Raw genomic sequence first — 137176 nt, 5'->3', positions numbered from 1 at the left:
TGAAAAGTAAAAACATTTTATTCAAAGTACTGACCATTGTTTTCTATACATTTTGACCACATACCTGGACACAACACCAATAGAAATGTTCGCTTTTTGAAGCAAACCAATCAGACACCCAATTCTCGACTTCTTTGTAGGAATCCAAGTGTTCCTCAGCCATTGCGTGTCCCATTGATGAAAACAAATGGTAATCGGAAGGGGCCAAGTCTGGTGAATATGGTGGGTGGGGTAGCAGCTCCCAGCCAAGTGTTTTGATTGTATCCTGAACCAGTTTTTCTTTGTGTGCAGGTGCATTGTCATGTAAACAAATTACGTTGCCATGTCTTCTGGCCCATTCTGGTCTTTTTTCGATCAATGCATAGTTCAAATTGATCATTTGTTGTCTGTAGCGATTAGTATTCACAGTTTCACTGGGTTTTAGAAGCTCATGATAAACCACACCTTTCTGAGCCCACAAAACACAGAGCATTGTCTTCTTGCCGAATCGATCTGGTTTTGCAGTCGATGTTGATGGTTGTCCTGGATTAACCCATGATTTTTCCGAATTAGGATTTTTAAAATAAATCCATTTTTCATTGCCAGTAACAATTTGATGCAAAATTGATTTTCTTTCATGTCTCTGTAGCAAAATTTGACAAATGGTTTTTCGGTTTTCCATCTGTCTTTCATTCAATTCATGTGGCACCCATTTTCCACACTTTTGGATCTTACCCATAGCTTTAAAATGGTCAGAAATAGTTTGTTGTGCAACGTTTAGCATTGCTGCCATTTGCTTCTAACTTAAAGTATCATCTTCATCCAATATTGTTTGCAATTTGGCATCTTCGAACTTTCTGGTGGTCTTCCACATTCTTCATTTCTTACACCAAAATCATTATTTCTGAACTGTTGAACCCATCTTTTCCATGTTGCTTCTGATGGAGCATGATCACCATATGTCTCAACAAGCATTCGATGCGACTCTGCAGCACTTTTTTTCAAATGAAAACAAAAAATTAATGCTTTCTGCAAATCATCACTTTCTGGTACAAAATTTGACATTGTTAACAAGATGAAAACATATGATGATGTTTGTTCCATGACTTGATGTATACTAAATATCTTTGACAGATGTCATACCAACCAAACAAAAAAAATTAAGGCTCATTCACAACAAATGTTCCCTATCAACACATTTGTATCTGAACGCTCATTTCATACCAGTACACCTGGTATGATACAGCATTTCAAATCAGTTTCTCTCTCTCTCTCTCTCTCTCTTCTTTCCTGGAGATTGTGCTGTGCTTTTGTGAAGCTCGATGTTGATTCACTCAGTACAATGATCACGTTGGTCACTTGCTGTATTTAGTGTTACTACTGGCTGTCTGGGGTGATTTATAGTATGTTGCTTGCAAGTAATAAGGAACCATTACATGAAGGAAAAGTTAGTTCTGTTGATGTACATGTCCTTCTACATCTATATACATACTCCACAAGCCACCATACGGTGTGTGACATTACCATAGAATTTGACATAATGACAATTTGAAGAGCGATTATATGACGTACATATCTTTTAATTTAATTGTCTTAATCACAAAGGTTTTTGAACACACACACACACACACACACACACACACACACACACACAGTGAACAGCATTTTGTGATCACTTTAAAAATCAAAAACATTAACTAACAGACACATAATACATAGTTTGAATATTTTTCACACCACTCCCAAAAGTAGACATCTCAGCATTTTGGAGGACCATGATATTTTTTACTGTAAGAGACAGTATCCTGACCATATTCTTAGTGAGCAAAGTGATGTGCCATTGAAGGTCAACAGAGGTCAACTGTACTTCAGTGATCTACAGATCATTGTGGATGCATTGCACTTGGGGCAGCATGCCACTAAGTACAGGAATGTTCACAAATTTGAATAACACAAGAACTTTAGCCAAAACGAACTAACATGAATTGCCACTAGAAATTATGCTGTCTCTCATTTAAGTCATTGAAACGTTGTTCAAATGATTCAGATGGCTCTGAGCACTATGGGACTTAACTTCTGAGGTCATCAGTCCCCTAGAACTTAGAACTACTTAAACCTAACTAACCTAAGGACATCAAACACATCCATGCCCGAGGCAGGATTTGAAACTGCGACCGTAGCGGTCGTGTGGTTCCAGACTGTAGCGCCTGGCCGGCTTTGAAATGTTGTAATTTACATATTTCTTGTTACTTCACATTCATTTTATTTCCATCTTAATTTTTGTTACTTATTGGTTTAGTCACAATATATCCTGGAACATGAGGGACAGGCCAACATACACGGTCTTGAAGTTTATTCTATCTTCTTCCTTTATAATACTAATGCTGAAGCTGACACAATGTATCCAATTAATAATTTCAGGAATCACACTTCTAAATTAACCTTCTTTTAATTACTTTGGATAATAATCTGTGCATTATGCATGCATCAGTGACCTCTAAGACAGCCTTACAGCCATTATCTATCAGGTTAAAGCATGCATAGCAGTTTTGACTCCTATTGTTATTACATGGTTATGACTTGTTTCAGTGCAGCAGAATGAGAGATATATCATGTTTATATTATATTTTCTGTCCTTTATTTCTAATCTCTTATTGTAGTAGATAGTAATGTTTTTTCTTTTACTTCTGTTGTACATTTTGAAGATGGCTGTCATAAAGCCAAAACTGGTAACTCTGTGTGTGTGTGTGTGTGTGTGTGTGTGTGTGTGTGTGTGTGTGTGTGTGTGCAAGAAACAGGCAGAAGGCGTAAAAACAAGAGAGCAGATGACCATGGTTGGCTGACCACGAGAATAATAAAGAAAAGCTAGACACTCTGCGACACAATAAAACATCAACCCTAAATGCATTAGAGTGGAGAACACAAAGGGACAAAGGACATGCACTAAAACTTATACAGAATGATAAAACCCACCTTCACGTATAAAATGTTAAACTAAAATAACCGATGAGGCGATGTCAGCTAAAATTAATGGCAATTAGTCTGGTAACTGAAGAGTCCATCACAGGGCAGCCAAAGAACAGCCGGGTGCTGCACTAACACTGAGGTGGGTCATCACGGCGCAGGAGGTAGCCGTGTGTCAACCAAGCATGGCAAATGCGGAGCCGGCAAAGAACCAGAGAGTCCCTGCGAGACACCTGCATGGAGGTCTGCCACACATTCGTAGTCTCCTTAATGGAATGCAGTTTGTTCATGCATGCTGAGGTTGTGCCATTTTGTCTCCCAAAGCCGCAAAATCTTGCGGCGTAGTTCTGAACGCAGGTCAGTTGCAAAGAAGCCGATCTCCAAAAGAGGTTTCCCTGCAGCCTGTATGGCCAGCCTGTTCGCAAGTTCATTCCCTGGGATTCTGACGTGACCAGTGGTCCAGACAAACACCACTGAACGACTGGACCGTTCAGGGCATAGACGGACTCCTGGATGGTTTCTATCAAAGGATGACAACGGTAGCTCTGGTCGGGAGCTTGTAGGCTGCTCAAGGAATCAGTACACAGAAGAAACACCTCCCAAGGGCATGAACGGATGTGCTCAAGACCATAAGATATAGTTACCAGCTCGGCAGTTAAAACACTGCAGCCATCAGGCAAGGAATGCTGTGCAATATGTCCTCCATGGACAACATACGTTAAGCTGACATGAGCATCAGCCATCGAGCCATCGGTGTAAACCACTTCGTGGCCTCGGTACTTGTCAAGAATCGAGAGGAAGTAACAGTGGAGAGCTGCGGAGTTAACTGAGTCCTTGGGGCCATGTTTTAGGTCCAGGCGAAGCTGTGGCCTAGGTGTACACCACAGAGGTGTACGTGAATGGACCTCAACTGTAGGTGGTAAAGGCAAACTCCAGTTCAGGAAGAAAGGATCAAACATGAACTGCAATTGAAAGCCCTGACCTGGGCAGCTGATGTAGAAGATGAATTGCCGTGGGTGGGAAAAGCAGACAGTAATTTGAATGCGCAGGAGAACTACGAATGTGTGCTACATAACTGACCAGCAGTTGTGCATCTCTAACCTGCATCCACAAGGACGTTGGTTACCGGAATTGTCCTAAAACCTCCCGTCACTAGGCGAACACAACAGTGGTGCACTGGGTCGAGTAAACACAATGCTGAGGGCGCCGCCGGCCCATAAACCAAACTCCCATAGTAAAGGTGGAATTGGACAAGGGCCCTGTAGAGCTGCAGCAGCATAGAGCGATCTGCACCTCAGTTGATGTTGCTCAGGCAGTGGAGGGTATTGAGGTGCTGCCAGCACTTCCACTTAAGCTGACGAAGGTGAGGAAGCCAAGTCAATCGGGCATCGAAAACCAGTCCTAAGAATTGATATGTCTCCACTACAGTGGGCGGATTTTCATTACAGTAAAGTTCTGGTTCTGGATGAATGGTACGATGCCGACACAAGTGCATAACACATGACTCTGCAGCTGAAAACTGGAAACCATGGGCTCTAGCCCTGCGCATTGTGGATGGCTCCCTGTAGGTGCTGGTCAGCAATACAAGTACTGGTGGAGCAGTATGAAATGTAGAAGTCGTCTGCATACACAGACACTCATTACAGAGTCCTGCAGGACCCCATTCTCCTGGATATGGGGGGAACTATGGGAGGCACCAACTTGTACACAAAAAGTACGAAGCGAAAGGAAATTCTGGATAAAAATCAGGAGTGGGCCTCGCAGACACCACTCATACAATGTGGCAAGGCCACTCGTACAATGTGGCAAGGCCACTCGTACAATGTGGCAAGGATATGATGTCGTCAGGTCGTGTCACGCACTTTTTGTACATGAAAAAGACAGAAACCAGGTGTTGGCGTCTGGAAAAGACTGTTCGAATGGCAGACTCTAGGGCAAAAGATTATTAGTGGTAGAGTGACCCTTGCAGAAGCCGCCCTGACATGGAGTCAGTAGACCACATGACTCCAGGACCCAACACAACCACCAACACAACATACATTCCAGGAGCTTCCAAAGAACATTGGTGAGGCTGATGGGCCGATAGCTATCCACATCAGGCGGGATTTTACTGAGTTTAAGAACCAGAATGATGGTGCTCTCCTGCCATTGGGATGGAAAGATGCCATCGCACCAGATCTGGTTGAAGATGACAAGGAGATGTCGCTTGTAGTCAGATGAGAGATGTTTAATCATCTGACTGTGGATCTGATCTGGCCCAAGGGCAATGTGCAAGGGCGCTGAGGAGCTCCCACTCTGTAAATGGGGTGTTATAGGGTTCACTGTGGCATGTAGCGAATGAGAGGTCTTTCCTTTACATCCGCCATTTAAGGGTGCAAAATGCTGGGGGGGGGGGGGGGGGAGGGGGAGGGGGAGCAGGTAGTTCTCCAATGCAGAGGCTCGAGCATAGTGCTCAGCAATCACATATGCATCGGTAGACAACATGCCATTGATGTTAATGCCAGCGACACCTGTTGGGGTCTGGTACCCAAAAAGATGTCTGATCTTCGTCCATACTTGGGAAAGTGACGTATGGCATCCAATAGTCCAGATGTATCACTTCCAACACCCCTGCTCCCGTCATTGGTAAGATGGTGAACATGGACACGGAGCTGCTTAAAGGCTACGAGGTGACCCAGGGAAGCATGCCGCTTATGACACTGTAGTGTTCGCTGATGCTCCTTCTTTGCCTCAGCAACTTCTGGCAACCACCAAGGGATCGCATTTCACCAGGGGCACCTGAAAGAGCACAGGATCATGTTTTCTGCCGCATTAATGACTGTTGTAGTCGCCTGCTCAACCATCACATCCATGTTATCGTGTGGGGGAGAGTCGATGGTGACTGCAGAGGTGAAAGTTTCTCAGCCTGCCTTGTTTAAAAGCCCATCTGGTCAAGCGACTGTGGGCCTGACGCCAGGGCAGTGACAGGAAGATGGGGAAGTGGTCACGACCACACAGGTTGTCATGTGCTCTCCAGTGGATAGATGGGAGAAGTCATGGGCTGCAAATTGATAAATAAATGGCCGAGTAACTAACACGAGCCACACTGAAATGTGTGGCGGCCTCAGTATTTAAGAAGCAGAGGTCGGACTGAGACAGTGAAGTCTCGACATCTCTGCTCAGCCACTAAGCACAGTGCCACCCCACATGGGGTTATGGGTGTTAAAATCTCCCAACAGTAGGAAAGGTTTAGGGAGTTGATCAATCAGAGCAGCCAATATGTTGAGGGGTACAGCACCATATGGAGGAAGATATATGTTGCAGACAGTTATTTTCTGTGTCATCCTTATTCTGACAGCCACAGCTTCACGATGGGTTGAAGGGGCACATCTTCACTACAGAATGAGTTTAGGACACAAATGCAAACTACACCTGACACTCGATGATAGTCACTACAATTCCTGTAATATCCCTTATAGTCGCAGAGGGCAGGGGTCCGCATTGCCAGGAACCAGGTTTCCTGGAGGGAAACACAGATAGCATGTGTAAAGCTTAACAGTTGCCGTAGCTCAGCCAGGCGGTGGAAAAAAAAATTGCCATAATTCCACTGGAGGATGACATCGTGCAACTGGGAAGACATGGAACATTCAATGAGGCATTTTACACCTCAGAGTCACTTGCTGCCACCGATTTATTGCAGTCTATATCCATTTTTTCTGAGGGTCTGGCGAGATCTAGGTCATCAGCAGATGCCAGAATCTCCACCTCATCCGCAGACGCAGAGCTTGGAGGTAGCGGTGGTGTGTGTGCCATCACAATACCCTTGGTCTTTGGGGGCCTCCTTTTTGGATTTGTCTCACTGTTCCTTGGGTTTCCGTGGCTGGTAGGACTTCACTGATTCAGTCTTGGGGCCTGAGGATGAGCGTGAAGCCCTGTGACCAACTACTTTTGGGGTCTTCAGCCACTGGCGGGTGTCATCTTTCCCACTAGCAGAAACATGGGAAGGGAGTGACCAAAGGACCTCTTCCTAGCAAGAGCAGGCGAAGAAGTTGTATGCTTCTCTGGCTTGGAAGTGGAGACGGACGTCCCCGATGGTTGGGGGGCGGGGAGGGGAGTGTTGCTCTTGAAGTAGATGGTGCAGGAGCAACAGGGAGGGAAGCGCTCCCCCCCCCCCCCCCCCGCCCCCCCCACCGCCCCATCAAGGGGGCTGGTGTAGCTTTCTGGCTCTGAGAGGTGAGTGGGGTTGGGAGAGCTGATGGTGCTAGAACTGTTGTAGCAGCGGCGTAAGACGATGTCATGCGCACAGGATGTAGGCATTCAAATTTCCTCTTAGCTTCAGTGTAGGTCAGTTGGTCCAGGGTCTTGTACTCCGTGCTTTTCCTTTCTTTCTGGAAAATCCTGCAGTCTGGCGAGCAAGGCGAATGGTGCTCTACGCAGTTGACACAGATGGGAGGCGGGGCACGTGGGGTATTGGGATGTGATGGGCATCCTCAATCTCAACATGTGACACTGGAAGTACAGCGGAAAGACATATGGCCGAACTTTCAGTATTAAAAGCAAAGCATAGGGGGAGGGATATAGGGCCTTACATCACAGAAGTAGACCATCACCTTGACATTCTCGGGTAATGTATCACCCTCGATGACCAAGATGAAGGCACTGGTGGCAACCTGATTATCCCTTGGACCCTGGTGGAGACACTGAACAAAATGTACACCTCGCCATTCTAAATTGGCATGCAGCTCATTGTTGGACTGCAAAAGAAGGTCCCTGTGAAATATGATACCCTGGACAATATTTAAGCTCTTATGGGACGTGATGGTTACAGAAACATCCCCCAGCTTATCACAAGCAAGTAACACCCATGACTGGGCAGAGAATGCTGTTTTGATCAAGACTGACCCAGATCTCATTTTGGACAAGCTCTCCACTTCTCCAAACTTGTCCTCTAAATGCTCAACAAAAAACTGAGGCCTCATCATCGTGAAAGATTCCTGATCAGCTCTCGAACATACAAGTTATCAGGTTGAATAAGAGCTGCTGCCATCCTTAGCCTGACGTTCCTCTCATGGTGTGGCCAGGGAGGGGAATTATTTGGGATTGTACTTCTGTGCACTGAATTGAGACCATGAACACTTAGAGACTGATAGTGTTTGACCACCAGCAAGAGATGATGTACTACCCTTCATCGCATGTCATCCACCCTGATGACACGATCAGGGAACCTCCCCACGGGCACCACCCTGCAACAGCACAGGCAGGATGGTCATTGTCAGGAGTCCCAATACCCCAGGGGGATGGGCACCTACCCCATGGCATACATGGGGAGTTAACGGTGCAGGCATCAGCAGAGCGATCTGTGTGTGGTCAGGGGGCTACAGCCAACAGGGTACATGGCGGCCCCACCACAAAGGACTCGCTACTGTGCTGGATATCAGGTGCAACCAAGCAACCAAGTCCATTATCATCGTCAGCATAGAAAATGATACTGCACAACTGATGGAAAAATACGCACCCAGGAGGGTGACCTCGCCCAACAGTTGGAGAATGAGCAGAAGTGCAGATCAACGTTGGTGAAGGATGCGATAGGTCTCAGCACATGATGGACATGATGCAACATGTAAGGCGACCTTCCCCATTTGGCTCACTCTTTGGAAAAATTTTGAAAAATGGAGTTCAAACCCTACAGGGGTCCATCACAAGGCCGAAACATGTGAGACTCCTTTTAGCCGCCTCTTACGACAGGCAGGAATACCTCAGGCCAATTCTAACCCCTGGACCCGCAGGGAGAACACCATTGAGGAAAAAGTGAAGGTTGATTTCAGTTAATTAAAATCACATTTCTTTATACGTACCATATATCATATGTCGGACCTCTACGGCTACAGTTTATGCGCCAGTGACCAGCTGTGAGTAGTTTAGCTCAGTTCATAATTGCAACAATATTTTTCTGTTCTTAGGGTAGGTATATCTTAAAATAATGTGATGCACTTGTCCAATGTGGTCTCTATTGTTGAAATCAGAAAACTTTAGTATTTTAAACGCAGTTATTAATGCAAGGTTTTGGACAAGATTTGTAATAGTAATAGTTCTGGTATATATTTTGAAAATGACGATCCTGACAATGACATTCAAGAAACATAGCTGGCGGAATCTGAACAAGTAATGTACACACAATGAAAGTACAGTAGTGCCCATACAGTCTCCTGAAATTAAAAGTCAAAGAGATCAAACTCAACAATGTTGGCTCAGTTTAAATGAATATGTAATTTCTAGGTAAATGTAATGTCACTACACATTAAGGAGCATCAGTGATTGTGGAACAACTTACTTAACCCCAGGGACTATATTACCTCGATGTTGCGGATGAAGTATAGTATCCAATAAATAAGACAACTGTACTATGAAAGTCTAGCTTGGTTTGGTTGTTGGTTGGTAACAGGCAACCAAACTAAGTACAGTCTGTAACAAGAGAAGCAGTGTCTGTTCCTGGATTGTGGGGCTATTTCAGGCTTATTGAAGGCTTCAATAGCATTCACAGTGGAAAAAAACTCTTTCGTATGGGGAAAATGGTGAAAGTGGCAACCCATCTCTCTTCACAATAATACAGTAAGAACTATTGCCTTGCTAAGAAGCAAGGACTTCAAAGTCTAAGGAAGCCACCCACTACAGAAATGAGGGTCCAGGACACAGAGGTAGCAGCCCCATCACTGGCCTTGCCTTAACAATGGACTGGTACTCCATAGGAAGGACATTCAGCTTACTTGAAAAACTACAGAAACAATCCTCTGGCAAGGCCATAATATCAATAAAGTGAACAGTTTACATATTCACGAAGTGGGAACTTATGCAATGCTGCTAATAAATGATGATGAATTTTCAAAGAAATATATTACTCCTTTCCTAGAATTTCATCTCATTCTTCACTCATCTGATGCCAACATCAGTTTCCCACGCCAACTCTGTCAGTGATAATTAAGGTTATATTTTAATACATCAAGTGATATTTGACTTATTGAGCTGTGTTGCAGCTCGCGATGGTAGGTTGGCATCGTGTAATAGGGATAGTGGTGTCTCGTTTTCTTCTCACATTACTGGCGCCACTACATTTGCTAGCGTTGTCTGGCCACCAGTGGGAGCAGCAGCAGTTATCGATACCTAGTACCGTAGTGCTATCTTTGGAAGGCCGTCAGGTGTTTTCTGCATCGGAATGTGTCGGATAGTTTGGTAGGGACAGAGCAGCAGTGAGGTCCGGCAGCACGAGACTAGCCGGGACCGCAGACACTGCTGGATCGAGGGCTGTAGTTGCGAAGGCGACAACCTCGTTCTCCACTGGACCCACGATGTTTGAGTTGAGTGAACATTAACCCAGTAGTGAAACCTCCACTATTTTGAGATAACGCTGCTTGTTCGTGTGTTGCTGCTCACAGGGTCACTGAGACAAAGAGCAATTAGTGGAGTGTTTGGAGTTGGTGAAATTAATTAGCCATCCCTCACTTTTTATTATTAATCATTGAATTCCTTGTTTTTATTGATGAAGTTCAACAAGTGGTATTTTTCTGCCTAGTGGCCGTTAACGTCCCAGTTACTTGCCCTGGAGGTTAGCGTATTTTCGCGGCAGTGTACCTTTCCTCGCCTTGCCGCTGCTGTCCGGTAAGGCATGCAGCTGAACAGTCTCCTTGTTTGTGATTCGGATATTTGTTTCTTTTAGACTACTTTGCTCGTAGTGGGTCCTCCTGCTTCTGGATGTTCTAAACACTGGATTCTGAAGACGCAGTGCCATCCACCAGTTCCACCTTGCCTGGGTTATTCCATTGTTGTGTTGGTTATCAGACATTAGGTAGATGTTGGAAGTGTTGGCCTGCATTTAAACCGTCACTAGTTTGAGTTGCCATCCAGTTAAGTGACTACAACTCTTGACCACCTGTCTCATAGCTTATGAAGTTGAGCGACTTTCCCAGATCGATCCTTGGAGCACTGTCTGAGGCCCGCTTCTCTCTTGATTTGGTCAGATTGTGATAATTGTCAATAAAGCCTTCAGCCATGAATGAAATTTGTCTTAAGAATTTTTAAATTAGATATTGTCTCTTAATAGTGAAAATTTGATGATTGTTCCTTTTTTTATTATATTTTATTATCTCTTGGAGAAGTTTAACTCATTCTTAAGAATCTGCTATCTAGGCCTTCAGCCATCAAATTGCTTTTGAGTTATTACTATTGGGGCCTTCAGCTGAAAAATAATTTGAATTTCTTCTCAATAAGGCCTTCAGCTGTGAAGTAAACTTGCTTAAGAAATTGTTTATTGGACATTGTGTCTTAACAGTCAAATTTGATAATTGTTCCTTATTGTCAACCTTATTTGCAATTGTCTTCAAATAAGTGTACAAGATTTAAACAAAAAACTGAGCAACCAACGGTAACTGAGTACAGCCCTGTCCACACTGAATCCTGCCTTTCCCTCAGTACCATGTCTCACTTATACCTTTGGTTTAAAAATTAAATATTGGAAGTCGGGAAAGTAACAACAATAATATGTGATACTTTACCTCCAGAAACAAAGAAATTTATGGACCATTATTTTCACCCGTTCTGAGTTTTCTTCTGTACCATAGAACAATGTAAGATTGTAGATCATTAATGATACCAGAAACACCAAGAGGTATTAGTTTTAAGGCTCCTGTAAACGATCAAATAATATGTCAAACTTTTTTTTGTTTGCCAAATATTTGATGATGTACAGTGCTGCTTGATGTATTTGTCAACATAGAACATGCTTCACGCGTATGAGAGAAAGTTTGATCGGTGGAAAATTTGACAAGATGCCAGTTGTTGTTTGCGTTGATGTTTCGCTGAATATGTTTAGTCAAAACGAGTTTTACTACTATTTATCACAATGTATTGGGAGTTCTCACAACTACAGAAACTACAATCAAGGAGAAAAACACAATAGCACTGAAAATTACCTAAATAGCAGAGGTGTTACATCTTTCCCAGCCATATATTTCATAGGAAGAGAGAAGGGAACCATGTCATATTCTAAGCACATCATCCAAGTGGGAGTGTAATAAATTTAAAAAATTGAAGCTCTCTGGTTCTTCAACAGATGGCATATGCTGTATAAACTCTCATTAAAGGAGCAAGTAGAAAACTTTAGTCTCCTTTTTCAACATGAGGACGGAGTAACTCTAAAGAAATTATTAAAAGTTTTACTTTCCATTCAGAGAAAGTTGATGTAATTATCATGTTCCAGGTGTAACATCTCCTTTAATAGACTTTCATGTGTATATGTATCTCTCTCATTTTAAACAATCCTCTTAACAAGCATCTTCTTCTTCTTTTTCTTCTTCTTTAAACACAGTGTCAGAGTCAATGTTAGAAATGTTTTATCTGCATTTGTAACCACCCCAACTAGTGTTAAAATACAAAAAATTGGAAATTTGTGGTAAGATCTTAGAGGACCAAATTGCTTACGTCATCGGTCCCTAAGCTTACACACTACTTAATCTAACTTAAAGTAACTTATGCTATGGACAAGACACACACCCATGCCCAAGGGAGGTCTTGAACCTATAATGGGGGAAGCCGCACGGACCATAACAAGATGCCTCAGACAGCGCGGCTACCCCGCACAGCTGTTAAAACACCATGTGTGCTTCAGAAGTGAGGTTAAATTGACAAACTTTATTGGTACATGTACAGTCTTGTATGACAAATCAGTGGCTTGAAAGAGCAAATGCGACAAACAAGTTTCACTGTTTATGAGGGCCTTTATGAAAGTTGTAACCAAGAACTGAAAATTAATGCTACTTTAGCCATAAAATATTATGATCATTTCAGCATTTACTTAGCAAGCAACACGAACACTATAGTGTGATTCCCCATCTGATTGCTGTACAGTTCATGTACCGTGTGGTTATAATTAAACGTTTCCTATCTAACATGTTATAACATGGAAATTAATTACCGTATGAGTACCGAAGTTGGTAGCATTAATGTCCAGTGTATAGGGTGCATGACATCCATGCATCGCAGCACCACTGTCCAGTTCCAACTATGACCACCAGGTGCCATGATCGGTCATCGTGACTCATAATCTCTCACACCTGACTAGTGCAGTGCACTTGATGTTTCAACGTGAGCTTGGACAAAAGGAGCAGGGCATTATTGGTGAAGCTCTATTATCAAAACAACAGTAATGCTGCAGCTGCACTTCGAGAATATCGCTGGCTGAAAGGATTATGAAAGGGTCCTCTTTCTCCACCTCCTGTGCAGAGTGTGATGAAGTTTGAATCAACTGGAGAACAGGGTGTCACTCAGGGAAGAGCTTGACAACCGGTTGCACCAAAGATGGCTGATGAACTCGCTGTTGCTACGGCAGACAATGCTGCGCCAATTCCTGCAGACAATGCTGCGTGCAATTCCCGATCCTCAGGCAGTGTGCGTGTTGTGTCACAACAGTTGATCATCCCATGTTCCATTGTACAGAAGTTGTTTGAACCATTCCCAAATGGTATCTGTACAAGATCCATATCGTACAGCAGCTTGCACCACAGGATCCACAACAACTTGTTGACTTTTTTTTCCACTTTCTCACAAGGATTGAACGTGACAAGGGCTGGCCCTGGACCGTCCTATGGACAAACGAAGTTCATTTTTCTCCGATGGGTGAGGTGAACACACAAAATTGCCAAGTGTGGGGATTTTCACCTCCAGTCACTGTGCACGATGTTCCTCTGTGTGGTGAACGTGATACAACTTGCTGTGGTTTCATGGCTAAGTTCATCACTGGTCCATTCTTTCTAGAACAGATTGGCACTCAAGGACCAAATACATGCAGTGTGACTGCCCAGCGGTACTGTGTTTTGCTTAGCCAGCATGTCATATCCACCCTACAGTGGAGAGACGCATTGAACTCAACAGTTTTCATGTAAGACGGGGGCCCACCGCACATTGCTCAGGGAGTTCACCGGCTTCTCCAAAACACATTTGGAAACGATCAAATTATGAGCTGATCATTTACAAATGCTTTGCCAGCACAATCACCTGACCTCACTCCCTGTGATTTCTGGTTGTGGTGCTACCTGAGGGTAGGGCTTACCAAGGGAACAATCACACATGTGCTGATCTGAAGCATAGCATATCAAGAGAGGTAGGCAGCACATTTACGGGACATTCTTTGTTCTCCTGCTCAGAATGCAATCCTGTGCTTTCAGACTCTTCTGGACACTGATGGGTGCTACATTGTGCCCCTTTTGTAGCAGTAATTTACTGAAATATAATGGTATGATGTACCATAGCAGAACATTAGAAGTGGTTCAACTGAACTGAGTCTCCATTATTTCTCTTCCCCATGTCCTTGACACTAATGCTACCAAGCTTGTCCTTGTGCTGTGATTAGCTTCCATCTTATAATATGTTAAATAGGGAAAGTTTAATTATAACCACGTGGTATAGGAGGCAGGGATTGTTATGTAACCATCTGGATCATGTTAGTTGTGATAATTATTAAGCAGTTCAGAAAAGGGTCCATCAACAATAATAAACTACTGCAACAAACAGTATCTGCAAACTAACAAACTCTTGTTGCCTGCAACCACTTCAGTTTAGTACTGAAGTGAACAAATTTAACTTAGGTAAAGTAGGTACAGCCATGATACCTTTATCCATTATAGATATGGAACACTGCAATAGTGATGAATAAAGATTTTCAAGAATAACTGCAACCAATTGCCTTTTGTGATGGTTCAATTTTTAGATCACCATGACCACTTTCATATCATTAAGCAACTTTTAATTAAAAAGTAAGTATCATGTCTTGGTGAGTTGCTAGGCAACTTGAAACCAATCGTGATATATTAAAAACTGAACCATCACAAATGGCTACTGGCTGCAGTTAATTTCTGAAAACCTTTATATAAGCCACAGTTGTTATCAAAAAAATCTGTTATAAGTCTTATATTATTAATACTTATTGTTGATGATGTAACTACATTATAAATAGTTTTTTTGGAAACAGTCAATTTAAAGAAACAATCAAAAGTTTTGAATGTACAAAATGACATTCTCATAAAATTTGTACCTCACTATTAACGATTTGTTTTTAGGACTGATATACTTTATTTGAAAGCCATCATTTCCTTGTTTGTAAAGAACATTTTGTCTCCTTTGAAACATGGAATGTATGGCATAGCTTTACTCCAAATTATTATTGTTATATGAATTCCAGAACGTTGAAATTCGAAACGTCAATCTTTTCCAAACTGCAGTCTTACTGCATTTTAGCCATTTTTTCCTGATACTAAAATGCATAATGTTACTAGGAAAATATTGATTAATGAAATGTTTCAGCTGTATAATTTTCTTTCTAGAAAAATCTTGGCAGGCTTTAAGAGCAACTGTTACTGTTGTTATTGTTGTTTGATGCAGCTCTCCATGCTACCCTATCCTGTGCAAGCTTCTTCACCTCCCAGTACTTACTGCAACCCACATCCTTCTGAATCTGCTTAGTGTATTCATCTCTTGGTCTCCCTCTATGATTTTTACCCTCCACGCTGCCCTCCAATGCTAAATTTGTGATCCCTTGATGCCTCAGAGCATGTCCTACCAACCTGTCCCTTCTTCTTGTCAAGTTGTGTCACAAACTCCTCTTCTCCCCAATTCTATTCAATACTTCATCATTAGTTATGTGATCTACCCATCTAATCTTAAGCATTCTTCTGTAGCACTACATTTCAAAATCTTCTATTCTCTTCTTGTCCAAACTATTTATCATCCATGTTTCACTTCCATACATGGCTACACTCCATACAAATACTTTCAGAAACGACTTCCTGACACTTAAATCTATACTCAATGTTAACAAATTTCTCTTCTTCAGAAACGCTTTCCTTGCCATTGCCAGTCCACATTTTATATCTTCTCTACTTTGACCATCATCAGTTATTTTGCTCTCCAAATGGCAAAACTCCTTTACTACTTTAAGTGTCTCATTTCCTAATCTAATTCCCTCAGCATCACCTGACTTAATTTAACTACATTCCATTATCCTCGTTTTGCTTTTGTTGATGTTCATCTTATATCCTCCTTTCAAGACACTGTCAAGACACTGTCCATTCCGTTCCACTGCTCTTCCAAAGAGCAACTACAAAAATTTTAAGTGCTCAAAACTCCAACTATAAGAATAGAACCCTATTTCAGAGTCATCTATTATACCCATTAGATTATTGATTATTTGATTGCCTATTCTGTACAGTCAGTCTGTGTTCGGCTATATGAACTTCAGGCTCAAAGTTTTTAAAAAACTCAAGAAAGTGTGGCTGCCTGATCACTTACCAAGAACCAGGATGAACCAACCATCCTAGCAACACATTAAAACATTCTCCCTAATAATTTAGGGAGCAAGTCCGATACCTTATCAAATCTTAAAACATACCATGTTTATCTCATTTTCTGCTAAAATAGAGGATATTGGGAGCCTAATCTCATTATACCTGTCTGGATATAAAATATATTCATTTAAAAGGTAGTGCACTGTAAGCGGCATACCACAAGCACCAAACATTTGGGGCACCAGAGTAAGAAGCCATGTGTCATCTGATTGTGCCTTCTCCAAAGGAAAGTAACTATGATTTCATGTTGCCTCAGAAGATGGACCTGCCAAGTAGCTGGTTTCACCAAACTCTCTCTTCTTCCCACCAACATACAACCCTGTAGCTCAAAAGTATACGGCACATAGGGTGCACATCATGTTCAGCCACAGATGTAGTATCAGCTCAAAAAAATTCCAGGGATATTACAGTAGAAGGAGAAACAAAAGAAATCCTCTAAGCAGTGAAAACAAGTCAAGAAAAATCGCTCTGGAAACTAGGCGTTAATGTCAAGTTACTGATGGTCTGCCAGGGCCTTTACACCATTTGTTAGCAGTGTATAACACCATGCCCCTGTCATCTACCAGTCATGCCTTTCCTTTCTCTTTGAGTCATGCCACACTCTCTTCCCTTATATTAACTAATTTTATGTTATGAAGTTCCTTTTTCCCTCCCTCATCCATCCATTCTCTCGTGCCCATCGCTTTTACCACTCATAATTAAAACCTAACTTTCCATAACTTCTAATTATTGTTGTACTTATCGTGCACAAATACGCAAAATGTGCAAGTTTTTCCTTACCTGCAATATTGTAATTTCTAAATATAGTACAACATGCTTATTGTAATATACAGGGGTTGGGCACAAATATGGAAACACTGTGAGAAACGCATTCTCGAACATAAATGCAGATGCTAGCCAGGGCTCTGCTGTTGTATTTGTCAATGAACAGTGTCTCTGCAATGTCATTAATATGTTACAAGTGTCAGTGTAGACAGAACAGTGCTCTGTGTAATTGCGAGTGCATTACGTCTGAGCAAAATGAAGGTGGGGGAAATTGTCGGTGCTTACACGGTGGGTACTTTCGTAAACAAGGCAGCTGAAGTGTTTGGTGTTTCAAGAGGCACCTATCGAAGATTTACACTGCATATGGGGAAGAAACCGGAAAAATATCACCCACTAAGTCACAACACGGACAAAAGTATGTATTGAGGGATTGTGACATATGGTCACTGAAGAGGATTTTGACGAAAAATAGGGGGACGACAGCTGCAAAAATCAGTGCAGAATGAAATGTCATGTTCGTAAATCCTGCCGGCACCAAAACAACATGAAGGGAGCTTCGTAAGCTGGGAACTGCAGAGTGAGCTGGAATTCCAAAACCCGTTATCAGTTATGCAAATGCCTGTAACAGGAGAATGTAGTGAAGAAGCCATCAAATCTGGACTATGGAGCAATGCAAGATAAAAATTTGGTCAGATGAATCTTGTTGCACCCAATTTCCAACTTCTCGTCAAGTTTACATCCCAAGAGGGAAGGATGATAGGGTTTCAGTGGTGATTCGGATAACCATATCACAGTATTTCACGGGTTACTCTGCAAGATCACATTATTACAGAGGATTCTGTGACCATTTTAGCTGATCGGGTCCATCCCGTGACAAAATGTTTGTTCCCCAATGGTGACGCTGTATTCCGAGACAACAGATCAGATCGTCTAGGACTGGTTTTGTGATCACAAGGATGATTTGACTGACCAGCACAATCACCAGATCTCAATATTACTGAGCCTTTGTGGACTACTTTGGAGATAACTATCTACCTCAATCATTGTTACTGGAACTTGTCACTATTTTGCAGGAAGAATGGTATAAGATTCCCTTGAAAACCATACAGGAACGGTATTTATCCATCCCGTGATGACTGGAGGCTGTTTTGAATGACGACAGGTTTCCTACACCATGTTAGGCATAGTAACGTGCTGTGTTGTTGTTGTTTCTACATTTTTGGCCAACCCCTGTATGCAATGTAAAGATGTAGGATAGCATGTGTAGATGCGAGAGAGGGCTCGATGGCCCTAATCTTGCCAGGTTACATAAATAAATGATTAACAGCACAAACTGCATGGGAGGAACCACAGCCTATTGTCAAAATGGAATGGAATGGACTTCATTGAAAAACGAACTTTTCGGAGAGCAATTCAGCAATATAAATATGCCTAACTGGCTGTGAAGTTGAATGTTAAAATACAATCTCAAGAGATTTTTCAAAACACATTTTATCAGTAGGTAAAATGATTGCTCCAACCTATATGGAATGGCAGTTAATATTTCCAAACATCAAATTCACTTTCCCTTATTATTCTTACCTACTCACAAATGAAGTCAATCTTTCTACCTGAATGTGCCATCGGGAACTGGAAGAATAGCTGTTCTTGTTAACAGAATCTTTCGTCGGTTCTTGGTAGAACAACATTATAATAAATTAAAAGCACCAGTTTGCTTTTGTTCTACAATATTACTTTCCTTGTGTTAACCGGTTTTCGTCTAACAAGGCCATCTTCAGACATTTACTGAGTATTGTCACCAAAGAGGTTACAATGTTTGCAAACAACATTGGAAGAGAAGTAACACATCCAGACTGAAACAGAAACATACAGTAAGTAACATCTTTGACAGTGTGGTGGTAATGCAATGAAAAAGTAAAAAATTGGACTGCAAATAAATAACAATGGAGTAGACAGGAACCCTTTAACACAAAATAGGAACAGTATGCCTCCATAACAGTTTCTATTAATAAACCAAACTAATAAAATAAAATTAGTACTAGACAAGGCTACATCACAAGGTATGAAACTTGGAGAGTGATACACAGACCAATTGAAAGAAGAAACAATTATCAATGTAACTACAGCTTCTGTTTTGTACCTCCTGATGTAGCCTTGTCTAGTACCGTCAAACGGGGTGATTTTGGACACCGAGGCAAATTCAGACAGTATGGCTTATTTGCTCTCTGCCACTGCATGGAAACAAATAGTTACTTATTTTGACGTCTGTGCGCCAGTTATTTTAAGCGCAAGATTGCATTTATCACTTTCCACAATTTTTATCTTGCGGCAATTGTTTCCCTAGGTGAATAGCTGATGAACAGTCTCAGTGTTAAAAATCCATGCATTATCGTAAAGTGGAAACTTTATATTGTTGCGCTGAGCGGGAAGTTACTGTAACCGTAATTGTCGATGCGCTCAGTAGCTAACAGCATTGAGACAATTTCTGTACAAATTTGTCGAGTTTCTTGTGCAATGTTATTTTATAACGACGGTTTTTGTAAAACTGTGTACTGTGTGGAGTGATTTTGGACACTGCCAAGAACTTATAAGAGCAGGAGAGGTGCTACAGTAGGGTGTAATTATGACCCAGAACTTTTAGATAAAGCTGTTCGTGATATTCAGAGTTGTAAATTATCGTACAGAAAAGAGTGAGATTTGTATGGTACACCTAAATCAACCCTACAAAATAAAGTGCAGAAAGCACATTCGGAAAAAAAGGGGGAGGACAGCCAGAGCTAAATAATAAAGAAGAAGAACAAGAAGAAGAAGAAGAAGAAGAAGAAGAAGAAGAAGAAATGTTGAAGCAAGGTATCTTGAGGGGTGCACATTGGGGATTTCCGTTCACTAAATTGGATATTTAGTTAAAGGCTACCGTGATAAATCTGGCCGAAAAGAGAAAAAATTTCCTACTAATTTGCCAGTAGAAGAATGGGTGCATTTATTCCTCACACGACAGTCAGAAGATCTTTCTGTTTGCTAAGGCGAAAATATTAAACGAGCTCGTGCAGAACTTATCTGTAACATATAAAAGTCATTATATGATTCCCTATCACTTATTTGTAACAAAGGGCTATCTTAAAATGTGTAAAATGTCACCAAAATCAAATAAAAAGCATGTAGAATTTTAAAAAAAGGCAGTAACTGTCCGAATTCGCCCTATATATACTGTAACTTTGGAGAGATATTTAAAAAACACACATGTCCGAAATCACCCCAATCCAAGGGGTGACTTCGGACACTTTATTTAACTGCCTCAGATAAATATACCTACACATACACGTTCTGGTTCTGGGATATTTTATTCGGTACACATATACCCTGCCACTTCCATAACAATCAATTTAATCTAACAATATACACGAAAGTTACAATCAAAATAACGACAAAACCGTCCGAAATCACCCTGTTTGACGGTACTAATTTCATTTTATTAGTTTTGTTTATTAATAGAAAATGTTATGTAGGCATGCTGTTCCTATCTTGTCTTAAAGGTTTCCCTGTCTACTCCACTGTTATTTATTTACTGTTTAATTTTTTACTTTTTCATTGCATTACCACCACACTGTCAAAGATGATACTTATTGTAGGTTTCTGCTTCAGTTTAAATATGTTACTTCTCTTCCAATGTTGTTTGCAAACATTGAAACTTCTTTGGTAACAATACTCAGTAAATGTCGGAAGATGGCCTTGTAAGCGGAAACTGGTTAACGCAATAAAAGTAATATAGTAGAACAAAAACAAACTTGTGCTTTTCAATTATTAATAGCTGTTCTATTCACAGAGACAACTTTTCAATTTATGTATGGCACATTTTCTGTCATAACTGGCCTTACATTATAGTTGGTATTTGTTAATTCTAATGCACTTTAGCCAATCTAATCCATATATTGTGCAAATCCATAACAAACAACACACATTTTATATGTGAAATGTACACTTTTATTACAACGCAAAAAATATAGTTCTGAATTTACATCAAATTTAAAACACAATATCCAGGTTGATCAGTGTGTCACATTTCACTGTTTGTCAACCGGCAAACTGAGACTATGAGTGTATCACCACTTGTAAACAGGATCCAAGAGTTTTAGTATTTAGGTAGACTAGTTAGTTTACTCTGACACTTGTTGCAATATAATTTTTTATTTTATTTTATTAGCATGTTTTCAGGCTACACTCAAACTCCCATATCCTGAGATTCTATCCAAATTAGAACCTTTGAAACCAAAATCCATGCTTTTACTGTGATGTTTCTTAATGGCCTTTCTAGGCTTCAAAGCACTCTTGATGTCATACTGATGTGGCTCTTCTTTGTAAGAAGGAATTGATTCACTGAAGAAACCTATTGATCTCTGATTATTATTGACACCAGCTCTGTTGTCTGGAGATGATGAACTGACAATCTCAGATGTAATGTTCTCCACTACATCTGATTCATTAAGAGACTGTGAACACATTTTCTTTTTCTTTCTTTTCTTCATTTCAGGGGGCCCTTCATGTCCTTCAGAAATCTGAGTTTTATGTGGCTTACCCACTGTTTTTACCTTGATCTTAGAGCCTCTAGTGCCAGCTTCACTAATCATACTGGCATTTTCAGAATCTTTGTTTCCAATTTCTTCAGCATCTGACATAACTTCCGTAAGTTCTTCTATCAATATTTTACTGCCTTCTTTGTCACTCTCGTGTTCTACCACTGGCTTGTTTTTCTTGTCTTTCTTCTTCTTCTTTTTCTTTTTTTTCTTGTCCTCCTCATTTTTATCCATTTCCTCACCCTCATGGGCCACAGTATCACATTCACTCACTCCAATTTGTGAGTTTGAAATCATGGTCACTGTAAAGACTTGTTGGTTGTTTTGTGAATCTTTTGCACGTTTCCTCTTTCTTTTCAACCTGATCTTTTCTAAAGATTCTGACGAAGAATGACTGGCAGAATTATCTTCCATTTCACTTTTCCACTCCTGAACTATATCCATACCTGTGGCAGAATTTTCATTCACATTTGAAATTTCTTTCAAAATATCATTCTGCTTCTTTTGCTCCTCTTTATCTTCATGCCTGTAAGACCCAGGTTCACCTTTTACCCTATGCTTGAGCAAATGTGAGGATAAACAGTCATCAATAGTTTTTTCTTCACATACATTTAGACTCTGCCCAACAGTATGTTCAGCAGATATCACGCCATCCTCTGAATCAGCTTCGGAGAAGTTTATTGTATTAGTGTGGTATGAATGCTGTGTCTCAGATGATTTACTGTTAGCAGAACTGTACTTCTTTCCAAATATACAAGCCAGGTCGTTAGCACTATATCGACTGACATCCTTTCCCCTTGTAAACTTCTGGTAACTGCAAAGAAAAGAAACAGACTAAGTAATAGCTTCAAATACAGAAATTTATCATTTAACAATCAAACTTCATTTACAAACAATACCATAACATGCTTAATTGTTCCAATACTTTCCAGTTACATGTTTTTACTCTATTCAGTGTTAGTTAATAATATGAACTGTTAATTGTTGCAGGATGGAAAACTTGGTCACAGTAGGCCCTGTGGCACAAGTGACAGATGACATTATTAAAGATTACCAACAAAACGCACTTAAAAAGCAAAAATTGTAGAAGACCAAGAAAAAATATAAGGAGAGAAAGGGATATAACACCCTAGTCTATAGAATTATAAAAGCCTAAAATGAAAAATTTCTCCAAGTTGCATATCATCCTGTAAACCAGAATAATGAAAAAAATAGACTTTTGCATTACAAGTTAATTCCAAAGATAGTTAAAAATCAGATGTGACTTACTCATATCAGACTCTACTGAAGATTCTGTAGCCGAGCTACTACATCGCAAATGGTAGATTTCTATATCAGCACACATTTCAACGATAACAAAATCATCATAGGGTATACAGTGAAATTGTTGCCTTTTTTCTGCTTAACACCAAACACAAGTTACGTCTGAAGCAACAACACATGTAATAACTATGTACATAGGTTACAGATTGGCTGTGTATCATTATCAAATATATTAACAGTCAGTGCATAACTCAGTGGAAGTGGAGAGGTCTTGGCAGTGTTCACCTGGACTGATTTAGGGATGTCACGAAAAGTCTAAATCAATACAGTTGCATAGTGGAACAACGTCCACTGCAGAGAAATATGAGATTAGTTTATGTATCATATTCTCATCATAAAAAAGGTCTTAAAAACAGAACCAATGTCAAACAAATCATCAACAAATCAGCTTATACTAGCACAGAGGTGTACTGTTTATCTGTTTATTTTAACCCTTTTGCAGGCACATTTTTTGTAGCGACTCAGTGAAGTTAATAATAATAATTTAAAAAATTCATTTCTTGGATAATTTTATTTTTTGTGATTTAGAACAAAAAACTATGGTGGCATGTTTATCCCCCACAGCTCTTTTGTGAGCTGTTATTTTGGTGATAAATGTAACAATTTCCCATTGTACAAATGAAGCAATCTTTTCTGACTTCACAAGTGACAACAGTAGTGAGCTCATGACAATCAGAAACTGACTGTTGTAGTAGTTTTTATACACACGATACAGCGAATTATTACAAGATGTCAGGCACATTCAGAGGAGGTAAGACATATTCCCAAAGGTGTTGAAAAACCATTAAATTGGTGGTAAGTATGCTTCCCAAGATCCACAAAAGACACACAAATTTTGTGGCAGGAATATCTTCCAAGCCTCTTGGAGAAACTATTTTGATGGTAACCATATTTCTCAAGGGCCTTTAAAACAACGTTGTTTGGTGGGATTTATAATTCCCACAACCATAAGAGCTGTATATAGTAGCAAACAGAAACTACAACTGGTGCAGCAGATTACTGCTAGTTGCCAGGAGTGTACAGAAGTGATACGACATATTCTCATAAATGCAGTAAAGAAATACAGTTAGTAGTAAGTATAACCCCAAGGGTCCACGAAAGGATTAAAAAGTTGTGGTGTCAAATGCAGCAGTGTTAGTTGTATTAGATGTCAGAACTGTGTATCAACCATTATACGCAATGGTACATTGAGATGAGACTATCATTCTGTACTGCATCACATGATAAAAGTCATAGTGTTCAGTAACAAATATATTTATCATTCCTGTGAACCTGGATTGTTTCCAAGTTAAATATTTCAGACTGTTCAATTTTTAATAAAGTGATCTAATATTTTGAGTTTGTTGTTGTATCCTCCAGAAATAGAGCAAGGTTTGCTAGGAACAACTACAGTAGCCTCTGCTCTGGCAGATGCCACAGTTTGAGTATTCTCATAATAGGTGGTTGTTGTTGTTGTTGTTATTGTTGTTGAGGTCTTTAATCCAAAAACTGGTTTGATGCAGCTCTTCATGCTACTCTACCCAGTACAAGACTCTTCCATCTCCAAGTAATTACTGCAACCTACATCCATTTGAATCTGCTTACTGTATTCATCTCTCGGTCTCCTTCTATGATTTTCACCCCACACACTTCCCTCCAGTACTAAATTGGTGATCCCTTGATGCCTCAGAATGTGTCCTACTAATCGATCCCTTCTTTTGGTCAGGTTGAACAACAAATTTCTCCTCTCTCCATTTCTATTAAGTACCACCTCATTAGTTACTTGATCTGCCCATCTAATCTTCAGCATTTTTCTGTAGCATCACATTTCAAAATTTTCTATTCTCTTCTTGTCTAAGCTGTTTATCATCCATGTTTCACGTCCATACGTGGCTGCACTCCATACAAACACTTTCAGGAAGGACTTACCGACAGTGAAATCTATACTTGATGCTAACAAATTTCTCTTCTTCTGAAATGCTTTTCTTGCCACTGCCAGTCTAAATTTTATATCCTCCTTACCTCAACCACCAACAGTTATTTTGCTTCCCAAATAGTGTCTCATTTCCTAATCTAATTCTCCCAGGATCACCTGATTTAATTTGACTACATTCCATTATCGTTGTTTCGCTTTTGTTGATGTTCATCTTATATCTTCTTTTCAAATTACTGTCCATTCCATTCAACTGTTCTTCCAAGTCCTGTGATGTCTGTGACAAAATTGCAATGTCATCAGCAAACCTCAAAGTTTTTATGTCTCCTCCCTGGACTTCAACTCCTATTCCAAATTTTTCTTCTGTTTCCTTTACTGCTTGCTCAATATACACACTGAATAATATCAGGGATAGGCTACAACTCTGTCTCACTCCTGTCTCAACCACTGCTTCCCTTTGGTGCTCCTCGACTCTTACAACTGCCATCTGGTTTCTGTACAAATTTTAAATAACCTTTTGCTCCCTATATTTTAACCCTGCCACCTTTTGAATTTGAAAGAGAGTATTTCAGTCAACATTGTCAAAAGCTTTCTACAAATGCTATAAACATTAGGTTTGCCTTTCCTTCACCTATCTTCTATCAGAAGTTGTAGGGTCAGTATTGCCTTGCATGTTCCTATATTTCTCCACAATCCAAACTGATATTCTCCAAGGTCAGCTTCTACGAGATTTTCCATTCTTCTATAAAGGCTTCATGTAAGTATTTAGCAGCCATGACTTACTAAACTAATAATATGGTAATTTTCACACCTGTCAGCACCTGCTTTCTTTGGAATTGGGATTATTATATTCTTCTTGAAGTCTGAGGGTATTCTGCGTGTCGCATAAATCTTGCTCACAAGATGAAAGAGTTTTGTCATGGCTGGCTCTCCCAAGTAGCTCTAACGGAATGTCATCTACTCCCAGGGCCTTGTTTTGACTCAGGTCTTTCAGTGATTTGTCAAATTCTTCACTCACTATCATCTGCCTTCTCATCTTCCTCTACATCCTCTTCCATTTCGATAATATTGCCCTCAAGTTCATCTCTCTTGTATCGACCCTTTATATACTCCTTCCACCTTTCTTCTGAGTGAAATGCACTGACCTAAAATGTTACACTGTTCTACAAAAAAAAAACCTTTTTTTCTATTTCTGATAAAAAATATTGTGATCCTAGTTGTATTTTGAGTGCTGAACTGAAAACTGTTTTTGGTTTTTTTCTGTCAGGGATAGTTTATGAGTAATCGCAATTTTATTTCTCTTTTCAGTTTCTGATATAGTGCAGCAAACGTGAGGTGAAATTCAACAAAGAAATGCACATCTTTATGATGTTATAAGTTCATCACATTAATGGAGGGTGGGATCTAACATATAACACAGTAACCTTTGTGTATACACTTTGAAGCATTTATTTGACATGGGAAATAACAGAAAATTGACAAACAATGAGCCATTGCCTTGTAATGCACATCACTTTTTTCTCTTGTATTGTGAATCTTTTCTCTCAAATGATACTCCAGCAATAATCTGCTAACATAGGAGGTACCCATTTCCCTACATAGCGCCTTTCTATGGTAGAAATGTCGTTATGGAATCTTTCCCCATGTTCATCCGATACGTCACTACAACTCTCTGTGAAGTAGTCCAGATGAGAGTCCATCATATGTACCTTCAAAGACATATTGCACCCCAAATCCTGATATGGTTTGATCATATCCTTCACCATTGCTTTGTAGTTAGTAGCTCTTCTTCTTCCGAGGAGGTTTTCCGACACCATCTTGAAACAGACCCATGCGGGTTTTTCTTTATCAGTTAAACATACTTTAAAATTTGCATCTTCCTGCAGCTCCCTGATTTGTGGGCCCACAAATACACCTTCCTTTATGTTTGCAGCTGAAAGACAGGGGAATCTGGTAGCTAGATATGAAAACCCACAACCTGTTGGATCCATGGCCTTCACGAATTGTTTCATCAGGCCAAGTTTGATGTGAAGCGGTGGAAGTAGTATATATTCAGGAGCTACCAGACTTTCACGTTGTACATTATTTTCGCCAACTTTCCATCTTTGCCTAGGCCATTTCCTTTTCACGTAGTGAGAATTTCGGTCTCGACTATCCCACTTGCAAAGAAAACAGGCATACTTTGTGTAGCCTTGTTGCATTCCCAGTACCATTGCAATTACCTTGAAATCTGCACATATTTTCCATTTGTGTTCATTGTATTTTATTGAATTTAGCATCCTTTGTACAAACTATTGTAACCTACTGGACCAGAGGGTATTTTATTTCCGTTATGGAGCAAAACACCCTTCAGACTTGTTTTCGATGCATCTATGAAAAGTCTCCACTTCAGCACTTTTATCAGGCGAGCAATGTCATTGCAAAATGTCAGTGCTTCGTCAGTTGAAAAATAAGAAATAAAGACATGTTCTCTGTGCCTGAACACACTGATTTTAGTACTTTGGTGCAGTAGATTATACTCCTGTAATCTTCAACCAAGCAGCTGTGCCTTTTGTTTACTTAGGCAGATTTAAATGATTTAGTATGTGATCTAGGACTGTGTTAACAACTGTGGTGATGACTCACTTGTGCAGTGATATAACGAATCATCATCTGTGATTTCTTCAGTACTGCTTATTTTACTGTCACTCTGAATTTGACCTCGAGCTCTTGAAGGTACTGGAAGGTTGTCGGATTACACTGGCATTCTCGCTGAAGGCAGATCTGGGTAAACAATGTGCCTCTTCGACTTTTTGTTTGCAAAACCCTGAATTTCTGTTAGACAGAAATAACAATCAGTAACATGGTCCTTAGGCTCCCTCCACACCATGGGAACAGCAAACAACGCCACATTCTCTTTACCTTTCCACCACTGAATTAGTTTGCATGTAACATGTAGCACAACAGAAATGTGGTGCCCATTCTTTATCTTGGTCTCCTACCTCTACTCCAAAGTAATGTTTGGATGTTTGCTTTATGACTGAAGAAATTTTCTTCCTATTTCTGGCAAAAGGGAACTTCCCACAGATGTAGCAGAAGTTGTCCGGCTAATATCGGCATCCACGACAATGTGGCATTTCTGCAAATTTAAAAATACCACTTTGGTAATACACCTGTATTAAATTAATAGTAGGTAACTAGAGGAACACTGATGTGTAAAAACAAGCAGTCATTTTACCTTCAGTACCAGGCTCTATCAGTTTACACAAAGGAACCAAAAAATTCAACCGTACTCGGAAATATGACAGACAGTTACTTGTTAGCCAAAACACCCACTCGTTAAGACTGACACAAATTGCGGCTAACACCACTCGATGCACCTGCCCCTAGGAGGCGTGAAGCTTTACTGCAGAGGCAGCGACCGGCTGTCACCGTTCGACTTAATGAGAGGTTTCAGGTGGTCTTAATGACATAGAAGTGGCGGGGGATAACCTAATGGTGTCTTATTCTTCCCCCCTGCTGTTGCACAAGAAATTATCACGTTCTATCACTACTGGATGCGGCAACATACCCGTATTTCTCTATAACATCTCTGTGTTTGCCATGAATTGTGAATATACATATATATTCATATCACATAAAAAGTATGCCTGACAACAATATTTTGTTTTCATATTTGAATTTCCCACGGTAAAATGGTTTAGAAGCACATACTTTAATATCAGAAATAGAACCCATGTCAACAGTGGTTATCACTATTGGTATTTATACCATACTGCAATCTGCAACATGATTTATTATTTTTGAAGAATCATGTCCCTTTGGTGATAATGAAAACACGAGTATAATGTAAACAAAAGGTGAAAACTTCTTGGCCTGGTGCAGAGGTAGGATTCGTTTCAAACATTCCCCCATCCTCACAGTGTAGAGTAACACAAGCAGGTATCAACTTGAGCTGCAGAACAGTTTTGTTCGTGCAGCTTTTTTAAACAGCCATGTGGCATGTGTTTGTTTCAAACAGCTAAACTGGAACGCTATTTTGGCAAAGTTCTTAGCATCAGCAATGGAAATTCAGTCAAATCTAATGACAATCTACATCCTACATCTACATCCTAATGGTCAACAGTTGTGAAATCACAGATGAAAATATTAATACTGTGCTGAACATGGTAGTGGACAATTAGCAGTTAATGGTGTTTGAAAGAGCTCACACCATAGGTACATATGAACAAGATGTATTTCAGATTTTATATAAAAAATTAATTATGAGAAAATGTTATACAAAATTGGTTCTACTTTTGTTCACTGATGGTCTAAAGCAAATGTGAAGACTAATTTCTCAACAGTGTTTGAGACCATTTAAAAGGAATCTGACTGGTTTTGTACATTCATTTGTTACTGTGCAAGAGACATGAATCAACGCATGATAACAGTAAGGAAACAGCAATCAAAGCAGTGGGTGTAAACTAGTCACTCTGCATTATAAAAGGCAATTGCCAGCATTTTCTGGAAGGTGAAAGGGATTTTTCTTATTGATTACCTTGCAATAAATGGTGAATACTAAGGCTTTCAATTATCAGGACAGTGTATCTGCCCCAAAAGATGCCGTGTAAATGGTAAAGCGGATTTGAAATATTGATTGTTGGAACATCCACTCCATTCACCAGACAAACATCACTTCTCTTTCAGTTATTTCTAAATCTACAGAAATTTGCGACTGGAAAACATTGAGGCAAACGAAGAGATAATGGTAGCCATAGACTGGTAATTGCTAGACCTTCCAGAACTGCATTGCAGGGATGACTGAAATGCACTGACCTAAAATGTTATTAGTAAAACAAATAAATAAAATAGAGAGGCATTTTAATAACAAAAATAGTCTTTCATTGCCATGCTGCTAACTTTTCACCTTGCCTTCATATTTTGTCCAAACTAATTATACTAACACGGTAATAATAATACCAACTGGTTACATACGAGAATCGAGCAAGCTTGATAAAGGAGCATTTTGTAGCAACCCGAGTGTCATGAAAGTCAGTTTCAAAGAGCTGGAAACTGAATCCATAAAAATGTATGTTATTGGAAATGTCAGAACTTACAATGGAACATCTAAAGATCCTGCAGATAGTCCTCATGACAAAATCTTGAAGAATGAAATTTCAATGAAATCCAGACCATTAGCTGCTTACAGGTGTTGGTAAATATCAATGGGGACAGTTGAAAATGTGTGCCCTGACGGACTCGAACCCAGGATCTCCTACTTACATGGCAGACACTCTATCCAACTGAGCCATCGAGGACACAGAGGACAGTGAAACTGCAGGGACTTATCTCTGACATGCTTCCTGTGAGACCCACACTTTCAACTTATTGCTCCTACCCACTATACTCATTACTCGTGGCAGTCAGTCTACCAATTCCCATAAGAGTTTGAGCAATGTGAGTGCATCCATACTGAAAAAGATCATTGGCTGGTAAACCTTATCTGTATGAAGATGGTATCTGTTCTTTCGGACATGTCCAAAAGAATAGATACCATTGGCAATCTTGCAGCTCTCGAACAATGAAATTACAATGAAATCCAGACCATTAGCTGCTTACAGGCGTTGATAAATACCAATGCACTCACATTGCTCAAACTCTTACGGGAATTGGTAGATTGACTGCAGGGGCACTGTAAATGTAGTGTGTGGACAGTAAGTTGGAAGTGTTGGTCTCACGGAGGAGCATGCGAGAGATAAGTCCCTGCAGTCGCACTATCCTGAGTGTCCTCGATGGCTCAGTCGGATAGTATGCCTGCCGTGTTAGCAGGAGACCCTGGGTTCAAGTCCCGATCGGAGCACACATTTTCAACTGTCCCCGTTGGTATTTAACAATGCCTGTAAGCAGCTGATGCTCTGAATTTCATTATAATTTCATTTTTCAAGAGCAGCAAGATCACCAGTGCTATCTGTGGTTTCGGACATGTCCAAAAGAACAGACACCATCTTCATATAATATCTTAATATCTTAAAGAGGTTGCATCAGAATTCCAGTACGCATTTGCCAATTAACAATGGCAACACTTTATTCTTGAACATCAACAAAGATGTAACCATGCATTTTTCACTCTTATTGTTTCTTCTGTCTGTGGTCTCTAAAGTGATTCAGATTTACCATCCAACTGGAGTATCGATAGGGAGAACACGTCAGAGATACTTGGGCTACATACTTTGGCCACAGCTTGCTCCCTTGCAAAGTGCTGCTGCAGCCACAAGCATGTCATGGAGAGTTAGCCACTGATGTGAGTATGCCAGTAAATACTAAAGTCCGGCTCTTGCTACTTCGTCTCTCGCTAGTCTTTGAAGTCTTTAATAATGTGGTATTGAACAGCAGTTTTGATCTTGCCTCATGTTTGTGACTTGGATTGCTCCCTGGACTTTTGTACATGCTTAAGGTGCCTTTGTTAGGCACTGGACTTGTTTTTAGTTATCCTTTCACTTTGTGGGTTCTGCTGTCATTGAGCTCAAGAATCACCTGTTTGTTCTGCAGGTCTCTGCTTTACCACTAGCGCAATGATCATAAACTGTGTTCTACCTGTGCTGAGTAGGATAGAAAAGTGGCAACAAGTGCTTTCCCATTGTGCAACTATCACAGTGACACATGGATAACGAGTTTATAAAGTTATGGCAACAGCAGTTGCAGCTACATCTGTGGCAACGGCAGCAACAACAGCTCGAAAAACAGTGGGAGCAATAATAGCAGCATGAATAATGGTGGGAATTCCAATAACAGCAGCAAAAATAGCTATTGAGACTACTGCAAAACCAAGAACAGTCTGCAACTGGAATTTCCTGGCTTCCCCCTGTGCAGTTTGCTTGCTACAACGTGGCACATGAGATCTGGGAAGTCTATTTATGTGGTTTTGTTCTTCACTACAAGGCAGGTCAAGTGAATGACCCATAATGTGAGACTGCACATTGTCTTCTAGTTATAAGATGTATTAAGTAGTGCAAAAACTATGCCCATTCTCGAACACCATTACAAGGAGCTTTTCTGATATTTGTGGTTTGCTGGCTAACTTCTATGGTCACCAAACCCATGCAGTTGCAGCTAGGCTTAAAATTAATCAGTGTGTTAAGCAATGTCTGCAAACATTCACAGCATGGGCTGCTAACTTGCAAGGCTTTCCACACAAGTGTAAAATTTCCTGAAAACCTTATTTTAAACTCTGATGTTGTTATCTGACAGAGAAATTAGACTTGACTGATGGAGAAATTAGAGTGAAATTTGATACCACCTCAAGTGATGTGTTAATGACTGCCAAAGCTCACAAAGAAACTGCATCAGTGCAAACTGTTTTACGATTCCTCTGGTGTCGACATTGTTGGTAGTATTAGTTGCCGTTGTGCTCTACAATCAACTGATAACTTCTAATCCACATCATCATGTGACTCACTGAGCACCCATTCATCCAGTAACATGGGATTCAGTAGTTAGCGATCCACCTCCCTTAAATCATCAGTAGACACACAAAAACAGAAGCACTCAGTTCACTATCACTGCGCCCCAAAGTGAGTGGAGGCTCAGCAACGATTTCTCCCTATTGTTGCCAAAGTGTCCCAGGAAAGTTCATGGCAGATTGTGGCTCACAGCATAAATGGTGTCACTGCCATTTCTGTGACATCACCTGTTTTGCATGCCACAAAGTGGGGCAACTAGTGAGTGTCTGTCTCATCCGACATGTGTCAACAACATTGGCTACAAGCACCTGCATGCTATCTTGCCAGTGCCTGCAGTAACAGCAGCTGGGATGTAGAGGCTCATGTTGCCACTGGACATTAATGGAGTGATCGCAGACTTCCAGATGGATACAGGTGCAGCAACATCTCTCATTAATGAGAACACATACAAACACACTGGCTCCCCACAGCTGAGGCCCCTCAGCACAGAGTGGTGACTTATGATGGCAAGTCAGTACTGTTATGGGATCAGATCAAAGTCCAATCTAAGTATAGAAATTAGTCCAGCAACTAATCCTGCTAGTAGTCAACTCTTGGACGAAAACTATCATTTTTGGCTTATATGATTTTGCAGTTTTTGGGTTTCAAATTCAGGTGAATTTCATTTCAACTGCAATACTATTCACAGAACTTGATATGTCATGTGTATAATTTAAGCAACTGTTTGAATCTACATTAAGTTGTGTAACAGGGTTCCAGGCTCATGTATCCTTAAAGCAATCGGCAATACCTATGTTTTGTAGAGCTTGTTCAGTGCCTTTTCCCATGCGTGAACAAGTTAAAACAGAACTAGATATGTTGCCAAGTATGGGAGTTATATCAGCAGTATTGTCTAGACAGTGGGTCACTTAAGAAACCAAATGGATTACTCAGAATTTGTGGTGATTGTAAGTCCACCATTAATACTCAACCAAATTTCTATCTGTATCCAATTTCTAGGCTGGAGGATTATTGGCAAAATTGGCTGAAGGGTCATTAATTTTCAAAGGTAGATCTCACTGACAAAGCAGTTCTAGATATTAACAAATCATTTGTCATATGTCCATGTGTCGCTATAACAGGTTGCCATTTGGGGTCACAAGCACTCCTATGTTCCACAGGTACCTTGAGTAAATCCTCCAAAGTATTCTCAATGGTAATAACTATATAGATGACTTGCTAATTACTAGGGATAGGTGGGAAAAGTACCTATGCAACATACTGATGTTGCTCGAGTGGCTCAAAGCCAGTAGTCTGCATTGTTGTCTCGACAAATGTAGTTTCTTTGATCTGAATGTCAAAGCACATGGGACAACCCTTAACAACTCCAGTCAGACCTCAGCAAAGTAAATTACAACAAAAGATTCTCACAACGCTTTCAAGCAACTCAAAAAGCACCTTCGGTCAGCCCCTTGTTTCGCAGTGTCCATCTGGGCAAATTCTTGCCACTGTTGTGTCAGGTTATGACACTGGTGCAGTTCTATCCCACGAATAAGCTGACAGCACAGAACAGTCCATTGTGTCTGTCTCTAAAACATTAAATGTGACACAGACTAATTATTTTCAAATTGGGGAAAAGGCACAGGCCATCATACATGACGAAAAGAAATTTTAAGTCTATTTATATAGCACTAAGTTTCACCTAATAACTGATCACAAGCCTCTCATTTCATTATATATCCCCAATTCAAAATTTCCTAATAAGATAGCACAGCAGCTGCAATGGTGGCCATTATTCCTTATTATCTATACCTACGAGATCCATTATCAGCCCACCACACAGCACTCCAATATAGACGCACTTTCCCCCTTGCTGTGTGGCAATGTAACTGATAGTTGTCAGTGTTCTTTTTAACTTTCTCTGTGTCACATGGATGGCTACCATCACCATCACAGCAGCTACAATCCATGCCCTATCCATCATCTTTGCAATAGAGGGTCACCTTCCATCGTGGTTTCCAACACTGGCCCTCAGTTCACAGTGTCTGCATTCCAGGGCTTTTGTCAATGCAATGGGATCAAGCACCTGACTGCCACTTTCCATTCTGCATCCAATTTGGGATCCCAGCAGATGGTCAGGACGTTCAAAACACAAAATGATGAGGACAGCTGACTCCAAGAAAGCATTCAACAGCTTCCTCGCCACTTATCAATCCACTCCTATAACTGACAAAATTTTACATGGGCAGAGACCCTGCAGCCTCATTGACATGCTGTGCCCACCGCCCATGCACCTTGGTAATAGGGGGTGGCACTGGAATCAGCTTCATCCACAATGTGACATACCCCATTCCATTTCCATTCAATTGCCGACTGAACATGACCTCTGCAACCATGCCAGATACAGGCCTGCCCACCAGCCTATCTGCTACCACTATAATATCCACCCTCATGTTATGTGCGACGGATTCAACAATGACTAGTGATGAGAGAGCCACTTCCAGCTCCCACCACCACTACTACCGGCCTCCTCACCACATCATCGATGGAGGTTGAGTGCTTTCAGACTGAGGTGCCTGTGGAGGCAAAACCATCGTTCCCATCTCCATCACGGCTGGTACCCGCTCCCCTGGAGGCTGGCCCAAGATGTACCCTGGAACCCACCGATCAGCCAGGACTCCTACAGACAGTACCGCCGTCTTCTGGCCCAGCTGATCAACGTTGAGGAAGTACCGTGGGAGCCACCGGCATGGATATATCATGTCTCCCACCCCCCCTTGATGGTGTCAGCACATGCTGGGCCATTTATGGCTACACAGGCATTGACCTCCATCTGTGCGAATGCGCACCGGTTGCCTGAACTCTTACGGGAATCGTCACCTCAGTTAGTGCGAGTAATGAGTGGATGGACAAATATCTATTAGGAACATTGCGAATGTAGATCATGGACAGTTGGGAATGTGGGTCTCACAGGAAGTGTGCAAGGGATAAATCCCTCCAGTCGCACTATTCATCTGTATCCTTGGTGGCTCAGATGGATAGAGCGTCTGCCATGTAAGCAGGAGATCCCGGGTTCGAGTTCTGGTCGGGGCACACAATTTCATCTGTCCCCATTGAGGTATATCAACAACACCTGTCGGTAGCTGAGGGTTTCAATTAATCATCATTCACTACTCATTGTTTCTGCTTAGTCACCTAAATGTTTGGTAATGGACGATAACTTGTGCGAACACCTTCTCTTCGACGTGAAACCACACTGGCGGTATGCAACATCAAACGGTGCACAAGCATCAGTCTCTCTACCAACAGATGGTGCTACCATACCAACAGTTACGTGGTGCCACCTTACGTGTAAGGCAAAAGTAGACAGACTGACCAGGTTTCATTTGAATGAACCTCGTACATAAATGGAATACAATTATTTCTTTTCCCCTTGCAGCCAAAGGTATTGCTCAAGCACACTCTATTCAGAAGCATTTTGCATTTCACTTTTTTTTTTTAAAAATAATTATTATATCATCTCCTTGGAAAAAATACATACCAGAATATCATACCTGATAATGTAGAACTACACATTTGACAACTTTCTGGTGTACCTTCTGTAATGACGCGTGATTGTGTGTCTATAAAGCTCAGAGGCCTGCTTATAGAAGTCACCTGGGTCCCTGGCACACTCTGGTGAGCCGCCAAAGAAACAGTATTATTTAAATGATCACAAACGAGTGCTTAGTCTATTCTGTAGCCTGTATTACTGTTGTCCACTCAACATGTCCAATGCTATGCACAACACATACTCCATTGTATCTTACGTATTGCTCTATAAAGAACTTTGTTCCATAAATCTTGTTTGTTCTTGCTACAGCAAACTTGGCAACGAGTGATGGTTATGCTTTCTCCACATGTTGGTGTCAGTATTAAGTCACGTGCCAATAATCTCAATGGAAGAAATACTCTAACATATCACTGCTCAATAACAAGCTTTCATGGAACAGCAGTAGGCTCTCACCACCACTCTCAATCAAATGGCACCTGCTTGTTCACAGCAGGTCATTCACCCATCGGTGTACCCATTGCCCTTTCTAGCATATTACAAATTGGCTGAAGACTGAACTCCTATAAGACATGGTTACACTAACATTTCCAGGTTTTTCACGTGGGAGATGCAAACCTGTGTAGGGATTCTTTCTTTCCTGGCTTTTGTCGTGCCTTTATCAGTTGTGCCAACTTGTGCCTTTGCAACAACCGCCAGCTTATCATTCGATGAAATGTGCAAGCTTCTCTGAACCCATTACTGTGAGAGAATGCATGTCATTGAAACGTGTGTAGAATTTTACTATTGTCAGAAATGTCCAAACAAATCTTACAAAGCCTAGGCTTCAGAATTACGTGGGTTGAACTATCTTTGTGAATTTGTCACTAGTACCCATCATGAATCCTATGCTGATCACACGGTTTGTGACATTATTATTCGCCTGCCCCCAGAAAGGGAAATCTGCAAAAAAGCACTTCAATGTGAAAATCCAACACTTACAGGTGTGCCCAATATAGCATATTGTGATCAGATTGTTGCACGGGGGGAAGGTACTGGAAGTTGCTCAGTCAACCATTGTTAGGCATGCTGCAAGTGTTCAGGATAACAGGGAATCCATTGTAGAAGTACAAACTTCAACTCAGCATCACATGGGGCATCAGTTATGGCCACAGCAGCAAGAGGCCATGTCACAACAGTGGCTGCATGACCCCCTCCCCCCACCCACCCATTCCGACTTGCCCATACAGGTTCATCCAACATCAGCAAGCTGTGTGACCGACCTAAGTGTTGGGCTGTTTGCAACTGTTGAAAGAAAGGCCACATTGCATTGGTGTGTAACTCCTCTTAAAACATGCCAGACACAGTAGTACCAATGGACATACATTGTATCTCTACAATGACTGTCTTCCCAAACAAATTGTTTATTAACTTGTGTGTTGGCACGGTGTTGGCACACAAATACACAGGCAGGTCATTCAGACCCATTGCTTATGCTTCTAAGACTTAACTCCCACTCAGCAGCAATATTCTCAGACTGAAAAGGATGCTTGAGCGATTGTGTTTGCGCTCAAGAAATTTCAAGTCTTCTTGTATGGTTCTAAATTCCATTTAGATAGGATCCAAAAGCCCTTGATTGCTCTTTTTAACCCTTCAGCTCCTGTGGCAGACAAGGCAGCACATCATTTGCAGCAGTGGGCTCTCTTCCTCTCCTGTTATTATCAGGCCCATTATGGTGCAACATGTCAACGCCAATGCCTTACCTCACCTGCCAATTGGACCAAACCCATTGTGTGATCTTGATGAGTTGCTTTGTTTCTATTTAGATATTGACAACCAGAATGTGGTCAATGGTTTTCCTATCACCAGTGTCACAATAGCATCGGCTGTCACTGTGGATCCTGTACTTAGTCAGGTCCGCTCTTTTGTGCAGCACAGTTGTCCAGAAAACCCCCAGGCCATGCCTCGGATCGATGCATAATTACATCTCCGTCCAGCACTGCCTTTCTGTGTTTGATGGGTTTCTTTAGTTAGCTATGGAGGATGCTCCTCCCAAGGTTATGATTCCCGCCTCCCTACACCATGATTTACTGTGGCTTCTGCATGTCAGTCATTGGGGGACCTCTCACACCAAAGCTGTGGCCCACTGGCATGTGTATTGGCTGGACATAGATGGGGACATTACACAGCTTTTTGCTACTTGCACTCACTGTGTTCACAGTGTTGCCACAAGTTTCCCCAAGTGAAATCCCTGATTTCCAGACAACTTTTAGCATTTTTCCCTGACAAATTTTGAGATGTAAAAGGTAAGTAAAGACATAAGTTGACAAAAAACATGTAAGCTCTTCTGTATTTCTGTGAGCTTAAATCTTAGTAACATAAACATCTTTTGTAATGAACTGTTTTTAGATGGAGAAAACAATCCAAATGATATGTGTGTTTCAATAAGAGCACTGTTGTTATTTTATTTGAATAGCACAAAATATGCATTTCCTTGGAGTCGCAAGACAAATTTAAAATGTCTTCACTGATTTCAGAAATAACCTCAGAAAAAAGTAGGCCTCTTGAAAGAAGTGTATAAGGCACGGAAGAGTTGTGTAAACCAACACCATAGGTGGCCACCAATAAAATGTTGGTTCTACTATGTTTCTTATTGTCGATTATTACCCACTGTGTTATGCCTATTATTTTACAGGTACTGTGTAATTTTTCTTTCGAGAAATACGTGAGTATGTTGCATATAAACTGCCACAGTTTGCTTCTTCTTATCATCCATACTTTCTAATATGTAAACTACTTTCGAAGTGCCAAAATCTATTTCTATACATAAAATGTCTATAAAACACCGCACTGTACAATGTACTTGTGGTGAGACATTCACAATTCCTGAAATCCATCAACTGTGGTCTCTGGCCTGCAGGGGAGCACATCAGACCAGGGTCCATTGATGATCAGCCACGAAAATCTGCAACATTATGCCATACACAAACAGACCCAGCCTGGGGGCTGATCGGTGAGACTAGGTTTGACAGGCAGGGCCTGCATTTGTGGGAAACGATGGGCTTCAGATCAGCAGAGATGGCCTGCAGTTTTGACCTGTCGCAGGAATCCACTCATGCGGCCAGCTATTCACATGTCACACATGCCATGTTGATGAAATGAGACTGTGGTGGTCAATACATGCAACAGATAACTTGCGCAAATACTCTGACAATTAGTACTGATGAGGACAGGTAGCATTTCACTGTAAATATGATCGCTGAGCTACAGACAGGCATGTAGGAAAGACAATTACATTCTCACAACTAAATTTTCGGCCATAGCCTTTGCCAGAAAATGAGAGCACACACATTCAGTCAGTCAGACACAACTCGTGCACACATGACCACTGGACTCCACCCACTGTATAAACAGTCTCTGAGAATCTGATCCAAACAAGCCTCTCATCAGCAGCTGCAAGGCTAGCGGCAAGAAATGGTGGCAACACTGACTGCAAGCTGAGGGGATTGGTAGGAAAGGGAGAAGCAGTAAGAATGGGGGCGTAGGGAAGTGGTGCACATTCTCAGCTGCACCCAGCCAGCGAAAATGCACGAAATCTCAGTAAACAAACCATTTCATCTACTAAGACAAAAAATGAGATTTTTCCAGTGTGTTTTTTTTTTCCAAATTTACCTGATATGTTTGAAATTCCTTGATTTCCAGAACTTAGGGCAACCTTGGTTCAGTAACAGGGGGCCCCACAGGTATCTTTTTCCCCCGGCTAACACCGTAGTATCCGTGAGCAGTGTGTACATATCAATTTTGCTGGGCCCTTCCTAAATCACCTGTGGCTCAATGTAGTCAACGCCTATTCCTTACCTACATGGAGTACTGTCTGTCCACGTCCGTGGAGACATCTATTTCAAACCTGTCCAAGATTTTTGCACTTGAATGAATTCCATATACCATGGTTACTGACAACAGTCCCCAGTTTGTTTCTCGACAATTTGCATCTTTTTGTCAGGTTAGCAGAGTTCGCCACCTCACAGATCTGCCGTTTCATCCTCGATCTAATGGTGACACCAAACTCACAGTTTGGAAATTTAAAACTCAGGAGCAGAAGTATGTATCTGGCAGATTTTCCCAAGTTGCTTTAGACTGTTCTTCGAGTCTGTACAATTTCACTGCGGTGGGGAACAAGAGCCGAGCAGTGCTGCTACACGGATGGCAATCAAGAACCCTCCCCCACCTCCTGCACATGACACCGAATCTGCCATCATCGCTGGCTCTGTGACAATTCCAGCCATGTATGCCTGTTTGGGCTTGTGCTTTCGGACACCGGATTAACTCAGTTCCTGCCGTCAATGAGCACTGCCGGGGCCACCATCTGTGTGTCATCTACACTCCCGACAGGCAGATGTGCGGTCCCTTCGACCAGCTGCAGGTGCGCATGTCGGGGTCTGTTCCGGAGGGCTACTGCCTCCCCCGCCCCCCCCCCCCCCCCCCCGCAATACCAATACCAATACCAATGCCTGTTCCTATGTTGCAGACGGTCCGGTTTGCGACGCAGTGGGGGTGCTGCCTGGCACATCACTGCCTGAGGTTCCCGCCTCCACCCCCACTTCTGGACTGTCATCGCCAGTGCAGCCTCCACTGCGCCTGATGCTGCAGCCGCCGCTGCCTCTGGCAGAGGCATTACACCGTCATCTCCGACGACCCCATTGACACCTCGGATGTCAACTGCTGACCTCGACGAGCTCATCGCTGAGGAGATATCGGTGCCCAGTCCTGCCCTACAGCCTTTCACGAGAAGGGGGATGGCATGCCAACCTGTTCCGTCATCAGCTCCTCAGCTACTCGACAATGTCTGCCTGCCACATGCTGCAGCAGCCGTCATCGTCATCAGGCAATGAAATGGATTGCCAAATAAGCAGCAACCAGTAGCTATTTTGCATATCAATTTCAACTGATTAGCAGCCATCATCGGTTATTACTCAGGGGACGTACACATCGAAAGCACCAATGATGGCTGTTAATCAGCTGAAATCAATATGTAAAATTAAATAAAGAAAACATGATCTTGCAACTGGTTGCTGCTTATTTGGCAATTTTATGGTTTACGGCCGCTGCACAACTTGGGAACCATATGGAGCCCCCCCATTCAGATGAAATCCTTTTTTCCTGTTCCGTGCACTTTCTTTTCCTGTTCATATGCATTTTTTTCCCTGTTCATATGCATTTTTTTCCCTGTTCATATGCATTTTTTTCCTGTTCATATGCATTTTTTTCCTGTTCATATGCATTTTTTCCTGTTCATATGCATTTTTTTCCTGTTCATATGCATTTTTTTCCTGTTCATATGCATTTTTTCCTGTTCATATGCATTTTTTCCTGTTCATATGCATTTTTTTCCTGTTCATGCGTTTTTTTCCAGTTCATGCGTTTTTTTCCAGTTCATGCGTTTTTTTCCAGTTCATGCGTTTTTTTCCAGTTCATGCGTTTTTTTTCCAGTTCATATTCTTTTCTGTGCCTAGTGTCTTTATGTATTCATGTTTCCCATCCTACAGAAGGGAGGAGTGATGTACATTCACTCATGACATGTTCCCCTTCAGAGATCAGACGTCTATATAGTCTACAGGCTCGCTTATAGAGGCTACCTGGGTCGGGCCCCTGGCACGCTCTAGTGAGCCACCAGATAAACAGTATTATACTATGTAGACAAGTGGTTAGTAAATTACTCTAAATTTACTGTTTTTGAATCAATCTTGGTGCGTATCCTTGTGTAAGGTGGCTTCCTAGTGAATATTCCCACCCCCAAAAGCTCTACATCACGTCACTAAGTTTAGATTGGTGCATTCTAGTTTACATAGTTATCTCATGCAGTAGCTTTTGATGATGATGATGATGATGATGATGATGATGATGATGATGATGGGTTTGTGGGACACTCAGCTGCACAGTCATTAGTGCCCTTACAAAGTCATGGTCCAATGTTAGCCACTTTGATGAATGATGAATGATGATGATGATGATGATGATGAAATGATGAGGACAGATGAGGACAACACAAACACCCAGTCCCCGGGTAGAGAAAATCAGTAGCTTTGGGTAAGAAGAGTTTGTAGTAACAGGTAACTGTAGATACAGCCACTGCAGCAGTGAAATTTATTTCTGTTTAAGAGTTTGCCATTTCAGGGTATAGTGAGAGATCTACATAGTAGTTTTTAGTGTTTCTTTATTCTCCTCATTACATTTCGCATCATTCCAAAATCAGTAGTGCCGTTTGAGATCTTAAGTCTATTTATTATGCAATATGATATGCAAGCTACATTGGCTACCACTGACATGCTTCTGGCTAATGCTCAACATTGTGGCAATGTCAGGGCACTGATGGCGAGACATGCGACACCTTTGGTACTGTTGGGATCCCCTGCTGACCCGGGTGTTGCTGCACCTTCTGATATGTAACATCCATCCTCACTCAACAGTGAGTAGCAGAAACTGGTAGGTTTATGTGTCGCTGAGCAGAAGGCGAAAGTGGGAGCAGGTAGCGTGGCTCGCTCCCCACACTTTAGCAACAGATACAAGGTGCTGATAACTCTGAGCCAGCACAGGATGCCTCTCCTGTTGGGCCAGCAGCCAATTTGCCAGCCCTGCAGGACAAGTGCAGAGGGTGAGTATGCTTGTCAATGGGAGCTCCAATGTTAGGCAGGGAAATAGCAGATATGGTAGGAAAGAATGCCAGCGTGCACTCAGTATGTTTGCTGAGGGGTCTCCATGGAGGAGGCCCTGCCGGCGGCTATCGAGGGCACTGGAAGCAACTGGCTGCTTATAGTGGCATATTTAGGCTCATGTGACTCCTGCTGCTTGTGTTTTGAGGGCATTCTTGGCTTCTTTCGGTGGATGGCTGATTTGATGAAGGCATTTAGCATTGCACGCAGGGTGCAGGCTAAGCCGTCTATTTGTATCATTGTATACAGGGTTGGTTGCAGTCCTCTGGTTTGGAGCAGACAGTAAAATCTCAACCAGAGGCTCAGACAACTCTGCCATGATATCGGACATGAATTTCTTGATCTTCGCTATCGTAGGATCCCCCTTAATAGCTCAGGCATGCACTACACATACAAAGCGGCTACTACGGTAGTGGCATATGTGTGGTGTGCACATGGGGTGTTTTTAGGTTAGAGGAACCCTCCCTTGGGATCAAAGGCAATTTGCTGATAAATTAGCCACAATGTCCTCAGAGAATGTTCGTCATTGCAGATCAGAGATAGCAAAGTTTAATATGATACTAGTTAACTACACGAGCACCAAAGGGAAGGTCCGAGAATTAGTATCGTTTACTGGAGGTTATGATGCACAGATTGTACTAGGAGCAGAAAGTTGGTTGAAACCGGACGTTAATGACAATGAAATCCTAAATTCAGATTGAAATATTTACAGTAAGGATAGGTTAGTGACCAATTGTGGCGGTATGTTTATTGCAGTAAGGAATTCAACAAAATCTAACTAATGAGATTGTCACAGATTCCAAACGTGAATTAATCTGGGCGAAGTTAAGTATCAAAGATCAGTCAAAAATGAAAAATGGATGCTTTTACAGACTGCCTGGGTTAAGAGCTCTAGTGGTTGAGCGCGTCAGACAGAACTTGCAGAATATCTTTAATAATTTTCCTGATCATACTGTTGTAATAGGGGGAGACTTCAACTTGCCACATATAGACTGGGAATGTCATGCTATCAAAACTGGTGCCAGAGACAGGGATTTGTGTGACATTGATCTGGACGTCTTGTCTGAAAATTACTTTGAGCAGAGTGTTACAGAACCAACTTGTGATGGTAATGTCTTAGACCTCCTGGCAACAAACAGGTATGAACTTATTGAAACAGTTAAAGTCGAGAAAGGTATCAGTGATTATACGGCTGTGATAGCATCCATGACAATGGGTCCTGAAAATAATGTTAAGAAAGGTAAGAAGATATTTTTGCTTAGCAAGAGTGGCAGAATACAAATTTCAGAATATCTGAGCGGTCAGCATCAAATATTTGATGATGAGGATGAAGATGTGGAGAACAAATGGAAAAAAAATTCAAAGGCATCATGTAATATGCCCTAGACAAGTACATTTCGAGTAAGGTCTTAAGGGGTGGGAAAGACCCATCCTGGTTTAATAGCAATGTTAGAAAACTGCTATGTAAACAAAGAGAACTTCATCTCGGATTCAAGGGAAGAAAAAACATAGCTCACAAACAAAAGCTGAATGAAGTGAAAATGAGCATACGGAGAGCAATGAGAGCAGTGTTCAATGACATTGAACGTAAAAATCTGTCAACTGATCTGAGTAAAAACCCTAAGAGATATGTGTCAAATGTAAAATCAGTAAGTGGTTCAAAATAATCTATTCATTCACTCAGTCGACATAATGGCAATGAAATGCAAGATACCAGAGAGAAGGCCGAAATAATGAATTCAGTCTTCCAAATTTGTTTTACCACAGAAGATCATAACACGTTCCCTCCTTACAATCATCGTATGAACATCAAAATGGCAGGCATTGAGATAATCGATTGTGGAATAGAAAAAAACTACAATTGCCTAGTAGTGGAAAGACATTAGAGCCAGATGAGACACCTGTACGATTCTACACAGATTATGCAAAAAACATGCTCCACTTCCAGTAGTAATTTATCATAGGTTGACGAAGGGTACTTAGTAACTGGAAGAGACAACAGGTCTTTCCCATCTTTAAGAAGGGCCGTAGGAAAGATGCACACAATTATAGACCTATATCATTGATGACAATCTGTTGCAGAATTATGGAACACATTTTATTCTCACGATTATGACATTTTTGGAGAATGAAAATCTCCTCTATAAAATCAACATGGATTCCACATAGAGAGATCCTGCAAAACTCACTCTGTTGGTCTACAAGATCCACAGCACTGTAGACAACAGCACTCAGGATGATGCCATTTTCCTCGACTTCAGGAAGGCATTACATACTGTCCCACACTGCAGTTGCTCGAGTTTATTCAAAGTCTTCACGTATGCCTCTGAATTGATGGTTGACCCCTTGGCATCACATACATGAGAATGACATCATCACAATCCCATAAGACTGTCACCATGACTTTTACGGCAGATGGGGTTGTCTTGAATTTCTCCTTTTGTGGTGAATGAGGAGGATGCCACGACCCCATGGACTGCCTTTTTGTTCCCGGTGCAAAGTGGTGCACCCAACTTTCATTCCCCAAAAGAATCCGTTATGGGAAGGCCTCTCCATATGTCTCAAAACACTCAAACAATTAAGATGAAATGGCCTTTCTTTGAATCTTGTGGTCTGCTGTGAGCGTTTGTGGTACCCATCATGAGCACCTCTTTGAACATCTGTGAGTCTCGATCATTGCAGACGCACTTCCACTGCTGACAACAACTGTAGAGCCAAATGTCGAGTTGTGATGCGTCGGTCGGCATGAATAACGGCATCCGCACGATTCAGCATGTCTGGAGCAGTGGCTGTGAAAGGATGTACTGAGTGTGGCTGATCAAGGTGCTCTGTTTCTGCATTTCCTGAAGCTGTAACTTTCCCGACCTATCACTCAACTGTACTCCTATCAACTGCAGCATCATCATACACTGCACACAAATGTTTCGGATGTTTACCACAGTTTCTTTTTCTGCAACAAGAATTCAATAACAGCAAGCTTCTTGTAACATGAGTTGTATGTAGACACCATTTTGATGCTGCACTGTGGCTCTCCCATCTGCCAGAATGGTTCAAAACTTCACTGGCACACAGAACAAACATCAAATGTGAAGCACCAACAAGGACGTTTGTCTGTGTATATTAAGGGCTTTTTAAAAAAATGTGGGGCATTACTTACTGACTGACCCTCATATTACCTGTGTGTGAACATGAAAGCTGTAGACATTTGTAGTGAACTTCATGCAGTGTGTGGAGAGAACATCGCATTTATGTACATCTGCTTGAGGCTTATCATATTCACTCTTGCATGAAACTTTGCACTTACGAAAAATCGAGCAAAGTGGCGCAGTGTTTAGCACAATGGACTCTAATTCGGGAAGACGACAGTTCAAACCCGTGTCCAGCCATCCTGATTTAGGTTTTCCATGATTCCCTTGAATCGCTTCAGGCAAATGCCCATCCTTCCCTAATCCGCTGGGACTGATGACATCCTGTTTGGTCCCATCCCCCAAATCAACCAACCAACTTATGCAAAATGGTATGAAATTTCTCTCATTAATAAACATTTGTTAAGTATAAAAACATAGCTTTAAACACCAAATGAAAAGCAGTTACTATAGAATTAATGGTGCCATGGAAAATGGATGGATGGCTCTTGTCTTTTGGTCCTACAGAGTATGTGAAAGCAGTTTTTGTCTTTATTAGAACATAAGTTTACCTTGCACTTCTCACACAGCTTTTGCAGCTAGGACATTTGTACACTTTTCTCTTTCCATTCTACACTGACCAGTCCTTCAAGGGATCTAATCTTATATCCTTTGGAGGTAACAATGATCCCTTGTATTTACACCTGTTGGTCTCTATCTGACCTTTGCTAGCTGGTCTACCTCTTTTCTCACTCCAGGACCAGCCTGGTGAAGAGTTTGAGCCAATTCAGTTCTAAACTCATTCTGGTTTGTTGACGTGACTGCTAGTTCTTCACGACCCCCCTCCCTCGTCCTCCCTCCCAGTTATAACCTGTAGAGGATCCAGGAATTTATTACAATTATGTCAATTAGATGGAAAAACAAACTTAAATTCCACCTTTTGGATCTAACCTTTATATAGCATCTGTCAATGTTGCTGTCTAATAAATCTACATTTTCCATATATGAGCTACAAACAGAAACAACAAGACCTGCTACCATTCTGTGTTCTCTTTTCTTCTTGTCAAACATTTTCACTTCAGATTTTGGCAGCTCACCGACAAAAGTAAACAGGAAATGGACAATAGTATTGTCTATATACAAAATGGAGGAAATGACCATTCTGTCAACAGTAGTAATGTATTCCTCAATACTCACATACTTCTTTCTTCAGTTCCTTTTCATTCGGAAATTTATAGTTTGGTGTACTATTCCTTTGGAACCTACTCACTGAATGCCTTGCTTGAATTGGTAAACATCTAGATCTATAGAGGTATAATATCTGACAGAACAGATCTTGTAGATCTGGTCCCTTGGAGCTTCCCTTCTACTACAATGTTTCCTGATGCTACTATATCTGGTTCATGATCTAATCTGAATTTTGGATTATTTTCTTGCCCATTGTAGATTTAAATTTGCAAATACCAATTTTTTCACTCAAAAAGATAAGTTTATACCCTCTTTATGCGGTTTCTCTTTCATTGGCAGGAATATATCTGGTAGACGCACATCCACGAAGCTCTTGCTAAGTTAAGTTATTAATATTTAAATAAAAGCTAATTTAGTTAATATTACATTTTAGACTAGTGCATTTACTCCTTCTCTGGGCTATCTAGTGAAGATTTTGCTTTTCTGTATTTAGATAAAAAAGAAAGTATTTGAGAAAGGCCGGTATTCATTAGTTTTGTTTGCATTTTAGGTGTAAATTTCATGTGAGTGCAGATCTCTATTTTTTATTAGACTTGGTGGTTCAAAATCAAATTAATTCATGTCTGTCAAAGAGTTTAGATAGTTAATTAAACTTTCGAAAGTAAGTTTAAAAGTTTGTTGGCATCAGCATTTAGTTACGTATTAGTACAGGTTGCAAAATTTCAGTGCTCTTGTGCCAAGTTATTCTCTGCTTTTGTATAAATGTTTCTATCAAACCATCTGTGACAAATGTGGTGGTTGCCATAGAAATCTGAAGGAAGAGGTGTTGTGTGAAGACTGTAGGTTATGGTTTCATTAGGGCGAATGTAGCGGCGAGGAAACAGGGGTAGATAGTGAGGCTCTTCTATGGCAGTGTAGGTTACGGAGAAAGCGCATAAAAATCACTGAACTGGAGGAAAACATTTGTGCCCTTAAGGCTGAATTAGAAAATGTGAACTTGGAATTATGTAGGCTAATGGAGGAAAAAGAGGCAGGATGCTCAGAAAAGGCAGCAAGCAAAGAGTGAAAAAAGGAAACCGTTGGAAAAAAAAAACTTTCAAAATTCAGTTAGTAAATCAGTTTGCTTGCTATCTGAAGTGGTGGTGGAAGGGCCTCATTCAGATGTAGTTGAATGTACATTGAAGCAGAATATTAGCTGAAAGAAAAATGTTGGGATCAAATCAGAATAGGAAAGGAGAATTATGCTTCTAGGTAACAGTCATGGGAGGTGTGTAGGCCAGCAGCTTCAGGAGAAATTAAGTGCAGAGTACCATGTCACAAGTTTTGTGAATCCAAGTACTAGTCTTCTGCTGTCTGTCAGACAAAAAAAAAATGATGATCTGTGGTGATTTCGATGTAAACTTTCTATGCAATTCTGATAGGAATAGTGCAATAGAAGTTATTAATGACATATAACTTAGAATCAGTGACCGATTTCCCTACCCGTATAGCTCAAGACAGTAGCACTCTAGCAGATGATGTATTTGTGCATCAAGAGGATGTAAAACTAACATATGCTTTCCCTGTGTTAAATGGATTATCAGACCAAGATGCACAATTGATTAACTTACAAAATATAGCAGGGAGTACAGTTTAGAAAGCATTAAGTAAAAGTGTAAGGTTGCTCAAACCAGCATCTACAGAGCACTTCAGAAAAAGTTTAACAAATGTTAATTGGAGAGAGTTATGTAATGAGACAAATGCTAATGATAAATGCCACATATTTCTTGATAAACTTACATCCCACTTTGCAAATTGTTTCCCAAAATAACTACTAAAAGTAATACCAAACTGTTTTCAAAGAAACCTTGGATTATTAAAAGTGTTAAAGTGTCTTCAGAAAGAGAAAGAGAACTGTATGAGACATCAAGAATTAGTTAAGATACAGAAGTGATTTTACACTATAAAAATTATTGTAAGCTACTGAGAAAAGTTGTCAGAAAATCAAGAATATGTATGTTAGAGATGATATTAACAACTTGGGTAATACAATCAAATCAATATGGAATGTTTTTAGATGGGAGACAGGAAAAGTAACCACTGGGGTAGGTAGTATCAATATTAAAGAGGATGAGACCATCTTAACCAATAGTACACAAGTAGCTAATGTATTTAACAAACATTTCTTAAGGGCTAGGTGAAGAAATTGACAAGAATCATTCAAAAGAAAAATCCAAGCAGTACATGGAAGAGTCAGTTTTGAGAAATATTAGATTTATTTTCACCTAACAACCTCTTGTTAAATAAGGAAAATCATTACACCTTTGAAAAATAAATGTTCTGCTGGAGTATATGACATCTCTAACAAGATATTACAACAAAATGGAGCAATTACAGCTGATGTTCTGAGTCACATATGTAATTCATCACTAACTCATGGTATTTTCCCAGACTGGTTAAAATATGTCATAGTCAAGCCTCTCTACAAAAAAGGGAACACCACAGATGTCAATAATTACCGGCCTGTATCCTTGCTTGCAGCATTTTCAAAAATAGTCGAGACAGTAGAATACTCAGTACTGGTTAGCCATCTCAACAGTAATGGGATACTTAGTAAATCAGAGTTCAGACTTAAAAAATTCTGTTTTACTCAGACATATATATATATATATATATATATATATATATAAAACAGAAAGAAACTTCCACATGGGAAAAATATATTAAAAACAAAGATTCCAAGACTTACCAAGCGGGAAAGCGCCGGCAGACAGGCACATGAACAAAACACACAAACACACACACAGAATTACGAGCTTTCGCAACTGCCAGTTGCGAAAGCTCGTAATTCTGTGTGTGTGTTTGTGTGTTTTGTTCATGTGCCTGTCTGCCGGCGCTTTCCCGCTTGGTAAGTATATATATATATATATATATATATATATATATATATATATATATATGGCTTGTGTCTGTGTATGTGCGGATGGATATGTGTGTGTGTGTGTGTGTGTGTGTGTGTGTGTGTGTGTGTGTGTGTGTGTGTGTGTGTGTGTGTGTGTGCGCGCGCGCGAGTGTACACCTGTCCTCTTTTTCCCCTAAGGGAAGTCTTTCCGCTCCCGGGATTGGAATGACTCCTTACCCTCTCCCTTAAAACCCACATCCTTTCGTCTTTCCCTCTCCTTCCTGAAGAAGCAACCATCGGTTGCGAAAGCTAGTAATTCTGTGTGTGTGTTTGTCTGTTTTGCTCATGTGCCTGTCTGCCGACGCTTTCCCGCTTGGTAAGTCTTGGAATCTATGTTTTTAATATATAGGGGGCATTCAAATGAAACCGGGTCACTAGTGTAAAGTAATGGTAATGACTATATTAACTCAAAAATGTAGTTATACACAGTACACATACTCAAAAATATTCGCCAAAACTGTTGGCACATTTATACCATTGCTAGACTAGTCGGTCGATTCCATCCTTGAGGAAACTAGTGGGCTACTTTCGGTTCCAGGCCTGGACCCAGTCACACACTTCATCATCCATTGCAAATCGATGTCTGCAAATCGCTTGTTTTAGAGGTCCAAACACATGAAAGTCACATAGTGAACGGTCGGGAATGTACGGTGGATGTTGCAGCGTTTCCCACCGAAACTGCTGCAATGACATCTTCACCGCATTGGCCATGTGTGGGAAGGCATTATCATACAGCAGGATAAGGCCATTGGACAACATGCCTTGGCATTTCAACTTGATGGCTCATCTAAGGTTCTGTAAAGTGGCTTGATAATGCTGGGCATTGATGGTGGTTCCCCATTCCAGAAACTCTGCAAGTAGTGGGCTCTTGTGGTCAAAATAGGACATCATGACCTCACCAAAACTGGTGTGCATGGCCTGTGATTTCTTTGGAGAGGGTGAAGACGCATGTTTCCACTGCTTGCTCAGATGCTTGCTTTCCAGTTCAAAATGGTGACACCATGTTTTGTCACCTGTGACAATATGCAACAGAAAGCCATATTCCTCCTCATGATAACATTGCAAATGACTCAAAGACAGCACCATTCATGTATTGCACTGTTAGGTGATCAGTTGGTGGCGAACCTACTGCACACAGATTTTTCAGAAGTTCAAGTGTTGATGCATTATGGTGTGGGCAGTGCCCAAGCTAATACTCAGTAACAGATGATCTCGTCCATGGTGATTCTGCAGTTGTCCAAGACTAAAGCATTCACTTCCACAACCATTTCTAGTGTGAGCCTGTCCAGGACAAGCATCATCTTCCAGTGATTAACACACCTCAAGGAATTATTTGCACCATCCCACAACACTTTAACACCTTCATCAATCAATACATTTCACAGTCTCCAACTCCCTCCGCCACCAAAAATTGAATCACTCCTCGTTGTTCCTGCTTACTCGCCTGCATGTTCAGTAGTGGACAATAACTTGTCTGACCACCTTCTCTTCAATGTGAAAACACACTGGTGATTTGCAACATCAAGCGGTGCACACGCATCAGTCTCTCTACTAATATATGGCGCAGTTATGTGATGCAACCTTACATGCAACGCAAAGGTAGACGCACTGACCAGGTTTAATTTGAATGAACCTCGTAAAATTTCACTGTCCACATAATAGAATCTTTAAATAGCAAAACATCCCCAATAGGAATTTTCTGCGACCTATGCAAAGCATTTGATTGTGTGTACCATGACATTATGTTATAGAAATTACAATTCTATGGCATACATGGAACAGCATATGGGTGGTTTATGTCATATCTACAGAACAAGAAGCAAAAAGTTTCTTCACATGGTTTAAGTGATATAAGGAAGTTTGCTACGTCATCTAACTGGGGTGAAATTACATTATGTGTTCCACAGGGTTCGATCATGGATCCCCTTGTGTTCTTGATATACGTGAATGACCCTTCTTATCAGAAACAAGAAACTAAACTGACACTGTTTGCTGATGATACAAGCATCATTAATTCATTAAAAGGAAACTCCAACAGAAAATGATACAAATTAGGGGAGGGGATGAACCTCATCTAGCTGTAGGTCACAGCAGGATGCAGCAAACTTCCAGTGAAGAAACTCAGTGTAGGTCAGTAACAAAAAGAGAGTGAGAAGAAAGGAGTCTTGCTCCATAGTAGTGTAGGCCAGATACTACAAGACATATAAGGAACAGGGTACCAGGTCACAAGTATTGTGAAGATAATTGCTAGCCTTAACCAGGTGACAGAAGACATAGGGAATTTGGGCAAAGAGGATCATGCTATTATACAATGAAGAGCTAAAAAAACAGGTGTACCTGCCTAATACCGTGTAGGGCCCTCACGAGCACACAGAAGTGCCGCAACACGATTTGGCATGGACTCGACTTATGCCTGAAGTATTGTTGGATGGAACTAACACCATGAATCCTGCAGAGCTGTCCTTAAATCCATACGATTACGAGGGGTTGGAAATCTCTTCTGAACAACATGTTGAAAGACGTCCCAGATATGTTCAATAATGTTCATGTCTGAGGAGTTTGGTGGGCAGTGGAAGACTTTTAAACTCAGAAGAGTGTTTCTGGAGCCACTCTGTGGCAATTCTGGGCATGGGGGGTTTCACATTGTCCTGCTGGAATTGCCCAACTCCATCGGAATGCACAATGGCCACGAATGGATGCAGGTGATCAGACAGGATGCTCAAGTATGCGTCACCAGTCAGAGTCATATCTATATGGATCAGGGATCCCATATCACTCCAACTGCACACACCCCACACCATCACAGACCCTCCACCAGCTTGAACAGTCCCTTGCTGACATGCAGGGTCCATGGATTCATGAGTTGTCTCCATACCTGTAGAAGTCCATCCGCTCGATACAATTTGAAATGAGACTCGTCCAACCAGGAAACATGTTTCCAGTCATCAACAGTCCAATGTCAGTGTTGATGGGCCCAGGCGAGGCATAAAGCTCTGTGTTGTGCAGTAATCAAGGGTACACGAGTGGTCCTTCAGCTCCAAAAGCCCATATCGACAATACTTTGTTGAATGGTTCACATTCTGACTCTTTTTGAGACCCCAGCTCTGAAATTTGCAGCAGTTTGCAGAAGTGCTGCACTTCTGTCACGTTGAACGATTCTCTTCAGTCGCCGTTGGTCGTGTTCTCACAGGAGCTTTTCCAGCTGCAGCAATGTCGGAAATCTGATGTTTTACTGGGTTCCTGATATTCAAGGTACACTCGTGAAATGGTGATACAGGAAAATCCCCACTTCATCGCTATCTCGGAGATGGTGTGTCCCATCACTCATGTGCTAACTATAACACCACATTCAAACTCACTTAAATCTTAATAAACTGCCATTGTAGCAGCAGTAACTGATCTAAGAACTGCATCAACACTTGTTGTCTTATGTAGGCATTGCCAACCACAATGCCATATTCTGCCTGTTACATATCTTTGTATTTGAATACGCATGTCTATACCAGTTTCTTTGGCACTTCAGTGTAGTAGGTGGAGCAGGGAACAGCCTGGCTAAAGGCAATAGTTACAGCATTTGGTGTGACCTCGATGAAACAGGTGTAGCAACTACATGCACAAATATGAGTTTTGTGGAGGTCCTGCTGCGCCATGACCAGCCCTGTGCTATGACTGATTTGAGCCATGTGAACAATAAGCTGAGGAGCTGCTACTGGCTGAAATGAAATATATGAGTGTGGTGCTGGTTGCACTAATTGGGAGATGGGGATATACTCAGGGCCGCCACAAGTTTCCCCAAGTGAAATTCCCTGGTATTTCCCTGATTTCCTGACTCATTTTATCATTTTTCCTGACAATTTTTGAGATCTCAAGAGCAAGTTAAGATGTAAGTTGACAATCTGTCATTGAAGCTACAGTACAAGAAACAATAGTGCAAACAAGCAAATATCTAAAAAAAAAAAAATTACAAGCAGATGGCGTTTCCTGGTGTGAGCAAAATATCAACATCTTTTGTAATGAACTGTTTTTAGATGGAGAAAGCAATCCAAATGGTGTGTGTGTGTGTGTGTGTGTGTGTGTGTGTGTGTGTGTGTGTGTTTCATTATGGCCACTGATATCATTTTATTTCAATGAAACAAAACACATTTGGTGACAAAAATACGCATTTCCTTGGAGTTGCAGGACAGATTTAAAATACCTCCACTGATTTCAGAAATAAACTCAGAAAAAGTAAGCCTCTCGAAAGAAGTGTATAAGGTGGGGAAGAATTTTGTAAACCAATACTGTAGGTGACCGCCAATAAGATGTTGGTTCTACTATATTCATGATTGTTGGTTATTACTCGCTGTGTTATATCTATTATTTTACAGGTATTGTGCAATTTTTCTTTCGGGAAATATGAGTACATAGCATTCAAACCGCCAGCAACTGACAATTTTCTTCTTCTTTTTGTCCATACATTCTAACATATAAACTAATTTTTAAGTGCCAAAATGTACTAGAACAAATGAAATGTCTATAAAATGCCACACTTTACAACATACTCGCAGTTAGACAGTCGCAATTTCTGAAATCCATCGCCCATGGCCTCTGGCCTACTGAGGAGCACCACAGTCCTGGGTCCACGATAAACTATGAAAGTCTGTTGCATTACACCACACACAAACAGATCTGGCCTGCAAACAGATCAGTGAGACTATATCCGACGGGCAGGACCTGCATTAGTGGGAAATTGTGTGCTTCAGATCGGCAGAGATACCTGCAGAAATGGCCTGTGGTTTTGGCCCGTCACGGGAATGCACTCATGTGGCCAGCTATTCACGTGTCACACATGCCATGTTGATGAAATGAGACTGCGGTGATCAATCCATGCAACAGATAACTTGCACAAATACTTTGAGAATTAGTACTGATGAGGATAGGTAGCATTTCACTGTAACTATGATCGCTGAGCTATAGGCAGGCACGTAGAAAAAACAATCACACTCTCACAACTAAATTTTCGGCCATAGCCTTTGCCAGAAAATGAGAGCACACACACATTCACACAAACACTTAGACAAAACTCATGCACACATGACCACTGACTCCAGCCACTGCACCAACAGTCTCTGAGAATCCGATCCACACAAGCCTCTCGTCAGCAGCTACTAGACTAGCAGCAAGAAATCTTAGCAGCACTCCCACTATTTCCCTGATGTGTTTGAAATTCCCTGATTTCCATGATTTCCAGAACCTGTGGAAACACTGACACTAGACATAGCCTACACCTGAATAGAAGAGGGAAATATATGTTGGTTGAGATTCTTGCAGATAATACATGGGTGCCCACAAGCATAGACAGCACAATCCCTGTGCCTACTGATATCAAAGTAGTAGGTTTTTTAGGTTGGAATTAGGATTCAAGCACCCTGTTTTAAAAGAAGTCAAAATAACAGAACAACCATATAAATTGCTTAAGAGCGCATAGAGAAGTAAGATTAGCTTATTTCATCAAAATAGTAGTAGGTAGAAGAGTTTCTTGTCTGTTTGGAAAGTTTAGAGAGCTCTGAAAAGACAGACTTCCTATGTCTATCAGAGTAGCAGATAACTAAAGGGATAGATAAGTTACATTTTAAAAAATTACACTCTAGCAGCTTACTCATGCAGAATTAATAGGGAAAAGGAGGAGTTATATACGAGTACATATTAAGACAAAATACAAGCTCAAAAATATTGAAACATGTAGTTTCTGTATTGATCAGCACACAGAATTATGCGCTTGTGAATTAAAACTGAAAACTAGTTCATTTTTAATTGTAACTCTATATAGATCTCCACAGGGAAATTTTGAACTGTTTATGAGGAATCTGGATCCTGTACTGTGCTACCTGACAGACAGCAGCAAGCAGTAAATGGTCTGTGGTGACTTCAAAATAGGTTTTCCTAAGGACTGTGATACGAAAAATGATCTGTAAATCTTATTTGAATCCTACAATTTGATCTCACTAATTAACTTTCCAAAATGGGAGGATAAAGACAGTAGGAATTTAATTTATAATGTTTTCTTTGGTGACACTGAAAGCAGAAAAATAACTGTTTAACCAGTAACAAATGAACTCTCTGATTATGATGTACAGTTAGTTAGGATAAATAACATAGTGCTTTACAGTATGGGCATTCCTCTGTGGAAATCAGAATCATTAATGCCTCTATAACAAATGTTTTCAAAAATAGTTTACAAGACATGACCTGGGACGAAACTTATGTTGAACCAAATGCTATAAAATGTAATCTATTCAATGATAAATTTATATCATTGTTTGAAAATAGTTTTCTGCATAAGCTAATCAGAAAGGACATCAGACAGCCACGCAAAAAATCATACACCACTAGAGGGATAAAAGAATCTTGTGAAAAGGAAAAGGGGAATGTATCCATTGGCAAAAATGAATAGAAGCCCTACAGTAGCTGCACACTATCAAAATTACTGGGAAAGCTTATTAAAAATTCAAGCAACATGCATATATTGTCATAAATCAGTAATTCTAACAACTGACTCAAGACTATATGGAATGTAGCGAAGTGAGACAGGAGAACGAAACACAGAACAGAGTGACATCACTATTGAACTGAAGGGAAGGATGCAAAGCAGCCAAAGGAGGACAGCTTAACAGTATGAGTTACAGGTAGCAAATATATTCAATAACCAGTAGAAAGTATAGGGACAAACAGTTCAAGAGAAAAATCATTGCAATATGTTGAAAAAACAACGCTCATAAAATTCAATCATATCCCTTCAATCATATCTCCTTCTGAGATTAGGAAGATTATACATCCTCTCAAGCATAGAAGCTCATCTAGCTCTGGTGGTGTTTCCAATAGAGAGCTAAATATTTGTTCCCATACAATATGCCCAGTCTTATCTGAAATGTGTAACACATCATTAACTCAAAACATTTTGCCATTGTTCAACCCCTCTTAAAAGAAAGGTGATAAAAGAGATAACTACCGACTTGTTTCACTGCCGACATTTTTTCCAAAAGCTTTGAGAAGGTGATGTACTCAAGACTAGTATATCACTTTAACACCAATAGTATCCTCAGCAACTCACAGTTTGGGTTTCAGAATAGTTGCTCTACTGAAAATGCCATTTACATGTTCACTCACCAAATTTTACAATAAAACAGCGGTGGTTGGAATTTTCTGTGACCTATCTAAGGTGTTTGACTGTGTGAGTCTGAATAATTCAACCAATGTAGTCGGTGGACATAGTTCTGATAGGAGAAATCACAAGTGGAGTTAGTTGGATGTGGTTGGTTTAAAGGGAGGGGGGAGGGGGGGGGGGGGGGGACCAAACTGCTAGATCAAAGGTCCCTTGTTCCAATTACAACAATTCCACAAGGGTGAGAGTAAAACAAATGAGACATACAACACAAAGCTGGAAGAAACGAAAAACCACAAGAACAACAAAAGGGCAACCAACACTACAAGGAACAAAGTAGGACAACAGTACCATAGAGAGATGTAAAAAAAAACAGACAGGTAGAAGAGTTTAAAACAAGAGAGGAGATTACTATGGCTGGCTGATCACGAGAATAAAAAGGATAAGCCAGCCACTACGCGACACATTAAAACCTCCAACCTAAAAGCAGAAGGGGGGAGAAAACAGAGGGACAGAGGAGGGGCGCTAAAACTTATATATAAAAAAAACCGCACTCATAAAACTTAAAACCAGATAAGCTTATAAGGCATTGTCTGCTAAAATCAGCTGCAACGAGTCCGGTAAATGGAGATTATGATGCAGGGCAGCAAAGAAGGACTGCTTAACAGTATATGGACCACTGTCAACTGCACCGGCACTGAGGTGGCTCATCACAGTGCAGGAGGTAGCCGTGTGTCACCCAAGTGAGGTCAATGCGGAACCGGCAGAGAACCACCGATTCCAAGTGAGAGGCCCGCATGGAGAACTGCCACACATTCATAGACACGCAGTTTTTTGTACATACTGAGACCATGCAATTCCATCTCCCAAAGCCAAAGATCCTGGCAGCATAATAATGAATGCAGGTCAGTGAGGGGGATTCTGAACCCCTAGAAATAGTTTCCATGTAGTTTGTTTGTCCAGCCTGTCGACAAGTTCATTTCCTGGGATTCCGACATAACCTGGAGCCCAGACAAAAACCACTGAATGACTGGACCGTTCCAGGGCATAGGTGGACTCCTAGATGATTGCTAACAAAGGATGGCGACAGTAGCACTGGTCGATAGCTTGTAAGCTGCTCAGGGAGTCAATACAGAGAAGGAACAACTCATCAGAGCATGAACAGATGTACTCAAGTGCACGAGATATGGCCACCAGCTCTGCAGTGAATAAACTGCAGCCATCGGGCAAGCACTGCTGTTCAATATGGCGTCTATGGACGCATGCAAAGCCAACGTGACTATCAGCGATCGAGCCATCGGTGTAAACCACTTCAGAGTCCTGGAACACATCAAGAATTGAGAGGAAGTGACAGTGGAGAGCTGCTGAGTTAACCGAGTCCTTAAGGCCATGCGAAAGGTCCAGGCAAAGCTTCGGTCTAGGTTTACACCATGGAGGTGTACGTGAATGGACCTCCAGTAGAGGTGGTAAAGGGAAGTACTCCAGTTCAGACAGAAGGGATTGCACATGAACCACAATCTTACGCCCTGATCTGGGCCACTGATGTGGGAGATGAACTGCAGTGGTTGGGAAAATGAGACGGTAATTCGGATGATTATGAGAACTATGAATGTGTGCAACATAACTGGCGAGCAGTTGTGTATGCCTAACCTTCAATGGAGGGACACCGGCCTCCACCAGGATGCTGGTCACCGGTCTGGCACAAAAAGCTCCCGTCACAAGTCAAATGGCACAGTGATGCACAGGGTCAAGTAAAGGCCATGCAGAGGGCGCCGCCGAACCATAAACCAAACTCTCATAGTCAAAGCAGAATTGAATAAGGGTTCTGTAGAGTTGCAGCAGCGTAGAGCGATCTGCACCCCAGTTGGTGTTGCTCAGGCAGCGGAAGGCATTGAGGTGCTTCGAGCACTTCCGCTTAAGCTGGCGAATGTAAGGAAGCCAAGTCAATCGGGAATTGAAAACTAGTCCTAAGAAACGATATGTCTACACTACAGTGAATGGATCATTAAGGTAAAGTTCTGGTTCCAGGTGACCAGTATGATGCCAACAGAAGTTCATGACACATGATTTCGCAGCTGAAAACTGGATGCTGTATGCTAGAGCCCATGACTGCGCCTTGTGGATGGCTCCCTGTAGGCACCGCTCAGCAACATCAGCACTGGACTAGCAGTATGAAATGCAGAAGTCGTCCGCATACAGAGAAGGTGAGACCGATGGCCCTACAGCTACTGCTAGACAGTTAATGGCCACTAAAAACAGAGATACACTCAATACAGAACACTTCGGGACCCCCATTTTCCTGGATATGGGGGGAATTATGGAAGGTAGCAACTTGGACACAGAAAGTAAAGAGCGACAGAAAATTTTGGATAAAAATCGGGAGCGGGCCCCGGAGACACCACTCGTATAATGTGGCAAGGATATGGTGTCGCCAGCTCGTGTCATAAGCTTTCCTTAAATCAAAAAAGATGGCAACCAGATTTTGGCATCTGGAAAAGGCTGTTCGAATGGCAGACTCAAGGGACACAAGATTATCAGTCATAGAGCAACCCTGGCGGAAACCGCCCTGGGACAGAGTAAGTAGGCCACGTGACTCTGGGATCCAACATAACTGCTGACATTTTAACAGTTTACAAAGAACATTGGTGATGCTGATGGGCAGATAGCTATCCACATCAAGCGGGTTTTTACCGCGTTTGAACACAGGAATGATAGCGCTCTCCCGCCACTGCAATGGAAAGACACAATTGCCGCCGATCCGGTTGAAGATGATGAGGAGATGTCGCTTGTAGTCGGACAAGAGATGTTTAATCATCTGACTGTGGATGCAATCTGGCCCAGCAGCTATGTCAGGGCAATGTGAAAGGACGCTGAGGAGATTCCACTCTGTAAATGGGGCATTATAGGGTTCACTGTGGTGTGTAGAGAACGAGAGGTCTTTCCCTTCCATCCACCTTTTGAGAGTGCGAAATTCTCTGATGCAGAAGCTAGAGCATAGTCCTCAGCAAAGTGTTCGGAATTCGCATTTGCATTGGTAGATAACACGCCATTGATGTTACTGCCAGGGACACCTGTTGGGGTCTGGTACCCACAAACACGTCAGATCTTCGTCCAGACTTGGGAAGGTGATGTATGGTAGCCAATGGTCAAGACATACCTCTCCCAACACTCCTGTTTGCATCTTTGTATAAGCTTGCTAACACGGGCATGGAGCCATTTAAAAGCTCTTAGATGCTCTAGGGAAGGGTGCCACTTGTATCGCTATAGAGCTCGCCGACACACTTTAATTGCCTCGGCAATTTCCGGCAATTACCAAGGTACTAACTTTTGCCCGGGGCACCCTAAAGAACAAGGGATCGCATTTTCTGCCGCACAAACAACTGTTATAGTGACCCGCTCAACCACCACATTGTTGATACCATTTGGCGGAGATTCAATGGTGACAGCAGAGGTGAAAGCTTCACAGTCTGCCTTGTTTATGCCCATCTGGGAAGACGCATCTGGGGGATTGGCACCGGGGGAGTGATCGGAAGATGGGAAAGTGGCCACTACGACACAAGTCGTCATGGGCTCTCCAGTGGACAGATGGGAGAAGTTCTGGGCTGCTGAGAGATAAATCAATGACCGAGTAAGTACCACGAGCCACACTGAAACGTGAGGGGGCCCCAGTATTTAAGAGGCAGAGGTCGAACTGAGACAGTAAATTTTCGACATCTCTACCTCAGCCACTAAGCACGGTGTCACCCCACAAGGGGTCATGGGTGTTAAAATCTCCCAAAAGTAGGAAAGGTTTAGGGAGTTGATGAATCTGTGCAGCCAATACGTTGAGGGGTATAGCACCATACCGAGGAAGACATATGTTGCACACAGTTATTTCCTCGGTCGTCCTTATCCTGACAGCCACAGTTTCAACAGGGGTTTGAAGGGGGCACAGTTTCACTACAGACTGAGTTCAGGACATAGATGCAAACTCCACCTGACACACTAATATAGTCACTACAGTTCTTGTAATATCCCCTATAGCCGCGGAGGGCTGGGGTCCGCATTGCTGGGAACCAGGTTTCCCACGGAGCAATGCCGAAAACAGATGTAAAGCTTAACAGTTGCTGTAGCTTAGACCGGCTGTGGAAAAAACAGCTGCAATTCCGGAGGATGACGCGATCTTGAGGCTCGGAAGGCATGAATGCTCAAGGAGGCAGTTTACGCCTCAGTGTCACCTGCTGCCACCGACTGAGTACCTATACGACCAATATCCATTGTGTCTGAGGGTTAGGCGAGCTCTAAGTCCTCAGCGGATGCCAGAATCTCCACTTCATCCTCAGACGCAGAGTTCGTAGGTAGTGGCAGTGTGGGTGCCACCGCAATTTCCATGTTCTTGGGGGTGTTCTTTTTGGATTTCTCTCGCTGCTCCTTGGGTTTCCCTGGCTGGGAGGACTTCACTGGCTTAGTCTCCAGGACTGAAGAGGATCGTGAAGCCATATGACCAGCTGCTTTTGAGCACTTCAGCTACTTGGAGGGGTCATCCTTCCCAGGGGGCAACAGGGAGAGAAGTGCCCCCCACCATTAAGGTGGCAGGTGTAGTCTTACGGCTCTGAGAGGTGACTGGAATTGAAACAATGGATGGGGCTAGAATCGTTCTTGTATCGGGGGCATAAGAATATGTCGTAGGTACAGGATGTAGGTGTTCAAATTTCCTCTTAGCCTTACTGTAGGTCAGTCGGTCCAGGGTATTGTATTCCATTATTTTCTGTTCCTTCTTGAGAATCCTGCAGTCGAGTGACCAAAAAGAATAGTGCTTTCTGCAGCTGACACAATGAGAGGCGGGGCAAATGAAGTATTGGGATGTGATGGATGTCCACAGTCACGGCATATGATGCTGGTAGTATAGTGGGAATACATATGCCAGAAAAGCACTGCATCAGGGGAGTCTCAGGGAATGTATCACCCACAAAGGCCAAGATGAAGGCACCGATGGCTATTTGATTTTGCTTTTGACCCCTATGTACGCGCCGGCTGAAATGAACAACTTGTTGCTCTAAGTTGGCGCACAGCTCATCATCAGACTGCAAAAGAAGATCCCTGTGAAATATAATACCCTGGGCCATATTTAAGCTCTTATGGGGCGTGATTGTTACAGGAACATCTCCCAGCTTGTCACAAGCGAGTAACTCGCGTGACTGGGCAGAGGATGCTGTTTTGATCAAAACTCAACCAGATCTCATTTTGAACAAGTCCTCCACCTTCCCAAACTTGTCCTCTAAATGCTCAACAAAAAACAGGCTTCATTGTCATGAGAGATTCCCCATCAGCTCTCGAACATTCAAGGTACAGAGGTGAATAAGAGCCACTGCCATCCTTGGCCTGACGTTCCTCCCATGGTGTGGGCAGGGAGGGGAACAATTTGGGATAGTACTTATGTGCGTTGAATTGAACTTGTGATCGCTTAGAGACTGCTGGTGTTTCACCACCAGCAAGAGATGATGGTCTATGGTTCATGGCGTGTCAACCCCCTGGTGCCACCCACTCCGACCAGGGGCCCTCCTCACGGGCGCCACCCATCTGCAGCAAAGGCCACCTCGCAGGTTGGCCATTGCTGGGAGTCCCGATGCCCCATGGGGATGGGCATCTACCTCTTGGCATACGTGGGGAGTTAACGGTGCAAGCATCAGCAGAGCGATCCCTGTGTGGTCAGAGGGCTGCAACCAACAGGGTACATGGCCGCCCCACCACAACAGACTGGCTACCGTGCTGGATATCAGGTGCTAAGAAGTCCACAGTCATTGTTGATGCAGAAATCGACACTGCGTAGTGCATGGTGGAAAACACTCCGAGGAAGGTGTCCTTGCCCAAGTGATGGAGAATTGGCAGGACTGCAATTTGACAACGAGAAAGTGGGCTAAAGATCTCAATGCACGATGGACACAATGTACTTTGTAAGGCGCCTCCCCCAATTGGCTCGCTCTTCGGGAAAATTTTGAAGAATGGCAGGTCAAACCCAACAGGGGACCATCACAAAAGCTGAAACGTGTGGGACTCCTTTTAGTCACCTCTTATGACAAGCAGGAAAACCTCGAGCCTACATATGGAGTTCCCCAAAGCTCAATCTGAGGTCCACTACTGTTCTTCATATATGTAAATGATCTTCCAACAAATATACAACAAGCAGAATTAGTTCTTTTTGCGAGATGACACTAATATCATAATGAATCCAAGCATGCATACAGAAACAGAAGAAATAGAAACAATGTCCTTAAAAGTATCATCGACTGGTTTTATGTGAACAGTATCATCATCAATTTTAAGAAGACACAACATATTCAATTCTGCACATCTAGGGGTACTATACTAATGACATGTGTAACATATGACAAGAAAATAATAAATAGGGTGAAAACTTTAAAATTCTTAGGTGTTCATACTGATGAGAGTTTAAACACGAAAAAAGCAAATTTTGGAACTTCTAAAACAACTTCGTTCAGCCACATTTGCACTTATAATCATTGTGAATCTTGTCAGTTAACATATTTCGCATATTTATGTTCAGTAACGGTGTATGGCAGTGGTTCCCAACAGGTGATCCATGGACCCCAGGGGTCTGCGAGCTATGTCAGAGGGGTCCGCAAGATGCTATTAGAATAAGAAATATATTAAATATATTTCGTATGATAACAGATTTTTTGTTTTGGCTGCTCAATATTTTTTAAAAAATGACTGTATGTTTTTTCTAAGTACCAAAAATAGAAAACGTATAACAAGACTCTTAATTTGGCTTTTTTTAGGTACTTGATACTGCGATATGACAAGGTACCAATCATGCTCAATGAGGGGGTCCTCGAGAAAATTTTGTTGAGAACCCCCGGAGTATGGGATCATGGTCTGGAGTAACTCATCTTTAAGAAATGTAGTCTTCATTGCTCAAAAAAGTACAATCAGAATAACATGTGGTGCTGACCCACTACCATCTTGTAGACATCTGTTTAAGGAGTTGGACATTCTGATTGCTGCTTCACAGAATGTTTATTCCCACACAAAGTGCTTTTTTCTTTCTTTTTTGTTGTTGTAAATAACCCATTACAGTACAAAAGAAACTATGAGCTACAAAATTACAATACCAGAAGAAAAACTGACAATCATTACTCTACATTAAGGTTGGCTTTAGCACAAAGAAATGCACAATGCTGCAACAAAAAACATTGATCACTTACCCAGTCAGATAAGGTGTCTGATACAAACAGTAAAGTAAAATTTGAAAACAAACTGAAAAAGTTTCTCCTTGACAACTACTCCCATTAAGTAGAAGTAGGTCTGTTATTGTAATGTGTAAAAGGTGGTGGGTAGGAATTACTAACTCACATCTGTATATTTAAAAAATTAAAAAAATAGCAACGAAATTATAAATGTTCTGCATGTAGCCGCATTTACAAATTAATTTGCGATGTGAATGTAAAATGACTCATTCCACATCATTACAATTTATTGTGCAAATGGATCCATGGAACGTGAAACTGACTAACAAACAAAAACATTGGAGTGTCAATTGATGATGCATTACTGGGGCAACATAAAAATTCTCTCTTTAATATCACATAACATATACCTTAAATAAAGACATTAAGATGCCTACCTGTGCCGTAAAAGGAAAGATAAGGCTTGAGAGAGGCAACAAATATATTTCAGGAAACATCTGGCAGGTTGATCACTAAATGAAATAGATGACCCGCAACACTACAACATACAAAAATTCCCAATGGAAGTGCATTTGTTGGAGTCCAGATACCTAAAAACTTCTATTTCACACTCACCTTACCATAAGCCAAAATAGAGAACAGATCAACACAAACTAACAGCGTAACAGAATTTTAACATAATTTAACCCTTTAACTGCTCCTGACGTGTTAACGTGCACACCTTTGTACCTGTCCGTGTGTGCTCTGAACGTGTTTAGTGCGCCACCAGTCCTCCTATCTGGTACTCCAAACATGTCTATGCGTCTTCCTATACTGACGTGACATTCCACCCCCAACAGCTATATGACAACAAGTTCATGTCCCTAATTCCATTATTCCCTATCATCACGAAAAATGTTATGTACTGCCCAGCTCGTGTAGCTGATTGTTCAGCATCTGTCATCAGGATGTACATTAGATGAAGTGTTTAGAAGGTACAATGTGAATCAAAAGTACCTAATATGCTTCAATGTCTCCACAGTTGCATTCAGCTCTGCACATCAGAAAGTACATGGCAAAAGTAGATCTAAAGCCATGCTTCAGCAAAATCACTGAACTGTAAAACTGTTTTGACCTAACAATAGCCATATGTTAACACTGAAAAAAAAAAGTTCTAAAATAACATATAAAAATGATCAAAAACACAAATTGCAGGTCCTTTTTTTTATTTGTCAAATTGAAGTTACACTGGGCCTCTGAAAACTATAAGGCGGATTTTTACTGAATTTATACATTAGCAATTACTTTAGTAACATCTATTTCTAAAGAATGTAGAATCCATAGCACCTCATGATTAACAGGCAGTTATTAAAATAATGTTCAATTGGAGAAAATTAACAGTATTATACACAGTCACCTGGCATATGGAATACATTTTACATGCCTGGCCACACGATGAGTTTTTAAATGTTCAGACACCTGGCCTTATTCCATCATGACCAACTCCATGCAGTTCTTTCAAACACAGAACATCAGTCTGTTGGATGAATATAATTCTCGTCCTTACTCCAGCTACAATTACGTAACAGCTCTGTAAAACTGAAAGATACAGTCTGTCGATGCTTCTAGGACAATCAGGCGCTATACACCGCTATTTTTCTAATTGAAAATGAGGATGCAAAAGACAATGAATTTTTAAAATTAAGAACAGTGTAATGAATTTAAAGATCTGGAAAATTAAAAACAAGACAAGTGGTTCAATAGGAACATGCGTATTTTCCAGTACAGAAATCTGTATCCATATCTTGTTGATATGTATTCCAAATTTTTATTTCAGAGTATCATTCATGTCCAAAAGCAATGCAAAATGTTCATTTAGGGGCATATATCTTATCTCATTTCTATGTGAGGAATTCTTTCTAGCCATTAATGCCTCTTATGTGTCTATCAGCTATGGAAAGGCAGCCTCCAACAGCACACCAGCCAACTGTCTAGTGAAGCAAGCTACAAAAGAAAGACAAACGACTGACCAAAGAGTAGAGAAAAGACAGCCTCCAACAGGACACCAGCCAGTTGCCTCCAGAATCAGCCATCACAGAATATTCCACTCGATTTCACCACTCCTGCCCCACCTGGTGGAGCATCCTTGAGCTTAACTCCATCTATTGTGTTCGTCGTCATGCTTTAAGTCTGGAATATTGCCTGGACTCCTATGAAATAGCCTAGCCTGATGGACTCCAAACTTTCTCCAGTACTGTGTTACTATTGGCGCAATAGACCCGTGTAGGTGTAGAACCTCCTGAAGACTATTTCTTCACTGGAATTACAATTTTTGAATTACTTTCTGGTGAGGGCTCCATGATGGTTTGTGTGAATTAATAAATCAACTGTACCCAGCCAGGTGGCGTTTATTTGCTGTAGAACCCAGCAGGCGCAAAATTTAAGTTTTCATTTAAAAGTAATGTCATATTAAACATTGTACAGAGCTAATATTTGAAGGCTCTGAACTATGAATCTCCTAGATTTGGCTATAGAAACTTCCTCTCCATGCTTAGCACTGTATTAGGATTAATTTGTAAGACAGGCATCAAAATTAATTTAGCAAAAATTTCAATATTAGCTTTTTACATTTTTTTGTAGGAAAACATTGTTAAGAGAACCATTTTACTCTTACAGCATGATACAAACAGCACATTTTCCAACTGAAGAATAGCAAAACAGCAGCACAGTCACAGACAATATCTTCATGATTATTTAGCTCTTAGTCACAGAGTGAAATAAATTAATAACAGCCTGCCACATTATGACACACAAACGTTGAAACTTAAATCAATCAAAAAATTATTCCACTTTAGCATAATAAACAGATGGTTTAGAAATAAGGGTCCACTTGAAATGCAGACATTTAAACACTTGAGAAGAAGTCCACAGTACAAACAATTTGACTGCAGAACTAACATGCAACCAAACTAAATAATTTATCGTACTAGAGTATTATGTTGAAGGGCAGTCACAGATCAGTTACAGATTTGCTTTACAGACAATACCATCTTAAAGCACCAAAGAATTTCAGTGGACAAACCAAAACTGACCATTACATCAGGAGAACAGGGAGCTCACAGAACAAAATTAGTACGGCATGTTCACTTGTGAAACAAATGTCAGGATACAACATGGGTGTCTATTTTTACATCTTTCATAAGTGGAAATAAAATTTTCATTGTCCACTTGGATTGCACAACCTAATTACCACTTTCTGTCAACAGTTGGCAAATTTTACAGTTTTAAGCAAATGTAGAATTGTAGAAAAAAATACACCACATAAATTATTAAATAACTAAAAGGCAAAGATTCACATGGAGTATAAAATATCAAGTAGGCTTATGACAATCAGGTTACAGTACATTAGTGCTGTATTTAAATTTGTGCAATGTCTTTCAGGTATAGTCATTTTCCAGAAATACTGAATTATACAAAAATGATAAAATAGATAACTGACACAACTACAGACCTATTTCATCACTGCTACTAGTGTTTTCAAATGTTTTTGAGAAGGTAGTGTATATCATAATAGCAATATACCTCAGTACACATAAACCGTCTGACCTGAACTAGATCCAAAATGTGATACTTCCTAGACAGCTCTTCATTTATCTTCAATCCTAAAAATTTGAAATGTTTTGTTTATTGGTTACTTATCCACAATGAAAAACATTTTCTTTTCAAGAGATTTCTGTGACAACTGTGTGCACTGTTTTATTGTAATGGAGTGGCAATTTGCTCTCTAAAAGCCATGTGCTGAGACATTGATATCTTATTCAGGGGCAGCTCTGTTTTCGTATAGAATATTCTTAGCCTCAAAAAATTGGCAATCAGAGCAATTTACAGTGTCAATTCATAAACTCTTTGTGACTAAGCGTCTTGGAATTATACATTCTGCCACACCTGTAAATATACTCCCTTTTGGGATTTATGGTTAATAAAACCAAATGGAATTATCTGCACCATTCACTCGGAGCCACTCGATAATGACATTTGTGGTTTTATGAGTTCTAGACAATGTAGTCATCAGTCTATATTTTAAGAGAACTCTGTTAACAGCAATCTTTTGAGGTGGCAAAACTATTTTCTATGACACATTACTTTGATCCACTATTTGACTAAAGTAATAAAAATCAGAGGAAGACAGTCCAGATATATAAAACGAAACACTTGATTTATAGAGACTAAAAGAGAAGTAACCTATTCCAGCAAACTGGAATAGTGTCAGAGGGTACTCTGTAGGGAAGTACCCAGCTGAAGGACACCCAGTGCTGTTATTGTAGGAAGAGGTTATCTCTCACATCCATCGAGCACAACACTTACTACTGAGAAGATGTACAAAAAACACTTTTGTCAGATATGTTAAAATGAGCAAACAAGACAGGTAAGGTTGCTGGTGCTAGAAGGATTGAATGTATAATCCTCTGACTGCTGTGGGTGACGCAGTTATTCCTGCTCCGCCACTACCCAGGTGCTACTGATGAGTTTTCAGCACAGCCCTTGCATTTTCCAACAGTGCTATTGATGTGTCTAAGCATCCTATTCCATCAGCCCTTTGGTGCTGTGGATGGCTTTATGTACACTGATTCACAGGTACCTGGGTGCCCCAGACATATGTAAATACACAGAGTTGTATTTCCGCATTGGTCTTCCAGTAGCTGTTCAGAGTTCCAGTTTGATGGAAAATTTGACTTTGCTTTGCGTGTTTCCATCAGATTTAACTTCGTGCTTTTTTTGTCCTATGAGAGATGTGTCACGTCCCTGGTTGCACGAATAAAGAGATCACGGAGACACTCAATAGGAGCCACAGTGACTAGAGTTCTCTAATTTCAGTAGCAACAATGAATCTTCAATGGAATCATGAATTAGAAGTAATCCTCAGCCCTGTACGTCAGCTGGTACAGCACACCAGCTTGATGTTTCTACAAGAGGTGCAGTCGGTAGCTATACAGAAATTTGAAGAATCAGAAAGTGATAACAAAATGCTCTGGAAAAAGAACACACCTTATGACACTTTTGATTGGAAACAAACTAATTTCCAGCCATTTCAGCATGCATTTCTTGCCTTAGCTTCAGGACACAAATGTCAACTGGTAAATGACTCAAGCATTTTGCCATTTTTTATTACATTTCTGTCAGGAGATCTGTTGCAGTTATAGCAGATGAAATGAATCAACTTCAAGTGTACATGACAGCAAATACTGCAGAAGCTGCGCATTCTTGCATGTTAAAGTAGAAGGATATTGGATTTCAGGCACTTTGTTTTGTTGCTATTTTTCCTCAAATGCTTGAAGTTAAATAGTTGAAAATAAGTGATTATTGGTCCACAAATATACTTTTAATATCCCAGTTTATAGAAAAAAAGGTCCTAAGACCGTTTTGAGAATGCTACACTTTAGTGACAACTCTGCAAATTCTGGAAGTGATAATTTGTTTGAAATTAGGAATACCACCGATAATATTAATATGACATTTTTCAGTACATTTAGTGCACATCAGAAGTCTTGTACTGGTGATATCTCTTGTTGTTCAAAAGTCAATTATCTTTTAAACAATTAATTCCATCCAAGCAAAGTTATTTGGAATAAAGACATTTGTGCTGTGTGACTGTCAGACTGGGTAGATTTTGGATTTCATTGCACATACAGGCACAACAGCAGTAATTGGATTCCAAAATTTTAGAACAAGTGGTAAAGCAGTGGCAACACTTACTAGACCATATTTGTAACAGGGACATACTCTGTACGTCCACAACTGGTAGTCAAGCCAAGACCTGTTTCTCTGTCTTCACAGCTATGGAACAACTGCATATGGCACTGTTTGTAAGAACAGGCACAGCAAGCCAAAACTGCAGATGACACTGAACATGGAGAAACTGAGTTCAAATCAACTGACAAGATGCTTTTATCAAGTGATGGGATAAGAGAGAAGTGAGAATGCTGACCACATGTAACACAACACAAATTGACGAAACGGAGAAGGCTGAAAGAAATGCTGGCAAAAAAAAAAAAAAAAAAAAAAAAAAAAAAAAAAAAAAAAAATTCAATAAAACCCAACATATTGTAGATTACAATTTGAGTATGGAAGCAGTTGACTTTTGTGACATACTACTGAGCTCAGTAAGACCAGTGTGGAATGGTACAAGGAGTATTTTTTTACATTCTGGATATGTGCATTTTAAATGCTCATGCTTTTCACAGGTTGTTTACTCCAAGAGTTTATCTCATTAGCTAAACTGCAGAAAAATACACAACAGAATAGAGAAAAGCAGAGGAAAGTGCTCTGATGATGAGAATCCTCTACGGCTTACTGGGAGGCATTTTCCAGGTGTAACAGAGTGAACATTAGAAGAAAAGTACGCTAATGTTCGGATGTGTGGTTTACACACAACAGAATGAGTACCAAGAAACCAAATACCAATGCTAAACTTGCAACATACCAATATGTGGTGAAACCTGTTTCAAGATTTATCACACAAACAAGCATTATTAAACCAGGAACTAAACCTAATACTTGAAATTAATTAACACTTCTTAATGAATTACTTAAAAAAGAAATATGTAAAAAAGACAATATAAAAATTCATTTTTAACTTTGCTAAGCTTGGGTAAAAAGGAAAGCCAAAAAATACAGATACAATAGCTGTAAAAAGTGTTGAAACAGTTTCTGACTTCATCTCTTCAGGTGATGTAGTGGCTGGCAAATGAACAGGCTTGGTGTTTCAGAAGCTACAATGTCTATTCTGCACATTACGTAATTACACAGCGTACGCTGCATTAGTAAAACAAAACTTACACATCTTTGCATACTTATAATATGCTGAAATGATTGTTATATAACATAGACAATTGTATTTTGATGCCCTGACTGGCAAGACTGCTTGGGATGTATGGCAATATGGCCAACTCTAAGTTCTGATTTTTTTCCTGCCTGTGACAAGAGATGTTTGCTAGTAGGAACTTTTATTAATCATGAATCACATGCATTATTCTCTTCACCATAAGAATATTACGAATGTGAACATTATGACGTGTATTTTTTCCATGTTTGCTGCTATCTCATTTAAATCCTATCTGCCAAATAAACTACGAAACTATAGTGAGACAACAGCAAACATGGAAGAATATATATATCATAAGAATATACATATCATTTCATGTTTATATTCGTATTATTCTTTTGCTGAATAGTGATACAGTCAGAAATGAAGCACGGCAACTGACTAGATTTTTAAATCGAAGATGACTAATTTCTGTGCAGAATGTTATGTACTACAGAGGCGTCTGCAAAGATTTTCAAAGGGAAATTTTTTTTCGCTAAACTCTCATTCAGAACATCATCTATAATACAGAGTCTATTATTTGGTTCTTGTTGATCATTAGCAAAGAAAGCAGCAGTGTAAGTAACAAAAAATAGCAGTTTCATGCCATTGTTTCACTAATGAGACAATTCTTCTCTTTTTTTATTGTAAGCAGCAGTAGCAAGCATACAAGCAAGCCACGCCGCGAGCGGTGCCAGGTCGTAAACACTCATTATCAGAATGCGACAAAAAATGCATGACACAGTACAATAATGCATTTTCAGCTTAGAGTGACATAAACACCTATAACAAAGAGAAAGGCACGTATCAGGTCAAAGCAATCGATTCAAACCAGACGAAGCACGTGAAAAAGGAAGTGTACACGTATAAATATGAACGGAGCACTTGACGCACAGCAATGGCTACCTGGTAAAGCTTAACTGCTAAGTTTACGACTTGAAGCAAACTATTGTAGCCTTAACTTCATACATTCAATCTAAATGGTCTCTCATGTTACAATGGACCAACTTTGTTTTGATTTGGAGGTGCGGTCTAAAACTTTTCTCTCCCCTTGAATTTCCAGTCTCAAATTTTAAATGCGGCTTAGAGCCGAGAATTTTTTTCCCCCCCCTTGATTTTGAGTCTCATTTTTCAGGTGCGGCTTAGATTCGAGAAAATACGGTAACCTGCCATTGTAGCAGCATTAATTGAACTAACGACTGTGCCAGACACTTGTCTTATATAGGCATTGCCACTGCAGAGCTGTATTCTGCTTGTTTACACATCTCTGTATTTGAATACACATGTCTATACCAGCTTCTGTGGTGCTTCAATGTAGATACATATTTGTAAGGTTATTGGAATCCTCAAATCTGGATTGCGGAAAGGATGTGGTAGAGCCAGGTACTTTCCTATGCTTCCTACAAACTGAAAAGTATGGGAATGAAATGTAGGCTGTGCATTATGGCTTCTGGAAACAAATGAAGTGTATAAAATGATCAGTGGTGACATGGGATTCTTAAAAGGTAGGCTGATATCAAGATAGATATTCCTTGGATTTGAGCCACCAGAGCTGTTATTGGTTCACCATGCTTTTGAGCACTTTGCACACACTAGAGCGATGGTGCCATGCATGGTACGAGGTTTGTCAGTAGAGACCAATGCCTGTGACTGAGTATGGGTCACCGTTTTAATCAGGACAGAGGAATTTTGCATTTTGCTAGTAGAGGTTACTTGTCAAAATTTTTCTTCAACGTTTTCAATAAATAAACAATATTAAGCTAAGTAAGGACTCAGCATCAATTCGGGTACAAACTAGAAACTGTAAGGGGAGATTAAAAGAAAAGTTATGCTTATTATGTCAAAATTAAAATACAGTACAATCAAGTTACAGCCATGTCTCATGTCGTACCATAGCCATTTACAGTAGAACAGAGGACAAATAACACTGGTTCAACTACTTCAAAAGTTATCAGTAAATATTTGTCAACAAATTATCAAAAACTAAGATGAACAGACATCATTTAATTCACATTTTAATGTCTTTTTCTGTATAATGAAACATAGAATTCTATGATTTTCATTAGATGGCACTGAAATCAATAAAGAAATTAGTATTCTTTAGCAGATAGCCACTGCTAATAATTATGGTGCAAAAATTGTAGTAAACATATATAATAAAAATAAAATCAAGAGCAGACCCACCAGTAAATTATAACAAAATAAAATCAACGAAAATACAAGACAAAATAGCTGCAATTGCATACAATGAACCTGTGAGAGAAAAACTGAACATACTCTTCAGAAAAATAATGTACGAGTAGCTTTTAACGACCACTAATTTGAAATTAAAACTATGACATAATATCACACTTAGGACATATAAGTTCTCAGTACGTGACTGCAAAATATTACATGTCAAGATTTCAAGAGAGAATACATTCATTTCAATGAACATATATAAAAGAGCAACATACCAGCATTGGGGTTTCATATTAGCAAAGAAAAATGTAGTATTACAAACAAGAATGAAAACTTAAAAACCTTGCACATAATTGGCAAGCAAAGGCACTTGGACACCATTGAGGAATTATGAATTTACGTTACTAAACAAAAAGACCTGAATAAATTGTTAAATGACCACAATGATCATCCAAGAGATGAGTATTTTTAAAATTTTTGATGACATTTTATACACACATCATTCCACCTGCCATGTCATACGTGGACACCACAAGTACATGTCGGGTTGAATTAGCCTTCTACCTGCCTAACCATTCTTAGCGAGAGTGCTGTTAACAAAGTGACGAACATGCACCTGGCGAGTGGGATGCTGGTCAGATAAAAAATTATCTGCATTTTAGACAGCCCTGAACATGTTCAGTGTTTCCTTTTAACAATAGTTTTTTTTGTATATGACACAATTATTCAATATGAGATTTTAAAGGTTGTTTAAAAAATTTTAAAGGTATGAACTTATTACCATACTGTTATACCATTTTACATAACTACACGCTTGTTACAGACGCATCCATGTCATAAAATACGGTAAATGCCAACTTTGTAATGCAGTTTTATACATTTTATTGACCAAAGTACTTACATATGTTCTTAAATTTTGTACTGAAAAACTTTTCATTGACTGGAAGTATGAATTAAAAAATGCCCTCAGTCACAACTTTACATGTTTTATTAAGCAAAGGATTAGCTGTTATATACAGGACCCTCCACACATATATTCATTGACTATAGGGTTTCATCATTCGTGGGACTGAATCAAGGCATGTATTTTCATGACATTGTCTTATATTGCTGTATTAAAATTTTGATATAATCTGCAAAAATTATATTTCAATTTTTAAACGTATTTGTCTTATAGATCTGACGATGGCCGATGCCAGATTAAGTTGGTTATTTCGTTAAAAATTCATATGACCTGCAAACAATAAATTATTTTCAAAACAATCACTGTAGTCTCCAACTAAACTAAAATGTTGTTCTTTCCAAAGATTTTTTTGTCCTGTTACAGTTCAGCCTTCCCTTTGGGAGTTTTATTTACAAGTTGATGTGACAGACAGGTAGAATAACACTAAGCATTTTTCAAAAGCCCTGAATTCCTAGACAAGTCTATCACAAACAAAATGTGTATGGTGGCACAGAGGTTGCTCACTAACTAGCATTTCTCCTCAACATATATTACCTAGCATTTACCGAGCGAGGTGGCGTAGTGGTTAGACACTGGACATCATTCGGGAGGACGACGGTTCAATCCCGCGACCGGCCATCCTGATTTAGGTTTTCCGTGATTTTCCTAAATCACTACAGGCAAATGCCGGGATGGTTCCACTGAAAGGGCACGGCCGACTTCCTTCCCCATTCTTCCCTAATCCGATGAGACCGAGGACCACGCTGTCTGGTCTCCTTCCCCAAAACCAACCAACCTAGCATTTGTACTCAACATATATTAGTCGTTTCAGCTTATTGCTGAACCCAATGTTTAAGTATATCTCTCAACTTCCAAATTACAATGTTACTTCTCATAGTGTTTGGTAAAGTAAGTGTGGAGATTAGCACAATAAATCTGGTTACTGTCCAGGTGTCAGCTCAGGAACAATCAGTTTATCAATATTAATACTTATTCTTATTATTCAATTTATTTCAATGAGTTACATTTACCAGAACACAATCAAGCGAACCAACAAATTCACAAATGACCATGACTTAAAACACTGCCTATGCTGTACAAGGGCTTCTCTCTTTCTCTGCTTTGATTATTTCCAACAATCCTTGGTTAAAAATGTTTTTAGCCCTTCTCTTACATTATTTACTTCAATTCCTACCCCTAGGTTTCCGTACCTTTCACTGCTGACATGCTCATGTAACTCCTGATGATGGCCACTTCAAGAAGAAGAAGAAGAAGAAGAAGAAGAAGAAGAAGAAGAAGAAGAAAAGTAAGAAAGGTATGTATCTTAAGAATTCTGATCTCACTGTCAGTTACAATTTTCCTCCTCCTCCTCTTTATACTCACAAAAGCCATCTTCAATGCACAGATGTGTTAACACACCACAAAATGCTATTCAAAACTGAATTTCAATAGCACAGAAGCTTTGGTCTTTTATCGCCAGCTGAGATCTAAGCAAGGGCAAGGAATAATGGTGTAATAATTGCATTTTATTGGGGAAAATTTACAAACACAACTCAGTAGAGAAACTGTAGATTAAGATAGTTCCCTAAAGATATTCAAAACAAATTTGCTTATAATGGTTCAGAGAGGCAGTAGGAAGGTAACAGAGTAGATTCAGCTTCATAATGACAAGTTGGTGAAGACAGAAAAGAGTAGCAATTATCGGTGAACGCTTAAATATATTTTATACTTACTGCACCCTGGCTCGGGATTTCTTCGATTTTTCTTCCAATGAAACAGGCTTAGTGTCTGATGTTCCAGGCAGTCTAATTTCTTCACATGTGGAACTTGCGAGCTCCGATAGCAAACTTTCAAAATTCTGTTGGTGATGGATCCACTCATTGTCACTACTATTTTTACACCCTAAACCTGTAAAAAAAAAAAAAAAAAAAAGTGACAACAAACAAAATCAGTTATATAATGGATCATGGAAAGTGTCGAATTTAAGCAAAATGTTTGTAACGGTGCTGTGCCCAAATCACTGACTTAAGAGAGCCAAATATCTGCAACATGTTGTCCCAGCTCGAGTGCCATATGCCCACAGGCAGAGGTAAATAGGAGTGGACAAAACTGCTGAGATACAGGTGGTTACAGAGCTGGGCAGTAGCCTACGAGACACTATGCCTCAGTTGAGAGTCCAAAGCACGAATGGCCAAATAGCTTGTACATGCCTGGAGCAAGGCACGAATGTGGTGCAATAGGACCAACTTGCAAGTAGCCTACTCACTTATGCCTGCCTGCACGTAAGCTGACAGGCACTAATAGGTGCTGTCATCCGTGAGACAGAGTTGGAATTGTTAAATCTACAATTTAAAACAAGGAATGAAAACAGGCAAAGTAACATGGTTTCTCTTGCAGCTTTAATTGCTATTGAATTTCACATAAAGTGGCAACTCATAAATGCATACACTTCTAAGAAAACAGACAAATGCATAGTTGCTCCTCAAAAAGACAAGAGTGCACAGTAAACACAGTTTCTTAACAATAGTATGGAACACAACACATTTTATAATATGCTGGCCTGCTGATAAAACCTACAAATACTGACAATTGGTATTACTTTTTAACTGACTAGCTGATTATCTAATGCATGCTGAAAGAAGTGCACGCAAAATCTGGGAGTCTGCACCTGTGCACACTAACAACACAAGTGTGCTGTTTGTGTACAAAATGCTACTGCCTTTTTATCAAATAGTCCTAGGTACAGTAGAAATACAACGAAGGAACAAAGAACTTAAGCTGAATTTATCCTAATTTGATCCAGAGTGAGCAAATTGTGATTTTAAGCTGCATATTTTAGGAGTAAAGGTAATCAGAGGCACTGATTTGTTGACAGACACATAAACAATACTGAAAACTACACTAGCTTTCATATGAATTATTGTCACTGCAATGAAAAATGTCTTTGTTTTAATGATTGTCAGCCTAACTCAAATACCGTATGCGTGACACTTTCTCCCTGTTTCATACTACAACAAAACAAGCTCACCTTTAAGCTTTTTTAATGTCCTTCATCCATCCTATCTAGTAAGGATCCCATAATATGCAACAATACTCCAGAAGGGTACGGAGAAGTACTCTCAACCATCCTCACTCCATTAACATCTGTATTCCTTCTCATCATTATTGCAGCACCTCCATAGACTCGAAAACACCGGTGCCCAAGGCCTTGGCACTTTTGAACACTACCTCTCCGGATGTCCTTCCAACTCCAAACCCACCTCTTCATTCCTTATACATCTAACTACTTACACCCTCAACACATATCTACCACAAATTTGACGGGAAGATATACACATAAATCTGAAGGGTGGCCATGGGCACTCACATGGCACCCCCCTGTAGGTAGGTAGGTAGGTAGGTAGGTAGGTAGGTAGGTAGGTTGAAAGGCGGGAGAAGGGACCAAACTATGAGGTCATCGGTCCCTTATTCCTAAGAAAACAATGCCACAAGTGTGAGAATAGACATATAACACAAAACAGAAATAAAGGAAAAGCCACAAGAATGAAGGGAAGGCAATGAACACTAAAAAGAACAAAAGAGGACTAGAAAACAACAGAGAGATGCTAGAAAGATGTAAAGGATGACAGCATGGAAGAAGATTACAGTGACTGGCCAGCCACGAGAATAAAAAGGAAAAGCCAGCCACTCTGCAACACATTAATACCTCCACCCTAAAAGCACTAGGGTAGAGGACAAGAAGGGACAAAGAACATGGACTAAAAACTACATAGAAGTATAAAACCCACTCCCACGGATAAAACGTAAAACTAAAGTTGCTGTGTAGGCATTGTCACCCGACACCAAAGGCAGGATGCTGGGAAAGTTAAAAGTCTGCCGCAGAGCGGCTAAAAGTGGCCAGTCCAGCAAGAGGTGGACGACTGTCATTTGGGAGCCATAGTGACACTGAGGTGGGTCCTCGCGATGGAGAAGGTAAGCATACATTAGCCATGTATGGCCAATGCGGAACTGGCAGAGGACAACTGATTCCCTGCAAGAGGCCTGCATGGAAGACTTCCACACATTCATAGTCTCCTTAATGACATGCAGTTCGTTGTGCGTGCTGTTATGCCATTCCGTCTCCCAAAGCTCGAAAACCCTGCAGTGCACGAAGAACGCAAGTCAGATTCAGAGATGCCTATCTCCAGAAGCGGTTTCCGAGTCGCCTGTTTGACCAGCCTGTTGCCAAATTCGTTGCCAGGGATTCCGACATGTCCTGGGGTCCACACAAACACCACAGAACATCGGGACTGTTCCAGGGCATAGAAGGACTCCTGAATGGACGCTACCAGGGGGTGGCGACGGTAGCACTGGTCGATAGCTTGCAGGATGCTCAATGAGTCAGTACACAGGAGAAATGACTCGCCAGGGCATGAGCAGATGTACTCTAGAGAACTAGATATGGTCACCAGCTCTGTAGTGAAAACCCTGCAGCCAACTGGCAAGAAATGCTACTCAATATGTCCTCCATGAACATAAGCAAAGCCTATGTTACCATCGGCTATTGAGCCGTCAGTGTAAACCACTTCAGAGGCTCGGAAGACGTCAAGAATCGAGAGGAAGTGACAGTGGAGAGCAGAGGGATTAATGGAGTCCTTAGGGCCATGCAAAAGGTCCAGACGAAGCTGTGGCCGCGGCGTACACCATGGCATACGTGAATGGACCACAAGTAGAGGTGGTGAAGAGAAGAACTCCGGTTCGGAGAGAAGGGACCGCACGTGAACCGCAAACGTTGGCCTCGATCTAGGCCGCCGATGCGGGAGATGGACTGCCGCGGGCGGCAAAAGGAGACAGTAATTCGGACGGTCAGGGGAACTACAAATGTGTTCTGCATAACTGGCGAGCAGTCGTGCACATCTGATCTGCAGTGGAGGGACACCAGCCTCCACCAGTATGCTGGTCACCGGACTCGTCCTAAAAGCTCCTGTCACTAATCAAACTCCACAATGGTGCACAAGATCGAGTAAATGCAATGCTGAAGGTGCTGCCGAACCATAAACCACACTCCCATAGTCAATTCGAGATTGGACAAGGGCTCTGTAGAGCTGCAGCAGCGTAGAGCGATCTGCACCCCAATTGGTGTTGCTCAGGCAACAGAAGGCACTGAGGTGCTGCCAGCACTTCTGCTTAAGCTGACGAAGATGAGGGAGCCAAGTCAATAGAGCGACGAAAACCAGTCCTAGGAATTGATATGTCTCCACTACAGTGAGTGGATCATCATTACAGTAAAGTACGGGTTCCGGATGAATGGTACTATGCAGACACAAGTGCACGACACGACTTTGTGGCTGAAAACTATAAGCCATGGGCTACAACCCATGACTGCGCCTTGTGGATGGCTCCCTGGAGGCGCTGCTCAGAAACAACAGTACTGGAGCAGCAGTACAAAATATAGAAGTCATCTACATACAGCGAAGGTGAGACGGAGGGCCCAACAGTTGCTGCTAGACCGTTAAGGGCCACTAAAAATAGAGAGACACTCAATACAGAGCCCTGTGGGACTCCATTCTCCTGGGTACGGATGGAACTATGGGAGGAACCAACTTGGACATGGAAAGCACAAAGCGACAGGAAGCTCTGGATAAAAAATCTGGAGTGATCCTCGGAGACCCCACTCTAGCTTCTCCAGCTTAGAAGAGGGGACAGACGTCCCCGATGGTTTGGGGAGGGGAGGGGGTAGCTTCCGAAATAGATGGTGCAGGAGCAACATGGAGGGAAGTGCCCCCCACCATTAAGGGGGCAGGTGTAGTCTTCCAGCTCTGAGAGGTGACCTGGGTTGGCGGAGCTAATGGTGCTAGAACTGTTCTAGCGGCAGTGTAAGATGATGTCATACGCACAGGATGCAGGTGTTCAAGCTTTCTCTTAGCCTCGGTGTAGGTCAGTCAGTCCAGGGTCTTGTACTCCATGATTTTCCTTTCTTTCTGGAGAATCCTGCTCTCCGCACATATGGGAGGCGGGGCACATGAAGTATTGGGATGTGATGGACGTCCACAGTCACAACATATGATGCTGGAAGTATAGCGGGAATACATATGCCAGAACTGCCAGCACTTTAAACACCTCATCAGGGGAGGGATATATGGCTTAACATCACACCGTTATACCACCACCTTGACCTTCTCAAGGAATGTATCACCCACAAACGCCAAGATGAAGGCACCGATGGCTACCTGATTATCCTTTGGACCCCTATGTACGTGCCGGATGAAATGAACACCTTGTCACTCTAAGCTGGCACAAAGCTTGTCGTCAGACTGCAAAAGAAGACCCCTGTGAAATATACTCTGGACCATATTTAAGCTCTTACGTGGCGTGATTGTTACAGGAAAATCCCCCAGCTTGTCACAAGCGAGTAACTCACGTGACTGGGCAGAGGATGCTGTTTTGATCAAGACTCAACCAGATCTCATTTTGGACAAGCCCTCCACCTCCCCGAACTTGTCCTCTAAATGCTCAACAAAAAACTGAGGCTTCATTGTCATGAGAGATTCCCCATCAGCTCTCGAACATACAAGGTACCGAGGTGAATAAGATCAACTGCCATCCTTAGCCTGACGTTCCTCCCATGGTGTGGCCAGGGAGGGGAACCATTTGGGATTGTACTTACGTGCGTTGAATTGAGCTCGTGATCACTTAGAGACTGCTGGTGTTTCACCACCAGCAAGAGATGATGGACTATACTTCATGGTGTGTCATCCGCCCTAATGCCACCGACTCCGACCAGGGGCCCTCCCCGCAGGTGCCACCCATCTGCAGCAAAGGCCACCTGGCAGGTTGGCCATTGCCGGGAGTCCCGATGCCCCAGGAGGATGGGCATCTACCCCTTGGCATACATGGGGAGTTAACGGCGCAGGCATCAGTAGAGCCATCCCTGTGGGGTCAGGGAGCTACAATTAACAGGGTACATGGCGGCCCCACCACAACAGACTGGCTACCGTGCTGGATATCAGGTGCAAAGAAGTCCATGGTCATCGTCGATGTAGAAATCGACATTGTGTAGTGCATGGTGGAAAACACTCCGAGGAAGGTGTCCTTGCCCATGAGATGGAGAATGAGCAGGGCTGCAATGTGACGACGAGATAGTGGGCTAAAGACCTCAATGCACGATGCAGCTTGTAAGGCGCCCTTCCCCAACTGGCTTGCTCTTCAGGAAAATTTTGAAGAATGGAGTTCAAACCCTACCATCACATAAAGGCTGAAACATGTGAAACTCCTTTTAGTTGCCTCGTAAGACAGGCAGGAATACCTCGGGCCTATTTTAACCCTCGGAAACACATGGGGAGCACCCTCCTATACTAACCTGTTTACGGGCCATCTAAAGGTAACCTTTCCACCTTTCCGGAAACTTATACAGGATTATTGATGATACTTCCTTGATCTGGACTCAAGACCAAGACATACTATTGTCATTCCTCCACAGCTTCAACACCTTGTCTCTCATTCACTTCATCTAGCTCTTCTCAGCGCCATGTGCCACCTTCCTGAATGTTTATTTCCACTTCTCTGATAACTCGATCTATACTTCTGTTTCTATCAGGCCCACTAACCATCAACAATACCTCCATTTTGACAACTATCACCCCTTCCACACCACAACATCACTCCCATGGATAGCACATTTCCAGTGACCACAATTTCCTTTGCCCTATATGATAAATACATCATCTAAACGGCAGACAAATTTCCTGCACCACATTTTCACACATTCCTATTCCTCCCATCGCCCCCAAAAACCAGCTACAAAGTAGCAGCCCCTCATTTCCAATATCATCTGAACCACATCAGGGGTTCAACTATTATTCATCGTGCCAAGAAATGAGAAATATTCTACCCACTCCCAATCTCTTGCCACATGAGTCATATTCATGTGGAAGACCCAAATGCAACACATATCTGATACACGCAACCAGTACTTCCTACTCCATGCCCAACACAGGATTATCCTAACCCGTCAGTGGTAAGAGCAACCGTGAAAGCAACCATTTCATATACCAAATCTTCTGCAATTTCTGCACAGCATTTTATGTGGGCATGACCACCAACCAGCTGCCCACCCAAAAGTATGGCCACTGCCAAAGTGTGGCCAACAACAGAACTGGCTATTCAAAAGCGGAACATATTGCTGAGCACAAGACACTTGATTTCAATGGCTGCTTCACAATCCATGCCATCTGAATCCTTCTGCCCACCACCAGCTTCTCTGAACTATACAGATGGGTTTTATCCTTATAACACTTGCTTTGTTCCCATAATCCTCCTGGCCTCAATCTCACCATCACACATCCGCCTCCACCCTGCCACAGGCCCCTAACTTTACTCATCCTACAGCCATATCATCATCCCCAGTCTCCCATTTCTATGTTACGTTGCCCCTTCTCAATTCACTCTTTCATGTCATCGCCATAATGCACTGCTTGAATTCAGTGGTGCCTGTGCCCTTGTTGCATTCCCATTTCATGCACCTACTACCTTTCACCCAGCCATCAGCCACCCATCCCCAATGCTCATTTCCACTCCCTGCCACCTTTCTCCTCACGCCCCAGTCCAGCTGTAGAACTGCATTCCCGGCACAGTGTATTGTGCGCGCGCGCGCGCCCACACGCCCACACGCCCACACACACACACACACACACACACACACACACACACACACACACACACACACACATTGTTTGCAGAAATTATAGGGACATGCCTAAATTTTGTTGATCTGTATGTATCCTTAAAGTAATAGCATTTTGTCTATGTTTTACATTATGTTATTAGACACCGTAATTATGGGTTTTCAATTAAAATTCCACTGGTCTAGCTCTAATACATTTGGAGATGGAATGTTGTTCCATTTTGTAAACAAGGCTAAAAATTCCTATTTTTGTGACTAATATGTTTTCTTTCTTCACAAATGCTAGAACTACTGCAACAAAATTTTTACTTAATTTTGCTGTAATAAAACAACAGTAAAAATTCCATATCTCTGGGATTAACCATTTCAGGGAAGGAAAACATTTTAGTCAAAAACACAGGGGCTCTTTAGACCTGATTACAATACAGAAAAACAAATATGCAAAAGTGTTAGAGATAGAGCATTGAAATTTTAATTGAAAACCCATAATTCAGTCGCCTAATAACATCATGTCTTAAAACTTTCTGCAAGTATAGTATAAAGAGAACTCTATTTCCTCATATGTGAAAGGGCAAATGTAATACTGGGTTAAAACTGTTACAAAAAATAACTTGGAGTAATGAAATGATTCTTATCAATTAATATACAGTAAACAGAATTTTCTTTGTTATAGATGCTATTCAGCTCCTTATCGGAGCAATCAGTGTGCCTGACTGCCACGTGGAGAACTGGGCTTTGTTCCCAGTAGTGCCACAAATTTTTCCTTGGTGAGAAAACTGGAATCTTGTGCACTCAGACTCTTGGCACCAATTCATGAGCTGCTTGAATAAGATTTTCCCAACTCCAAAATATGGAAAGCTTACACTAACAATGAGAAAGGTGAGCTGACTGCATGAGACTCTGTATAGCATCCAAATGATCCCATAAAGCAAAAGATGATACAGTGGCCAAGCAGGGGCACATGCTTGTCAGCCTGCTCTTTACAGGAAATGTGATGGTGAGATACGAAACCATTAAAAAAATATTCAGACATTCAGGAGGAGAGCGTCAAATGTTTATTTTTTTTAAATGGCACTATCTTGGGGTGGGGGGGGTGGGGGGGGGGGAGGTAGGGGGACTAGAAGTAATAGTTCAGACAAAGATATAAAAAGTGTCTAGTCCATGTGAGATGGGCCAAGGCATTGATTGCTCTTAGGTACAAAACTATCTTCGAAAAAAGGTAAGAAGAAAGGGGCCCAGCATTATCTTTGATAGTGTCTTTACACTCATCTTCTCTTTGCTTACCATGCGAGTTTGAAAGAGAAAATTTAGTGTAATGAAAACAGTCGTGTGAACACATATAAAATCAAAGTTTGTTACAGGTGGAAATATGTACAGTAGATTAGGAGTGCAAAAGTTTGGGACAATGTTTCATAAACATAACTGAAGTGGTAAGAAATATTTTTCTAACAAAATTAAAATTAAATTTTTGGTTGTAAAAGACACTTTGATTAACAACATACATGAGTAAGTACTTGAGCACAGGCAAGATAACTAATTTTAAGTGTCTACGATGGTTAAAAATAACCTCACAATTTGGAAAACTGCAATATCAGACAAGGGAAAAACGTGTCACTCTCAATAATGTAGTCATTTCAGTACCTTTGGTGTCATTCTTGGCCGACACTTTGACATGTTCTTTCATCCCCTGCAAGTTTACTCCAAGACCACATCCTTTCTTCCATCCCATCTTCTCCAACATTCGTTGACCAAATTTATTATTATCTATAAAAGAAAAATACAATCATATAATTTACAAACAATATCTGTTGAGGATGTGCAATAGTCACACAAAGGGTACACTGTTTGTTGTGGTAAGAATGGAAGAATCAGATGCAAACCACTGCACACAAATAACTTAGTGTGTTGTTTATAGCAAACAAATTGTCACACAATCTCGTGTAGGAAACCTTAAGATAAAACTAAACAGAACTGCTCCACAAAAATTGTATCAACCATTTTTACAATTTGCAAAATATAATGTTCCACTGACTTCTCCAATTTTATTTTGGCAAAATACTTATAATACCCTTGCTGGGCCTGCAGCCAGCTCATATAATCATCTCGACATGATATTTCAGCAATCCATCTGACTGCCATAGGTGAGAACACTGGTTGCTAAACCTCACCAGAATGAGTGCCTATCATAAATAACAACCCTTTTATACACCGTTGACAACCAACAGAGCATGTGCAAAAGGCTGTCACGACTACCCCCAACACAAAATTAAAGTACAGTACCCCAGTTATGTAAGGTGACAAGAACAATAAGTCACTACAAAATATGTAGGTCAATACATTGTGCCAGCTGAGTCAGAGACAATTATTTTTTAATATCAGACAAAACAGGAGTCCATGTTTCACTTACAGGATTTCCCTTCTCCCTATTTATAATATTATCTGCTAGTCTAATTTCAATTAATTCCCTTGTAACACAGTCCCAATAGCAAGATGCTGGATCAACTTTCTGTGTCTCATCATACAACATTCTGTACTCCTCAATTAGAAAGCACTTTGCCACCGCAGATCTCTCAAGTTGGAGTAAGCAGATGTGGCGATGTTGCTCAACTTATTTGTTGTAAATATTGCAGATTGTCTGGTCGACATATATTTTTCCTTAATGCCAAGCGATTTTGTAAACAACAGACTTCCTCAGTCCTAGATTATCTCTAACTGAGCCACGGTACCTCCGATCTCAGCTGTCAGATGAAACATACTTATGTTGTGCACCAAAACCGACATATAAATGTGCAAAGTAGAATGGTATATTGCAATCTCCAGCACACTTGCTACAAAAGAGTCAAGTAAACAACACGATCCAAGCTACCACTCACAATAAATAAACAACATGTTAGAAGATGCAGATGATATACGAACAAAAGCATCACAGACAAAAATTATCTGATCTCACACTTTAGAGAATACATTGATATTTGGCACTGTAAATTAGACCTGAGGAACATACCATCAGGTACTATTCTATTGTGGAACATCATTGTCTATCTGTTAGTCTGTTAAACAGTTTCCAGTGGTGAGAAATCCAAACCACTGAAAAGTGCTGCTAACTGAAATGTGACCCTCTCTCCCTATACCTCACATCATTAACTTCAGTTAACAGCTAAAATAAACCCAAAGCACACACTTAGCATGCACAAATACTGTCATAATAAGAACAAAAGCTAAACACACACATTTTAAAAATGCAATCATCAACTGAAAAATGTCATCATACAGAAAACCTAAAATAAATAAATAAAATACAATAAAAACTTCCAATACATGTGCTAAACAATGCAAAAAAAAAACAAGTACAATATCTTCCCCACCTACTTCCCTACAAACAAAAATGCCTCCCTTGCCCACCTACCAAAAGCCCCTTCCAGTATCCAATACCCCTCTTCCTACCTCAAACAGCAATAAAACTAAAATCAAATGGCAATTCTTCAATTTCAACAACAACCCAAAGTCCCACTATGTGATACAAACGTAATTTATTCAGAGCACACTTTCTAACAAAAAGAAAACTAATTAATAAAGTCATCTTGTTGGTTGGTTGATTTGGGGGAGGGGACCAAACAGCAAGTTCATCAGTCCCATCAGATTAGGGAATGATGGGGAAGGAAGTCGGTCGTGCCCTTTCAAAGGAACCGTCCTGGGATTTGCCTGGAGTGATTTAGGGAAATAATGGAAAACCTAAATAAGGATAGCTGGACGCGGGTTTGAACCGTCATCCTCCCGAATGCGAGTCCAGTGCACTAGCCCCTGCACCACCTCACTCGGCAGTCGTCTTGTTCACTTAAAACCGTATAGCAGGTCAAGTAAACTATACTGTTGATCAGCAGTCCAGAAGTTTTCAAACAATATTCCACACAGTATGGACATACACACAGTGCCCTCATGACATTATCACATGAATCCGTCGCTATTGTGCGACTGAGCCACCTCCATCATTTTAATTTCCTTCTCACAATGGTGATACATAACAGTTTTCCATAACACAATAGTTTTGTAGATAACTTATCATACTAGTCACATCGACCATCACCATGTCAGATCCACAGCACGCCATTCCATACAACTACTTCACTGACGAAGAAACTCAACATTAGAGAGTGCCACCTGCTACAAAACACCAACTCGTACACTAAATTTCAAATAAACCACTCATTAGAGATCAGAAACGGAGAAAAGATGAGTAAAATGTTGAAAGTTTCATACATTAGAAATCAAGACACTGCTGTTACATCAGTGCTTTTCTGTCCTCCTTCCTTACCACTGTCATTCTCTATGTATGATGAGTCTGAGAACAATGGTGCCGCAGTTGCTTCCTACTCGTCAACTAGTTCCCTCTTACTGAAGTGTGCAGCTGTATGAGGCAAGCTGTGACTTGGAAGTTGAGAGCATTATCTTTCTGTTGTACCGCAGGATGAAAATGACTGACACTCAGGATCAGATGGCCGCTAGCGATACTGAGTTTTATGAGACTGTCGAGGTTGTAAGGTGAAACATTTCTGACACAGTGCACACAGTTGGAAATGTGCTCTATAAGAGAAAGAGTGATGTCTGAAAGAAGTTCATTGCTTCAGTCCACACTTCATAGGCAAAACATAGAAAGTTCGTACAATGCAAACAAAATTTAAAATTCTTGTTTATTTTGCTTTCACCGCGAGAAAATGTGTTCCACCAAACGAAAACTGGGCACAGAGCAACATCATGCCCTGCCACCTAAAAATGCACTATTTGTGATTCAGAGGCACCCTCGTACTGCGAAGATCTTACATAATTCAGTATGGTTCAATAATCAGTCGTAAAGGTAAACCACGCAATCATACCTGTATGAAACAATGCAAGTCGTGGAGTTGATGTGAACGCTACACTAAATCATCCAAATATGGCTACTAATTGAGTAATTTCCACAGCAGACACTATTAAAAAGGTGCTGGTACCACAAGTTGCTGCTGCTATTATTGTTAAAAGAACTTCTTTCCATGATAAGCAGATGGATGACACATGTGAAACATAATACATTACATTGATTATACGCACTATCAGTGCAAAGTGGCATATGGATGACAGAGTATTATTTACTGCTCCATAGCCCATGAGGAGAAAACAGCAGCTAACCTTATACTGTAGTTTGTTTGCCATTTTGATTCCTTGTAAATTCCTAGGTGTTTAAGAAAATTGAGCTCCTTTCATAACAGATTAGGATTCTAATCTGAACAGTTCGCGGGTATCCGACCAGGTAGCGTCATAATTTCGCCACAATATTTCGGCAGACATACATGCTGCCATCTTCAGGTGGATCCTGACGAATTCTGTGCCGTTCCTCTCAGCGCCCTCTATATACTAGCCGTTACCCCCCTCCACCATTCCTGAGGTGCCGCGACCACAAGCGCCATACCGAATTATGCCAGGCCATTAAATCAGCCGTGGCTGACCATAGTATAAAGAATGGCCATACTATGGACTATGAATAAACAAAAATACTCTGTCAATCCTCCTGCTTCTGGGACTGCGTTACTAAAGAGGCCATTGAAATCCAACTACAGGACGATCTAATTAATGAAGACTTAGTCAGGCTTGGAACCCTGCACTCAACCTGGAGAGAAAGATGCAGTCCCATAGATCAAGGACCGCCCCCGACGGTGGCAGCAGGGAGACTGCAGACCCCAGTTCAGACTGAGGTGCCGCTTCCCCCACCACCTCCAGTAGCTACCGTGCTGGCCATGCCGAAGACACCAGGAGAGGAACGGTGGAGGGGGTAATGGCTAGTATATATAGGGCGCTGAGAGGAACAGCACAGCATTCATCAGGATCCACCTTAAGATGTTAGCATGTACGTCTGCTGAAATATTGTGAAGAAATTATGATGCTACCCAGTCAGATACCCGAGAACTGTTCAAATTGGAAATACGCCGGGAAAACATCAGATCGCAGATTAGGATTCTAATATACATCAATTGGCCAGAATACTCTGCAAACTAGGGGTCTGACAGTTTATAGGTAGGTTTGTGAAGGTATGTGGCTTCAGAGGTCTACGCACAGGTCATGAAATTCATGTAAATAGTGGACTGCTAATTTGCATACACAGTGATGGCACCCGATAGCTATCCAGGTGGGTTCCATAGGATTTACATCAGGTGAATTCGGTCACCGAAACATCAATGTAAGCTCACTATAAAGCTCCTCAAACCACTATAACACAGTTCTGGCACCGAGACGTGGACAATCAAACTGCTCAAAGACGACATTGTTGTCGGGGAAGACATCATACATTAAGGGATGCAGGTGGTTCTCAGCTGTCACTGTGTCTTTGATTACTGCAACAGGTCCTATCCAGTGCAGGACAATGTCTCCAACAGCATAATACTGCTCCCACCACATTTGTCTGCGGCAAGCTCCCTTTCACCTCGATGACAGCATGCGTGGAGACGACCATCGACCTAGTGTAGCAAAAACATAATTCAGCTGATGAGCTGAAATGTTTCCATTGATCAACGGTTGAATCCCAATGGTCCCATGCCTACTGCAATTATAATTGACGATATTATTGGGTCAACAAGTCAACATGTATTGGTGGTCTGCTGTAGATCTCCATGTTCAACAATGTACAATGAACGGTGTGCTCTGAAACACTTCTGCACGCAACAGCACTGTACTCTTTTGGCAGCTACTTTACAGAGCAGAGTCATTCCATGTCAAATCAACACACCTATTTTACCTCACCCTCTTAGATTTTGCTGAAAGTTGGTATACTTGTAGTGGGCACTGAGACTAAGAAAAATACCAAATTTCAATTTTTTGTCTCAAACCATTCCTGAAATATGGCTATGTAAACTTTTCAAAAACTAGTAAAAAATGTGTGAACGGACTTTTTTTTTTAAAATTGTCCTAGGAGCTGCCCTAATTGAGCTAGAGAACTGGAAAAGGTGTCATTTTGCAAACTCTTTCCAGGGATGTACAACAAAACATAGCTTCTAATTAATAACCTTTTTCAAAATACTAATTAATATTTTGATTTAATTTTAATTTTTTTACAAAAAGTACATAATTGAAAATTTTCAAAATATTTCCATAACTACTTCATACTATTGTAAATTACATGGCAAAATATAAATCGGGGATGACAATGGGTTCATCGTTAAAAAAAATTATTCCGGACTCTTGTTTTTCACTAACGGCCCTAGTTTGATCAAATTGACCTTTAACAAACAGGAATTTCTTTAAAATATACTGAAAGGTAAGTAAAAAAAGTATTAAAAATATCAAAACATCACCTTATTAAACCAAAACTAATCAGCATATTTTATAATTATGTTGATTGCTTATTTTAATTTCACACAACTTCACTAACAGTATATTAACCGATATAACAAAAACAAGAAATTGAGCATTGAACTACAAACTGAAATAAAGTATGAATAAGTACAAGTATTTACATAATAGTTCTGGTCCATGATGTTTGAAATGGAACTATTAAGCAAATTAAATACATAATGCTTGTTTTTGAGTAACAGGTATCTGTACATAGCTAAATTTAACACAATAAGTACTAACAATAATTTTTAAACAACTTTCTATAAAATATACATTAGCACTAACCTGAGAAAAAAATTTAAGTTTTGAGTTGAAAGCAGTTTCCCAATAAATTGTCTTGGAACTTCACATATTACATTTTAATAAAGCTGACTGGGTTTGGTTTACATCACTTTCATTAAGAATGTACTTTCTCCCTATCAGAGTAAATTGATTCACTTTTGTGAGCACATCCACAACTGACACTCACAGGACATCTGCATGTGCAGGATAAGAGAATGACTTAGCTGGTCCACATGGATGAAGAAAAGTTATTTTCACTTCATCAAGTTCTTCGTTTCTTTTTTTCTTTCTTTCTAAAATGTACCCAAGCCACCAGTTTCTGCCATAGCCTGATACATCTTGTAACTTCAGTTTGTCTGGTGATGTAGTTACTTCCCTCTCCCAACTCTGCATATCACCTGAAAAGTATTTGACTATTAATTTTGATGTAGTGTTGGGAATGAAAGCGTGAAATTCCTGTGTTCCTTTGATTGTCAATGCCTCTTCAAGTCGGCTTTTTAAGAATATTTCTGAAGCAGCGTAGTCTTCTTGAGTGGAACATGCAAAATCAACATTTGTGATATTATCTACTGCCCACTCAAATAAATCTCGTGTGGTTTGGATCTGATTCTGGTATGGCCTTTGCAAACTTGCACGAGTTGCCAGTCTCTTTACTGAACCTCCTACTCCATCACAAGGCCCTTTCCCATGTGCTTTGGCTGAAAAGTGCCACTCCGCTTTTATGTTGAAGTCTTCCTCATGAAGGCAAAGGTTCAGGCAGTTTTTCTTATTTTTATACTGAGCGGCAGAACTGTCAGAATAATAGTATATCTTTTTTGGAGTCTTTTGAAATTTATTTGTTAGATATGAAATTAGCTTCTTTTGAAAGGTGTAAACTGCAGTTGTACTGTGCTCCAGGCAATCAGAAACTATGACAAAGCTCATATGCTCAATTTTATCTTCCAGTTTGTAATATATAACAAAAGATCCTGTAGAACTATACTATAATTTTCTGAAAAATCATATGACAACAAATTCAGATTCCATAAGGTTTTCTCTTGTGGAGTTAAGGAATGTTCGTTGTTGCTTGGCAATGAAGTCATGCCGAATCAAAGTCAACATCTTACTACAAAATAAATCTATGAATTCTTCAGAAGTTTTCTGAACACTTTCCAGATTACATCGGTCAACTGACATCCACTGTCGGAACTGAACTTGTTCAATTAAGTTTTCGTGAAAGGAGTCTTTTAAAATTTTAAGTATGACAATTTCTCCTGGGCATTATTCAGTTTCCCATGTTGCAATCAACAGATGATGGGTTGCAAAGCATTTTTGCAATGCACTGCCTATAATTATTTAAGCTGCTGTTTGTTACTGTATTTAGTTTGGCATTTTCTATCATTAATTTTATGTTTTGGTGAGTTGTGCACACCCAGACAGTGTGTGTGCCACTCCGGCCAGCTAATACACAATGTTTTGGTCTCAACTCAGCAAATTTAGAGAAACCTATTTTTATGTTAGGAAACTTGTCTTTAAAATGTTTGTAAGCTTCTTTAAGGTTACGCGAAATAAGTCTTTTTGATATTTTTGTTTTATTTCCACTTGTTTCTGTAATTGTCACACAATCTTTAATACCTGGCATTGCCCTGCTAACTTCATCATTTTCATAAAATGAATGTACATTCTTGACAGTTTCTGTTGGTAAACAATTCCCTGGTTTTGGGTTTGGACCTTCCATGAATCCTCTCTCTTTCAAAATTTTTTTGGACTGCCGAACAATGTAATGAGAAGCATTAAATTCCCTCATTATTTTCCTGACACGCCACTTTTCAGGTAAACTTGTAAGAATCATTAGTTTTTTGCTATACTTATAGAATTTTTAAAGTTTCTTTTAAGATTTCCAAGAATGGATCCATCAGTATCAGTATCTGATGAAGAAGTTTCAGGAGCAACAAAAAGTTTACATATCATTGAAGAGATTTTCTTCACTTCTGATTTGGCGTAATGCCTAGATGTTAGTTTTCTCTTGTCAATTGGGGACTCACCTAGTTCTTGAAGTGTTGTGTTAAATGTTTTAACAGCTACAGAAGTTGGAGTGAAGTCACAGTCTTGGTCTCGGATGATTATCTCTGATCCAGAAGATTCTTCTTCAACACTTTCATCACTTATGGGCTCTGGTGTATTTTTCAATTTGGTTACATCTTTCCTACATTTATCACAAATCTTGGCACCACTTGGTATTTGAGGAAATAATTTGGGCATCCATGTTGTGACATTTCTGAGTTTTTTTCTGTCTCTAATAAAATGATTTGGCTTCTTCAATGGATTACAACACTGCACCTTTTACTTGGTTCCATATTTATATAAAAACCACTTATAAACTGTCCTTCAATGTATAGATTTACTTGAAAATGAACTATTAAATATAATAGATACAGACTGGTCAACACAGAGGTAACAACTGATTTGCACTAAAACCACAGTGCACAATAATGCTGTAGGCACACAAAGCCTTAGAAGGTAACAATGCAGACTACATCATCTCAACAATGGCTCCAGTCTCTGAATTATTGTACAGACATCAAGCCCCATGTATACGGACCTCTACTGACGTACTACCTTAAAGGGCAGTTTGGTCAACTAGGGCCGTTAGTGAAAAACAAGAGCCCGGATTTTTTTTTTTTTTTTTTTTTTAACAATGAACCCATTATCACCTCACATTTATATTTTGCCATGCGATTTAAAACAGTATGAAGTAGTTACGGAAATATTTTGAAAAATTTCAATTATGTACTTTTTGTAAATAAAATTAAATCAAAATATTAATTACCATTTTGAAAAAGGTTATTAATTAGAAGCTATGTTTTTTGTCTATCACTGGAAAAAGCATGAAAAATGCTGCAAAATGACACCTTTCCCAGTTCTCTAGCTCAATTAGGGCAGTTCCCAGGGCAATTTTTAAAAAGTCCGATCACACATTTTTGGCCAGTTTTTGAAAAGTTTAGATGACCATATTTCAGGAATAGTTTGAGGTAAAAAATTGAAATTTGGTATTTTTCTTAGTTTCAGCACCCACTATAAGTATACCAACTTCCAGTAAAATCTAAAAGGGTGAGTTAAAATTTTTATTCAAAGTGTGTTGTTTGACATGGAATGACTCAGCAGACAAGCCTCAAAACCCCACATTCTGAAGAGTTATGGACACACAACAATTTATTGCCTAGTGGTAGTTTCACTGTCCTCCTATCCCTTTCACAGACACGAAGATCATCGGAGGGGCCGGCTGCTGAGGCCGAGTGGTTCTAGGCGCTTCAGTCCGGATACAAGTTCCTGCTACGGTTGCAGGTTCGAATCCTGCCTTGGGCATGGATGTGTGTGATGCCCTTAGGTTCGTTAGGTTTAAGTAGTTCTAAGTCTAAGGGACTGATGACTTCAGATGTTAAGTCCCATGGTGCTTAGAACCACTTGAACCATTGGAGGGAGAATAGCATATGAACATTCGACCAGCTTTGCCTTTTTCAAGATCCTCATTCACAGGGTCTGTTTTTGTTTTTAGGGCGCAAAAACAAGTAGGGTCATACACGCCTATGCCAGAACTGTAGAACACAAAGTAAGTTAAAAACGGCTACACATTAAGCCCAATCAACGAAAAGAATGACAGCTAAAGCAGAGACTTGCAGAAAGGCCCATAAAATATGCCATAAAGAAACAGAGGTCCTGAACTAAATGTTAAATATCCTTCGTCATATGACTAAGACCGATAAAAAGTAGAATGCTATCTACAGCCAATACATCGTTTGCTAAAACGACTGATACCTCAGATGGCAAACATAAATGAGAATGTACCTGGTTAAAAACAGGGTATTCCGTCAGGAAATAGCAAACCGTTAAAGGTTGAGGGCAATGAGCACAAATTGGGGGGGGGGGGGGGGGGGGGGATCACCACTTAACAAAAGGCGATGGCTAAAAAGACAGAGCCCAATACGCAACCTAGCAAAAATTATCTACTAGCGGTGAGAGGGCCGAGAGGTGGTCATCCAAGCCACTGGGAGAGGTTTAATTCCCTGAAGCTCGTTCCCATGAAGGGAAGACCAGTGGTGGTGCCAAAATGACACCACCTGCTGACAGATGGCAACACAGAGATCATCAGACGGAATGGAAGAACTAGTGGGCCAAGGTATGAGGACTGCAGCCTTGGCAGCAGTGTCAGTGACCTCATTTCCTGTCAGACTGACATGACCAGGAAGCCACATAAACATTGCAGTGGCTCCACCAAGAGCAAGCAAATGACAGTGTTCCTGGATCCGTTGCACTAATGGATGGAGAGTTTACAGCACACAGAGGCCCTGAAGGGCACAGAGAGTGGGAGCAGACGATGCAATTGAAAAGCCTGTGTTGCCAGATGTACTGCATGGCCTGATACGGGGCGAAGAGCTCTGCTGTAAATACTGAGCAGTGTTCCAGAAACTGATACTGAAAAATGTTGGTGCCAATGACAAAGGCACACTCAACACCACGATCAGTTCAAGATCCATCAGTGTACATAAAAGTACTATTTTGAAGTTCCGTGTGAAGGTCGTGAAACTTACAGCAACAGAATGAGGCTGGAGTTTTGTCCTTAGGAAGTGATAAGACCAAGGTGAACACTGGCCGCAGCACAAAACCAATGTGGTGAAGGGTTCACACCCATCGTGGAGGGAGCAGGTAGTGTGAAGGTAAGCTCCCAGAGCAAGAGCTGAAAGCGAACTCCAGGAGGTAATAAGTGAAGAGGGACAGGCCCCATACTGGTCATCAAAGTAATCGTCAAAGGAGGCTTAGTATGGGTGACCAGGCATGGCAGACAAACAGCACGCATATTGGCTGAGGAGAAAGTCACGGCAGTATGACAGTGGTAGTTCAGTAGCTTCTGCAAACAAATTCTCAACCGTACTAGTATAAAGGTGCCAGTGGCCAAACAGATGCCACAATAGTGGATAGTATTGAGACGGCGTAAGAGGGACGGATAAGCAGATGCATAAACGAAACACCCATAGTCTAGTTTTGAACGGACAAGTGTCCGTTAGAAATGAAGGGGGTGGTCCGATCCGCTCCCTAGAAAGCACCACTAAGGACACATAGGGCACTGAGGAACTGTATGCAGCGGGCAGCCAGGTAAGACACGTAGTATGACCAAGAGCGTTTCCTATCGAGCAAGACTCGTATGAATTTCGTGGTTTCAGTCAACTGAAGAGCAACAGGCCAAAGATGTAAAGACAGTGGAAGACACTAATTGTGCTGCCAGAAATTCATACAAACGATTTTGTCAGTGGGAAAGTGAAAGTCATTGTCAGTGCTCCACATGTAAAGACGATCAAGACAATGCTGGAGACGCCACTCAAGGAGGCAAGTCTGTGGAGAGTTGCAATAGATCGCAAAATCGTCAACGATAAGGGACTCTGAGTAGCCCGGCAGGAGACAGGCCATAACAGGGTTACTGGCGATAGCAAAGATAATGATGCTCTGGACGGAACCCTGAGGCACACTGTTTTCCTGTATATATGTGTCTGACAAGGTAGAACCCACACGTACCTTGAAAACTCTGTCTTTTGAAAATTCCTGAAGGAAACACGGCATGCAGCCATGGAGGCCCCATATGTAGCAAGTACGGAGGATACCAGTCCTCCAGCAGGAACAGTACGCCTTCTCCAAATCGGAAAACATGGCTAGTCTGGCATTTCTGCAAAAAACTATTCGTGACATGGGTTGACAAAGTGACGGGATGGTCAACTGTGGTACAGTACACTCGAAATCCACACTGTGCAGTGGTTACTAAATAGCGAGACTCTAGCCACCATACCAGCCGGGCATGAATCATACATTCCATCACCTTGCAAACACAGCTGATGAAAGAAATGTGGCGATAACTAGAAGGAAGGTGTTTGTACTTTCCAGGATTAGGTATGGGTATGACAGTGGCTCCACACCAGCACGTGAGAAACATGCCATCTGCCCAAATGCAATTGTATGTACAAAGGAGGAAGTGCTTGCCCGCCAGAGTAAGCTGCTGCAACATCTGAATGTGAACATCGTCCAGCCCTAGGGTGGAAGATCGGGATGAAGTGGGAGTATGATCAAGCTCCCTCACTGTAAAGGTGGCATTGTAGCACTCGCAATTCTGAGACGAGGAGAGTATCACCCAAGCCGCCTCCAGTCGTTTCTGATGGAGGAAGGCAGGATGATAGCAGGTGGAGTTCGAAATCTCCACAAAATAGTGGCCCAAGGTGTTGGAGAGAGCAATAGGGTCCACTATGACATCACCTGCTACTGTCAGGCCGGAAATTGGGAATGGACCACGGTCCCAGACAGCTGTCAGAGGTTGGCCCACACAATGGAAGAGGGAGTGAAACTGTTAAAAGAACTAGAAAAGGAAATCCAGCTACCTTTTTTGCTATACCGAAGAATGTGAAGACACTGTGCACACAACTGTTTATAACAAATGCAGTTTGCCACCGTAGGATGATGGTTAAAAATGCAGACAGCACGTCTCTGCATGCAAAATGCATCACGGCGCACCTCAGTCCACCAAGGGACTGGGACACGGCATGGTAAAGAGGAAGTGCAAGGAATGGAACATTCTGCACTGGCTAGGATAACATTTGTAAGGTATTCTAGCCGGTCATCACAACTGAGGAAATGATGTTCGTTGAAGGTCACCAATGAGGAGTAAAGCCTCCAGTCAGCCTTAGAATGCTGCCATTTGGATGTGCATGTATATGGCGTAGGCGTCAGCAAACGGATGGCACACGGGAAATGGTCATTCAAGTATGTGTCAAGGAGAACGGACCACTCGAGATGATGAGAAAGCTGGGCAGTGCAAAAGGAAATGTCCAAATGGGAATAGGTATGTGTGGCGTCTGAAAGGAACACGAGTGCTCCTGTGTTAAGGCAGATGAGGTTGAGTTGATTGAGAAGGTCAGCCAAGAGGGTACCTCTCTGACAAGTTCTGGGAGAGCCCCAAAGAGGATTGTGTGCTTAAAGTCACTGAGCAGAAGAAAGGGGGTGAGAAAGTAGCCAAATAAACTGGAGGAAGTATACCCTGGTGACACCGAATGACAGAGGCATGTAAATATTACAAAGGCAAAAGGTCAGGTGAGGAAGAAAAATGCAGACTACAAAAGCTTGAAGCTGCAGTCAAGGAGATGGGCTGACTATGAAAGTCATTCTGGATGAGCAACAAGACTCCCCCATGAGATGGAATGCGTTCCTCGAGAACAAGGTCAAAGCAGACCGGGAAGAAACAAGAGAGATCAAAGCAGTCGTGAGGGTGTAATTTTGTTTCCTGGAGGCAGAGAACAAGCTAGCACTGCAATTTCAAGAGTAAGTCCTCTTTGTTGGATTGTTGGATCAAAGGCTGTGAATGTTCCATTGGAGGAGAGTCATGATGAGGAAAGGGGAGGAGGGAAAAAATGAAGGGTTGTCATCTTGGTGGGTGGCGAATGCCAGCCTTTGAAGACTCACCACTACAGGGCACAGGGGCTGGAGGATCCTGCTCCATGAGATCTACAGAGGCATTAGCACTGTCCTTCTCTTGGTCTCTGGAGTCCAGGGCAGAAAAACTGTTGGTGGTGCACAATGACAACACAGAGGTCGGTTGGGCAAGAGTATCACATGGTGACACCGTCAAAGAGGATACCCGAGTTGGCGAAGGAGAAGACCATTTGCTTTTGTTTGGTTTCTTGGAGTGTTTGCGGTTGGTAGAGGTAGACTCAGATGTTTGGTGGCTGAAGGGACATAAGAAGTCTTTGTGGGAGTATCCTTTCACTCTGGCCTGCCAGTTGTGTGTGTGGCTTGTTGCATACCTGGAGCAGGAGACAGGGATGTGATCATGACACTGGGCGATTTCACAACCACAGTGCTGAATTTGAGGTCGCATGTCTGCACGGCCATGTCCTTCGTGGAGCAAGATGTAGCAACAACGGTACTGTAAGTGTTGGATGGTAGAACGCAGGTTTTCCTACTAGCCAACAACTTGCGATCGACCGGGTAAGGCACTTTATCCTTCACCCAGCTCTCCTGGATGGCCCGCTCATTGATATACATGGGACAATCTCAGGAGACAGCTGCGTGGTAGCGATTGCAACTGGTACAGTGGGGAGGAGGAGGAGGAGGTGGTGACAATCGCCCTCATGAGGATCCCTACCATAGGTTACACATTTGGTTGGGTGTCGACAGGACATTCAAAATTGGTTGTAACAAAGACACTGGTAGCAGCACATCGGGCTTCGAATGTATGGTCAGACTGTGATAACTTCATAGCCTACTTTGAGCTTGGACAGAAACATCACTCTATCAAAAGTATGTCTGGGCACTAAAAGATGCATCTATCTTTTTCATCACCTGATGAACTGCAATTACACAGTGATCACAGAGATACGTTTGGATTTATACATTGGTCAGACCACCGAGCAACATAGTGTAAATCACACCATGGGTAGAGTTCAGAATTTGATGGGCCTCAACACAAACAGGATAGTCATGGAGGTGCAAAGTTGCAAGCAGTTGCTGTGCTTGACAATCACAAGTAGTCTCCAAAAGCAAAGTGCCACTGTGTAAACAAGAGCAGGATTTCACAGGGCCAGCAACTGCATCAACACCTTGCTGAATAATTAACAGTTTGATCGTAGCAAAGAACTGATCGTCTTCAGAACGTGAAACCACAAGGAACCATGGTGCAGCTGGGAGGGTCTTTGAATCATTAGCCTCATTCCATTTAAGTTTAGTAGATGTTGACTGTGACGGTGATGATTGGCTCATTCCGAGGAACTCCCCCATGATTGTCAGTGTCTCTGACTATGTGTTCCTTGCAATGGGGTAGGGGGGGGGGGGGGTGTAAGAGGGGAATGTACACACCTTAGGTGATTGTTCACATCTCAAGCCACACCACCTGACCACCTGACAAGAGGGACCAATTGGTGATTTTGGAAGGTAGCAGGTCAGGTAATCACGCATCCCTGGGCCTGGTCTGTATCGGGGTACGTGCAAACCCTACCTGTTGGTCTGGGGCTGGGAGTTATGCATTGCCCAGTCACCCGTTATGTGTCAGATGACTGGGCCGGCCTTCAAGAGTACACAGTAAGGAAGAAGAAAAAGAAAAACCTCAAAAGCCGAAGCAGAGAAAGGATAGGGGAAGAGGAACAAAGAAAAAAAGGAACGAAAATCAGTGGAGAGACTGTTCTGATATCTGCTACTGAAAGTGCTGGACACATTCCCAAAAACATCCCAGACATGTTCCCCAAGGGAGGGGAAAAACAATAGCAAGAGTATAGGCAAAAAGCACATAAGGGAAAAGATTCCACAAAAGCTGGGGCATCACGGTAACCAAGCACAAACCCGCCAAAGAGCTGTAGGCCCCCTGGGGGGGGGGGGGGGGGGGGGGATTCACAGGATCTGCATAATAATAATCTTCCCTTTGCGAAAGTTGCTTATCTCATTGGATTTCCCCATTTGTAGCCCATATCTTTGCTAGGGTTATCTCCCGTCCATGTCTGAAATGCTTACATACTTTCGATTCCATGTCATGTGCCCACAACACCACCAGGCGGCATCCAACCTCGCAGTGGGCGGTGGTCATAATTTTTTGACTCATCAGTGTATTTAAATGATTTAGGAGATAATCTGAGCAGCTGTCTTAGGTTGTTTGCAGATGATGCTGTCATTCATCATCTAGTAAAGTCATCAGATGATCAAAACAAATTGCAAAACGATTTAGAGAGATATCTGCTTAGTGTAAAAATTGTCAGTTGACCTTAAATAATGAAACGTGTGAAGTCATCCACACAAGTGCTAAAATGAATTTGTTAAACTTCGGTAACACGATAAATCAATCAAATCTAAAGACCATAAATTCGGCTAAACACCTATGAATTACAATTATCAACAACTTAAATAGGAAAGAACACACAGAAAATTTTGGAAAGCAAACTAAAGACTGCGCTTTATTGGCAGAACACTTACAAAATGCAACAGTTCTACTAAAGAGACTGCCTACAATATGTTCATCCGTCCTTGTGGTGTACTGCTGTGCAGTGTTGGATCCTTACCAGGTAGCTTTAGCAGGGTACACTGAGAAAGTTTGAAGAAGCACAGTATGTTTTGTATTATCGAGAAATAAGGGACACTACAGGATTTGTGGTGGACACCAATAAAACAAAGCCATTTCTCGTTGTGGCAGAACCTTCTCATGAAATTTCGATCACCAACTTTCTCCTCCAAATGCAAAAATATTTTGTTGAGACCAACCTACATACAAAGAACCGGTCACATAATAAAAATAAGTAGAGTCTGCGCAAAAAGATAGAGGTGTTGATTATTTCCACATCCTGTTCAAGAGTGGAATAATAGAGAATTATTGTGAAGATGGTTTGATGAACCCAATGCCAGGCACTTCAGTGTGATTTACAGAGTACCCACGCAGATGTAGATGAATACACTATGGATAGTTATCGATGCATTCGGAATGCGCCCGACATGTCTGGGATTTTTAAACATGTATGGACATCGATGAGGAGATTTACTACAGGCTGCCTTCAAATGAATAGTGACCAGGTGGCCTTGTGTAAGCTTGTTGTAATGTGTTTGTCATCAAGGACATATCTTCAGACTGGATCCTTGGGGACTCTGCTATAAGGTGTCCATGTGCTCAATCATAATACAATGTACTGGGGAAACCACAGGTTTCCTGACCTACATTTGTTAATATTATTTGCTTGTTTCATTGTCCTCTACTAGTCTCTGTTTGTACCTAACCTGTATATGTATGTATGGACGGACAGATGGATGAATAAAAAGAAGAATCCTCACTAGTCAGTCATATTGCTAAATAAAAATCGTCATGACCAACCATTATGTACATAGAAGCATTGTCATGAGTGATCAGTTATTCATGCGAACTAGAGTACTCTCTGTCCTTTTTACATTGCTAAAGTCCACTTGTACCCATCAACAGGCACATGTGAAGAGTTTTCAATTAAATAGGCATCGGTGGAGATTGGCAAGTTAAGTCTCCAAGTGTACGGAAACGGTGAGTTCGGAGATGACATCATAGGAACTGCTGGTGAGTTTAAAGCACAGACATTTCTGATCTCTACTGACCACATATGACATCACACATAAAAATTTCATTACATCACACATCAAAACCAATGCCAACTATCATTTGGCTATGAAAAGTTTACCTTTCTGACTGTGCTGACAGTAGCACAGAAAAATGGCTCTAGTTGGAAAATATTCATTTGTCTATGGATGTTGCCAATATTTCCGTATGACTCAGCCCCACTTTATAAGCAAAAAACATGGGTAATATTGCCAGCACTGCAGAAAGGATGTGGAACTGCTTCTCCCTCAGCAGTTCTAATGTGGGGAGCATCACATACCCCCCTGCCATTCCTCACAGCAACCACAAAGGATCAACTTATTGTGGCCAAACAATACAATGACAGCATTGTTAAAATACTGTGTGGCCACAATTATGGGCAAGGAAAAGTGTGAAAAATCTGTAAAAGATCTTGCACACTCAGATAATTTATGCCAAATAATAACAGTAAAATCAGATATGGAAAAAATCCCCAAGTTACAGACATACTGAAGACTTATCACGCCTCAAAATGCAAGCCTTTTAAAGGGAACCAGCAAACAAAAATTTAGGTGAAATGTAAAGCAAAGCACATGTGAATGTAAAATTCTCAGAAGCTCTCACCATTAATTAAACTGAAATTTGAAAATAATTTCCAAAGGACCAACATCATTAGCTACATCTCAAAAAACAAATTGATAGCAGCAGGCATTAGTAAATTCTCCTACCCTCCTACATACCTAATACCCACGAAACAGAGTCACAGCGACACACAGTTCTCAAATTTCTTCCTACAAAAATATTTATAGAAGGATGCAGACTTCTGCCAAAAATGTCATCTGACAAAATAATACACAGTGGAAAGAACAAAAGGAAAGTAGTCTAGGATGTGATAAAACAATAAAAGGGGAGAGAAAACTGTGACAATGAAATCATCTGGATGCGTGTAAGTTTTACATGAATTATCGAATACCTTTACTGGCCACCTGATCTCACCATGACACTTTTACAATCATTAAGAGGAAGTCTATGCACAGTAGTGTGGAAACAGCCAGATCATGTAGTATTAGTTGGAGGTGACTTTAACCTACCGAGTATAGACAGAGATGTCTACAGATTCATTGTAATTGGCACAAACAGGCAGTCATGTTAAGTAATTTTGAACAGTTTCTTGAAAAGTACCTTGAACAACTAATTTGACAGCCCATATGCAATGGAAATATTTTAGACCTTGTAGCTACAAACAGGCCCGACCTTAGTGACAGTATCAGTATAGACACAGCAATTAGAATTCAACGGTTACTAAGGTTAATAAATCCCATCAAGAAGGTAAAGAGGATATTTCTGCTAGAAAAAGCAGATAAGCAGTTGTTAATGTCCCACTTAGACAATGAACCGTCTGCAGTTTAACAATCAAATTCAGTAAAGGCTGAGGAAACAGAGATTGTTGCACTCTCAGTTCGAAAAAGGGAAATGTCGAGAGGCAAAGGTTAGAAGAAATTTGTGTGTCTGTAAGATCAATGCGCGAACCATACAACTTCCCTCGTTATACCTTATGATGTTATGATGTATGGGAAAGTTTTCTCTATAAGTGACAGGAGGAGGATACAAAATGACTTACACCAAATTTCTAGTTGGAGTGATGAATGGCAGCTTGCTCTAAATGTAGAAAAATGTAAGTTAATGTCTATGAGCAGGAGAAACAATCCCATAATATTCAAATACAGCATTAACTGCATGCTGCTGCACAGAGTCACATTTATTATTGTAGCAAGGTGTAAGAATGCAAAGTAATACGAAATGGAACAATCACATAAGGACAGTAGTAGGAGGTGAACATCTGACTTCAGTTTATTGGAATTTTAGGAAAGTGTGGCTCATCTACAAATGAGACAGCATATAGAACATTAGTGTGATCCATTCTTGAGCACTGCCTAAGTGTTTGGGATCCCCATGAGGTCATTTAAAAGAAGACATCAAAGCAATTCAGAGGTGGGCTGCTAGATTAGTTACCAGTCAGTTTCATTAACATGTGAGAGTTATGAAGAGCCTTTGTGAACTCAAATGGGGATCCCTGAAGGGAAGCTAATTTTCTTTTCACAGAACACTATTAGGAAAATTTAGAGAACCAGCATTTGAATCTGACTGCAGACTGATTTTACTGCCACAAAATGTACATGTTGTGTAAGGAGCACCAAGATAAGAGAAACTAGGGCTCATAGAAAGGCATATGGGCTGTCATTTTAGCCTCTCACTATTTGTGAGTGGAACAGGTACAGAAATGACTGGTAGCTGTACAAGATAACCTGAGCCAACACACATCATACGGTGATTTGCGCAGTATGTATGTAGGTGTGGATGTCGAAACAAAAGTGTAACAATGTACAGATAAGGATTGGGAATAAAGTGATACATCATTCACAGCACCAAACAAATTTTGTGAATGAACATTTTTCAAGTATTGCAGAAACATTTTCACGTAGGTCTAATTCTCAAAAACAGATGTAATATCTGTTGTGGACTAAGTACAATGATGTTAATTCCATCCATAGGGCATTGAGTCAGAACTCATATAAATATTTAAAAAAATTATAGGTCAGCATGCCTACATGAAGCATCAACCTGTGCAATGAAGCAATGCATACAGGACATAAAATCTCCCTTAACAAACATAAGAGTGTCATTCACATCTGGAAACTTCCCACTGTATTTCCAACAGGCAAAAAAAAAAAAAAAAAAAAGGTAATGCAGACCACACGGAAAACTGCAGGTCCATTTCCTTACACTCTAAAAAACACAGTCAGCTTACAATCAAAGTGAAAGAGATATTGTCAGTGTTCTGTTCTTTTTCTATTTGAGCATGTATGGTGTCATATGTCTCAGCATCATTATGTTATTGGACAAAGCTACCATGCATTATCGGTAGGTTCACTTGACTTGAATCAAATTACAAAAGACAGATATATATTTTTATTGGTTAAACAGGATCTTCCAAGTACCATAGTAACTGAAAAAAAGAAAGAAAAGTCCTTAAGAGTTAAAGCCCAAATCAGGACCAGTGGCATACTTACATGTTTCATGCAGCAATGCTGTCAGCACTTGCTGTTAGGTGTGATGGGAATGAAAGGGGTATGTCAGCCCTGGTTCTACACAGCCAATGAGAGAGCAGTGGACAGATAACACGTTTTGAAGTAAGAGAGAAAGGAATATTGTGACACAGTCATGTAAATATACCACAAACTCGGAAATTGTAAGAGTCAACTATTTGTGACAGCCAAGATCATAAATTCAATTTCTACAAATGGCATTAGATCCCAACCTAGCCACAACCTTGTAATTTGTGACATACTCTGAGCATTATGCTCATCATCAAAATCTTGAATTAAACCATTCAAACCTGTGTGCACATGCACACATTGAAAATCAATAAAAAAAATTTACAGCAGTGAAAAAGAGAATGGTTTCTATTTCAGAACTAGAAATTATTTACCTCTTCTCGCCACTCACCGGTTATGTGAAAGTATCATTTTACTGGCTATGCAAAACTGATGTGCTGCCAGTTTATGAGCAACAGAAAAAAAAAACAGCTGTGATTGGTGCTGGCTCTGATCTAGACTTTAGTAGAGAAAGCAAATGAACCCCTCGAGGAAGTTTAGATTTGATCAATATGAAATAAAGTTACACTGAACACAAGTAAAACACCATGAAGTTCAGTTCAAAGAGTAAAAATGGCAATGATAAATTAAATGCAGATGATGCCTCTACAGAGTGCATAACAAACCAAATTTCTAGGAATGAATATTGGTTCCCAGTTGAAGATGTAGGAACACACAAAATACTTGCAAACAATATAATCAGCATTTCATGTGTTTGTAGTCCTGCCATCAGTATGCAACAGTGTCTTGTAGTAGTGGTAGTCTTATTCATGGATCACTTTTACACAGATTGTTGACATGTCATTATATTACAGTTTCAGAAAAAAATATCATAATTCTTATGTATTGGTGTAGCCTGACAAGGATGGGACAGGTAGTTCACCATGCCGGGTGGCCAAATGGAGATTAGAACATCCATCCTCCAGAATACAAGGCCAGTCTGCTTAGAATAGTACAGCCTCACTTGGTTTACCCTGTGTGTACAATGTTGCAGTGTTTATATATTGATGTAAAGCAGTTATTTCATAATGAAGAAGGCTAGTGGTACACTGTTCAATCACATCCTTGTAAAAATGATCCATGAATGAACAAAACAACTACTACTTCTCTTACTATTAAGCCATTATTAGCACATTTGAGATAAACAGCTTTATCACCCGCTGACAAATGTAAACAATGTAATAGATAATAAATTCAAACAGAAACTGAAATCATATGTGCTAGAGAGAGAGACTGACCAACATAGTTAACCAGAAATCATGATGGAATGAAAAAATTAACATAAGAGAATCATGCAAATGGTCAATATATTGCAATGCTTTCACTAACAAAGTGATAATTGAAAAACTGACTTTCCACATCAAAGGCAGAGGTCACTATTTCATGTACTGAATGTGTCATAATTAAACTCTATACTCTGATTAAAATTACTTGGTGACTGACAAACTTCAGTGGTGCGGGGCATATGTACTGCTGGCATACAGCCAGCCATGCTTCACAAGCCACTGCATGTACCTACAAAACAGGTAACACAGTGAGTATGTGGCGGCAACAATAAAGGGCACAACTGAATGGAGGCTAGCTCCTAACACGCAACTTGTTGAAACATCGATAACAAAGTAATTTTAATCAGAGTATAATGTAAATGACTCAAACTGTACTATCTGAACTTTGGAATTTTCATCAAAAGCTGCACACGCGCTTAACAAGGAATGTTTCAACCTAATACAATTTCCAGCCAAACAAGCCATTTACTAACAGCTCTGATCAACAATCATACTGCATCTGGTGTGTGATATATCAACTGATACGTACTTCTGAATGCAAGATCTAAATGTACCCCTACAGTGTGGTATTGTGTAATGTCTTTGGGATATTTAAAACTATGACACATTTATATTTTCAGTCAGTTAATATTTTATTTATTTATAAGATTTTAGGTCAAATAACAAGACTTTCAACATTTAAGACTTGACACAGTGATCTGTCTGCATACATTAAAAATAAAAATTCAATGTGTGTGTGTGTGTGTGTGTGTGTGTGTGTGTGTGTGTGTGTGTGTGTGTGAGCGTGAGCACGTGCACAAACACAGATTTCAATTGTTTGATTCATGATTTGGATGTTCGGCATAATGCTAAAAATTGGCAAGTGTTAATTTATGAGTGTAAAAGTAGTTTGAAAGCAATGTTATTAGCAATTCATTAGTACCATATTAGCAACAATTAACTTTCTATCAGAATATTTGGTTCATTCATTTAATAAGAACAAAACATACGAAATCACAGCTCTGCGACTGTGGGTTACCAAATATAAATATTACGAGTGGGCGAACTGCTGTCATTCAAAAATCATTTCACTACTTACAAGTTGGTTTAACAAAAATTGTGTTTTCTGTACTTGTGGAACATCCGAGAGATCAAAACCCACTACAACATCAAGCAATGGACTATCAGGTAAAAGTATCTTACAGGAAAGGAAAATGTTAAGAATTAACCAATAATTGTGCTAGTTAATAATGCCCCTGCTCCATATTAAACTATGGCTGATGATGAATTTTGCGAAGGCTCTTGATAAACACAGGGCGAAGCATTCAATTATTTGAAATAATCTGTGCCCAATATAAGTGAAGGCAAGCCGAATGAAGCTGTGTTTACTGAGAAAAAAAATTTGTAACTACAAGGCCCTTGCATTTTTCATCATTCTTTATGAACAAATTCTATACCAATTTGTTGCTGCGTTAGCCACTCTTTTAACCATTAATATACTATAGAACCCTCCAACAAGAAAACTGTGGCCAATAGCCAGAAGGAGGCAGAGATCACACCAGTCTGCAAGAAGGGCAGCAAAAATAGAAAAAACTACCATCCAATATTCCTGTGTATATTCATCTTCAGGCAAGGGTGACAAGCAGAAAACTTGTTGAAATGTTGCCACAGAACGACGTGCTGACTCAGCTGATAACCCGAGAAGCCTTAATCATACACCTCGATAAGTTTTCAGTGTGGTGACAGACTGGTGTGTAGCTTGACAAAATCAATAACATCATGTTATAGTCACCATACTGTTTACTAATTCTGACGCACGCTTCCTATGTCTCTGGTCACTGGCGACAACTCATATCAAACATTCCTCTTGCCCCAACACAAACATTAACTACATACTATGCTACAGGTTAGCTGTTGACACATTTATTTTGCATTCACATTCGCAGGCCTTGTCAGCTCTCAACCAAACTATCACTCTTAAACCTAGAGTTCAGGCTACGCGACTGATCGGTTTGTCACTATCACCCACATTTTAGGGGGCAGTATAGGTGTCCACTGTCTCTATAGGACAACAGAAAATTGTTCATTTATGATAATTTGATGCTAAACTCGCGAAAAAAGACATTGTTCTCAGTTTTCTAACTAAGTTTATTCACACAAAATTTGGTCGTCGTTAGTGATTAACAGAGTCAAGAAAGTCTTAATATGGAATATTGCTACCATCACCAATGAAACACTTGGGTGATCAAGGATTACCATAAACTATTTTACATGTATATTCTGGGGAACCGTAGCTGTTGAAAGGCATGATGTAAGGAAGAACTCCGCTGACAGCTGGTAAAATTGTTGTTTATTAAAACACAGTCGGTTTCATCGCTTAAAGCCACATCATCAGGTGTAACAACATTAAAAGATCATAGGCATACCCATCACCTATAGTAAAAATTTACTACACAGGGAATATCGTCAATTTGCTCACCATAGTATTGTCGATATTCTCTAAATAGTAAATTTTGACTAGTGATGATTGGTATGCCTATGGTCTCTTAATGTTGTTGCACCTGATGATGTGGCTTTAAGCAGCAAAACCAGCCTTGTTTTAATAAACAACAATTTTACCAGCTGTCAACAGAGTTCTTCGTAACATCATGAAGAATAACTGTTGGTTTTCGTTTTCTTTTATTTAGAGATACTCTGTGGCATTTCACAAGTGGGTCACAACCTATACCAAGTGGTCCAATAAAAAAATAGTTGGTTGCTTGACCATCTTAAAACAATTTTGTCTTTGCTGGGTGAATTTCCCAATGTTACGCAGTCACGAAAATATTGTTTAAAAAAAAATATTGTTTATTATTTTGAAATGGGGGCTATATTAGTTCCAGACCGCATGCGTTCTTTCGTATTTGCAAGCATCTACATTTTTTAGAATTATTTAGTAGTGGATTGTCCTAAGCCTTTCAGATAAAATGCATTTACTTCAACACACTCTGGGCTACAAATTAACATCACGATCACTTACTTGAATGTATTCTTTAATATATTTGTAATATATTTTAAAAAAACTCAATTTTTGAACAGTAGTTTTCCAAAGAAAGACTAATTTCTCAGCTTTAATATTTTTTCTGCTATTACATTGTATAGTATAGTTACTTTTTATATACAGTACCAATGCTGAGCAGCGTACACTTAAAAATGCACTATTTTAAAAAATAGATTTTTTTTTAATTTTTCCACCTTGTGGGCTGCAATATCTCTGTTGGGGGACCAGATAAAAATATGAAAATTTCACAGTTAATAGACCTTTATGATATCAAACTTCAGTATAAATTTCAACTCTGAGATTCAATTGGAAGTTATGGAGAAATAATTACAAACACGAGTGAAAAATACATTTTTAACATCTGCGATATCTGGTAGGCTAATCAAATAAAGTATACCATATGCATAAAGCAACACATCCCATTACACCAGCTAATGATTATTTGTCGAAACAATGCTGTGTTAATTGTTTCAGCAGGCTAACAATTGCATCTGCAAGCCTATACAAGTCTGATTGTTGTCTTCCCCCCCAACACAAACAATTGTCTACTCACACTTATTTAGCTAGAAGTTCTTGAATTTTGCAGTAGAAAAATGGTGTCTCAGTGTTATGTTAGTATTATTATTAATGAAGCGGGTCATAAAAGTGAGTGTGTATGGAGTGAATCCTAAAGACATTACTTTAGTCGAAGACTGCAGTGAAGAAGAAAAAGTGTTGTTTTACTTATCAGTTTACTGCCGAATTCTTGGAGTCGAGCAAAAGTTAGTGATGAATTTAATATGTCAGAACGTCTTGTTAAGTTAACAAGGCAATTAGTAAAAGAACAGGGAATTTTACCAGCATTACAACTCGGTATGGGTTGACTCATGAGGAAAAGCATCTGCATCCCATTTTCCCAAATAAGTTTACAAACTACGCAATGCATTAACAATATTATGATTTTTTTGATGTTTCGTGTGTGTGAATAATTTCCAGTTTATGAGAAATATTTAGTCAGTACTTTTGCATTTCGGCAAAGCTAAGGGAAAGAAATTTGCTTGCACATCTGAATTCATCCCCGCAAAATTAGATAAATCAATCCACTTAGAAACGAAACAGTTTCAATTCGTTGACCAGCGTAATTATTGTACAAGGTATAGATTAAAAATACAACTTACAGTTATCTCATGTACATCAAACATTTATTAGATATGTATAAAGAAATACGTGTCGTTCACGGTCCTAAATATGTCAGTTCTTAGATGTGTTACCCCAACCCTCACTAACATCTAATATTAATGTAAACAAGCTAGCTGTGCCTCTTCGAAAGTACGAGCCAAAGTTAAAGTCTATGATAACTCACTCATACAGTCACTCAACTCCATTAACTCACCGTTACTCCAGTCTTTGCCATTAGGGTTGAGACACCACTTCTGTTTCGTACGCCTCTCCGCAAGCATAGACATTATTAGGGTGTTTTAAAAGTCAAAAGGCAATATTTACAAGATATCTCTTTAAACCCTTGTGTTCACAACATCCACACGCCACCGCCAACACGAAATTGAATAAACAAACTATTTATCGACGTACAAAGTTCATAGCATTCAAGACAAACCAGCGCTTCTGCATGCATCCCCACTCTCTCTCATGCCTTATCAGTTGGCTGTGAACACACACTACTGGCACACGACAGTCAGGAAAGTTAAAAGCTCTTTAACCCCACTGGCCTTTTGTCGTTGTCCTCACAACCGCACAATAGTGTCAGCAACTGTTCTTGCAGGCAGTAATGTGCTCATTCTGATTTCGTTCGATTGATAGTGCAGCTCTTGAATACCTAAAAAAAAGAGAGATTCCTTTACTGTGACCTGGAGCAGCATTCTTGAAATTTAAACTTCCTAAAATGTTATTTTAACGCTTTTCTATGCAATTTAGAAGTGCTAATACATCAACTGTACTGGTAAAAAATAAAGTTCTATCGTACCACATCTCAAAATCTGTGGTTCTAAGGTTTCTTTGTCAAAGGAACTGGCACAGAATGTCAGTGTATAGTGTCACAAATCACTCATTGATTAAGTGTATTCTTGACCTAAGATAAAATTCCATTAAAATACAGCGTTGTTTTCATTGTGGAATCACTGAACGATGAGAGGATCTACACTATGGTTACAGAATTAAGTGCGGGGATAGTTATATTTACACTACCAGTGATCTCTGATACACATGACTAGTTACAAGAATAAAACAAAGCTGAAACTGTTATTTTAAGAGCCTTACTGTCACATGTGCCTTCGGAGTATTGTAGATATCAACTTTAATTTTACATAAAACTTATAAGTTGTGCATTCAGGAACGCTGTAAGAATAGTGTAGTGATGATAGAGGGTGTCTCCAGTAGACAATAGCCAGATATCTTATTGTTTTTTGTAACTTAACGTGAGCCGGGATGGCATCTAACACATGTATATCTGACTTAGAGGTAGAAATACAACTCAAAATTAATTAAAAATTAGTTTTACTTGTTAGAAAGTTTTAGAATGACAGTTCATCTTCTGGCAATAACTCATTTACCAGCGAATTTAACGGTTCAAACGAGTTCTGCAGGAAATACATTTTCGTGTCCAGCATTCTAGGGTCAGTTTTCAGTATGTTAAACTCTTGGTAAAATATGAACAAACACATTAAGAACCAATGACACCATCTTAAAAGTATGTCAGTAGCAATTTCGACCATATGTGCAGAAATACCAATTGACGTTTGAAGGTGGGTGAGTTCGCCTGCTCACCATCATTGGTCAAAGGGCAAAGTATGATTATGCCTACAAGACTTATGTTTGCTGCTTTGAAACTTGCGCTTCCTATCTCTCCTCCATTAAATTTTCCGATTAAAGCAGTCACCTTACTTGTGAAAACACTCTACTGCCAATATGAATGGCCATCTGTTAAGATATCCAGCAAAGTTAAAAAAATTCTGCTATCATAATGCTTCCCCAATATTGCCCAAGATCTTCCACTGCTGAAGATAAATGTTACCCACTAGAATTTAGCCTGTTCTGTTTATACCTGCATATTACTTGGTTAGTTTTCTCGTTTATTTCCCTTTTAAAAAAGCGCTATGGCAAGAAAGTATGTTTCTCCCAAAAGTATTTGTTTACAAAAGGGTATAAGGGGAAACTTAACCTACAGAATAAGATAAACGAGAATACAGGAATAGAAATAAAAAAACAGAATGTGTTATAATAAACGAAAGATGATTTTAATCTAACGTTATTAATAGTAACCTAAATTTTTCAGAAATGAATCTTAATTTTTTGTAAAATCTTTATCTGCTAAGTTCTCAGGTAGGATAATAAATGTTGAGTTTTTGTAAAGTCTTTATTAGTCAAGGTCACATATAGGGAAATAGAACCTAATGTTATATACATTTTCACTGTTGTTGAGACACCTTGTGTTGGCCATTTTTATTTTAGATTTCAGCTGATAGCTACATCATGGCAACTGCCACTATCTATTTCTGTTTATCACTTTTATATCAGTGATGTTATTACGATGTATGTTGACAACAATCTCATATATTGGTCATTTTCATATTTTGTATAATTTTAGCAAATCCATGCTAATGTGATTTCTTTTATCTACAGGGTGTCCAGAGATTAAGTATCCATTTTGTAGAAATATATGCTTTATGATCATTGCAGGTACATTTAACATATTTTGTGTGTACTTTCTGTTGCCTGATATGCACTAAGCTCATGCTGGTAATTAAAAATGTGTTTCGTTGTTTACAGCATGAATGTGCATGTTTTTACTGTAAAATAGACGGTGGCTACTGTGACGTGGAGGCTACAGATGTCGTCATTTGATGACACCAGATGAGGTTTCACTGCAAATTCCATCACGATGGTCCCACTGATAAAACAATCCATACATTGGTAAACATGTTCAGGTGCACTAGATCGCTGGCAGTGGAGCCTGCAGTTGCAGTCTTCAGTGCAAAGACTGATTTGATGGAGCTCTCCATGCTACTCTGTCCTGTGCAAGCTTCTTCATCTCCAAGTAACTACTGAAACCTACATCCTTCTGAATCTGCTTGCTGTATTCATCTCTTGGTCTCCATCTACGATTTTTACCCTCCACACTTCCCTCCAGTATTAAACTGGTGATCCCTTGATGCCTCAGAACATGTCCTACCAACCGATCCCTTCTTACCAAGTTGTGCCACAAATTCCTCTTCTTTGCAATTCTATTCAGTACCTCCCATTAGTTATGTGATCTACCCATCTGATCTTCAGCATTCTTCTGTAGCACCACATTTCGAAGGGTTCTATTCCCTCCTTGTCTAAACTGTTTATCGACCATGTTTCACTTCCATACACAGCTACACTCCATACAAATACTTTCAGAAACGACTTCCTGACACTTAAATCTATACTCGATGTTCACAAATTTCTCTTCTTCAGAAACGCTTTTTTTGCCATTGCTGATCTACATTTTATATCCTCTCTACTTTGACTGTCATCAGTTATTTTTCTCCTCAAATAGCAAAACTCATCTACTACTTTAAGTGTCTCATTTCCTAATCTAATTCCCTCAGCATCACCTGATTTAATTCGACTACATTCCATTATCCTCGTTTTGCTTTTGCTGTTGTTCATCTTATATCCTCCTTTCAAGACACTGTCCATTCTGTTCGACTGCTCCTCCAGATCCTTTGCTGTCTCTGACAGAATTACAATGTCATCGGCAAATTAGAGAGATTCGAGTGCGCATGGAGGCTTTCCGGCAGTCGTTCTTCCCGTGAAACATATGCGGCTGGAACAGGAAAGGGAGTTAATGACAGTGGCACATAAAGTGCCCTCCGCCACACGACATTGGGTGGCTTACGGAGTATAAATGTAGATGTAGATTCAGACTCTGCAGTCACTGTTTAATGAGCTCCTCTTCTTCTTCCACGTCGGGTGCTTTGATGACTGAGTTGTGCTTCCGCCATCTCATGCATACGTCGGTGCGCCTGGCTTGCCAGCATGCCCCTATTGGCACATTATGTAGAAATGCTGTCCAGCGAGTAGCATGCTGAGAGAGGATGGGCATGTCCATCGGCTGTTAGCTCGCCACTCAGGTACACTGTTTCGGCGAAGAGCAGCAAACACCCGATCTACGAGCAACAAAGGGTATCAGAGAAGGGGAGGGGGAGCTAATGTGGCTCCACCCTTCTGCGTGTGTTTGGCATGCTGTCAAGTTCCGCCGGCTTCAGCGCCCTTGGAACGTCTGCTGGGAACAGCTCATCAACAGTCTCCGACCGAGCCGCCAGCTTGTGAAATTTGTTTATCTGCACTCAGAAAAATACGTCTTGATAACTTAACATAGCTCATGATATACAAATAGATATAAAAGGAAAAAGGATCCTACAATTACATAAAGGTTTCCATGAATAAGATCCCCAAAATAACTATATGAGGTAGGCTCTCATTTTCAGGAGAAAATAGTATGAATACATATAAACGTTTACATGAGCAAACTGCGCCAATGCGACTTTATAAAATGGGCTCTTAAAAGTGATTCTTCAAAAAGAAAAATGACAATTATGGACATTTTCATTTTATGTTAGCCAAAATGGCTGTGTAAGTATGGTACTTGAAATAAAAAAAATTCAGAAGTAAAATCAATGAATAATGAATTTAAAGTTAATAATAAAATATCAGTAATATCGGCTTTTTAAACTTTTACCAGACGATGTGCAAGAATAGGTCAATTGACGACTCCATCAATCAAGTACTTCGAATTATTAATGATACTGACAGAAAATATGCAGTAGTAATACTGATAGATATATAAGGAGCATTTGACAACATGTGGTGGCCTGAATTACTCTTACGGCTAAGAGAGCTGCAGGTCCCGGGCACCCTATACCACAACTTGAAAGACTACTGCCGAGATAGGGTCGCCCAATGGAAATAAGCAACAGAAAGGTAGTCAAGAAAATAACAAAAAGATGTCCACAATGATCTATCCGAGGGCCCCTATTATGGGATATTACAACTGAGCCACTTCTCTGTCTCTCGGAAGAAAGCGTCAACACACAAGTGATCGTAGGCTATGCTGACGATCTATCAGTTTTAGTGCTAGCTACCTCGGAGTCCAGCTAGACGACAAACTATCATTTAAGCAGCATATAAAGCTGACAACAGACAAGGCAGTAGCTATTCTACACGAACTCGCCAGAATAAATACGGTAGAGTATAGGATGGTACTAAAAATGATTAAGACATATTATTAGTAGGTAAAAAGATGAAGGCTAGTAGAAATCCTTGGGTAACAGAACAAATATTGAATTTAATTGATGAAAGGAGAAAATATAAAAATGCAGTAAATGAAACAGGCAAAAAGGAATACAGACGTCTCAAAAATGAGATCGACAGGAAGTGCAAAATGGCTAAGCAGGGATGGCTAGAGGACAAATGTAAGGATGTAGAGGCTTTTCTCACTAGGGGTAAGATAGACACTGCCTACAGGAAAATTAAAGAGATAAGAGAACCACTTGTATGAACATCAATAGGTCAGATGGAAACGCAGTTCTAAGCAAAGAAGGGAAAGCAGAAAGGTGGAAGGAGTATATAGAGGGTCTATACAAGGGCGATGTACTTGAGGACAATATTATGGAAATGGAAGAGGATGTAGATGAAGACGAAATGGGAGATACGATACTGCGTGAAGAGTTTGACAGAGCACTGAAAGATCTGAGTCGAAAAAAGGCCCCCGGAGTAGACAACATTCCATTGGAACTACTGACGGCCTTGGGAGAGCCAGTCCTGACAAAACTCTACCATCTGGTGAGCAAGATGTATGAGACAGGTGAAATACCCTCAGACTTCAAGAAGAATATAATAATTCCAATCCCAAAGAAAGCAGGTGTTGACAAATGTGAAAATTACCGAACTATCAGTTTAATAAGTCACAGCTGCAAAATACTAACACGAAATCTTTACAGACAAATGGAAAAACTATTAGAAGCCGACCTCGCAGAAGATCAGTTTGGATTCCGTAGAAATATTAGAACACGTGAGGCAATACTGACCCTACGACTTATCTTAGAAGCTAGATTAAGGAAAAGCAAACCTACGTTTCTAGCATTTGTAGAGGGAGCAGGGAGCAAAAGGCTATTTACAATTTGTACAGAAACCAGATGGCAGTTATAAGAGTCAAGGGACATGAAAGGGAAGCAGTGGTTGGGAAGGGAGTGAGACAAGGTTGTAGTCTCTCCCCGATGTTATTCAATCTGTATATTGAGCAAGCAGTAAAGGAAACAAAAGAAAAATGCGGAATAGGTATTAAAATCCATGGAGAAGAAATAAAAATGTTGAGGTTCGCCGATGACATCGTAATTCTGTCAGAGACAGCAAAGGACTTGGAAGAGCAGTTGAACGGAATGGACGGTGTCTTGAAAGGAGGATATAAGATGAACATCAACAAAAGCAAAACGAGGATAATGGAATGTAGTCGAATAAAGTTGGGTGATGCTGAGGGAATTACATTAGGAAATGAGACAATTAAAGTAGTAAAGGAGTTTTGCTATTTGGGGAGCAAAATAACTGATGATGGTCGAAGTAGAGAGGATATAAAATGTAGACTGGCAATGGCAAGTAAAGCGTTTCTGAAGAAGAGACATTTGTTAACATCGAATATAGATTTAAGTGTCAGGAAGTCATTTCTGAAAGTATTTGTATGGAGTGTAGCCATGTATGGAAGTGAAACATGGACGATAACTAGTTTGGACAAGAAGAGAATATAAGCTTTCGAAATGTGGTGCTACCGAAGAATGCTGAAGATTAGATGGGTAGATCACATAACTAATGAGGAAGTATTGAATAGTATTGGAGAGAAGAGAAGTTTGTGGCATATCTTGACCAGAAGAAGGGATCGGTTGATAGGACATGTTCTGAGGCATCAAGGGATCACCAATTTAGTATTAGAGGGCAGCGTGGAGGGTAAAAATCGTAGAGGGAGACCAAGAGGTGAATACGCTAAGCAGATTAAGGAGGATGTAGGTTGCCGTAGGTATTGGGAGATGAAGAAGCTTGCACTAGATAGCATGGAGAGCTGCATCAAACCAGTCTCAGGACTGAAGACCACAACAACAACAACTATGCAATATACAAGTCGATGGTGAGTTTTGCCTCTAGCTCACGGGCACACAGATTACGCCTATCGACATATGTGACAGCCGCCAGAAGTGGTCAGAGGAACGTACTCCCGGGGCTATCAGGCGCCTTCGGAACAACATTTACCGAAACCCTACGCGTAGTGCTCGGCACGTATCCTATAGATGTAACAATTAGATATACGAGAGGCAGCGTATTGGCTGAGATGGGGAGAGCATCACAAAGTTCTGGAGATAACTCGTGAGGATATCCCGACTAGACACGACTTAAAGCGACAGAGATTAATGGAGTGGAAAAGGCAGTGGGGCACCAGTGAAAAGGGCAGGCACGTATATGAGTTCTTTCCTAATATTGAAGAGCGCCTAAAAATGAGGCATGCTGACCCAGGTTCACGCACGATGCATTTCCTTACAGGTCGCGGACCGCACCCAACATACTTTAACTGTATGCATCGGGACAGAGCCGCCAATTCCACACGTGGAAACTTGGACACACCAGAGAATGTTGTTCTCCACTGTAATATAACAGACCTGAAGTACAAATGCTACAAGACAATCTGAAGCTAGCACTGCGGGATCCTGATAAATGGAAGTTAATCAGTGACACAGCATGGCCCTTAAGGAGGAGTACAGGAGAGGCAGGCGACGCCAAGCTGCGCAGTTCCGCTCACAGCAACGACAGCATCGGCGAGGAAACAGAGGAAGATGGCACGGACGAGAGCTACCACGATGTGTCAAACCGGGAGTTGTAAAATTGTAATGTTCTGACGGTATACATAGATATTACAGCTATAATGTAATAATTGTAAGTTTTATGAGCTGACTAATTGTAAGTTTTACGAATTGACCCAGTAATAATATGTTAAGCTTTAAAGTTGCGTATGAAAATTTTAAGCTCCTGACTGAATAACACTGGCAATGTCAATGTCAAGTTTTATCCTATCACGTCCTTAATAGGTAAGGTTTTAATGCATATAATGCAAGTAACAATTGAACAACCACACACATATGATATCTGTTAATGTTAAGTATCGTACATTGGTGAGGTTTCAATAGCAGACCTGCTGACAATTTGCTTGGACAGTACGAGTGCGTCCGGCCGCAGTGAGTACGCCACTGGCCGCCGTTTTAACTAGCGCAGCCTTGGGCGCGAATATGTCTCTCACCGTGGAGCCTTTCGATACGACCGTAATTAAGATGTCGGACACAGTGATGAAGGGCGTGTTTTATAATCAGCCTTTGTTAATAAAACTGTTTAAACTTACTTGTCGGTGTTCGCGTATTGCCGTACCTTAAGGACCCACCGCTTAAAAATCCTGACAAATATTTCATCTAATTATCATCCGAGGCAATAACACAAACAACCGCCTTATAGAAGTGGTGTCAGCTTGGGGATAATTACGGAAAATGTACAGTCCTGAAGAGGCGCAGCACAATGTGAACTTGGAGTAGTACGAACATCTTCCCACTACGCAGGGACATCCGACGCTGGAATTCAGTTTGGTTTACTGCAGTTTGGCTAGAATACGAAAGGCAGTGATGGATTTTCGTTTTACATTTGAGTGGCTCACTGGCATTAGACGAAATGTCGCAATTCAGTCAGAGTAACATTGTTGATCTACAAACTGTTATTAATGAACTGCAAGAAGAGATTCGCCAGTTAAAACGAGAAAGAAGCGAGCGTAAAATTCCGAAAGACTTGTCAAATGATAGTTCGTGCAGTACAGGTACAACTACAATAAAGAATATTTCATTATTGCCATCAGTACCAGAGTTTAGCAGGAAACCCGAAGATGATGTGAAAGAGTTTTTTTTTTTTTTTCGTTAACTTGAAGGTTAGGACAGATTCCGATAAGCTAGTGGTTGCCAAATTAAGAATTCAGGGAGCAGTATAAGATTTCATTAGCGCGGAGTCCACTTTCGTGAAAACAGAAGATTGCAATGAGTTTAGAACGAATGTTGTTCAGAGATTTAAAAGTAAAAACGCGATCAGATTTTACAGAGAGCAGCTTTACAGTTTGCGAATGCGACGAGACGAATCTATCGAGCAGTTTGGCGACAGAATGCGAAACATCACCGTTCAAACGTACGAGTTAGTAGAAGATGAAAATGAAAGTCGCATTCAGTTCTTCGAAGCCGACCAGAGAGTCTTGCACACATTCATTCGTGGATTGAACGGAGAGGAAGTAAGCAAAGCAGTTCGACTGGCATGATGTAAAACGTTTCAGGAAGCAGTAGAATCAGCTGTTGGTTTCTTTGAAGCACTAAGAAGCCCGAATGACACGCAGAAACAAGAACGCAGAGTTTTCAACACAACAGTACAATTCTACAGATACAATAACCTGGGTCACAAGAGTAAGGATTGTAAAGAGAAGCGAATCTGCTATCATTGCGGGATGCAGGGTCATGTTCGAGAGATTTTCGTAACAAGAGGAAAAGTAATGCGAACAACAGACAATTTGCCAGATCTTTAAACGAGTACGGGGACGTACGCACCACGCCGTCCACCCCTTGCCAAGACTGTGATTCCTGTTAGTTCCAGCGAAAATCAGACCGAAAATGACTTCGTGATAGATGCTATCGTGGGAGAAACATCGAACTACTTATTGATACAGAAGTACAGACCTCATTACTGTGGTGTGGCGTAGATAAACGGGATAAATTGAAACCGCCGCTATTAAAAGTGCGAGGCTTAAACGGAGGAAAGCTACGTAACTATGGAGAAGATGACGTACAATTAATTCTTGGCCAAGGCCAAAATGAAGGTGTAAATAAAGATAAAGATAAATACACAGCAAGGTGCAAGTGGTTTCAAATAACGAAACGCGTTATGACGGTGTACTTGGATTTGATTTCTTATCCGCTAACGAGTCAGACATATTTGTCGCAGAAATATCAGGCTGGGCCGTAGCAACTATAACCTAGGAAATGTTCTTCAGATCGTACTCAAAGGAGCAGCAATACTGACGTCGTGGGAATGGACCGCCCAAATGATGCATCAGTTCAAACCGTCCGAGTCGATGTTCAAATTGATCAGGTCGATGTTCAAATTGATCAGCCTCAGCAAATTCCCAAGGGAGCAGGAAAGACAATCTACGTTAAATTTAAGTCACTCCGATCCAAGGAAGAAACTTTGTTATTAATTGAGCGAATCGACAAAAGTGAGTTACTGAGGGATATAATGCATTGTTATGTTGCTAGAAGTGTAGGTGTCACTACAATCGTGAGACAGAATGTCGCAAAAGTCCCGGTTACAATAACGAATATGAGCAATTAGGTTGTTGTTTTGCCACGAGGCACGAAAGTTACTGAAGTGTCGAGTGTAAGTAAAAGTGACACAATACAGATTCCAAGTGAAGTAACAAATGCTGCAGTTATAAACACAGAGTTTTGTAACAGTACCGCAAAATTGCAACGAGGAGACGAAGTTAATAATGAACTGAAGCGCAAGATTTGGAAGAAGACAGAATATTTGACAGCTGATGAACAGAAGATTTTAGCGCCTATTTTGTTGGACTATGCAGATTTATTCCGAGAACGTGCAAATTTACCTGTCACTCATTTACATCGTATTCATACAGGGAATGCTGCCCCAATCACACAGAAACCTTACCGAATACCATGCAGTCAAAGAGAGTTGGTAGAAGACATGATTAAAAAACAATTAGAAGCCGGAATTATAACACCAAGAGATCCTTCAGACCCACAGTGGTGTTCGCCTGTTGTAACTGTAAAGAAGAAATCGATTTCTGGAGAACCACAGTACCGTTTTTGTGTTGATTACCAATCTTTGCATGCTGTGACCACACTCGACACGTACCCTTTACCAAATTTAGTGGAAACCTTGGATTACTTGGGCAAATGTCGAATATTTTCAGTATGTGATTTACCAAGTGGTTATCACCAGTTAACAGTGCATCCAGATGATCAAGAAAACGCCTCATTTGTAACAGCAACAGGAGTATACAAGTATCTTCGTATGCTGTTTGGACTTCGTAATGCTCCAGCTATGTTTCAACGCTTGATGGATTCGGTTTTACGAGGGCTCATCCCAACACAAGTTCTTGTTTACCTTGTTGATGTAATAATTTTTGGTGAAAACATGAAGCAGCATACTCAGAGACTACAAGCTGTTTTTGAGCGTATAAGAAGCGCAAACCTGTCTTTATCAATAGATAAATGTCATATTGCACAAAGTAAAGTTAACTATCTTGGTCATGTTATAACCTGTGAAGGTGTTCGACCTGATCCAAAATTAATTGAATATGTAAAGAATTTTCCTGAACCACAGAATTTGAAAGAACTACAATTATTCTTGAGATTGTCAAATTTCTACAGACATTTATAGCCGGTTATGCGAATATAACACGTCCTATGACACAGCTACTGAAGAAAGGAGCCACATTTAATTGGTCAACAGAGTGCAAAAAAGGCAATGGAAGAACTTAAAACTGCTCTAACCACAGAACCAGTGTTAGCCTATCCGGATTTCAGTAAACCTTTTAATCTTTCAACAGATGCATCGAATTTTGCCATAGGTTCAATGTTGTCTCAAGAAGTTGATGCTCATGAACATCCAATCACATCTGCTTCCAGACAATTAAACAAAGCATAATGTATCTATACTACTACTGAGAAGGAGCTTTGTGCTTTGGTTTTTGGTATAACACATAACAGATGTCTCTTAACAGGAAGAGAATGTACAGTTATTACAGATCATGCTGCACTCAAATGGTTAATGAGCTTAAAGGATCCAAGTTCCAGATTAATAAGATGGACATTAATACTGAGTGAGTACCAATTTATTGTCATTTACCGACCTGGTAAACAACATGTGAATTCGAGATGCAGTGAGTCGAAATGTTAATGTTTGTGTTACAATAAGCCGAGAAGGAGAGTTAAAGGCAGCTCAAGAAGAAGAACCACAACGCAAATTATGGAAAAATGATCAACTTTTTGTCGAAATAGATGGAATAGTGTACAAAATCACTAGTAAAGGAAACCACCTAGTTATTCCAGAAAGCATGAAAGGACAAATCATGAGAAAGCAACACGATTCTTTACTATCAGGACATTGCGCTATAAAAGCAACGAACATTTAAATAGCTCAAATATTTTGTTGGCAGAGCTGCAAAGTTGACGTTTTCGAGTTTGTTTCACAATTTGATTCCTGTAACAGACGGAATAATGTAGGAAAAAGTGGAGCACCATTGCAAGAACTGCCAGAGCCAAGTGAACCATTTGAACAAGTAGGACTATATGTCGTAGGTCCGTCGCCTAAGACTAAATATTGAAACAAATACATATTGAGAATGTTAGATCATTTCTCTAGATACCTTCTCATGATACCAATACCTGATCAGAGCGCTGAGACTATAGCTAAAGTTTTTGTAAAAGAATGGATTCTTAAGTTTGGATCAAGGACGAATTTTATGAGTGAATTACTTAAACAGACTTGTAAGCTCATGAAACTAACTGAGTTAAGGACTACACCAGCACAACCTGAAGGAAATGGAAGAGTCGAGCGAGTCCACAGAACAATTATTAAAATGGTTAGGCATTATGTGAGCAGCAAACACGAGAATTGGGATGTCTGTTTACCGTACTTGGTAAGTGTTACAATGCCAAAATATACAGTTCAACTGGCCTAAGTCCATATGAGATCGTCTACGGAAGAAGAATGCATTCACCGTTGGACTTTGCACGATCGACTGCCGGAATCAGCTACGAACACGTAAGGGATCTAGCACGCAAGCTAAAGGAAGTATGAAGGGGAGTGAAACAGCAAAAGTGTTAAAGAAGAGTCAAGTCAAAAAGTTTAAGAAGTTTTGGAAAGGACCATATCCAATCTTGGAGGTGTTGTCACCAGTCACTCTTAAGCTCCATCTGCCCTTTCGTTCGAATGTCGTTCATGTCAATCGTGTAAAGCCATTTCTGAGTAGATTTCCTGTAGTATCGCAAGACAACGAGGACGGACCGAGAGGCAGACCTGCTGTTCTGAAACCCAGGAAGCGAGAATCGCGAGGTCGCAGTCCAGACTTCGAGGCCGAGGCATTGCCACGTTCCGAGCGATCCTGTTCCAGAGACCCCTACAACCTGCGTAAACGTGTGTAGTGTGTGAGAGTGCAATGCGTGTGTTTATTTCAGCCATGTGCTTATGTGAATGTGTTGTGAAAATTTAGTATTGAAGCTGTTGCACGAGTCCACAAGTGAAACTAAACCTTTTATTCCACAGGTTACCACAGGAAACTCATTTATTTTATGTTCATTGTTAACTCTCGTATTTAGAACTAACTAACCATGTTCATTTTTATTCTAATGTTTACTATGATAGCGTATTCTGCTAATGCTGTAATAGTAGTACTACAGAGTACAGGTGTTTTGTTTGAATCACGATCAGACTTGGTAGTTTCAACAAGTAACGCAAAATTTGTCCTTAAGTACAATGTGAGTGAAATCCAGCAGCAGTTCAGTTCTGTAAAGGAGCAAATTGATCTAATTCGTTATGTTAAGGGTAATGATACAATTTTGGAAATCGATACATCTTGGAATAGTAACAGTCAAAATGCAGGTAGAGTCTACATTTGCTAATTATGAACAAGAGATTTACTGTCTTTTAAAGCTTTTGCCACACAGATCTTTAATTAGGCGTAAACATGCTGGTCTGATTTTGCAGGGAGTATTCTTCGTACGTCGAGTATACACTCAATCCGTACTTCCCTAATTGCAACTGTCACAATGAAGCTAACTGCTGGGATTCTCGTGCTGGAGACTTCCTGCAACAATTCCTCTGTGATATCATCCTTCCGCACAAACAATACACATTCGTTTGCCCCTGCTAAGGTCTGTTCCAGTGCCTCGTCCTCCGCATCTGCTAACTGTCATTTCTCAGTCCATCCATTAGGGCCTGCCTGATTGTGCCTGGAATTTGCTGACCTGACTTCAACTCTGGGTGGGGGACTTGATCCAACATTGTTCTCACGCCTTTCTCCCTGACATCGATTGCCATTCACATAATGGTTTTTCTCCTCTCGATTCCGGTTGTTCCCATTATCATCGTAATGATTTCCATAGTCACTATCATCATTATTCCATTTCTGGTATGAGATGATAGGCACTACCATAATAGCTGTTCTGACTACGTGCACGGGTATAATCCCATCGCCTGTTTCGACTACGTGCGCGATTACTATCATGCTGTCTGTTTCCGTAGGAGTTCTGCACATTATATTGTGCGCGCTCGCCACCATCATATTGCAGATCCTCTCGTCATCTTTACACCTTCCTGTGAGGATAGTGTGTCACAGGTTCATAGGGGGCTACGATACGCAAATACGGATCAGCTCTACGAGCCTGAAAGGATCATATAGAAACTGATTTTGGTGCAACATATACTCGAACAGCTGAACAGGACTTGAGAAAATGGACTGATTAAGGTTCAGAATCAGGATAAGTCCGTGCTTAACGCGGTCCTGGGCCACCTCAGACCAGTAAGCTGATAGAAAGATCCTCTGGAATTCCCTGACTGCACTGCATTGCCGCACTGCCAATCTCATGTTTACAGCTGGCTCACCCTCTAGGAAGCCGCACATGTAATCAATCTTGTGTCCACTCGGCCAGGTAGGGGGGAGGGAAAATTCAAATTGTTGCAACCAACCACGAGGTGGATGCCTCTTGGCGAATTTCTGAATGCCTCAAACTTTCTCACCGAGAGGAAGTATTTGAAATGAAACTCCTGTGTTTCCTCTCGTGGAGATCGTTCGTGAGGTTTCCTGTGTTGCTCCCTCCTGTTCCCAGTAACACACTCTTCCCTATTGTCCTCAGATCCTGCATCGTGTCTAGAATCCCTGTTCATACTATCTTGCCTGTATTTGCGTACGCGCTTGCATGCTTTGGTGTCACACTTGAGGTGTACCTCTAAATGCTTTACACATTCACAAAGGTCGTGTGTAACTGCCTATTTACCTCATACTGACCTCATTGCGATTTCATTAGAGATTGTACTTCTGACGTCTTGCCCACCCCAAACGGTTCAGCCTTGTCACTGCTCTTAGTAATAGACAAGTTTCCCATCTCCTGTACCCTCTTTGCCATTTCGGCCTCCAGCACATGGATCGCCTGTGCATTCTCGCCTACCCGGATCTAAATGGACTCCAATACCTGCGCCTCTACCCTTTCGACCCTTTTTTGCAGTTCCTTGTGCTGCTGGCTGCACGACTCACTTAGTGTTTGGAAATCCCCAAGATGCTGTTCTGCCTGCAGGCTAAGTTGCTCGTCGACTCGTGCCTGCCCCGCTTCCAGTGCATTAAGTAGCCGATCGAATATTTCAATATGTTCTTTAAATTTGGGAACCATATCCTCTCTAATTTTCACCGTGAGACTATTAAACTGTTGTTCCATATCTTTGGATAACTTTTTTGCACGATTCTCATTCTGTTCGGCCAGATTTTTTGAATGACTTTGATTTCGATCAGATAACTTTTTGTTAGGTTTCAAATTTCCTTAGTTAACATTGTTTTAGGTCTCTCGTAACATTCTGATTATCCTCGGATATTTTCTTTGTATCCAGTCACACACCAAACCCCCAAAAATACACAAAAATAAGACACAAAATATAAAACAAAGCACTGCAGATCACCAAACAAAGCTGTGAATTGATCAAAAATGTAATATCCGAACAACGTGGAAGTTGTTTGAGCACTAGAGAACAAAAACTTTGGGGTTAGTACATCCTACCTACTAACTGCTTCTCATTACTGCCACTGGTTGTCACATCCTGGCAGGGTCGCCATATAAATGGGATCTACTGAAATCGTATGTGGGGTCTTTTAAACTTATTGGACTACTGAATCCTAATGCAGATAAGTGCTCTGATATTCTCTTTTATAATTAATTATTTAGGGTCGCCACCCAATGAAGTTGGGAATAAATTAATTACAACTAATTAAAGAAATTATGAACTTGTTGCAAAGTAACCCTTAAAATGCCAGTACTCTCATCAAATGAACACCATACTGAATGAAGGCATTTAGTTAAATTAAAACATAATAGAATCTAATCAAAATTCAGAATTTTGGCCAGCAAGAATACTGTGCTTTGATAATATCAGGTTGGATGTATTAAGATCGATTTTGGAAGGTGTGGCTGCATTGATGGACACTCATGAAGTTGTTGTTGTGGTCTTCAGTCCTGAGACTGGTTTGATGCAGCTCTCCATGCTACTGTATCCTGTGCAAGCTTCTTCATCTCCCAATACCTACTGCAACCTACATCCTTTTGAATCTGCTTAGTGTATTCATCTCTTGGTCTCCCTCTACGATTTTTACCCTCCACACTGCCCTCCAATGCTAAATTTGTGATCCCTTGATGTCTCAGAACATGCCCTACCAACTGATCCCTTCTTCTGGTCAAGTTGTGCCACAATCTTCTCTTCTCCACAATCCTATTCAACACTTCCTCATTAGTTATGTGATCTACCCATCTAATCTTCAGCATTCTTCGGTAGCACCACATTTCGAAAGCTTATATTCTCTTCTTGTCCAAACTAGTTATCGTCCATGTTTCACTTCCATACATGGCTACACTCCATACAAATACTTTCAGAAATGACTTCCTGACACTTAAATCTATATTCGATGTTAACAAATGTCTCTTCTTCAGAAACGCTTTACTTGCCATTGCCAGTCTACATTTTATATCCTCTCTACTTCGACCATCATCAGTTATTTTGCTCCCCAAATAGCAAAACTCCTTTACTACTTTAATTGTCTCATTTCCTAATCTAATTCCCTCAGCATCACCCGACTTAATTCGACTACATTCCATTATCCTCGTTTTGCTTTTGTTGATGTTCATCTTATATCCTCCTTTCAAGACACTATCCATTCCGTTTAACTGCTCTTCCAAGTCCTTTGCTGTCTCTGACAGAATTACAATGTCATCGGCGAACCTCAAAGTTTTTATTTCTTCTCCATGGGTTGTAATACCTACTCCGAATGTTTCTTTTGTTTCATTTACTGCTTGCTCAATATACAGATTGAATAACATCGGGGGAGAGTACAACCCTGTCTCACTCCCTTCCCAACCACTGCTTCCCTTTCATGTCCATTGACTCTTATAACTGCCATCTGGTTTCTCTACAAATTGTAAATAGCTTTTCGCTCCCTGTATTTTACCCCTGCCACCTTCAGAATTTGAAAGAGAGTATTCCAGTCTACATTGTCAAAAGCTTTCTCTAAGTCTACAAATGCTAGAAATGTAGGTTTGCTTTTCCTTAATCTAGCTTCTAAGATAAGTCGTAGGGTCAGTATTTCCTCACGTGTTCCAATATTTCTACGGAATCCAAACTGATCTTCCCCGAGGTCGGATTCTACCAGTTTTTCCATTCATCTGTAAAGAATTCGCGTTAGTATTTTGCAGCTGTGACTTATTATTTTCACATCTGTCAACACCTGCTTTCTTTGGGATTGGAATTATTATATTCTTCTTGAAGTCTGAGGGTATTTCTCCTGTTTCATACATCTTGCTCACCAGCTGGTAGAGTTTTGTCAGGACTGGCTCTCCCAAGGCCGTCAGTAGTTCCAATGGAATGTTGTCTACTCCGGGGGCTTTGTTTCAACTCAGGTCTTTCAGTGCTTTGTCAAACTCTTCACGCAGTATCGTATCTTCCATTTCATCTTCATCTACATCCTCTTCCATTTCCATAATATTGTCCTCAAGTACATCGCCCTTGTATAGACCCTCTATATACTCCTTCCACCTTTCTGCTTTCCCTTCTTTGCTTAGAACTAGGTTTCCATCTGAGCTCTTGATGTTCATACAAGTGGTTCTCTTATCTCCAAAGGTCTCTTTAATTTTCCTGTAGGCAGTATCTATCTTACCCCTAGTGTGATAAGCCTCTACATCCTTACATTTGTCCTCTAGCTATTCCTGCTTAGCCATTTTGCACTTCCTGTCGAAATCATTTTTGAGACGTTTGTATTCCTTTTTGCCTACTTCATTTACTGCATTTTTATATTTTCTCCTTTCGTCAATTAAATTCAATATTATAAACACAATTTATTTAACCAAAAACACAAGTTAAACACTATACAATAAACATATTGTAATAAACGTTTGCCATTGCCTTAGTTAAGTTTAGCACTGTTTGACCACATGAAGGGGAAGGTATGTGAAAATTCTGGGAAGAGGACAGGATAAACACATGTACTTACACAAGATCCATACTAAAGAACAAAGCTCAAGACACATTACACCTTCACCCAAGGCCGGTGCAAGACACGTGCGAAACGTACGGCTGCACGGGGCGACACTTTCCGAGGGGCGACAAATCTGCCGCCCCCCCTTTTTTTTAGTACAAACTCAACATTTATGCCTAAGAGGGGATTCGAAACCAAACCTCGGAGGGAGCAGCTTCAGGAACAGTGGCATGGTGCCTCGACTACCTGCCGGCGGCCCCAGTTGGACAAGTGGAGGGAAGAGAACTAATTTCTTCCTCGCCACTGTTGCAGCACCGTCGTGTTTACGCCGGTGGAACAGAGAGGGGGAAGCAGTCTGATGTGCACACCAGTATTCTTATGAGTGGAGCGCTGCCAGAATGTTACACACTGTGCATTTACTCACAACTAATTTTGCAGAAGAAGAAATCTATTTTGGAGATTCGAATACAATGTTCGATACTGCGGTTGCATGTTAAGCCTGAAGCAATTTTGCTAAGCCCTTCAATAGCAGTTTCCGAGTGTTTTATTCTTCCCACATTACGGAAAAAAATTGGTTGAACATTACTATAGTCAAACATGTCGAACACCCACTATGGCTATGGCTAGAAGTATTCCGAATGGGTAAATACGCAGCGAGTAATTACAAGGGATAAAGACATTGCTAATAAGCCTGGCATAAGTTGGGTTTCGACGTATTTTTGAAAATTTTTGCTATCCGTTTCTGAGTGAGACGTTTTGGTTTTTGAGCCATGAAACACCTGTCTCTGCCTGCATGAACAACAATTAAACTCTGACTGGCACTTTTGTCTGACACTACTACTCGCACACTATCACTCCTATCACTCTGCCAACATTCATTTACTGTATAATGCGTGTGAATCCATGTTTCATCTTAGTAAACTACTGGTCGCTTTGATTCTGCTGAAAACCTGAGAAAGTATGGTCTTTTAGCAACAATGCCCTCTCGTCCGCACAAAACAAAACGCTAATTTTGACAACTTCTAAAACGAAAATCCATAGACGGAACATTGCTTCTAAGGGTTTCCTTACTAGCTTTGAAGCCCATTTCTGTTTAACTGAAGTGCATATTTCTTTCTATTCTTTGTCATGCCATAGAAATTGCTGCCTGATAATACATTTATCCATATCATTGGTCACATACTTATTGTGAGCTTCTTACTTCTTTTTCTTGGGCGCTAGTTTAACCGTAGCCTCGCTGTACCTCGCCACGTGATCTAGTCCCTGGCACTTCCGCGTCACCACTTCGCCTTCCCAGACAAAAGGTATTGTTATGTTCTCTACAACGAAAGCTACAGAATTCAATTCGGTAGTTGGCCGAGGGAGTCAACATTGGTCAGAAGCACTTTCATTGCGTTTCGTAAGAACAGAAGAATTGGTGCGTCCGAATTTCTTGCAACTTGGGATGTAATAGGTAAGTGCTTTTTATATAACGTACAATTAGTATTGCACATGCACATTACTCATAAGTTAGAATTTTTCTCCTTCAAGGTTGCAGAATAGGAAACTTTACTTTTCTTATGATCTGTTACTTCAAAATTGGCAGTTGGCAAATAAGCACGCGTCGTCCCAATAGCTAGAATGAAAATAAAGTGAAGAAAAGTGAAGTGATACAGCGATGACTAATTTGTTACTCCTTATTCCATAATCAGACGCGAAAGAAGTGCCACCATGTCGAGTGTTAGTTCTTTGAAATGAACAACCGCAGCGCAGTGAGTTAATATATTTCGACTACCATTAGCAGCCGTCGATGCCCGGGTGTGTATTTATTGCATTGTTATTTTACTCCATCTCCTTATTCTTCCTCTCTCCATTGTCTTCCATCCACTCTTTGACCGTTTCACCTGCGTCTGTAGTGAAATTCGGCCTGAAATTCAATTTCACGCGGCTCAATTCTTATGACTTCATCTCCTGAAAAAAAAAAAAAAAATCGTTCAAATGGCTCCGAGCCCTATGGGACTTAACATATGAAGTCATCAGTCCCCTAGAACGTAGAACTACTTAAACCTAACTGACCTAAGGACATCACACACATCCATGCCCGAGGCAGGATTCGAACTTGCGACTGCAGCGCTCGCGCGGTTCCAAAACTGAAGCGCCTAGAACCGCTCTGCCACTTCAGCCAGCTCATCTCCTGAACAGTGTATCCTACAGTAATATAATTTTCCGTTTACGTGCAATGGAATATCAGGAAATTGTCTGCGAAGTGTGTTGCAAATAAATTTAGTACACTGACATCAACAGTTAGTTTCACGTGATCGTTCTTTACAGGCTAGATCAAAACATGTCCGACGGTAGAAAAAGACTGTCTGGCAGTAAATATAGGAAAAGATGGGCGCTGAAGGAAGATGACGATAAGAAGCAAAAGGATGCACAACAACGATATTTCAAGCCAAAGAGAGAACGACCTAGCAGCGGCGAGGGTGGAAAAATAGATCCTGAAGGTACAGAAACTAGTGGAGCTACTGTAGCTACATCTTTATCTTCAGGACATGACCAGAAAGTTGACGAACACAGTGTTACGACCACCATAAACAGTAGCAATGCTGACGGTGGGCCATCCACAAGCCTCGTCTGGACTCAAGACCTGCTTTGTGACGAAAGCTCCGAGTTTGAAACCTCAGGCAAAACTGAAATTAGGCGACCGGATTCGGAAAATACTCGAGGAACATCAGCCGAGGTACTCATCACCGGAGAAGAGAGCCTAAACTGGAAGACACAATTGACCCAGATCCCGGAAGATGGCCGGAAATGATTACCGACTGCATTCGAACAACTTTGGTCATGCGAGGTCCTCCCGAGCACATTAAGGAAGCTGAAGAATGTCCTAAAAACATGGACAAACGGCGTTTCAGCCCTGTGAACTACAGCTATTCTTTGAAGAATTTAGAGGATGCAGATAGACATTGGTTGGTGCACTCAAAGAGCAAGGATGCTGTGTTCTGCTTTTATTACAAAGTTTTCTCGTCATCTACAGTAAAATTTGCAAAGAACGGTATAAGCGAATGGCGGCACCTTGCTTCGTATCTCGAAAGTCACGGGAAGTCTACCGAGGATCGTGTTTTCCGAGGGACTGAAAAAAATCACGAACTATCGACGCCCGCCATTAAAAGGCTTCTGAATACTGAAAGCGAACATTGGAAAAATTTTCTTGGGCGTTCATGTCCTGGGTCGGCAATGTCTGCCTTTGAGAGGAAGTACAGATACACTGTTTCAACCTGACAACGGAAACTACTTGAAACTCGTTGAATTATTCGGAAAGTTCGACACAGTAATGATGGAGCACCTGCACAGAACAAAGCAAGGTGAGAACTAGGGTCGTCATTATCTTGGAAAAGAAACACAGAATGAAATAATTCATCTTATTGGATCATCTATAACCAACAACATTCTATTAATGATGGAATCTGCAAAGTATTACAGTATAATTCTGGACTGCACACCAGATATTTCAAAAGTTGAGCAGATGACAATTGTGGTATGCTTCGTCCAGGAGACAAGATTCGACGGGTTATACGATGTCCGAATTCGGGAGTATTTCCTGGGATTTCTTCCAGTGCCCGATTCTTCAAGCTCCACTTTGACGCAGGTCGTGCTCAAGTTCTTGGAAGATAAAAAATCCTACTGTGTAGTATAAGAGGGCAAGGATACGACAATGGAGCAAACATAAAAGGAAAGAAGTCTGGTCTTCAGAAAAGAATTTCAGATATGGACAAGAGAGCATTTTATGTGACATGTAGCAGTCACTCATTGAATCTTGTTGTAAACGATGCGTTTATGTCTTCTAAATATGCTGTTTCCATGTTTTCGACAGTGAAAAGCTTGTATGACTTCTTCTCGTCCTCTGTTCGACGTTGGGATGTCTTGAGGAAGTATCTGCCTAACTGTCGCTGAAGCCACTGAGCGATACTAGGTGGGAAAGTCGCATCGATGCACTTACTACCCTGAGGTTTCAAATTGGAGGCGTTTATGATGCACTGGTTCAGATATTAGAAGAATTCGATGGCATGACCGCTCACGAAGCAACATCATTTGCGAAACAAATAAAAAAGTACACCTTTATCAATGCTCTGGTAATCTGGTACGAAGTCCTGCTTCAAATCAGTGTAGTCAGTAAGACCCTCCAGACCATTGACATAAATGTTTCTGAGGCCGTGGAAATGCTTGAAAAAGCGAAAGCATATTTTGAGAACTGCAGAACAGAAGAAAAGTTTGTGTATTTCTTGACGGATTCCAAAGAATTAGAGCTAGAAGATCTAACGTTACCATGGATAAGTGTTCCCTGGCGACTAAGTAAAAAGCCAATACACTTTATCTGTGAAGGAAGGGATGAGACAATAGATGTCCCAACAAAACGTTACAAGATTGAATCCTACTATTGTCTTTTAGCTGTAGTAACCACATATTTGGATGAGAGATTCAATCAATTGAAATCTCATAGTGATGATTTTGATTGTCTTTACGACATCGGCGAACTGAAGAATCCACCTCCTGACAGCCTGGACACAAAGTGTAGAAACCTTGCAGCGATTTTGCTAAATCATGAGTCAAGCGTCATTGGTGCACTGGAGTCGAGGGAAGAAGTGAAAGTGCTTTCAACATTGTTGAAACCTGGAATAGGTCCAAAAGAGACTCTGAAGTTTATAGGAAGACATAACTTTTGCCCTAATGTTAACATTGCTCTGCGAATTCTCCTAACACTCCCAGTGATAGTTGCGAGTGGAGAGAGGAGTTTCTCAAAACTGAAATTGATAAAGACATACCTCCGATCAACGATGAGCCAAACTCGTTTGAATGATCTTGCAACAATATCGATTGAGCACGAGCTTGCAGGGGACTTCAATTACACAGATCGTGCCAAAGAGTTTGCACAATGAAAGGCCAGGAAGGTTTGATTGGTCTAGTATTTTTTTTTAAATTTTTATATTATGGTCAGTGTCTCAGTAATTAACTGTGTTGTTTCTTATTTTGTTCAACATTAAATAGTTACTGTAAATATTATTGTTCAAACCAAATTATCGTTAAATTGTAAATATATTTAGTTTTCTGTTGAATACAGTATCTGTTCGCAACCATTGAAAAATGTTTATTTACGTTAACTGTAAGTTCATGCCGCGCGGAATTAGCCAAGCGGTTTAGGGCGCTGCAGTCATGGACTGTGCGGCTGGTCCCAGCGGAGGTTCGAGTCCTCTCTTGGGCGTGGGTGTGTTTATTTGTCCTTAGGATAATTTAGGTTAAGTAGCGTGTAAGCTTAGGGACTGACAACCTTAGCAGTTAAGTCCCATAAGGTTTCACACACATTTGGACATTTTTGTAAATTCGTGAGGCTTATTAAAATTAGCTAGATTTCTTCAGTCAGGTTGTACTCAATTTTTGAGCTGGTGCCCAGCGACTGCTATGTACAAATCTGTAGAGAATGTCACCAATCAGTCGCAATTTTTGTTTTTATTTTCCAGATCTACATATATTTCGGGCACAGTGTAGCTATTCTCAGTGCTTTGAGTTATGTTTACATCTATACCGTCATGCTGAACGTAACTGTCGATATGACGGTTTAGATGCAAGCACATATTAAAAGCATTGAGACTGACCACTCAGTGGCCGAAACCTAGGTATATCTGAAAAGTAAAAACAAAAATTGGGATTGATTGCTCACATTTTCTACAGATTTGTTTAAATAAAATTGAACAAACGTTTTGTAAAAAAAAAAAAAAACGGGGGGGGGGGGGGGGGCGGCAATTTAGCAGCTCGCACGGGCACAGGGCGGCACTTGGGCTTTCGCCGGCCCTGCCTTCACCAAAGAGTCAGGGTAACAGATTCATGCATTCCAAAGTAGTTATCTTTCGACAAATGCAATCGCTTAAAATTTTCACAGATAAATAAAACCGATACAAGGCGGGGAAGGGGGAGGGACCAAGTGGAATCTAGATTTTTAAAAAAAGGTAGCACATTTACTAGGTGGCTGAATATTTTCGCAAAACAGTTAAATTACATGCGCGACATGCTAAAAAAGATAAAATGAACTGCAAGAAATTTATCCCTCGATGGCCACAGAGAGCTCAGGGCTCAACTGGCTCATCCAAGCATCTATCCATTTGAAATTTCACACAGTGAAGTACACTATCCATTATTTACATTGAACATTCAACACAACATAAATTCACTTTAGGGAACACAGAATTTATCAAATCCTAAAGAATTAAAACTGCAATAATAAATGAAAACATTCACACGAGAATGTATCCACGCAGACCTACACTGTTAGGAAGATCTACTGTAACGTAATGTCAGCATCACTAGATGGGAAGCCTTTTCATACTACAAGTTCTGGTAGCACAAAGAAAGTATCAGAGGAAACTTATTAAAATTGGTAAATTGCATCATGGCCCATCCTGCGTAAACTGTGGATCATATAATGAACCTATCGCTATAATAAAAAGGGAACTACATTGCTTCAGCTAGCCTGAAGACTTATACATCTCACTCTAAACTCAGTCTCAAATACCGACCACACTCGCCGACTGTCAAGCCCTTAACCACACCAGAACAATGAATCCCCACAGGTAGCCAGAACAGACCAAAGGGGTTGCTTCCCGTACCACTGTTGACAAAGACGACTTAGAAGGCACAAACATTTTTGCTTTGACTGAACGCCCAAAGTAGGCCAGACTGACCACAACAGACAGCAAGTTCCATACTACTAGCTACCAATGGAAACACGAAAAATACATTCGCATGCACTTTCACACAGCCAGTAATGAGAAGGATGGAAATCTAGGAGCGTAAAATATATTCAATGTAAATCTAATCTAGGGCTTGCATGTGAACAATTGGATATTTTAAATATTTTATAGTGATTTCTTTGGAATTGTTATCATTATATATTTCTTGAAGTTTGCAGGTATTTCAGCTGTCTCATACATCTAGCTCACCAGATGGAAGAGTTTTGTCATGGCTGACTCTCCCAAGGCTATCCACAGTTCTAACAGAATATTGTCTATTCCCAGAGCCTTGTTTCGAGTTAGGTCTTTCAGTGCTCTGTAACATTCTTCACACAGGATCATATCTCTCACCTCATCTTCATTTAGTCCTCTTCCATATCCATAATGTTGCGCTGAAGTATGTCTTTCTTGTATAGACCCTCTATATACTCCTTCCACCTCTCCACTTTCCCTTCTTTGCTTAGGACTGGTTTTCAATCTGAGCTCTTGATATTCATACAGGTGGTTCTCTTTTCTCCAAAGGTCTCTCTGATTTACCTGTAGGTGGCATCTGTCTTACCCCTAGTGAGATATGCTTCTACATCCTTACATTTTTCCGCTAGCCATTCCTACTTAGGCATTCTGTACTTTCTATCGATCTCATTTTTGAGACCTTTGTATTCCCTTTTGCTTGCTTCATTTACTGCTTTTTATTTTTCCTCCTTTCATCAATTAAAGGATTTCTACTAGCCCTCGTCTTTTTACCTACTTGATCACCTTCTGCCATCAGTACTACACTTCACAAAGTTACCCAGTCCTCTTCTACTGTGTTCCTTTCCCCTGTTCTTGTCAATCGTTCCCTAATGCTCCATTTGAAACTCTATACAACCTCTAGTTCTTTCAGTTTATCTAGGCCCCCTCTCCTTAAATTCCTACCTTTTTGCAGTTTCCTAAGTTTTAATCTACAGGTGGTAACCAATAAATTGTGGTCAGAGTCCACATCTGTCCCTGGAAATGTAGATGTGTATAAATTATTATACCATTAGTGCTTCTATTTCAACAATAATTTTTATAATATTAAGTCATCTGCAAGAATTTCTATCTGTGCATCTTCATATTCATATTTATGTATCCTGTCTATTTCACTCTAACAATTTCAATACAACAATTGAACTTTTAACTGGTCTTTTGTTTTAATTTTATAACTTAACTCTGTATTACTTATTATACTACTCTAAATTGTATTATACTGTGCTGCCACCTTCTGGTGATTTCTCCAACTACAAGGCTATGCACTTACAGGGTTTTTCAAAAATGACCGGTATATTTGAAACGGCAATACAAACTAAACGAGCAGCGATAGAAATACACCGTTTGTTGCAATATGCTTGGGACAACAGTACATTTTCAGGCACACAAACTTTCGAAATTACAGTAGTTACAATTGTCAACAACAGATGGCGCTGCGGTCTGGGAAACTCTATAGTACGATATTTTCCACATATCCACCATGCGTAGCAATAATATGGCGTAGTCTCTGAATGAAATTACCCGAAACCTTTGACAACGTGTCTGGCGGAATGGCTTCACATGCAGATGAGATGTACTGCTTCAGCTGTTCAATTGTTTCTGGATTCTGACGGTACACCTGGTCTTTCAAGTGTCCCCACAGAAAGAAGTCACAGGGGTTCATGTCTGGCGAATAGGGAGGCCAATCCACGCCGCCTCCTGTATGTTTCGGATAGCCCAAAGCAATCACACGATCATCGAAATATTCATTCAGGAAATTAAAGACGTCAGCTGTGCGATGTGGCCGGGCACCATCTTGCATAAACCACGAGGTGTTCGCAGTGTCGTCTAAGGCAGTTTGTACCACCACAAATTCACGAAGAATGTCCAGATAGCGTGATGCAGTAATCGTTTCGGATCTGAAAAATGGGCCAATGATTCCTTTGGAAGAAATGGCAGCCCAGACCAGTACTTTTTGAGGATGCAGGGACGATGGGACTACAACATGGGGCTTTTCGGTTCCCCATATGCGCCAGTTCTGTTTATTGATGAAGCCATCCAGGTAAAAATAAGCTTCGGCAGTAAACCAAATGCTGCCCATATGCATATCACCGTCATCAATCCTGTGCACTATATCGTTAGCGAATGTCTCTCGTGCAGCAATGGTAGCGGCGCTGA

At 40.7% G+C, this 137176-nt stretch overlaps 2 protein-coding genes across 2 annotated transcripts; one reads left to right on the top strand and one right to left on the bottom strand.

The window, feature by feature from the left end:
- Positions 1–21033: 21033 nt before the first annotated feature.
- Positions 21034–110523, bottom strand: LOC126298659 (PIN2/TERF1-interacting telomerase inhibitor 1-like). Its single transcript, XM_049990082.1, has 4 exons — positions 110292–110523; positions 84371–84493; positions 75801–75975; positions 21034–22460 (listed from the first exon to the last, which is right to left on the bottom strand). Exons 1-4 carry the CDS (start codon positions 110362–110364, stop codon positions 21284–21286), a joined length of 1548 nt encoding a protein of 515 aa, XP_049846039.1. The 5' UTR covers positions 110365–110523; the 3' UTR covers positions 21034–21283.
- Positions 110524–132448: 21925 nt separating this feature from the next.
- LOC126297413 (uncharacterized) lies at positions 132449–133165 on the top strand. Its single transcript, XM_049988175.1, has one exon. The coding sequence runs from the start codon at positions 132449–132451 to the stop codon at positions 133163–133165; it is 717 nt and encodes a 238-aa protein (XP_049844132.1).
- The last annotated feature ends 4011 nt before the right edge of the window (positions 133166–137176 follow it).

This window comes from Schistocerca gregaria, chromosome X (assembly GCF_023897955.1).
Source record: "Schistocerca gregaria isolate iqSchGreg1 chromosome X, iqSchGreg1.2, whole genome shotgun sequence".
In the NCBI taxonomy this organism is placed as follows: Eukaryota; Metazoa; Arthropoda; class Insecta; order Orthoptera; family Acrididae; genus Schistocerca; species Schistocerca gregaria.
The sequence above is the reverse complement of the archived record's forward strand: the minus strand, read 5'-3'. Positions and strand labels throughout refer to the sequence as shown.

What these genes read in the sequence shown, in the direction of transcription:
- LOC126298659 (XM_049990082.1), bottom strand. Translation starts at nt 110,364, where the DNA reads ATGTCTATGCTTGCGGAGAGGCGTACGAAACAGAAGTGGTGTCTCAAC. An exon ending in TGGCAAAGACTGGAGTAACG is followed by an intron (nt 84,494 to 110,291) that starts GTGAGTTAATGG and finishes TTTCTTTTATAG; the next exon opens with ATAATAATAAATTTGGTCAA. An exon ending in AAATCCCGAGCCAGGGTGCA is followed by an intron (nt 22,461 to 75,800) that starts GTAAGTATAAAA and finishes TTTTCTTTGCAG; the next exon opens with TTACCAGAAGTTTACAAGGG.
- LOC126297413 (XM_049988175.1), top strand. Translation starts at nt 132,449, where the DNA reads ATGCTTGAAAAAGCGAAAGCATATTTTGAGAACTGCAGAACAGAAGAA.